At 39.8% G+C, this 121896-nt stretch overlaps 1 protein-coding gene, 2 long non-coding RNA genes and 2 other non-coding genes across 8 annotated transcripts; 4 read left to right on the top strand and 1 right to left on the bottom strand.

The window, feature by feature from the left end:
- Positions 1-827: 827 nt before the first annotated feature.
- On the top strand, positions 828-2868 carry LOC113443107 (uncharacterized). The gene is made up of 2 exons (XR_015741874.1): positions 828-917; positions 2403-2868. It is a non-coding gene; the product is annotated as an uncharacterized LOC113443107 (long non-coding RNA).
- Positions 2175-2237, top strand: LOC113443205 (small nucleolar RNA SNORD104). The gene has a single exon (XR_003375080.1). It is a non-coding gene; the product is annotated as a small nucleolar RNA SNORD104 (small nucleolar RNA).
- On the top strand, positions 2568-2704 carry LOC113443206 (small nucleolar RNA SNORA50). Its single transcript, XR_003375081.1, has one exon. It is a non-coding gene; the product is annotated as a small nucleolar RNA SNORA50 (small nucleolar RNA).
- Positions 2869-7054: 4186 nt separating the features above from the next.
- Positions 7055-107474, bottom strand: TEX2 (testis expressed 2). 4 transcript variants are annotated; one of them, XM_026711072.2, is made up of 12 exons: positions 107236-107474; positions 53827-55436; positions 40976-41176; positions 39710-40049; positions 37785-38032; positions 33959-34105; positions 28051-28150; positions 22685-22817; positions 16403-16528; positions 13468-13677; positions 10617-10737; positions 7055-8838 (listed from the first exon to the last, which is right to left on the bottom strand). In XM_026711072.2, exons 2-12 carry the CDS (start codon positions 55408-55410, stop codon positions 8716-8718), a joined length of 3333 nt encoding a protein of 1110 aa, XP_026566857.1. In that variant the 5' UTR covers positions 55411-55436; positions 107236-107474; the 3' UTR covers positions 7055-8715. The 4 variants fall into 4 exon arrangements, with proteins under 4 accessions (XP_026566857.1, XP_026566856.1, XP_026566855.1 ...); XM_026711071.2 differs by having other exon boundaries at positions 106943-107453; XM_026711070.2 differs by having other exon boundaries at positions 107241-107438.
- On the top strand, positions 10732-83296 carry LOC148127045 (uncharacterized). Its single transcript, XR_015741875.1, has 4 exons — positions 10732-11235; positions 60969-61058; positions 81858-81928; positions 83080-83296. It is a non-coding gene; the product is annotated as an uncharacterized LOC148127045 (long non-coding RNA).
- Positions 107475-121896: the final 14422 nt, after the last annotated feature.

The following is a 121896-nucleotide window of genomic DNA, read 5'->3' as shown; positions in this document are numbered from 1 at the left end:
CAATAAAGTATTCTCTTCTCTTCTCTTTTCTTCTCTTCTCTATGACCTATAATGTCCCTTCCATCTCTGTTAATCTATATTCCAATGCCTATCCCAATGCCATCCATTTTCCAAATGAGCAAAGAGTGCCCTCTTGTGAATAGAAATAGCTCATACGGGCTGAAGACTAAAAAAAATACATTAGTCAAATTATCTGGCCCAGCATTATCTAGATTTGCCCAGAATCAAGTAAATGCATTCTGAAGTACTAGTGTACAAAAGTACAAAACATATTAAGCACAGAATAGAATAAATCCAGGGAGCTCAAACTACTAGCAAGAATCAACTAATAATTGATGAAGACGAGATTTGTTTTAAAAAGGCAATCATTAAACTCTGCAGGCTTCATGGTAACTCAGAAGGTTCTCGCCTCTCATTTACTCACTGTATATTTTGTGCAACCTGACTTAACACATGTACTGAGAAAAGTCAAGCATATCTAACATACACATGAAGAAATATGGACAATCCCGCAAATCTTTTACCAATCCATTTGGGAGACAGTCTCATTAAAACCGGAGGATAGGCAAGCACAGGACTCAAGAGATGGTATATTGGCCGTGGGTTTCTTTTCTCGGGCTAAAATCCTTGAGAGGAATTTAGTAAGAATTTAGCCGCCCCTCCCAAAAAATACAACAACAACAACCAAACATGAAAAATACGGCGGGAAAATATCTATATTGCGCGTTACCGGCACCCTTACCTCGAGTCAGCGCCGGTCACGTGACGGAGCCATACTATTGCGATTGGCTTCGAGAGAAGGGGCGTGTCCCAAGGCGCCACGCGGCCTATAAATAGAGACGCAGGCCGCGTATTCGCCCTTTTCGTCGTGGGATCGAGAGATTGAGAGGTGTGTGCTTTTGCGACCTTTGTTTTTGGTAGGTGTAGTCGGCTAGGAAAGACACGAGTGTATCTGCGCCGCAGTAATCCGAACGATCGTCAAGTGGCAAAAACGTTTGCAGCTTTTTACAGAACGTCCCTTTGTTGCCATCTAGCGGTCGTTGGGATTTCTGCAGCCTAACCCGGATTGCGATTGGAGGCCTGGCAAATGTTATTTGACCCACAACTTATTTTCGAATAGAAAACGCCTGAGCCTGGAGCAGACGCGCGTTGGTCATGAGTACGGCAGGGATCGCGTCATGCCTCGCTGTTCTGATTTTGGGGGATTTGTCTTATTAACTGCACTCGTACACCTTTGCTTAAGGGATGGGCAGCTCACGACGGCAATTACTGGCTTTTAGAGCCGTTTTACGAAACGCCACGTGGAGCTATCAGCGGAGAAGATGATGGAGAACGCATTGCGTTATGAGAAATGTATTTGAGAACGACGAGTTGGATGTGCTTAAGTGCCCTTGAATGCATTGTCCTTGATGCTGACAAACTCTCAGTCAAAGGGAGACTTTGGGGCTTCTTAGGGTTATAGTGATGTGGAGGTGCATTTCCCTCTTAGGTTTTATGGTCGAGCCTTTACCAGGAGATTATATAGTTTGCTTTTGCAAGGACTCGAGAGAGATCCGATATATCTCCCTGTTCCAGAGGAAGATTTGTGAGCTTTGGAATATGACTGCTGGTGCCAAACGAAACCAACCCCCCCACTTACACACAAACACACACTTGTGCTTTCAGGTGTGTTGTGCTCCTGACTTATGTGATGCTTTCTGGTTTGCATGTTTGAAAAAGGAAAGTTGGAATTGGTGAATAGGGAATGACTCATTTGCCATATAAAAAGAAAGGTTAGAACTTTGTTCTAGCTTAGATGACAGCTGTATGCTGTTGGAAAGGGGAACTTTTTCCTCCTCAAAGGTGAAAGTGCCAATGGTCCTGTAGTGAAGCTGCTTAGAAGCTGCTAGTTTAGAGCAAACAAAACCAAGTTTTCCATAGAGTGGAATTTATGAGCACAAGAGTGATGGCTACTTTGGATGTTGTTAAAAGGAGTGAAGAAATTCATGTGTGACATGTCTGATAAGGACTGATTAGTCTTGAAGACTCAAGGGTTTTTCCCTACATTATTAGCCTCATGTGTCCAAAGAACTGCAGTAGAAGAGGGATATATCTGCATCTCCTTGTGAGCACATCAAAATAAACCTTTGTAATCCTGCTTTTGGGTGAGCTATATTGGGAACCCTATGCTGGCTGCTGTGATGATAATTTTGGCGTGTTAGACTGCTGATGCAGATGAAGAGACCATGTATCTGAGCCACCAGCATCAGTTGCCCAGGGTGCAGATAACGGTACCCTAGCTCTTAATGTTCAATAGTATGCTTTTGGTTTTAAAAAAATACATAAAACTAATCTCTAGATCTGAACAAAAGTATCTGAGTGTTCTTAAATCACTACCTTAAATCCTTTTTTTCTCTCTCTAGGTGTTCTAAGATCGTCTTGATGCTGAATGAAAATCTTTGGAACCAACTATCTTGAAAGCAACACAAAGAGGGCTGATGTGGGGATGTCTTGAATGTTGTAAATAAATAAATAAAATTTAAAATTTAAAATCTCTTTACTTTGGATATTTTTTTCAGATAGGTTTGAAGCACTGCCTTTGAACTGGTGTATGGCCCATTCATGGTCTCACTGGCTACGCTACAGTGCAAAAATAAAAGGCTTGCTTATAACTGGTGTTGCTCAGCTTAAACCTGAGTGATTCTTTTAAAGACAAGTTACAATCCATCTGATGCTTAATGTTCAAATATGCAAGTTCCTCAACTGCATTGAATGTTCAGAGGCTTGATCATCTGAAGGGTGTATTATGCAGGAGTGCTTCAATTTTATCTTGTTGCTGGAATATCTGAAGATCACATGAATTAAAAGAAGGAAAGATTGGCTTATTTATTACTTGGGCTTTTATTACCTGACAGTCTTTGCATAATCCCATTTTCAAAGAATATGGTAACAACCTAGCATCAAGCAAAAGTGTTGGGTAAAACCCCACTCAAGTTACAATGCACCGCAGCTCACTGCAATCTTATTGGTGCTATATTTCATCAAAGGGCACATGCCCACCCGATTGCTTCCTACTAAATATTACCTCCTAGAACAGGGGTGTCAAACTCGATTTCATTGAGGGCTGCATCAGGGTGGTTTGACCTTGGAGGGTGTGGTCAGCTTGACATCACTCATGTTGGGGTCGCCTATGGTGGCTTGAGCGCTCTGCCGGAGAAAATGGACTCCCAGGTTTGTGGCTGTAACAGCCTCCTGCAACTCTGCCAGCGAAAACAACTCCCTCCCAAGCTCCATTTTCACTGGCAGGCACTGTGGGCCAGTCCTTCGCTATTTCCAGAGCAGCCACACAAGTCCCCGGGCCTTGAGTTCAACACCCATGTCCTAAAAGGATAACTCAAAGATGCCTCAGGTTCTAAAAGTCTGCTTGACAATTGGTAGCACACAACAAACTAGCAAAGTGCACATTACTCATGCAAAACAAACCCTCAAAAAATGACAAGATTATGCATGGAGGGTGGGCACTCCTGTATGGGACAAACCTTTGGCATGCTAGTAGAGTATCAAAGAAAATCCAGCAGTCAAGGTAGGGTAGTCCATTGCTAATTTCCTTCTATGCTGCTTAGGACACAACTTCAACTGAAACAAATTTTAGAACAAACTAGATTTAGCCACAACTTTATAGTATGGATAAACCTTACCAGAGTTCTTTGCAAAGAAAGGCTCAAGCATGCGTGTAACTGACAATCTGTCAACCAATTGTATCTGCTTTAATGCCGAGTATAGTGGGATAAGCAACTCAAGCCTATTAATAGTGCAACATGTTGCATATTTAGCTTGAAATTAGGTTTTGCCAATATTTCAAAGAGGGTGAACTGATCTATTCATGGATAAAATTTTCTTTGGGGGAACAGTTCTACAGAGCACTCTCAACCTTTTTTTTTTAACCTGGAGGAATCCTTAAAATGTTCACATCTCTGGGAAACCCTATAGTCTCCTGAGAGACTATATCCTGTATCTATAGTTAAGTCAAGATCTCTTGCAAGATCTGGGAAAACTAGTAATGCTATCAAATTGATGCTGGTTAAATTAGCATAATGTGGTTGTAATACAACTCAGTCTGGGTACTTGTGACTGCAAATTCAATTGGACTTAGATTTGCAGTGCTAAACCATGGCCTCTGGTTTAATGTGATGAACACACTCTGTCCCATGTAGTTCCTAGTGTCTGGTTATTTAGGGAAAAGGCCTGAACCCTTTGTTGTGTGTCTGGTCTCTGGCATAGCTTTAATTTACATCCTATTGAGATGCTGGCTGTAATAGAAACGGGTGCATCTCTTGAGGCAGCTGATCAAGAGATACAATTACTTTTATTGAGCAGCAATTTTGGAGATTTTCTGAAACATTTGATCAATAGTTTGCACAGCTGTAATACCGAACCGTGTTTTAGATCACAGTGGTGTATTAGTACAGAAAGAAAGAAAAACCCTGCTCTTAAGGACTGTTGGGTATGTAGCAAGTCTTCCTATCTGGGAAGCTAACTTATTTAGAAAATAAGACTTGTAGATGGAAATGGACTGCATCCACTAAACCTTGCTTTACAAATGGAAGATTTTTTTTACACTACCAAAAAAACCTCCCCAGGCCTTCTATTTGGAGCAAGATTCAGGGGGCATCCTGTAGGAATGTAAATTAAATCCTAAAGAATTGTATACTATTTAAATTCTAGAACAGTGGCCCCCAACCTTTTTTGAACCAGGGACCGGTTTCACGATTATTTATTCTTCCACAAACTGATACCTGAGTAACGTGAGACTCCACTGCCATTGGGAGGCTCTTCGTTCAAAGCCGCCCCCCCCCCCCTTCAACAAAATTAAGGTGCAAGCACCCAAACGCTGCTTTCCAACTGAAACCGGAAGCACTTTCCAGCCAAAAACCCGGAAGCGCTGTCAAAACAAGATGGCGGCGCCCAAGCTTTGCGGCCCGGTAAAAAATGATCCACGGACTGGTAGTTGGGGACCCCTGTTCTAGAGCATTTTAAGCTCTGGCTTAGTCCCCAAAGAATCTTGAGTACTCTGCTTAGAGGACTGGCTGGCTCCAGGTGCCATGAGACACCTATTTTGCCTGACTGTTCCCACAAAAAATACACTGCTCAAAAAAAATAAAGGGAACACAAAAATAAGATCCTAGATCTGAATGAATGAAATATTAAATACTTCGTTCATTACATAGTTGAATGTACTGACAACAAAATCACACAAAAATTATCAATGGAAATCAAATTTAGCAACCCATGGAGCTCTGGATTTGGAGTTACGCCCAAAATTAAAGTGGAAAAAAAACACTACAGGCTGATCCAACTTTGATGTAATGTCCTTAAAACAAGTCAAAATGAGGCTCAGTAGTGTGTGTGGCCTCCTCGTGCCTGTATGATCTCCCTACAACACCTGGGCATGCTAATGAGGTGGCGGATGGTCTCCTGAGGGATCTTTTCCCACACCTGGACTAAAGCATTCCCCAACTCCTGGATGGTCTGTGGTGCAATGTGGCATTGGATGTCCCAGATGTGCTCCATTGGATTCAGGTCTGGGGAATGGGCGGGTCAGTCCATAGCATCAATGCCTTCGTCTTGCAGGAACTGCTGACGCACTCCAGCCACATGAGGTCTAGCATTGTCTTACATTAGGAGGAACCCAGGGCTAACTGCACCAGCATATGGTCTCACAAGGGGTCTGAGGATCTCATCTCAGTAACTAATGGCAGTCAGGCTACCTCTGGCGAGCACATGGAGGGCTGTGTGGCCCCCTAAAGAAATGCCATCCCACACCATTACTGACCCACTGCCAAACCGGTCATGCTGGAGGATGTTGCAGGCAGCAGGTTCTCCATAGCATCTCCAGACCCTGTCACGTCTGTCATATGTGCTCAGTGTGAACCTGCTTTCATCTGCGAAGAGCACAGGGTGCCAGTGGTGAATTTGCCAATCTTGGTGTTCTCTGGCAAATGCCAAACGTCCTGCAGGGTGTTGGGCTGTAAGCACAACCCCCACCTGTGGATGTCGGGCCCTCATCCCACCCTCATGGAGTCTGTTTCTGACCGTTTGAGCAACCACATGCACATTTGTGGCCCGCTGGAGGTCATTCTGCAGTGCTCTGGCAGTGCTCCTCCTGTCCTTCCTTGCACAAAGGCGGAGGTAGCGGTCCTGATGCTGGGTTGTTGCCCTCCTACAGCCTCCTCCACGTCTCCTGATGTACTGGCCTGTCTCCTGGTAGCACCTCTATGCTGTGGACACTACGCTGACAGACACAGCAAACCTTGCCACAGCTCGCATTGATGTGCCATCCTGGATAAGCTGCACTACCTGAGCCACTTTTGTGGGTTGTAGACTCCGTCTCATGCTACCACTAGAGTGAAAGCACCGCCAGCATTCAAAAGTGACTAAACCATCAGCCAGAAAGCATAGGAACTGAGAAGTGGTCTGTGGTCACCACCTGCAGAACCACTCCTTTATTGGGGATGTCTTGCTAACTGCCTATGCTTTCCACCTGTTGTCTATTCCATTTGCACAACAGCATGTGAAATTGATTGTCAATCAGTGTTGCTACCTAAGTGGACAGTTTGATTTCACAGAAGTGTGATTGACTTGGAGTTACATTGTGTTGTTTAAGTGTTCCCTTTAATTTTTTGAGCAGTGTATATCTTTCATGAGTACTGGATATAAGAGCTGAAATGTTCAGAATTGTAGAATACGATTTGGTAACCAGTATTTCAGTCTTATTGAACTACGAATGCTATATTAGCAATAGCAATAACACTTAGACTTATATACCACTTTATAGTGTTTTACAGCCCACTCAAAGCGGTTTACAGAGTCAGCCTCTTGCCCACAACAATCTGGGTCCACACTTTACCCAACTTGGAAGGATGGAAGGCTGAGTCAACCTTGAACCTGGTGGGATTCAATCTGCCAAATTGCAGTAGGAGTAGCTTGCAGTACTGCACTCTAACCACTGCACCACCAAGGCTCATTATTCCTGGATATGCACCCACACTTCTACCCCTCCAAACATCAAAACAGATTTTTGAGATGGGATAAGTTTATTTGAAAAAACAAAGCAAGCCCACTGTAGTAACCCACACAGTCTGATTACGAAGTGCAGTGAATTTACTTGTGCCAAACCTGGATAACTGATTACATATTTGTGCATCTAGTATTTTGACTTATTGCACAGAGGGGGGAAAAAGAGCTGTGAATAAGACATGCAGATTTAAGAGGAAGGCAAATGCTTTCATTGAGAGATGAGAAGAATAGTACATAAAATGGAATGGTCCCAGAGTTGAGGTAACAAAATAGTTGTCCAAATAATATGGTATCAATATATTAAATGCTAAATTTTAAATATGTTTCAGGCAAGGCGCTTTTAAAAAACAACTTCAATTAGCTTCATTTAGAGATTGCAAATCATGAGAAATTTGGACGCAGGAACCTAACAACATACAAAAATCTTAAAAATACGTAAAGCCTAGTATACTATCGAAGTGAGCTCCATAGCTCACCTGCTTTCTTTGTAAACTAAATTAACATTCTTTCAACATAAGTAGTTGGCAATACTGAGTATCAAGAAACACTCACTGCTCATGTAGTGTTCAAAAGAGATTCAGTATTATGTGTTTAGTCCATACAGAAAAACAGCAAGGCAGTGTTCTCTTGGCCATTCTCACTTGTAGTGCTTTGGAGTTGTTACTTTCACACAGGGATACCAAGCCAGCCTACAAGGTGCTTTAGCTACACTGACAAAAAACATGAGCTGTAATCAGGATTTGCACCTTCTTAAATGGATAAAAAGAGGATCCACTACATAGTTGGGAACAAAAACAGCTGTGAACATTCTGGTTGGTGAAAGTGAATGGCTCCTTCCATGCAATCATTTCCGATGAGTACATGCATGGCCTTGGACATTTCCATGTGTAGTCAATTCCGAAAGCCATCAATCACAAATTCTGCAATTGTAACACACTAACTAGAAGGCTTACTGTAGTTTGGTCTCATGGCTTTATCTTAATTTGTTTCTTTTTCTAAAGAATCACAAGATCCCTTAAAACCAATTCTGTATGTTTGCATGTTTTATATGGCTACTTGTTTCCAAGAAACTCAATTTCATATGAAAAAAATAAGTTACTAGGCATAATCTACATGGATTGACAATATCACCTATACATCTAATGTACATTCTTAGTTCCAGAAAACCATTCCAAATTTGCTTGACACAAGCTATTGGGACTGCAGGAGTGAAGAACATGCCGCTTCCATTTGTATCTCCAGCTGCTTGAGAGGAGAAAGTCTTCCAGTTAGACATGTTAGTGCCTTATTGAAAACAAGTTCCATATGGCTGGATAAAACAAACTGTCAGTGTTCAGGGTGGATCCTGAATTACTGCACATCCATAAAGAACTCTCATGTGGATCAAATCTGTTGGATCAATTGCTGCTAGTTGCATTTTCTTTTCCTAGTTTACTGCAGAAGAGTGCATATTAACTACTAGGTTTTAAACCCTAGCAGAAATGGGACTAATGCTCTAAAGTCAATAGAGAGCCATAACTGGAGCAATTATTGGCAGAAGCGATCTTATCTTTAAAAAAATAAGACATGGCACAAGGACAAAAATCAGCTAGACTGTTTCATTTGAAAGAGAACATGAAAACAACATCTGTTAATACTGTAAACTGCAGTCTTCACATTTCATGGCTGCTCCAATTCGGTTTCTTCAGGAACTTTCATAGGGCACATAGATGAGCGGGGGTCCATGACTGAGTGCATTAGAGGAATATAAAGATCGTCCATGTTTGGCATGACAAAAATTTTCTGCAAGGTATAATAATTGAGTTAGAATGCAATTCTAATGTAAAGTCAGGAAAAATTAAAGATACCATACTCTTATTTTAGACTCGAGCCAAGTAGAATTCTAAACAGGTTTATTGGAATCAAGTAACATTATGGATCCCTAGTAAACATCTATCTACCTTAAGTTTAGATTTAGAACAGAGCCTTCATGGGTATTAAAGCAACATTTATTTTTTATAGTTTACAAAAATCTTAATTCCATTACATTTCAGCAAATATTTTTTTAAAAATAATTGACTTTGCTATTGCCCCTTGCCCCCATCATTCCAATTTTTAAAAAAGGAAATAGCTAGACATTTGAATAGATATATTTAACAGTTCAATAAATTCTAGAAATATAGTCAATAGAAAAGTATGAATAACAATTTATTCAAACTATTTGTCCCACACCAAAATCAGTCTTTCTTTATGAGATTATCCACAATAATATTCCTTCTAATTATTCTATATCTGTTTTTTAGTTTACTTATCATTGCACCTCATACAACAAAATTAAATGCCATCTTCAGTGTACATTATAACCATAAAAAAACCACTAACATACATCCTTCACATTCTATACAACCCCCTGATATTGCATTAATATTGCACTATACAGTAGAATTCAAAAGAGCTACTGCCCTGGGATATAAGCTGTTTTTCAGCCTATTTGTCCTTATTTTTATTATCCTGTACTGCCTGCCAGATGGTAATAGTTAAAAAAAAAGGGGGTGCCCAGGATGAGATGGATCTTTGAGAATGTTTTGAACTTTCTTAAGGCAGCGGGAGCTATAAAGCTCTTCCAAAGAGGTGAGAGGGCAACCAATGATCTTCTGGGCAATGATGTTGACCTTCTGGAGCACTGTCCTATCTGCCACTGTGCAAGTGACAAACCATACACAGGTGCAGTAAGTCCTTTAAGAGTAACTCTCTTAAGGGAAACTAAAAGCAGGCACTATGACCCTACTTTAAAAATATGGGCACCGAAGGTATTATTTTAGCATGGACGTGTGGCACACTTCAGGTCCAAAGTATTTCAGAGTATCAGTGATCTCACTTGGTGCCTCCTTTCAGATAGTCCTCCACTTAGAACTGTTTGTTTAGTGACTGTTTAACGTTATGGCACTGAAAAAAGTGACTTATGCCCATTTTTCACACGACTGTTCCAGCATCCCCATGGTCACGTGATCAGAATTTGGAGGCTTGACAACTGGTATATATTTATGATGGTTGTGGTATCCAGGGGTGATGTGGTCACCTTTTGGGACCTTCTGATGAGCAAAGTCAATGGGGAAGCCAGATTCACTTAACAACCTTGTTACTAACTTAACAACTGCAGTGATTCACTTTAACCATGGTGGCAAGAAAGGTTGTAAAATGGGGCAAGACTTTTAACTGTCTTGCCCAGCAACAAAAATTTGGGTTCAATTGTGACTGCAAGTCAAGGACTCCCTGTACATCTTTTCCTGGGGTCATGCAATGTCTGTTGAGCCCAGAAGGAGTACAGTGTGTCCCTACATCTATTCTGAAGTCATTTTATGGCTACTGCAGTACGTTCCTATATATGTGTTATCAAACTAAGAATCTGAAATTCTCAGAAGGAATGGCTGGGTCTTATACCAATTCGTAGCCATTCAGCGTGAATGTAAGTGTGCCTTTTCATCTTAGATAAATGCTCCCATGTTCAAGCTTACAGATGGTTTAGCTAATGTCTTACTTATCTTTTTAAACACAATTAATGCTAATGATATTTGAAGTACCTGAAATTCTTGTTCTAGTTTCTTCTCTATCCAATCAGTTACATGAACCAAAGTCACTTCTCTTTCACCAAGCTTTGGCCGAGCTTTTAGCTCCAGGTAAGGGGGTCTTCGGAAACCGTACCTGTAGATAAAGAAAATGATCCAGGTTAAGATGTTTCTATCTCAGATTTGTGTCCCATATTTTTTTTTTCAAAGTCCTCCGGGAGAATATAACCCATGCTCAGCTAAGATGAGACATGCTTATCCAAAGCCGTCCTGGGATATTCTTGGACAAACAGAAATTTTAACCTAGAAATGTTTCCACCACACCATGCTCCTCATCCCTAATCTTGCTGGCTATGGATTCTGGGACTTGTGTTCCCAGACACCTGAAGCACTCTAAGTCAGGAAAGGCTACACACTACCTCATATAGTCTAATCTTGTGCATTTGCATTTTATGTTCAAGGATTTGGTGCTTGGAGGAGAGTTGGAGGCTCTAAACCAGGCCTGTACAAGGCACAGAGGAGAAAGGTCACTGATAAATTAAAAATAACTGTGGGCTGCAAAGGAATATCTGGCATACCAATCAGCTATTTGGCAGCAAGTGGAGTGCCAGTGGGACTGAAGCTGGCAGCAATGGTGAGTCTTGGAAATGCTTAGCAATGCATCTTTTGGTACAATAGTGAATTTATTACTGTTTTAAAACACTTCAGCAGACAAGGTTGCTTGGTAGGCTGCACGCAGTCCGCAGGTCATATATTGTGCAGGACTAAACTATTGTGTTCAACAAAACATTTATTCCAAGTGAGTACATATCTCAACATTAAGAATAGTCTCATTTCCCCCTTCAGTTCAGGGGTGTAGCGTTGTTTCTTCTATGTATCCTGTAAACAGAAGTGTCCAATTCACAATGTATCATTTTGAGATCAGATATATATTAACGATCAGTGTTACTGCTGAAGTCTAGTACCCAGCTAATACTAGGTGAAGGACTTTATGTGTGAAGAATTTTATGCACCTGACTTATAACTGAAATTAAGTCCTAATGATCTAGCAATAGGTACTATGATTCTCTCAACAATGACCACAGTGAGAAATCAAATCAGCACTTTCTTACATTCTTACTTGTGAGGGGAACATGACATGGATTTTATAATTTGTTAACTAACCTAGTTACTCTATATTTTAACTTAATTCTCTCTCTTTTATGAGGATTTATCAAACTACTATAGACTGGAATGTAGGAAAACTTTTTATCCTATCGCTGTATGGATTGGTTGATAGCTTCTAACATTCCTAAATGGAAAAGAAAACTAAGGAAGAATGGATGGATACTATTTCCTGATAAGAAAAAAATTGTTAGTGCTAAACTGGTATGTCTCGTATTTCTCTTTGTGAATTTCAAACAACTTTTGTAGTTGATTTACTGTACAAAGGAGAGGTTACTTTTATCCTGTCTGATCAACTTTCCTTTTGCATTATCTTTGTTGTGTTATCTATAAAAGGGAATGTAAGATGGGTCTCGGGGTTCTTCTTTTTCCCAGGGAGATCTCTCTTTAACAGGGTACCCTAATAAATTGCTTTTAAATGATCTTCTGACTTGGTTGTTTATTGGGAAGGTAAACCAAGGCAGAACATAGGGCCAGATTTGGCTATCGCTTGTCATTAACCCCTTTCCCAATAGAGTTTAAAGTAATTGTGTATTGTTGGATTAAGATATTATTTTCTGAATTACACTGTGCACTTCCCAGAGGTTAATTTCCTCAAATGGAATTCAATCTTGATTAAATGGTGAAGATATTGGACTGAGAAGGCCCAGCTTCAATTCCTCGCTGAATATGGATCTCACTGAGGTGTTGGGAGAATAAAACTATGGGAAACCCTATATAAATTGCTTTGAACCTCCCAGACAAAAAGGCAAGATAAAAATGTTCAGTGAAACATTCCCAGATAAATGAAAACAAAATTTCATTCACAATTTCATTCCATATTTCTTTCAGATAAAAAGAAGCACTGAAATAGTTTTTCTCTTTTTGTACTATTTTCAATTATAAGAAACCACTGGAAAAAACTTTGGCACTGACTTCTTAATTAATACCTCTGCTGATCCTCAAGTAGTTCAACATGCTGTTTTACCCAGCATTTTTCTGTATTATTCTATATTAAAGGAAAGGAAGGGTGGGAGAAAAGAAAAAAACAAGTGGTAATCTTTCTTTTTGACCTGATTTCTGGTTGCTGTAGCTTTTATTCATGGATGATAACATTTCTGAGCTTTCTTAGCTTTTCAGTTTCTGGAAGTTTATAAAATGCATAATAAGAAATGGAACTGTACATTTTTACAAAATATCTCTTTTTGGATAGAAGAGTAATTCAATCACACGAGCAGTTTAAAATAACAGCCAGTTCCATTATCTTTGTTCATAGGAATTAATGGCAAAATCCCACGCACTTTGTCTCAGAATTAACTTATTTAACCCTGAATAAAATGGTACATGTCAGACTGTAGCTTATGACTCACAGATTGGTACTGCAATTTTCTAAAAAGGATCCTTACTAAGAATCATGTGAATACTTGTTGAATTCTGTATAAAAATGATCACACACTGCAGACCAACTTTGATTTTGTATGACCTCAAAAATTTCTGCTGCATTCTTCTTTATAGTTTATTAGTCAAATGGTCCAGCTTTTTTATCTTGGGTGTGCGTGAGAAAAAGTGGGAAATGAGGGAACTGGAAAATAAAATATGTTTTAGGGACTTTTTTCACAGCCACCCATAAAAACAATAAATGTATTTTGGCTCTTGAATAAGTTTGAGTGCCACATTATACAGGATAGATTCCAAAATCATAAGTCTTATTAATGACACTTACCATATACGATCAGTAGGTGGGGGCGGAATGTTAATTGCTAACATCCCTTTACACTCTTGAACCTCAACGGTGAGCAGGAGGGGTGTATTGGAGACTTCCTCAATCTTTTTCTTAATGAATTCTGTCTCAGTTGCCTTCTGGAAATATTTTGACTTGGTAATTTTATCCACAAATCTCATTATTTTACTTGTTCGGTGCCCTCCCCCATACCTTTAAGGAAGGAAAGAAGAGAAAGCCGTCTAAGTGAGTTTCAGCTACCCTTTTAAAAAAACAAAGGCTAATGCTTTATGGTATTCTGCAGCTGAAAATATAACATGTTAAGGGCACAGAATGCCAATTTGCTACTACAGATTGTGAAGTGTTGCGTAAGTATACAGACAGCCCAGACTTATAGTTTTGGTGAATAAAAAAAGAAAGATCCAAAGACCTGGCTCTGAAAACTCAGAATCAGAACTAATTTAAAATCAGATATGTCTTCTCACATAATAAGGATTTTGGTAAAGTGTTGTTGGCCCAAAATTCACTATTACTCTTGGATAGCCCTACATTTTACTGGGGATTCTCCCAAATGTTTGAGAGCTTTGGGCAAACAGGTGGCTTACTTAGCTGCAGTGGACCTTTCAACCCCAAACTGCAAATTCAAGGATTTAGCAAGAGAATGCACAAATTAATGAATTCTGGATTTTTCCTTATAGCATTATTCTCCACTTTTTATATTATGGTTTTGTTGCACATTTATGTTTGATTATTACTTGGCATGGATTCCAGTAGATTAGAAATTCAGAATATAAATGTTAAAAAAAAGGAGTCCCTGGGCATTTTATTTGAATAGTTGTTTCTGACTATAGGGGGTCAAGTGCTCATCTCCGTTTCAAGGCCGTTGAGCCAACACTGCCCAAAGACATTACTGCGGTCATGTGGCCAGAATGATGTCACAAGTGCTGTTACCTTCCCACCAAAGTGGTACCTATTTATCTACTTGTATTTGCATCCTTTCAAACTGCTATGTTGGCAGGAGCTGGGGAATACAAATGTTAGATATAAGAAAATGAAGAAGACTGTAAATAAAAGTCAGATATTTTTCTGAAAATAAATAAGCTATGCCTGCTAGAAATTTGACAATGCTGCTAAACATAATCTATACAGCCAAAGGTCTACTTTAAGTTATATTGATTAATCTTTGGATGATCTGCAGTTGACTGGCAAGAATCAACTATTATTACTACTACCCTATTATTAAATAGCAGCAGCAGCAAATCTTCTCTGCTGAAATGGGGAAAAAGGATCTTTTTTTTTCTGCAACAGATAAAGCAGAATAATCTTTCTCTCAAGTAAAGACCTATAAAAATAGCTACAGGAAAATAATTATTTCTACAACTTCGATCATCTGTTACAGTTGCTAAATTATTTACATTCTTGCTAAGAAGCTGCATTGATCTATATGCTAGACCAAAGAAACATTTCAATGTCTGTTATCTAAATGTTTCTTTGCACTAACATACAAATATTTTCAGACATCAGCTAACCAGCAATTCAGAAAAAATCCATGAAACATTTATCTTTGATTAAAGAACTATATTTCATTAGTGGATATTATTCTCGTTTCTTGGTATCACTTAAAATATACAAACTGGATGTTCTTACACATTGAATTTGTTTACTGTAAAATAAGCTGCTATATACTTGAAAATGCTAGCATGATTATAATTCTTTCTTAGACCTAATTCATTCTAAATCTTTTATCCAAAAACTGCAGAAAACAGCCATCTGCAAAACCAGATAATTTACATGATGACTTGTAAATTTATAAATACCAAATATGGAAAAAACAGGGCTGCCTCATATCCCCTATAATTTTTCTACTAACTAGCAAATATAATTAAGAATTACTCAATGAGATAAGGCCATTTGAATTACTGTAATAAGAAATATCTAATTATTTCCAGATGATATGGCCAGTAAAATTGGCACTCTGAAAACTGAATTACAGAAAGCATTAAAATGATAAATGCAGACTGGAAGCATTGAAACATTTATAGAGTTATTTCTTAGCTTAAATATCGTATATATAGATCAAATTTAATCTGAGATATTGTATAATGTCTTCAGGGCATTTGAGGCAAGCACATAACACATCCCTGCAACTCCTTAAACCAATCATGTTGCTATTATTGACTGACTCCCCAGTTTTTGTAAATTGCCCTAATGTGGAGCGTCTGGATGGTCTGTACAAAATTTAAAATACAAAATGAAAAGAAGTCCCGCAATCAATAGGAATCCTGCCAATGGCCCCCAAAAACATTCCTTCCTGGTGCAAAGCAAAGGGACATGGTTTTCACGGCTTCACAAAGTGTCAGGGGGACAGGGGGCTACTCAAATCTTCAAAGGCACGTAGTTCCAAAGTGCAGGGGCCACAATAGAGAGAGCCCTGCTGTCTGGCCCATGTTCTCCTCGCTTCACAAGAAATGTCACAAGAAGGCCCACATGCATATAGACCTTCTTGTGACATTTTTTATTGGATAGGCAGGTTCAATCCTAGCAAATCAATTCCTAATGTCTTTTCCTAGAGTTGCACTGCAGCTACGGAGGAGACTTGCACAACCCAAGGGAAAAAAAGGCAAGTGTTTTAAGGAATTGCGGATAGGAAATATATTATCATTTCTGTATGTTCCAAAGTACCTTTTGCCTTTGATTCCAGGTATTACACAAACCTACTTTGAAATAATATAACCATTTGGTATATACATATATCTGCATGCGTATACATACACACTCACACAGACAAAACTAGATTTATTTTTAATGTGAGAGAAAGACAGAGAAGATGCCTTGGATGGAATGACTAAGCATGGAAGAAAAAAGGCACCACTGTTGATAATGTACACAATAGGCAGAGACAAACTGAACCAACGGTTGCCTAAAGGCAAAGACTCACCCTTCTGCTCCTGCCATTAAAGACTTTTCACTTCCTGATGCTTCTGGAACATCATCTTCCTCTGAGGATCCTGCACTAGAAGATTCTTCATCACTGTCTGCAAGGTAATATGCCCTTGGCCTGAAACTGAAAGGAGGGACAGAGGTCAAGACAGAAGCAACACTTCATCAAGGTTGGTCAGAACAGTGTTTCGATGCCTTGGGCAATAGAGACTTTCTACCATTTACTTTGGTCTCCCCATTTTTTTTTAAGTGCACTGGAGTTCAGACCAAGGGTAGAAACATTGGGTACATCAGTCTGCTTTCCCTGAACACAACCATGCCAGACTTTGTTTAAAATAAAAGGAAACAGGTTTGAATATCCTACATGCGTTGAATGAAATGTCAAATAAATTAAAGACATATAAGGATGCGTCTCTTTCATACCTAACTTCCCAATATAATGGAATACAATGCTGGCAGTTATAACATTAAGATGAGGATGATGATAAACTTGGCGTGTACTTTCAGTTTTTAAATGTAATGGGATAATGCTTCTAAGGTCCAAATGAATTGCTGTATGAAAAGTCAGAATTGATTTTGTAAGTGCTGCATGCTTCCAGAAGAATATGCATTCCTTCCACTGTCTCTTCCACAGATATGTACCTAGCCGATTAACCTAATACCCAGAGCTGGGTCCTAGCCGCGCCCCATTCTAGGCCGCTAGCAGTATTGGAATCAGAAATATTTTAAACAAGACATTTGGCAAATAAATGCAAAAGACAGTTACAGTCTCAGATGCGAAGCATGCCTGGCATGCTAAGGAAGAGTTTCCATAAGGCTTGGAGCGTCTTTGCAGGATCTCTTGCACTTCAGGTTGTCTTTAAAAAGAAATTCCCAGTTGATTGTGCCTTAATTGTGAATTGTGACTTAAGGGGAGAAATGCTCAGCACCTCTACATTTCATCCACAGTTTTTCCTGGGATTGAAATCTATTCCTAATAAGTCTCAAGAGATCGTCCTTTAAACCTAGGTTAAATAAGTGGCAAAGTTAGAAAGAAAATCAACGCCTTTAGCGAGATTTGATTTGGCAGCAATCTCAAGCTTCTTCCCAGCTGAGAAAGAACTTATTTTCCTTGCATGTAATAGACACAGTACTTTTGCAAAATCTGTGCAGCTGCCTATCTATAAGCTGACTACAAAATGCATGGCATAATTATCTGACTTTTTTTAAAAGAAAAAAAAAAGGAATAGCTCTTTAAAAATTCAATCACTATAGAGTAAAGATAAAGATTGTTCAACAGAGATCCTCAAACTTTTTCTTGCCAATAATCTTTTGTCACCCATAATTCCCCAAGATAATTTTCTTTTGGGTTGATTGGGAACCTTTCGGGATAAAATTGGAAAAAGGGACAGTTTGAAGTAGATAATGCTAAACAAATAGTAGTTTTTAAGAAGCTCCCCATCCACCCACTGATACCTTCTAAAACAAGTTTACTATTTTTATTTAACACTTCGTTGTTATGTATTGTACATAACATGTATGTAGCCTCCTGTACCAATCTCCAGGAATAAACAGTCACTTTTTCTTTGCTTTATGCTTCAGTGTTATGAACAGAGAATCCTTTTATTTTTCTTCCCTCACACCACACCCCGATAACAATTTACAATCCTTTATCAAGGTGCACCCCTGCCCAAAAGAAAAACAGGTCAGAAAATTCTACCCAGTAAAATTCGTTCACAGTTTAACAAGCTAAATATTTAGAATTAAAGCAAATGCAACAACTACGTAAAACACAAAGGTTTTTAAGTCCTCCCCTTAAAAGTAGTCAAACTGTCACGAGAGGGAACTGATTCCTAAGAGCCAAAGATTGAAGAGTGACACTCTGGAAGAGCAAATGGAAAGACGACCTTGATAATATTTGGGTAGGTCAGGAGCCTACAAATTCTCATAAAAGGAAAAATTAAAATCCTCAGCATAAGAAGATGATAATCCTAACCCTAACCCTTTGGAAGCCCTAGAGAAGAGAGGGCTAAAAACCATTTTTTCCTGTATCCTGTCATTTCTCCAAAACGTCTATACCAATCTGATCAGCAAGTGTTTTACTCAATAATTATATGATCAAAATGCAGTCGCTTCACAGAAAACCATGCTGACATGAAAATGATACACAGACACGGTGACCACCACTCAAATGGTACTGTACAGTTAGTGGTACCTTAGTACTCAATTGCTTTGAAACTCATCGAATTTAGTACTCAACACATTCTGACATGAAAATTTTGTCCCAGTACTCATTGTTTGTTCGGTATTCAACGCATGGTGTTGGCTGCCTTATGACTCACTATATTATTCCTTATAGGGAAAATTTGTTTGGTATTCATTGATTTTGCTATTAATCACATCTCCTGGAACAAGTACAACTGTATTTGCATGCCAGTATCTGATTTGTTACACCACAAGGATAATGATATGGTCAGATATATCATCATTAGCTCCCCCTGTCTTAGAAATTAACTCAAATTTTAATATATTTCACAATTTGACAAATGTTCCTTTAATTGTCTGGGAAAACAAGTAATCTAGAATATCCTACCAACTTTTATAGACTGCTATGAATATTTCTTTCCCACTCTCCAGAATTTCTCCACAAAGATTTACATGATAGACTCCAGCAACTTTCAATTAGGGCAGCAACATTCTCGCCATCTTCTAATCCACCCAGAGCAGAGCTCTTGGTCATTTTTTAATAATTCCACATATGTTTCTGTTCACTAGATTAGATTTAATAGGAAGTCATAGCCACTGCAGACAGTAACTGTAGTCTGGAGTTTCAGGAACTGCTTCTGTAGTTTTTTCTAAAATGATGACATTCTCATTGCTTTTGTTACAGAACAGTAGGAAGTCCACCACCAATCCAATCCAATTATTTTATTTTTGTAATGATCATTGGCAATCTATGTTATTATCTTGTGTTTTAAGCCAAGGATAAAATAAATGCCTTAGCTTTAAATTTTGTGCTTCAAACAGCAAAGTTCAAATCCGCCTTCAGCCACAGAGGTCTCTCTCTTTCATATATATATATATATGTGTGTGTGTGTGTGTGTATAAAAATCTCTATCTATCTATCTATCTATCTATCTATCTATCTATCTATCTATCTATCTATCTATCTATCTATCTATCAAATTTATTGGCCACCCATCTTACCATATGGTAACTCTGGATGACTTACATCTTAATCTTAGTTAAAAGATAAAATGTTAAAATGTTAAAATCAAATCTTAAAACCAGGGACACATGGGGAGGTTGGGATCTGCTGTTGCTCAATCAACCACCTCCACTGCGCCTTTCCCCCACTGGGGCCACAAGCCATGTCTTTAGGCCCTTCCGAAAAGATAGGAGGGTTGGCGTCAACCTCACATCAGAAGGCGAGATGTTCCAGAAGGCAGGAGAAGACCCTTTATACACTATGTTGAGCTTGGGGGAATAAATGCCATAATGTAAATAAATATCCTTGTTACCTTTTAATTCGTTATAATGAAATCCATAATAACAAGAAAAAAATACTTCTGAATGCTACAAGCCTTCTGATAAATGTTCAAATTTCTCTTTAAAACCATAAAAAAGGAAAAACAGTGTCCTATGATAAAACACTTAAACATCTCTGGTCATAAGTACCCTTCCATGAAAAAAAGGACTATTCATAGGATTTTCTAATATTATTAGACCAGAAGAACAATGAAAATGCATTATTTGCACTCCGGCACCTTCATTATTTAGCACACGGTTTTATTTACAGATTTCAGAAGGCTAGCTCTGAAAGGTCCTTTAAAAAAAAACAATTCAAAAGTTAGAAGCATTCATGCTTATCATTCTACCCATGGCTCAATCTTTCCAGACTTATTGCTTTACATTGCAGGAGTGAATAAGGTAGACATTTAGACAGACTAGAGTATTGGAATGGCACATCTTCAAGCAGTATCAATAATATTAGAGAAGTACTACTTGTATTAAGTGTTGTTTGCTTCCAAATCTAGAGAGCACATTTCTCCATCCCTTGACACCCCCACAGGCAGACATACTTCAGACATTTCAAGAACTGTGGAAAGAAACAGTATCCTTTTAATCCTCTATTATTTCAGGAGCTATTGCAGTGATTCCAGCTAGAACTAGTATCCAGGATACACAGCTATAAAGTATGGAAATCATACAGGTTTGATCAAGTATTTGAGAAGGCAACTGTTATGTGAATTAAAGCTAATTATCAAGAGACACTGGTTCCAAAGAACTGACCTCTTCGTACCCAGATTATGTAGCAAATGCACAGTACAGTGGTTTCAACAACAGGGAAAGGAAAAACCCTTCAAATTCAATTTGAGGAAACCTTCTGAACGTTTCAGCACTAACAGAATCAACAGCACACAGAATGGGATGATATGACATATACCACTCACCAGAAAAAAATCCCAGATTGACGAATCCAAATATTATTAAATATTATTAAAAAGAAGAGAAAATGAAGGGGAAATAAGAACAAGTGTTAAGTTAGAGAATTATTTCTGGCTAATTTCTATTAAGACATTTTATTTGGCCAGCATGAAATAAGCAGAATTGGCTACCATTTTAAAAAGTGCATTTTGTTAAGTCATATAGTATAATCTAGACTATTATTAAAGTATCACATACACTGGTTATGAAAACATAAATTAAAATATATAGCTGACAAGTTTTAATTTTTTAAAATGTACGCAGAAGTCAACCATTTTGGGGGATGCAAAAATATATACTATTGCAGAGTTATGTGAAAAGTATAATCAGCTACATCTAGTGTCACCATAAACAGGGCAAGCTAGTCAACTAAAATATGAAATCAACGAAGAAGGATCTCATAGAAAAAATAATTTAAAAATTAGTCACAATTCATCCATAAATACGACCTGTTTATTTCAGGTTTTATTAAAACAGAATGTAAACACATTCATTGATTGTTGTATGACTGCATGCCTTGAGTCTCAGCCATATAGCAATACTTCTTTCCTAAGAGCTTGGGAGCTATGCCGACAGCAAAATATCTTTTCTTCCACTTAGTGCAGGCTGGATATATGTCAGCTTTACTGCAGTTTGCCCATCTCCTGCAAGGCTGAGAAATGGATCTTTCAGCAGGAAAACAATTAACAGCTGACGGGAGAACCAAACACATCTGAGAATTTAAAATCTCAACCAAAGTTAAGCACAGGCCAGAGCATGAGATGATGAGGGAAAGGAAGGAAGGTAGGTAGGTAGGTAGCTAGGAAGGAAGGCAGGCAGGCAGGCAGGCAGGAAGGAAGGAAGGCAGGCAGGAAGGCAGGAAGGAAGGAAGGAAGGCAGGCAGGAAGGAAGGAAGGAAGGAAGGAAGAAGAAAAATTCTTTGTTGCATTTTGTGGCTAGCTGAAATTTAAATTGGATCTATATATACATTCCCAATATGCCCAATATTTATATTTCAGAGTCAGTTTGCTGGGATGGTTAAGGCAGAGTCTTAAATGTGTATTATAGGCTCCTGAACTCTTTGCTAGAGCCCACAATGGTTCAACAATGACAAGTACTGCTGGAACCAAAATTCTGCTGGACCAGCTCTACAGACACCTGCTCCCTGCTGTCACCGTAGTTACATTTTTAATCCCACTTTTTCATGTATAACTCAATACATATTATGAGCATCAAACAACAACAATATAGAAAAGGCTCATTGATGCATTTTGAGCTTGGGGGCAACAGAATTAGACTGCATACAATAGCTTTCACATAAACAATTAATGATCGTCCTCGACTTACGATGACAATAGAGACCAGTATTTATGTTGCTAAGTGAGAAATTTGTTATGTGAGTTTTGCCCCCGTTTTCAACTTTTCATTAGTTAAGTGAATCACTGCAGTTGTTAAATAACAAACATTGTCGTTAAGTGAACCTGGCTTCCCCATAGACTTTGCTTGTAAGAAGGTTGCAAAAACTGATCACATGACTCTGGGACACTGCGACCATCATATATATGAGCCAGTTGTCAAGCATCTGAATGTAAATCACATGACCATGAGGATGCTGCAACGGTCATAAATGTGAGAAATTGTCATACATCACTTTTTTCAGTGCTGTTGTAACTTTGAATGGTCACTAAATGAACTGTTGTTGTAAATCAAGGACTACCTGTTCTACATTATTTACTATAGAGAGTTCATTGGGTTCTTTCATGGATAAATGCAGACTGTCGCTCCTACTATTTTTTTTTCTGAGCAAAATTTAACTGATAACCATATTCCTTACCCTTCTTTACCAAATTCTCCAGATTTTAATGCTTCACCCAGCGGTTCTTTCCCAAGTTTGGTCAAATTCATCTTTGTCTCGAGGGTCATCAAAAAAGATCCATTGTACAGTATTTCCAAGTCAATCCAAAGTCCTAGGATTGTTGTTACATATAAACAACATCATGTTACATATAAACAACATCATGTTACATATAAACATCATGTTACATATCATGTTACATATAAACAACAAGAAGTACTTTTCAACAAGTAAGATTTTCCAGGAGAAAAATTTGTCACAGGCTGCAAATTACACAGGTGCCTTCAGATGGTTTCCACCTCTTTTTTAGAAGTCAAGGCTATTATTATAAACGTAAACAGCAATTTGATCGGTAAAGGCAAGCATGATGTGAAGGCTTCATTACAGAAGCCAGCAGATTTAGAAATGTTAGCACCCTAATTGGTATGGTAATAGTGTTTGCATTCTGCTGTGTTGATCTTGCAATTAGATTGTTTCCAAATCCTAAAAGTTTCTAGAAAATAAGCGGGTGAGTCTTTCTCAAAAAGAGACTTGCTACGGAACACTCACTTTCTCTTTTTTCATTTTAAGAAAACCTGATGACCTGTTTTTATCCTGTGATACACAACTGTTCAAATTGTAAAATTCATAGATTGCTAGCTTGTGACAGTGGAGCCTCCAAAGTAATACAGGCGAAAGGATGTTTTGTTGTATTCAGACAATAGCAAAATAGAATGTGAGCTCAGTTAACACATACATGCAAATCTTACATTGTTTCATGCTGTTGGATGTTTGCATTTCAGTGTGAATAAGAGGCAAATCTATTCAGAAGAATAGTAGCGGACTAATTTCTACACTGCACACTGCAGCAGCACTACTTATATGTAGGATCTTTGCATAAAAATAGGCTAAGTCTAACGTCCCGTCTCCTCCTCTGATCAAATTTTCCTCTTTGTGCTGCAAAGGAATATAGGTAATCCTCAATTTACAACCACAATCGAACCTGGCATTTTGATCTTAAATCATTGCGGTCATGAAACAAGGCACCCATACAAATGTTTCACTCAATCTCTACAATCCTGGCGCCTCCAGTTATAGCTGTAAAGCGATCCTAGGGATCATTAAACAGAATATAGGATGCCTGAGGGAGGGAGGGAGGGTCTGCAAGGCCTTGGCTAGCTACAAGATATAGTAGCATTGACAAAGCTACTGTGAGCGAGAAGGCCTTGAACCTTCTCTCTGCCCCTCCAGGTCTGACAAGCTTTCAGTCTGCTGCCCCACCCTTTTACACTCAGGAGATAAATTGTTCCCCTTATCTTTGGGGTTTTCTGCAGATGCTGACAGGTGCAACCAGCTGATGCAAGATGCAGCCTTACAACAGAGGCTGCCTCACACCATTCTGCATGTGGCTGCTGTGGCCTAGCAGGATATGGGAGAAGCTAAAGGCCTCCATGACACAGCAGCTTTGTGTGTACTGGTGGAGAGAGATAGGCAGGTGTGGGGAGTTACAGTGCCCCTGCAGTTAGTCATAAGGAGGGGTGGAGCACCCAAATGTTTATTATGTGACTGCAGAGGTGCTGCAATAACCGTAACTTCAAATATAGTTATACATCCATTTTTTTCAGCACTGTTATTATTTTGAATGGTCACTGAACAAATGGTCGTAAATTGAGGACTAGCTTTATGATTGGAGATATGATGATTTCATCAGAGTCAACAGGGCTACAATTTTTGGACTGTTTAAATTTACTTTGATGGCAGATAAAGTTGCCAAGGATGGGCAGTTAAAATTGTAAGAAGTTTAAAAATAAAAACTCTAAGAATTACTATTTTTACACCAAATTTAAGCAGCATGATCTTTGAAAGCTGTAAATCAAATAAACACACTTGCTATAAATGCCCATCCTTGGTCTTTAAAATTGTATTCAACGGTTAGTTCTAAAAGTATCCAAATATTGCCTTCCAGTTTTCTCCAAAAATGCCCCAAATATGACCCCGTCTTAAGGGGCAATTAAAAAGCCTGTAAGAAGGAACATGAAAGCTGCCCACACTGTGTGTGAAAATGTTTCAGCCTTGCAATTTGGATCCCGTCATCTGCCCTGAATTCCATAGGGGAGCATCCATCTATCTGAGGCAGATTAGTAATAACCTGAGTGCAACTGTTTGTAATTGTACTGTTCTGATCTGTATGTAATATCCTGCAATTATAAAGGGAAAAGCTTTAGAGAGCATCTGTGAGGCAGAGAGATAAAACAACCATATCACAGACTCAAAACATTGTTCTTATTTCGCTAAAGAAAACAGGAAATGAAAAGGATCAGCATCTCAGAGCAGCTGCACCATGTTATTTACAATCAGTTGTGAGGAAGCTTGTCCCTTTATAGCAAACCAAACCCGTGAGGAAGAGATCACTTTGGAATGTGATATCCGCAGTCAAACGTATCTAGTAGCGATGTGCAAAATGTACCCTTAATTCTCATGTCACAATTTTGACTATAAAAAAAGCCTTACTATGTAGAACATTTCTAATATTCTTGTTCTACAGAATAACAAATATGGATGCATGAACAGGTTCAGAGGGAAGCCACTGGCATAATGCTTAAGGTGTTTGTCTAGGTTCAAATGTACCTTACAGTCTCTCGGCTCTACTCAATTGGTCAATTCACACACCTTCTCCACCAAGCCTATTTTCTAGGGTGATTATTGAGAGGTAAAATGAAAAGAAATCCTCAAGTAAGCTTCCACAAAAACCATGGGATATAATAAACTTGGGCAGATGTACTTAAACTCAGATGTGTATGCCCCCAAGTATCTCAAACATTTACCTCAACATCACAATAAAGTATGTTAGTATGAAATATAGCGCAGCACCATTTTTCCTCCTCCTTCTAAGTCCACATTTTCCCCTTACATTTAGCTACTTATAATATACGCACAAAAGTATTCCTTAATTGAACATGCTGCAGTTTCACAATTAGGATTGCTTTTCAACTCTAAAGAGCTAAGTAGTAAGTGGCTTCTTTTATTTCATTTAAATGCACCTCTAATGGAGACAATAAGCTATTTAATGATATCACGCAATATTATATTGGTTGCCTCTGAAATCTTTGTCAAAGCTTCAGTTTCTTTGGATGAGTAACTCCTGAGAAATGGACGTATTTTCCACTCACTGGAAAAGTACTCAAATCTTTAAAGGATGAAACGGAACGAGGCGGAAAGTAATAATACCCATTCAAGAGTTCTAACCAGTACATTTATCTTTCAGCACCAAAGATCTGGAATTTGCTTTCATGCCTTATTTTACAATACCATGTCTTGGTAACAATCTAGTCAAAGAATAGCCACCAATTGCTCTATAAGGGCTGGAACATTCCTATTGCAGTAAATTGAACGAACTAATTCTCAAAAGATATCACACTGTTGTTTCACAATGAAAAAATAGTGTTGCTTTTTTTAAAAAAAAATCACTATCTTGCAATAAGGGCAGATTGAATTTTATTTCTATGATAGGATGAAAACAAAAAAAGAGTCATTCAAACTACAGTTCTGTTCTTCTTTCATTAATTTGTACTCAGATGCTGTTTTGACAATTTAATATGACATTTATATAAAGCAACAAAAATGAATAGAACCTATTTCATTAAACTCCTCCAAAATAGACCCACCGATCAAGAACCAACAAATTCATTTTTCCTGTTATTTCAGTTGGTGAAATTCAATTGTTTTCATTTATGCAATCAGTGAGTCAGCAAGCTCCACATACCAATTCTTTTTAATAATGTAATGAAATTAAACAAAAATAATAATTCAAGGAAATCAGGGATGATATAAATTTTTCTTTCATGACAAATCCAAATTTTCCAATATCAGGCAATAAGAAGCAGTTATACTTTAGCTGAATGTTTATATTGTGTTACTAATTTTTTTAAAAAAATAGTATGCCTTTTTTTTACTAGGTTGTTTTTTGTTGTTTGGGCTTTTAAAATTTTTTGTAAATCACCCAGAGTCTTCTAAAATAGGTAGTCATAATGTAGTAAATTAAATTATTAAACCACAGATAGTTAGGAAAGATGTCCCCATTTCTGTGCAAAATATAAATAATGTATATAAAAAGTAATATATGAGGAAAATTAAAAGATGAGCCAAAATTTGAAAACTTCCTTTCAAAAATTCATTTAAAATGATAGAAGGAAATAGTAGTATCTACCCTTCCCTGTCAGATAATTCCACATTTTTAATGGACATATCTAGATAGTAACAGAAGAGAATGTATTGTACATAGCTCAGGGACGCACTGTTGAGTCCTTGGTGCTCTCTGAGCTTAGTGGTTTATTTGCAGATGTTTCATTACCCAACTAGGTAACATCATTAGTGTATAATTATCATAAGTGTGGGGTTTGCTCTCTGTTGATGTTCAGTAGTTTGCCGTGCCACTTTTAGTTGGGTGTGGTTTTGTAATACCCCTAATTAAGGAAGGAAGTAAACCCTAGCAAGGAAAAAAAACTAGCTGGGTAATATAAACCAACCAAACTCAGAGAGCACCAAGAACTCCACTTCTATGTAGTTAAACAAATAGAAAACATGATTTGCTTGGGGAAGGAAAAAAAAACCCTAAGTAAACTGAAGCTCTACACAAGGGCTGTCAAACTCACGGCCTGCATCACGCACTGGCCACGCCCACGCCCGGTTTAGCGAAGGGAGAAAAAGTCATGATACACCAAGTGATGCCGCTATGACACCACAAGTTTGACACCCCTGCTCTACGCAATGATGTAATCAATTCAAATAGCATTTACATACACCAACTCCTCCCCCATTTATTTATTTACTAAAGAGATTTCTAGCCCAACCCAGTCACAAAAGGAGGGGTAAACATTGAAAATAAAGCTGCAACAATGTTAAAATAAAAGCTACCCAGCTGTAGCTTATAAGAATTAGGGTTTGGGCTATATGGGGGGGGGGGGGGCAGGGTGGAGAATTATAAAGTGGGGGCTGTTACCAAAAAAGCCTTATTCATGCTATTTGAGCAAAGCACTGCCTGAGATAACACAATACCCCACTGTGTGTGTAGACCTAAAGATATAACCTGAGCACTCTGAACTGACCTCGGGAGCCTATTGCTAACCAGTGCAGCCCGTTTAAACTGATGTTCCCCTATGCTGTATCATATCCTCCCAGCTGCCCAGGTGCAGCTTGGATGTTGCATCCAGAGACAGTTCCATGCAGAAAAAAAAGGTTATAGAGCGGTCCAAAAGAGACATTGTTAGGATTAGAGAACATTCATTGAGTGCATATTATGATTAGGTAACAGCATGATAGTTTTCTATTATTAATGCATCCTACAACATTAAAATTCAACACAATACCTTTATAATCAATGGTAGGCTTATAGGCTTGAAGGATTTTTGGCAGTGCAATTCCCATGTCCAATTCCGTTAGTGTTAATTCATTCATGAAGTATGGCAACTAGAAGGAGGAAAAAAAGTGGAATAAAACAGTGCTTTCTCTCTTTTCCCAACATTCATGGTGTTTGAATGATTGACAATACCTGGGGCGGCCCAATACTTCCAGGGTCATGTTAAGATCCCGGGAGGCCCCTGAAAACAATAATCTGGTTTATTGAAGTATTACCTGGACCTTTATCAATAAATCACAATAAGTATATGCAAGTGGTAGCAATGTTTTAAGTGTATTTCATTTTGATGTATGAACTTTTTGTTCTTATTATTCTATTTTTTGAAACTTAAAACATTTTCATAGACCCCTTTCACCCTGCAAAGTTTTGTAGGCCATAGGAGTTATGCCTACAGGTAGTCCTCAACTTATGATCACAGCTGACCCTGGAATTTTGGTTGTAAGTTGAGTCACCATGTGAACGGATTTGATTTTACAAGTGTTTTTACAATGGTTGTTAAATGAGTTGTTAAGCAAATCAAGTCATAAGTTTGAATCCAGCTTACCTAGTAGAATAAGGGGTTTTTTTGCCAGAAAACTGCAAAAATCATTGCAAAATGTGATCATATGGCAGTGGGGTGGTGCAACTGGTTGTAAATGTGAACTGATTGCTAAGGGCCTGAAATGTGACTAAGTGACACATTAGGGGTACTATGGAAGTGGTAATTTTGAGATAAATACCTTTTTTTAAGTCCATTGAACAATCATGAAGTGAGTGGTTGTAAGCTGTGGACTACCTGCATTGTGACCAAGGACAGAAGGATTTCTCTACTCCTGTCACTGGGCAGGGTCCTCCACAAGGCCCTGGCCCCAAGCAGACCAGAAGCCTGGAGATATGTGCCCATGTGAACTAGCATTTTGCAAAATGCCCGTCAGACAATATGTGGGCTCTTAAACACAATCTTCTGAAAAGTTGGTACAACTTTTCCTAAACAATGTTCATTGGTCTTTTAAAAAATTGATAGACCTGTCTGACCAAAGTAAGAAAAAAAGGTTCCCGCTGGTGTGTGTGTGTGTGTGTGTGTGTGTGTGTGTGAGAGAGAGAGGGGGGGGGCGTGGCGACAAATCTTGCAATTTTCTGGGCAATGTTTTTGGAATGGTTTGCCACTGCTTTCTTCCTAGGGCTGAAAGAGAGTGATTAGTCCATGGTCACCCAGTTGGCTTTCTGCATAAGGCAGGACTAGAGCTCATGATCTCCTGGTTTCTAGCCTGATGCCTTAACTGCTACACCAAACTGGCTCTTTTGTCCCAAATGAGAGCAGTGCAGGTTTTCTGTTCCTTCTACCAACACGTGATTTTCGCTGCTTTCTACTGTTTTTAATTTCTTGAGAGGAGGTATGTTATTTTGCCTACTCCAATATTGTTCTACATGTTCCACAGAATACCTTTGGGTTCTGCCAGCTGCAGCTACTTGCTACTAACAAGCACATGCAGCACATATGAATCTGGACATGTCAAAGCTGGAGTGAAATTAATAAGAGTTTCCTTTCTAACCCAAGTGACAGAAAGACCATAAATCTGTTTCTAAAAATAGCCTGGCTGACAGACAGTCCCAATGTGACATGAAAAGCTCCTTCCGCTTCACCCTGCATATCTTCTCCACTCCATCAATCTGTCAGTTGGTCTATTTCTCAGCACAAATCTACCGGTCTTCTAAATCACCAGTAGCACTGTGTTCAGAAATATCCTGAGTGACAGATTACCAGCGTGGAGCATCCCTATGCCAATGAGAAGTCGCCAGGGAAACCTGAAAAGCGGCTAAATCATCTGCATCAAGCACTCACTCAGATACCAAAGCCCATTACTACTCCATTTTAAGGAAAGCAATCAGTCCTGCCAGCTAGTGATGGGGAAGGGGAGCAAACTCAGGAATATCACTAATTGCTTTCCTTCCATTGTCTTTCTTGTACAAGTAGTCCTCAAGTTACAACCCCAATTGGGACCAGAATGTCCATTGCTAAGGAAGGTGGATGGTTGTACCAATAGCACTTGCTTTACAGCACTTTCGAGGCAGTTTACAAAGACAGCATATTGCCCCCAACAATCTGATTCCTCATTTTACTGATCTCAGTGCTGTGTTCAGAAACATCTTGAGTGACAGATTACCAGCATGGAGCTTCAGAAGGACGAAAGGCTTCAGCTGCTCAGGATTGAACTCCTGGCAGTGAGAAGAGTCAGTCAGTCTGCAACACGACATTCTATCTAACCACTGTGCCACCACAGCTTCTGTTAAGTAAGTCATACCCAATCTTATGCCCTTTTTTAAAAGGGAATTGCTGCAGTTATTAAGCAAATTTGGCTTTCCCCATTTTGATGGTTGGAGGCCGACTGGGAACATTGCAAATGGCAAACACATGACTCCATGTATGCAACCATTATAAATATATGCTGGTTGGCAAGCATCGGGATTTTGATCATGTGAATGTTGGGATTCTGTAACAGTCGTAAATGTGAGGACCACTTTTTTTTGTTTCAGTGCTATACAACAGCGGTCACCAACTGGTGGTTTGCAGAATTTTTTTTTTGCATTTTTTATATTGCACAAAATCAGGGATCCTCAAACTATGGCCCTTGGGCCAGACACATGCAATGAACATTTGTGTTGTTGCAGAGACTCTCCCCTTTCAGAGTCTTTCTGTGCACATTGGAGGGGGGCAGAAATTCTGACTTTGGAGTCTGCTTTGGCCTCCTGAAGGATGAAGGGAAGTGACATTGGTGGCGAAGAGCCGGAGGGCCTCATTCCAGTGGGACTGCATCATGGCCTGGAACTGGCTGACCATTTCAGCTCGCTGAGCCTCCAAGCGCTGGCACCTGGCCTTTCACTCCCTCAGGCCTTTCCTCTGCTTGGAAAGCCTTGCTCCTAGTCCTCAGCGAGGTACTTCTGCTAAGCCTCCTTTTCGGTCAGATCCAATCTGAACTGAGCCAGCTGTTTTGGCAACTCTTTCTCATGGTGGCTGCTTAGCTCCAACAACTGCTTCCTGTTGGGGCTCTAAGGAGCCCAGGCAGGGAAGCAAGGAGTGACTGAGAGGGGAGGGGTGAGTAGAGGCAGGCGAGGCATCCCTCAATATGAGTGACATCAAGTTGGCCATGCCCACCCAGTCACATAACCACCTGACCACCTGACTTGTGCCTGACAAACAGCGTCTCATAATCCCAAATGTGTCCATAAATCCAAAATGAGTTGCCTGTCCCTGCACTAAGAAAAAAATTAAGGATCTGTCAAAAGGTCTTGTGGTAGAGAGAGGGAAGGGAGAGTACATTTTACTAGATTAATGTATGACTTTGTAATTATTAAACTAGTTGGCAAAATGTTCATCTTAAAAATCTTTCTTACCCTGATGTTGTCTTAGTGCATTTGGAGGGCATCAGACTGTGGAAGGTTTTCTTAAGAAATGTAGGGATGTCTGTTCTGATTTAGCTGGGGGGAATTCTACTTCTTGTCACTATTGTTTTTCTCCTCACTATTCTGGCACCACTTTCCTAGCTCTTCTGGTGCTCAACTTTAAATCACTACAGTAGCAACACTGAGTATAGCAACAAGATCATTACCAAGATGACATGAATAAGAGAGAGGGTGTGTCAATAATTAATTCAATCGACCTAGTGAACTCCACGCAGATTTCCAATATCAGAACACTGTTATTTCAATAGACATTTGAACAAAATGTTCCTAGCCTTTAGTAGACAGAACAATAAAAGCTTTGGCTGAGCTTGTAAGGCAAGCTTTTGTGTCCAAAACTGTAGGCTTTAATTCACAGATGCATCAACAAGTACCCATATTGGCTGCAGTTGCTTTTTTAAAAGACGCCAAATGGCTATCTCTACTGAAATTTTCTAATGGGAAATTTGTTTTCATGCTAATATGCAATCATTCCTGCAGAACAGCATTAGGAAAACTGATCACTTATGCTGCCAGCTAATTTGGAAGTTAGTCTGCTTGTTTCATTTGTGCAATCAAGACACGTAGAGGAATTAACTGAACGGGGCACAGCTGAATCGCAGCACCACCTTGGGTTATACATTTTCATTTAAAACTCATTTAGGGGAACAGAGAAACAAAAACAGTGCTTGGATCATTTATTATTCAAAAGTCTGCAGACTGGGGACACAAATAGCACCTATCAGAATGTCTGCTTGGCTCTATGATAATTCTGACAATCCTGAAGATTAATGCTTGGTATGGATAAATATTTCACTCATATGAAAATCCTGAACGAACAACCAATTCTTGAATTATCATGTGATGCTTAGAGCTCTCTAAAATAGATGAATATCATCATTGGAATAGACTAGACATCCTAAAACTGTGGCTGGATTGAGAGAAAACAACAGCTGGAGGATGCTGAAAATCCTATATAGGGTCCATCACAGCAAAGAGATGAAATCATTTTTTTCTTGTGGAAAAGAAACAATTACTTTCCAAACTGTACATTTTGCTAAAGAGGAATTATACTGGCTATTACTAAGAAACTTTGCAGGGGATAACAACTGGAGCAGGAAGTAAATGGATCATTCTGAAAACTAAATCATCTTCATAAATTATCTTCCTATCTAAGTGAAAGGTCAGTACACCAAATAGGTTTATTCTGCTGAACTAGACCTGACACCTGTGAGAATCAGACCATGCAACCTCTCCTAGTTTCTCCACTGCTAGAGACAGACTGATGGACCTGACTGAAGGCAACACAGAAACATTAAGCTGTGCACAACAGGTAAATAGTTGCTGGAAGAATTATTGTTAATAATCTAAAAAAGAGGACAAAACTATGTTCATATTATTAAATAAAACTTATGTTGGGGGTTCTTAAAGGGGGAAAAGTATCAGATCTCCTGGGAGACCTTCTCTATGAAGGTTCATTTAGTACTTTTGAGTCAAGGCCTATTGACTCAATAGGGAGCAGGTCTATTGCATTAGATCTAAGATCTGCAAGGGTTACCATCTTTTCTCTCAAAATGTTTCCGTTGTTGACATTCTGTTTTCTTTCCCCTCCTAAACCTTTTATTACATATCTTTTAGGATGTCTGTCTAGGGCAAGGACTACTATTACTAATTTTTGTAACCTGTTCTAGGAGTTTACTTCAGGTTACAAGTGGAATTAAAAATGGTTCAAACAAAAATAAAATGGTGTTCCCTCAGGAATTAAGAAAGACAAAAGTATAAAACCTCTAGAAGCATTTAATCTTCCAAAAGTGTCCAGAAACCACTAACAGTTATGATAAATATGTCAAGCAATATTATAGTTCAAGAAAAAAACAGACTGGTGTAGTCCCTATACAGCAGGGGTCTCCAACCTTGGCAAGAATTCTGGGAGTTGAAGTCCACAAGTCTTAAAGTTGCCAAGCTTGGAGACCCCTGTTATATGGGTTGCTTGATAGCATCCTGCACTGCCACCAGACTGAAGCTCTGTAAGAGTTTCCTTCAACAATGAAGGGGCGACATGATAGCAGTCTTCCAATATTTGAGGGGCTGCCACAGAGAGGAGGGGGTCAAGCTATCTTCTAAAGCACCTGTAGGCCAGACAAGGAATAATGAATGGAAACTGAACAAAGAGAGATTTAACCTGGAAATAAGGAGAAACTTTCTGACAGTGGACAATCAACCAATGGAACAGCTTGCCCTCAGAAGTTGTGGGAGCGTCATCACTTGAGACTTTCAAGAAGAGATTGGACTTCCATTTGTCAAAAATGGTGTAAGATCTCCCGCTTGGGCGGGGGGTTGGACTAGATGACCTACAAGGTCCCTTCGAACTCTGATTATCTGTTATCTGTTATCAATGGGCTACCTAAACAGATGGTAGATACTTAAAAAAATATTCCTACCTTTATTTTGCTGAGCTTCATTTGTATTTTCTTTGACACCAAGTTAGACCAATATTTCTCTCCCAAGAAATCCCAAAAGATTCTTCCCAGCAGAGCATTGACCCAGGCTTCCTGTTCCTCATCTTCACTATGGGAGGAGGTTAGCAACTGGTGAGAGAGAAAAAAACGCTCACTTTTGGTAAGTCACACAATGCTACTAGTGAACAGTTAATTTTAACATGTTTATTGAAATAATTGTTTTTTGTACATAACAGCAAGTTAAAAATATTTCACACGAATAAGTCTAATATATTGTCCAAGGCTGATGCTTCATTATGTAAATCACCAGTGTAGGAGGAATAGGACTGGAAACTAAACGGGCTGAAGAACTGGGGTCCCAGAAACAGAAGCCAAGCAGAGCCCTGCCTCAATTCAGCTCATGAAGACTTTGAAACTGATCTAAAATCAATCATCCAGTCTCTTCTGCTGCCTTTGGCAGTCAGAGATGAGTAGCATCAGCTGTGTTTCATTAAAAGCTGGCATTCTTTCCCCACATAAACATTTATATGCAACAGCAATCAGAAGTTGGAAAAATGTTTTGATCTTATGCACTTTCATGTCTGGTTTCGAAGCTTCTTCCACAGAACCTTCCTTTGACAGGATCTGAGGATGTTTTCTGCTTTGTGCAACGATTACAGTAGCTTTTAGTAAGGAACCTTGTGCCTCCTTAGTCTCGGATCAGACTGGGAGTGAGTCTTTTCTCAGTGGTTCCACTGTGCTTCTATTAATGTTGAACTGAAGCTTTTAACAGACTTCCTAAAACTTTTGGGTAACAGCAATATGCCCACATGTGGGACTGAGGGGACATTTTTGCAAAATGCCTGTAGTTAACAAATAGCAGAAGACCATGGCCAGCTACCTGAAAGTTAGGGGAAAGATCTATGCATTCCCCATTATCTCTAACTTCCCAGTTGCTGATAAGGGGAAAGGCAGTTTCCAACTGCACCTTATCAACAAAAATACAACTCAAGATGCCTGGGTAGCCTTGGGTCTTACTAATGGGACTACTAAATTTGGAACATGGCATGGGGCTATGGTTACTATCAAAGGGCAACATTGGTGGTAGCAAACCTTAAAACATAGGTCAAAATGACTGAAGAAATCCAACATGGGTGTCTTATTAAAATAGCAAAATTACAGCAATCAGTGGGCTCCCAACTAGCAGAAGCTAGCACAGATGCAGATCAGAGAAAATCTTCAGGTTTGCAAAGAATGGAAAGGGCGTAAACACAGTTCGGTCTCCTCACAGGAATACTTTACAATGGTATATAATTTACAAAGAAATTCGACAGGGTTGCCCAAGGCTGTCCCCTTATCTGATAAGAACATTTTGTATTGCCATGCCACTTAGCTTAACAATAACGCAAATGCCATAATAATTGACATTTTTGTTATTTTAAACAGATGACCCTCATTACATCTCAGGGGGAGCATAAAGGTATTCCCTATCTAAATCTTTGAGGAAGTTGCCATTGTAAAGGTATATAATTGTAAATCAAAGCCATTCATCACTTAGGAAGAACATATGCCTGAGGCGGTTGGTTTGAAATGAACAGAAAAAAGCTTCAACAGTTAAATCAATTGTGACTGACCTGTATCCAACAAAGAGAGCGGATAGAAAAAAGGCAGAGATCCAGCTAATACAAGTTATTGAACTAATACAAATTTATGCATTGACGTATTTATGCAGATTGAAGTATAAAGAATAGACCTCTCAATGTTGTTTCCAGATAGCAAATAGGGCCTGTTGTGGTTATTGTTTGGGGAAGTTGCTCATGCCAGAGTCTTGTTTGTGTGAGATTAAATATGTGGGTCTCTGGATGTTAATTTAAATTTAAGTGCAACTATGAATCAGAAGCAGGTGCAATTCTTGCTGATTATGTGATTCTATTACTTTAAAAGAAAACCTGAGCATTATATTCTCAGAATCAGAGCTGGATTATGCACAGCAGCCTGAATAAGTCAGCTTGTGTTTCAGACCTAGAAAAGGTGACTATCGATTCACAATGTAGGCAAAACATCCCTAATATACCTTAGGGACTGCTATAACAATAAAGGAAAGGGTAGTTGAATGTTAGTAGGAAGGCAAGATAATATCTATGTGCTACCTTGACACCAGTCTCTCTGCCAACTTTGATAACATGGCTAACATGCTGTTAATAAGTACCAGATTAGTTAGCAGAAAAGTGTTTGCACCCACAATGTCTTCCAAGAAATATATCAATTTTGCTTATTTAACTGGTTGATAGAGGGACTTGCATTAGTCTTTTATGCACACCCTGGTTTTAAGTTTGTGTATCAACTGGAGCTTCCAGGTAGGGGAAAAGGGTTTTTTTAAATCTTTAATGAAGTTATTCATCTGCTCAGGTATCCTGGTCTGCATTTCCATTTTGCTGGGAAAATGAGACAGGATTGAGATTGAGCTGGTGTACCCTCTACCTCACTGCTCAAGAGCTTATCTTACTCAGTGTGGGAAATATGCAAGTGCCAATAGGGGACATTATGCACAAACAAGAAGAGAAAAGGATTGTAAATAAGTCACATTTCATATACAGTATTCAAGACAGTCCCAAGAAAAACAGAAGAGACTGTATGGGGTGTGCAAAGAGTGATCTTCATAAAATTAAATTTGGGTGGGGTAAATCTAATACCTGCAGGAATTTAAAAGTAAACATTTCCACAAAAGACTATTCTACCCTCTGCTTGAGCATATTCAGCAAAAGGGAACTACAGTTTTTCTGGATAATTAGTTACACTGTCAAGCTGCTCTTATTGACAGAACAAGACTTCCCAATATAATAGCTGCCTTCCTGTAATTGAAATCCATTATTCCACCTCCTACACTCTGGAATGAGAAAGAACAGGTCTTTATTATCATGTACTGATCTGATTATACCAGACCTTTATTTTGTACAACTTAAGACAGTGTATGTAATGCTTCCTCCTATTAGCCTCACAACAACTACCTACTGAGGTGGATTATACTGAGTGTGTGTAACTGGCCCAAAGTCACCCAGCTGGTTTTCATGCCTAAGTGAGTGCTAGAACTCCCAGACTCCCACATACTAATCCAGCTTTTTAAACGTTACACAAACTGGCACAAACCATTACACCAATCTTTTGAGCGACATCTTTCAGCTATTTGAAAATTGTAATCATATTTCCCCTTTTCCAAACCTGTCTGCTTTCTCAAGGCTAGGTCTTAGAATCTTTCTTCGTAATTTCTAAATCCCTAGAAATTGTGATTTCTAGGAATATAGATTGTGATTTTCACTGTTCTGCTCTGAATCTGTTTCAGTTTTTCTAATCGTTTTTAAAATGTGGGGCCCGGAAACTGGACATAATACTTAAGTACCGTGACAAAAAAACTGAAATGATTTCTTCCTGTGAATTTAGAACATATTTCTGTTAATCGGCCTAAAAATAACTTGTGTTTTAAATAAATACCTGAGTACACATCTTTTTATAATAACTTAACTCCCAATTGTTATTATTCTGTTTCTATTAAAAAGAACAGTTTGTGCAATATTTTAAATTTTGCTCTCTAACATTGAAGTAGTTTTATTGATGGGTAGTCCTAGAAGTGTAAGAACTAAACAAAATATCTACTGTTGCAGAGATCTTTTAAGCTGCATCAAAATAATGTTAAATGTTGAGAAAGTGAGCATACCATAGAAACGTTATTAGCTCCACACTTCTTTGGAAACAAAAAACAACCCCTGTTCCACTTGAGCTGAGCAGACACTACAAGGTAAATCATCAAGAATATATAAAGAATATACTTCACCTTTTTCACAGCTGTGGGGCTGCTGTCAGCACTGTGAACAGGACTAACCATAGGGCTTGGGTGTTCTGGTGGAATGCACCTTGCCATGTAGACATTATAGTCTAAAAGTATTTTCTGTCTAATGTTGGGACCCAGATCCTTCAGCTTTGGTTGAGGAAGGACTTCTTCTACACTTCCTTTACTGCTGCTGCGGCTGTGTGTAAGAATCCCAGACTGGCTATTGGATCGACTGTGTCCTGGCAAGGAGCCTGAATACAATAAGAAGGAAAAACAAAGGGTAAAGCATCAATACATAATCAACTATGGAACATAAGAATGAAACAGAATGAAAAACAGAAGTTTATGATGCCAATACTCAAGCAAATTACAAGGTTGTCAATATGACAAGGCAGTAAACATACACGATTTAATCTATTCATTATGGAAGTTGACACATTACTATTCCATACCAATCTATTCAAGATTATACTGTATGATGGTTTTGACTTTAATGTAAACCACAGGAAATATCACTTTGTAGCCTTCAGTTGTTGAATTCCCAAAACCACAGCCAACATGGACAATAGTGAAGTATGCTGGGTATTGTACTGTAGTTTAATAACATCTGGAAAACCACGGGTATTCCCCTGCCCTCTGCCATTCTATGGCAAATGGTAAATAAACTATCTGGTCATACATCTTTTTCAGTATCATATATATATATATAAAGACAACAATCCTTAATTTAAAACAGGTTTTGGCAATGTTTACAAGAAACTGTCTGAAAATAAATCATAATAAATATAACAGAGAATTTTAGAGGAAAGATGACAGCCGAGGATGTAAAATTCTGCACTAAATCTGATATACTGAACAATTCTAGATTAGAAAAGAACCTGAATGTAAGCAAAGCTAAAAATCAAAGAATCATGAATGTCAGCAAATAAAAACACAAGCATACTCACACCCACTAGCCTCAATTTAAATGTTTAATGATACTGAGTAGATGGAATCACTTTCAATTATCATTCCCACTTCTGTGAAAGGTTTTTCATAAAATGGATTAAGAGGAAACATTTCTCAATACACTTCAGCTTTCCAGAAGCTTGCCATAAGCTTGGCCAAGCGTTTATATATAAACAGTGCAAATATTTTGCATACAGATAATTTGAAGGTTGATTTGGAATAAAAACAAATACTGTGTAAATTGTGTTTGAACAATCTGCATTGTGTTTAATGACATACATTTCAGTTCTTTTAAAAAGAATAAAAACTGAGATATGACTACCCTAAACATCCTCTGTAATTATTCTCTCTCTCTCTCTCTCTCTCTCTCTCTCTCTCACACACACACACACACACACACACACACTTAAAAACTTGAGAACTTTGGCAGGAAGACTAAAATGTATGTGTATTATTTCTAGAAATATATTGGAGTCTAATATCATTTTAAATTATTGTTCTGCAAGAAAAAAGATCAAAGACAGATTAATTCCATGTTTACTTAAATCAACCACTTATATGAGGCAGGACATTAGAATGTAGTTTTGTTAAAATTTAATGCCTTTAGAAGAAGTTAAATTGTGGTTAGCATTTCTTGATGAACTCACTGAATAACAGAGTTTTTTCTTAATCATACAATAGCAATAACTCTTAAGACTTGTATAGCACCCTATAGCTCTTTATAGTACACTCTGAATAGTTTACAAATGTCAGCATATTGCCCCAACAATATGGGCCCTCATTTTACTAACCTCAGAAAGATGAGTCAACCTTGAGCCCCCTCAGAATCCAACTCCAGGCTGTGGACAGAGTTAGCCAGCAATCCTGATTCTAACCACTGTGCTACCAGGGCTCCAGATTAATCTCAATTAATCCTTAAAAAGCTGATATTTTGACCTTATTACACAAAGTCTCAATAGAATAAGCAAACAGGTACTTACCTGACTTGTTTCCCCAAATGAAGATAGGCTTTTTTTCTTCAGATTTTAATTTGTGGGCGACAAGGAATCTCCTAAACCATTCCTCTTTCTCTCGACCTGTTCTTGCAAATAAATAAAGCACTTGGTTCTTCTGGGTACCAGATTTTGCTCCATCCTGAGAGGGTTTCCAAATTTCTTCACTGCTTAGGTTTTCTTTTTCTATAGAGATTTTTTCTTCTGAGATGTCTTTATCAGTCTGGACTTTGGCCATGAAATTGTCTTGTCTCCCAAGCTCAATGCAGATTGGGTACTTTTTATTCCAGACTCGTTTTCGAGCCAAACTTTTGGGAACCAAATAAATCTGCAAACCAAGTTGTGAGAGAATTTCACATTTCATCTCATTAGAGTAGAGATTACAGAATACTAATGCATTGCCATAATCAAAGAAACAATCAAGTCAAAACAATGTTGGCAAAGCTGCCTGTCCAATATTCAGGAAGGATAAAATATAAAATATGGATTAGGATGGAACTGTAATTCTGGAACAAATAATATTTGGGCTTCTTTTGTCTTTTCTTTGACAGGTTGGAAACACTTGGTGTGGGGCAGATCTCTATTAGCACTATACGTCCTTTCCTGCAAAAATCTGGAAAACAAGGCTTAAGGATTATGGTGATCTGAACAGCAGCCATAGCATGTTTATGGGAATGTGCACGCATGTGCACCAAATAATTGCTACCTGTAATTTCATCAGCAGTCATGAAGCATGCAATTTTTCAAATCAACTGAACTATCCAATGTTTATTTTAAACCATTTTATTCTGGTTATACAAACAATTTAAAGATCATTGCAGACAGGGCCACAGAGGATTTCAGATGTTAGTAGAAACTTCACTCATTCTTTGATGGGATTAGCATGGTAAACTGACAACCTGTCAAACCTAGATAATATCAGAAGACATGGCATTGGCATTAAAAACAGTACCAATAACTCTGGGAATTAGACAAAAGGGTTTTTGTCTAATGAGTGTTGCTCAATAGGATGATTTCCTCCTATCCACCATTCCTCCCTTCCCCTCCCCTTTAGTGTGAAGAGACAGGGATACCAGCAGCAAGAAGATGTTATTCTGAGAATTCCTAGCTAAAGGACAAATGATTTCTCCAAGGATCACAGATGTTATAAGTTAGCAGCTGCCTGCTTTATCTGAACTGCAATAATTCAGATGAAAACAATGTAGAACAGAAGTCCAAACATTGCCAGACAGAAATTATTAATTCTGAACTCACCTTACTATCTGTAAGATCATAAATTTTCTGGCTAATGTAGGTAACTTCTGGCTTGGTTTCATTGTAAAAAGCTCTTCTGGAAATATTTTTATTAGGTTTTGAAAGTCTCAGGATGCTTCCTTCGAGTCTCACAAAAATAGAGTGAGTCAACGTAGCGTGATAGGTTTCTGGATCATAACTGTAGATTTCATTCATCCAGCCCTACAGAAATTAAAGAAATAAAAAGATTTTCCATTTTAAGACAAAATTAATAAGAGGTTGATTGCTGACATCTTGAATCATTTTAGTCAGTCGAGTTGCGTTTGAGTTAAGATTGTAACTTTCACATTTTCTACATAATAAAAGATTTAGAGGACATTTGATTAGTGAAGGCTGACCTAAATGAATTCCCAACAAAAATGAAGTGAATTTTACCTTTGGAAAAATATATTGCACATATAATGCGTGTGTCACAACAAGAGTAGGTGGTACCTGTATTTCACAGCAGATTGAATGCACTTCTCAATAGCTGTACTGAGAAGGAAGATACCTCAAGTACAAAGGATACCTGGCACTCCAAATTCTCAAGAACTGTATTTCTTACTCATATTGTTTTCACCTCCCCTGTATATGTACATCATATCCTTGTCCTTAACATGCTATCCAAACACCTCTGACATGTAATTCTAATATATCCATTTTCACTCATGTTAGAGATAAGCAGTGCTACAGAAGTCTGATGCTACAATGCAGCCTCCTAATCTTCTGAATGACTGCTGTACATGAGGTCATCCACTAATCCCATGATACCATTCAAAGAGCTGCAGCTGAACTCTTTGGCTTTGGAATATGCTAGTTAAGAGCAAGAATAAGAATGGGGTTCTTACAAAGGCAAACTACTCTTACTTTAAGATGATATTGCCCATATAGGATGATATAACCCATATTGCTGACTTTTTGCTGAGCAAACTTTTATACTTTTATAATTTGTACCTCTTTTTTTCCTACATCATTCCCCCCTTAGACGCACCTATTAGCTTCTTTATTTCTTGGCAAACTTTTCTTGAAAGATGAGTGGTAGAAATTACTATGTTTTAAAGAAATCACTTAACCATGGCTGGAACACAAGAGAAGGACCTCTCTTCCTTGGTTCAGTCAAGAGGAAGCTCAGCTAGAGATTTAAAGGCATTCACAACAACAGTGAATCACACCTGGAGACACATTCCTATAATTATATGATGAGGAAAGTGCCAATATGCAGTAGGGCGGTCATCCTTTTTTTTTGGTCTGTGTTAACAACCTTCCAAATGGCTATTTCCTTTATATGTTTAGGAGATATTCTACAGATAAGACTATATTGCACAATTAAAGCGGAATTGTAGCATTTTCCCACCTGCCTCCAGGTGTGTTTGAGAAGTTACCAAGGATGACCATTTGAGAGCACTTATTATCCTTATCAGATCTATCACTAACTCCCCTAGGCAATTGACTAATAACAGATTGAACAATAGAAGTCAGGTCTGCTCACACCCAGGTTCCATTGCTTCCTGGATAAAGTATCTTTCAAGGCCATAAACCGTTAGGAGATCCTTTCAAGGAGCAAGGAATCCGTTATTTTTTTCCCCTTCTAGTGCCTCACCTAGAGTTTGAACTGAAAACTTCCCCTGTAACAGTTGCATTTATCAGTACCACTTTGAATTTCAGAAGCAGTAGGTGCTCTTTATCAATGGCAATATGGCAGACAATTTATTTACACACATATGGATCAGGGCTGCTACAGCTCTTTTCAATTATCAAGAGCTAAATAGCTTTAATAGTTCTACTGGACACAGTTAATTTAGTTTTAGTGGGTTAAGGATGAAGGAACAGCTGCAGTAGTAAATAATCAGTGATGTTGAGCAACTTTTACCTTAATGTAACCTGAATATGTTAAAAGGGGGGGGGGGGGGATAAGTAACAGGATTAGGGGAGCCAATCTAAAGTTGTGTTTTAATTTACTATACTCTTTTAAACTAGTGTTTACCATATACAGATAGTCCTCGACTTACAACCACAATTGAACCTAAAATTTATGTTGCTAAGTGAGAAATGTGTTGGGATTCATCCCATTTTACGCCTTTCCTTGCCACATTTGTTAAAATGAATCACTGCAAATGTTAAGTTAGTAACATGGTTGTTAACAGAAGCTGACTTCCTGCCTTGACTTTACAAATTAGAAGGGTCGCAAAAGGAGATCACATGACCCCGGGACATGGCAACAGTAGTCAGTTGCCAAGTGTCTGAATTTTGATCACATGACCACAGGGATTCTTCAACAGTCTAAGTGTGAAAGTTATAATTTTGAATGGTCACTAAATGAATTGTTGTAAATCAAGGACTACGTATATATTAGGTTACAGTTCCCCAAATCTCCAACCCACAGCAGTGTGTATTGCCTAGCAGTAATGTGAAAACTAGGCACTGCTCAAAACGCAAAGGTCAAAAAGTGGTCCAAAATACGTAAGACAGAGTTTTTTTAACTTTGGCAACTTTAAACCATTCCTTCAGGCTACATAATCCCAAGTAAAAGATCTATTCAGCTTAAAAGAATTGCAGAGAGTTACTACAGTACATTCATATTCTGCATATTCTGAACCCCTTTTTTTGGCTAAGGTATGCATTAGTGCCACCCCAGTAAATATACCATCCAAAGGAATAGATTATTCTCCAAGGATACATGAATATATGAATCATACCAAATGACACATGTAATCCTAATAAACCTGCTCCAGGAAACAACCAATCTAGAAATATTATGCAAATCTAATCAAGAAAAGTTTAACAGCATTTTGAACTCTTGTCAATAGTAATTTGAAGGTTTGGCCTTCACACAAGATTTGATATAAAAAAAACACAATAATGTCCACTGTCATAAAAAAATATTGTGCTTTTTTTCTTCAATAAAGGTCATTCTACTGTTTTATTTGTGCTTTCCCCCTTCTCTGTTCTCACCCCTATTCTCTCTCTTTTCACCAGTAACCATACAACAACCATCTCTGCAGCTATGAAGCCAAAATATTTCCCTAGAATTCTTCATGTTATATTTGGTAAACATTTTTTTCTTTCAATCCTTACTAAAATATTTAGAATGGGCGTTGGTAGAAGTTACCATGAACGCCCTTTCTATCTATGCTGCGAGAGAGCTCAGGATGGGTTGACTCCTTCCTATGATGTCATAGCTGAGTCTGTACTAAGATATAAAAGCCAGCCCCTGGGAGAGACCCCAGCTTTGGCGAAGATACTTGACAGACTGAAAGGAGTCTCTGAAAGCCCAAAATAAATACAGAAATATGTCTTACCCTCTCCGGACGAATCAAGGGAGGGGCTGGGCTCTCTCGCAGCATAGATAGAAAGGGCATTCAGGGTAACTTCTACCAACGCCCATTCTCCTCCATGCTACATTGAGAGCCCAGGATGGGAGATACCAAAGCTTGCATGTCCACGGGCGGGTCCTCGTCTGGCTTATCACACCGACTGTGGAGGCAAAAGCAGGACGATGCCAATACAGGAAACCATCTTCCCCAGAAGTTTGGACAGCAGTGACAGGGGGACAATTTGATGTTGCTGGATCTGGCTGATGATCTCTGCAGGGCTCTTTCCACGAGCTGGGGACAGGAAAACGTGGCACGACAGGGTATCGATGACTGCTCCCAAGTGTTGCAATTTGGTTGTAGGAGAGAGCTGGCACTTTTTGGTGTTGATGGAAAATCTGTGGCTCTGGAGACATGACAGGGTAATTTGCAGATCCCAATGGGCCACAAGGATGGAAGAGGAAAGAATCAAAATGTCGTCCAAGTAGCATTGGATCCTCACTGGAATAGAATGCAGAGATGCCACCAATGCTGCCAGAACCCTTGTGAAGACCCTTGGAGCCGATGAGAGGCCGAAGGGAAGTGCTCGATACTGGTAATGGGTATTCTGATAACAGAAACGGGGAAACTGGTGATGATGAGGCCAAATTGGGAGGTGGAGGTAAGCCTCAGTGAGATCAGTGGAAGAGAGGAGGTCGCCCTCCCGAACACTCTCTAAAATAGAATGCAGAGTCTGCATTTTAAATCACCTGTATTTTACAAATTGGTTGAGAAATTTTAGATCAAGGATGGCTCACCACTCCCCTGAGGCTTTGGGAACGATGAAAAGGCGAGAGTAAAGTCCACGTCCCCATTGAGACAGGGGAACAGGATAAATAGCCCTGATTTCAAGTAGGTGCTGAATGGCCTGATTCATGAGGGCTTGCCTGGAAATGTCCCGAGACACAGGACAAATAAAAAAAAATTGGGGTGGGGTGGAGTTAGGAAGTCCAATTGTAACCCTGACCTAATAGTGCTGAGTACCCAGGCGTCCATCGTTGACTCCTCCCATTTGGAGGCAAAGAAGGCTAGGTGACCTCCGATGGGTGGGAAGAACGAGGGATTACTTAGAACGACGGAAGGAATGACCCTCTCCCCCCCGAAAGGGCCGTTTACCAGTAGAAGGTTGTTGCCTGCCAGATGTTTCCGCCCGTTGGTCTTGGTGTTGGGAGTATGGCCTGTGAGAGCAGTGGAAGCGAGATGAGGTCTCCGCTCAGAAGGCAGGAGGGTGATAAGGAGCAGGGCGATAGTCAGCTTTCTTCCCAGAGGAAGAGAGAATTTTATGTTTATTTCTGGTTTCGATGAGATAAGGTTCCAGAGCATCGCCAAAAAGCTTATCGCCTGCGAATGGAACTGAAGCCAGCTTCCATTTTCGGCATGACTCCGCCTGCCAATTTTGGAGCCATAAAGTCTTCTTGCTGCTACAGAAGATGCCATGGCCTTGGATGCAAATTTGGCAGAATTGAGAGTGGCATCCGCAGTGAATTCTGCCACTGCAATAATCTTATTAAGGTCTCGGTGAGACCAAAGGTCAGAAGCAGGCAATCTATTCTGGAGTTGGCGCAGCCACCGTATGGATGCCCTGGTGAAAAAGGATGCTGCTGTTGAAGCCTGAACAGCCCAAGCAGCAACCTGGTGATTGCGCTTGAGGGTCTGTTCGGAACGTTTATCATCCGGTTTCAGGATATCTTATGGCTCCATGGGAGTGCCAGAAGATGAGAACGAGGCCAGAACCGGAATGTCAACAGAAGGCACTGCCAGGGCATTGTCCAGAGCTGCGCTGACATTGTAGAAACACTTATCTAGAGAAGATGGGCAAGGACCTGCCAAAGGAGAAGCACACTGTTCCTTGAAGATGTCCAGGAATAAAATGGGAGAAGGCAAAACCTCTGCATGCACTACAGGCTTGGAGAGGAGCGAATCCCCTTGGCTAGAGGGATTTCCTTGTGGCTCGGGAGCCACTTCCTCTGGCGACAGCTTGGCAGTGACCAAGGCCTTGCTGAGTAATGGTCTGAAGAGAGTAGGTTTGAAGACCAATGCAAAGGATGTCTGCTCTCGGCGAGAATCCTCTTCCTCTGAAAGATTTTGGTCAAAAATCTCACCCTCTTCACACTCTGAATGAGAAGAGCAACTGTGTTCAGATGGTGAAGCCCTTCCCTCCTCATCAACCTCCTCCCATTCTGGTAGAGAAGAATGGACCCTGAGGTAGTGAGGCCTGTGTAAATCAGGATGAGGCAAGGAACTTATAGATTGAAAAGGGAGAAGGGCCTGAACCCTTTCCAGAGGTTGAAGAATTTACTTGAAGCCTTCAGCCAATCCCTGCCTAATGGCTGATGAGACTACATCTTGGATATGCTTGAAGCCTTCAGCCAATCCCTGCCTAATGGCTGATGAGACTACATCTTGGATATGCTTGAAGCCTTCAGCCAATCCCTGCCTAATGGCTGATGAGACTACATCTTGGTCTATGCTCAAAGGTAGAGGCAGAAGGCCAAAGGCCCGCTGCTGTGGGAGTGAAGGTGGCTTCAGGCCTAGATTGAGGAGAGGTTCAAGGCCTGGAGGGAGCGGGAGGAGCATAGGGCACAGAAGCCTGTTGGAAATAAGGCCCAGGTCTGCTTAAATCCTGAGGATCTGACTGTACAGCAAGAGCCTCAGGAGACCAAGATGGAGGATGGAAAGGCTCACAGATAACTTCTCCTCCCCTGGGAGGGCTTAGTTGGGGCCAACGAGTATCACCTGAAACATGCTGTAGTTGCACTCCCTTCTGTTGAATAGTTCTGTTGAACTGCCTCTCTAGAGCTACATGTCTGCGCTTCTCTGCCCTCAATTCAGCCTGAGTTGCCTTCTTAGGGGCTAGAGCCTTAGCTTTGATTTTAGCAGCCACCTCCCTCTGGACTGATTGGGTGCGTTGCCTACGTCTTTTTCTCCTATTGGGCTTTTCCACTGGGGGTGGGGAGCTCTGCCAAAGTCTTATCTTGCTCCATTTGTAAAATAAAGGCTCTTGCATTGGAAAGAAACGGTTTAGAAATTTTTCTATTAAGCCCCTTAGGGTATAAATGGCCCCCGGGCTTACAAAATGGCCGCTCACCTCTTGGTGGAAGGCTTGAATCCAAGATGGCCACTGACTACAGGAAAACAGGCTCCAAGATTGAAGAATCGCTCCTTAGGCTATACAGAGCCCCAAGCGAAGTCAGCAAGGGAAAAACACAGCAACCAGCTACACGATGGCTGGCTTGAGCACTTATCAGTTTGCCAATCATGTTTACGATTGCTCCAAACTGCAGGTGTGGGGGAAGTCTGCAGACGCTGCCCAGCTTGCCTGCACAGAGCTCTGTAAAGCTGCTCCCAACTTGCAGGAGAGAGGAGAGAGAGAGCGAGCCCTGCTTTCTGGAAGAGCAGCTGCCCAGATCCCTGGGAGCTGCTTGAAGAGAGGAAAAAAGTACTGAAGATCGCTGGTGATTGCTATCTAACAGAACGCTTTCAGAGACACAACTACTGACTGAAAGAAGCTGAGTCAAAAGCTGGGGTCTCTCCCGGGGGCTGGCTTTTATATCTTAGTACAGACTCTGCTATGACATCATAGGAAGGAGTCAACCCATCCTGGGCTCTCGATGCAGCATGGAGGAGAATCCATAGAATAACCTCAAAGTGGGTGCTGGAGGGTTAATTATTGTGGCTTCACCCTATTTCTTTGCCTATAACAATACCAATAGCATTTAGACTTACATACCTTTTCATAGTGCTTTTCAGCCCTCTCTAAGCAGTTTACAAAGTCAGCATATTGCTCCCAACCATCTGGGTTCCTCATTTACCAAACTTGGAAGGATGGAAGGCTGAGTCAACCTTGTGCAGGTTAGACTCAAATTGCCAAACTGCTGGCAACCGGTAGTCAGCAGAAGTAACCTGCAGTACTGCACTCTAACCACTGCACCACTACAGCTCTTATGTATATCATATTAACTTATGTATATCAACTTATATATATCAAATTAACTTATTAATTTATAGAACTTCTAATTTTCACCTAATTCTTCTCCTATGTTTGTAGGGTATTTGCATATCTACTACTTTTGTACAGGATAGAAAATCTTGAGTGCATTTTGAATTATTCCACAAAAAGAGCCAGAAATATCAATTCCCCAACTAATAGGCCAATCGTACATTAATCAGCTGTGCGCCCATAACACTTCATGTAAGTCATGGTGCCTGTCTTCCAGAATGAGGTATTGAGATCCTTCATAGTGTCCCAAACAGTTTTAAAGACCGGGCTTTTCTCCCACGCATTTGGTGGTTGGAACTCCTTGTGGGTGTTTGACAAGTTTGTGCTATTTGCCATCTTGTTACTGTTGTATTATAGTTTTAATTGTATGTTGCTCTTTTTGTTTTTATGTTATGAGGTGACTGGAGTGAGGCAATGCCTGTCAAATTAAATAAATAAATGCTCCTTTGTATTAGCCCTTGGCTGCGCATATATGAAATCACATAAACATGGGAATACCAGCAGTACTTCTATATACAGAAGCTGACCAGATTAATAGCTCCATGGTACTTCCAGAGTGATGAAAGGACAATGCTTTTCAGCCACAAAGGACAAAAGCAAAGCTGAGAGAGCAACAGAATATGATACATAGCAGATACAGAACCTGAGAGGAATACCTTGTTGTTAATGATAAGAGCACGTAAAATAACAAGTGGTTAAGATACATACAGAGAAAAGAAACACAAAGTCAAAACATGATTTTACATTTTCTTTCATAAAATTTAATAGCAATTCACATCTATCAAAAAGAAACACCATCATTTTCGACATTAAAATAGTATCCTGGGATACTGTTTAAGGAGAACACTCTTGTAGGCAGAACTTTCTATTTTTGCCCCAGAAAATCTGTAAATCAGGCTTAGCACAGAAACATGGAAAACTGAACAATGCATTTATACAAATTGCATCAACCTCTTAAAAATCAAATCATGGGCACCACTGGAACAGTCTTTTGAGGGGGAGAAAAGATTCTAAGCCTTTTTATAAAGAATATACTAGAATTAACTTTCAGTACACAGATTAAATTAATGCCTTTGCTTGCATAAACCTTCAGTATTTAAGAAGTGTATGAACTATAGTTAATTAAAACATTTATCAAATATTACAAATATACTGTGTGAGTTATAATTATAGTAAATGAAGAGTGAATAATGTGTGGCTTTCCAGATGTTTCTTGTATTAGATTTTCCAGGAACTTCTAACTATTGGCCCTGTTGGCTACAACTGCTGGGAACTCAGCAACACCTGGAGGGCTTTAATTTGCCCATTCTTTACATAAATTATTTGTAAATCCCTTCCTTTTAATCAGTAGTCACCATCTCTTCTAGACCTAGTCTACTTCAATTTAGCATCCCATAGAATCTCGCAACATAAATACGACAGCTTGTGTGTTGCCAAAATACAGATATGATGCCAGGTTGTTACCATGTTGTAGTCACAAGTTAGGAATATAAATCTTTTTTTGAAAAAAATCTTATATGAATAAAGGGATCAAGCTTAAATGCTGTGAAAAGCAGTATTGTTCCCAAAATAATCTCTAAAGACTGCTGATATTCCATTTGGCTGCAACTTGGGACATCCAAATATTTAATCAAAAGAGCCAAATTTGAACGTGAAAAGTATTGATATGCAATTCTATTTCATCTGAGGTTTTGGAATGAACAGGGGGAAGGACAAGCTAATAAAAAGCCGTACTATTTTTTGTGAGATTGAAAAAAAAAACATAGTGAGTGTGAAGTCCCAAAACAGGATGGGATAAATCTATACTTAACAATTTATAAAAAAAATGTTTTGCATAAAGATATAAGTCTTCATAAGCGTTCATTTTTATCTGAAAAAGTATATGAATACTAAGAAAATTGTTGGAAAGCAAAGGTTATGCATGGAAAGTGACTGGTCTGTGACCATGTAGATATTAGAGTGCTTGGGGATTTTACTCGCTCTTCCTTCTTCTTCAATATCTCCAGCAGTGGTCCCCAACCTTTTTTGTACCAGGGACCGGTTAGGGTTTTTTAAAATTTATTCATTTATTTTTATTATATATTCCACTCATTGAAAAGCTAGTTATGACTTAATTTAATTATAATCAAAGTTGGACTGGATTTAATAATCATGGTTAATGCAGGCATGATATTCCCCTCTGAAAAAAAAAATCGGGGCCGGCCAAAAGAGACCCCACGCCGCGCGCCAAGAAATCGCACACACAACACCAACGCTACACACCCTTCCTTTCCAGCCGGTCAGGTGTGGATCAGCTCCGGAGCTGGGCAGCCGCTTCCCTGGTGGCGGGGCCGAGGCCGCCGCCTGGGGAGTGCCCGCTGCTTTCCCGGGCCGGGCGGTGGCATGTTGCCCTGCGCCGCGTGGCTCCCGCCTGGCAGCGTGCTTCTCGGCATGAGGCAGCCGGGTTGCCCAAGGAGCCCGGCCGGCCAGGTGAGGGGATGGCAGCGAGGGCCCTGCCGGGCTGGGGCGGAAAACCCGCTTGGCAAGGGGCCGGGAAAGCCTGCGGGCAGAGGACCAAGTGCGCTGGGAGGCAGAGATTCGGCCAAGGCCGTCAGACAGAGAGACGGCTGGTCTGTGGCTGCCCAGCTCCCTTTTCCTGCTGCTCACCTGAGTGGCCTGTAGCCACGTGTCGGTGAGGTGATCGAAGAAGAGCTTCACCAGAGCCTTGACCAGGACGCTGGCCGCTTCCGAAGAGGGTGAGGGCAGTTCGTGCAGGCTGGGATTGAGGTAATCAGCGGCAGCGTAGCCTCGCAGAACTCCTGGCGTAAGCCCGGCGAATCGGGAGCCTCCTTCTTAGGAAGAGCAGCTTCTCCGCGGCTATCACATCCCCCTTTTCTCCAGCCATGCACAGCGTGGAGCTGACGTTTTTGGTCGAGCGAGGCTGAGGGACGGCATCAAAACCAGCGCTTGATCCAGCACGTCGGAACAAGATGGCACCGAAGCAAAGTAGGCAGCCCGGTCCCAAATGATCCATGGACCGGTACCGGTCCGTGGAGAGGTGGTTGGGGACCCCTGATCTACAGTATATGGAACTTTTGGGTAAGATCATCTACTGCTTTGGGATTCGGTCTCATCAGTACAGGTAGTCCTTGAGGTATGACAGCCCTTTTATGGCTATTTGAAGTTATGAATGCACCCGAAAAATGTATTTACAACAGGGGTTCAAAATTGCAACCAACAAGAGGCCTCTGCAATCATGTGACCTCGATTCAGTCACTTCAGTCAAGTGGCAGCCATATTTAGTCCTGTGACCTCTTTTGGGGACCCAGAAGTCACCTGTGGTTAAGACAGGTGATTTCCGAGGTCCATGTGGCAGTGTGCATTTTTTTTACCCATCAGGGACTTTGCCGCTGCCATGCTTTTATTTTTCTCCTCATTGCTGCCCCGAGGAGAACCAGAGGAGTGAATCTCTTGTGGCAGCTCTTGTTGCTTCTTTCGTTGCTATTGCCTTGAGGACTGGAGGACTGTAATTGCCTTTGTAAGTGGTTTAAAAAAATTTTTACATTATAGTACTGAGCTTGTTTGTAAGTATTTTACAAACTACTATGCTTATTTGTAAGTAGTTTACAAAGCTGAAGAGTTTTTTTTATTACTGTATTTGTTTGTGCTTGCTTTGGAATTGCTTGCAGAAATACTAGCCAGTGTCTGCAGAAAGCAGATTCAATAACTGTAAAGTTCCTTTGCATTCTAATGCATTGTGTTTACATGTGCTTTGAGATTGCTTGCAGAAAGTTCCTTTGCAGGATCCAATCTGTGTCAATCACTGGGATCAGAGGTTTAGTCGTTTGAGCTTTCAGACTTGTGCTGGAGCCCATCCTCGGGGAACTTCTCACTCCAAGAATGTTAGTTTGCATTCTACTTTACTGTGTTTGTTTTGAGAATTAGTGTGTACTACTATAGATTGCTTGTAGAACAGCTGATGGGGTGGGTGGCAGTGGTTGCCTCCAGAGGCTCCACGTTGGGGAGTCTTGCAATTCACCCTCCACCCCAATTTAAGTCCAGGCACCTGCATGGAGGCACTGCAATTTGGAAGCAGAAGATCGCTTTGCCTTGCCAGAACAGCTGACGGGCAGGCAACAGTGGTTCCCCTCAGAGGCTCCACACAGGGAGCCATGAAAAATCTCTACCCTCTTGGTTCATTTAATGATCACAGAGGTCATTTAAAGAACTGAAAGAATCAGCAAGCCTGATCTTCATTCACCTAATGGATTTGCTTAACGAGCATGGATGTAACAATGAGTCTTATTCATTTTATGACAGTTTTACAACCCTAATGGCTCCATTAGGAACATACCTCAAGGACTACCTTATGCTTGTGGATGGTTTGGACCACCAAGGTCTGAGAATGTACCATCTTTAAGCTTGCATGGAGTAGCACTTCCACATTCAAGAGTGATACACAATCTGGGAGTCTTCCTGGACTCCCAGCTCCTGCTTCATGAGCAAAGCGCAACTGCGGGTAGGAAAGCCTTTGCTCGAAGTTATTCGTTGTGCGAGTTACACCCCTTTCCTGGATCAGGTGGCTCTTCAATCACTTAGTCACCTGGTCAACTCCCTGCTTGACTATTACACTCTAGTTTGCCCATTGAACACTTCCGTTCCACAAGCTGCACTAATTGCCTGTTCGCTTTCCAGGTTGTTATGTATAAAGCCTACATGACAGAGAGCCTTGTTACCTGAGGCACTGCTTATCCTTTACAACACAGGTGTCAAACTTGATCACATCACGTGATGTCAGGTGATGTATTGCAATGATTTTTGCCTTTGTGGAGCCAGGGTGGGTGTGGCCTTGTGCATGATGCCTCTAGCCCATGGGCTGCCAGTTTGACACCCCTGTCCTACAAGGTGCTTTGATCCAGCAAGATTGGCAAACTTCATTTCCCTCAATTAAACCATGTCATCTATCAGGAGTCTGGAAGAGGGCCTGTTCTTTCATAGTGCCTGCTCTTTGGAATGAGGTCCTCCCAACATCTAGATGGGCATTTTGAGTGGCCTCGAAGACCTGACTCTTTGCCTAGATTGTTGTCATTTTTGCTTCCTCTTTAATTGTGCCCTTGTTGTTATGGTTTAATGGTTTTTGTATTTTCTGGGCTGCCTAGAGTTGTTGAGAGTTGGATGGAGTATAAATTGAGTCAAATAAATAAATAATAAAGTTGAGGTTTGATTAACACATTGAAATCTGTCATCACAGTAAAGCCATCATTTGACCTCATTAATCTTCCAGCTAACAAACCATAGCCTGATAAATATACAAATTACTCTGAGGGAAAAAAAAACCTATAAATTAAATTCATCACAGTCTACCAGCTCAAGCAAGAAATTGGCATCCCATCTATGTCTTAATCCAACACAGAGTTAAATGAATCCCAATACTGTTTGTTAATATGTTCATGTCTGAACAACATACGCAACTACAGAAGTTTCAAGGCAAAGCTGTGACTCACCTTAAATATCTCAGGCTCCTCAATATCCAGAACTTCTTCATTAATCTGGCTGTTCCAATTGGAACATCGCCTGTTATTTGTAGCACTTGGTGTAAAAAGCCAAATTACGCAGGTAGCAATAATAAATCCAATAGCAATTCCCAAGAAAAGTCCACTGAAGTAACTAGGGAGAGGAAGTATAAGGTAAACATAGATCAACATGGTGAGAAAGTACAGCGTCTTCATCGGCAGCCTAGCTTGTGGTGCTGGTAGTTCAAATTCACCTTCACTTCTAATTAATGTAGAAATTTCTTCTTGTACCTCTATCTTCTGCAGACTCTCCAATTGTTGGTCTTCTCTGTCATCATCTATTAAATAGAAGTCCTCAGAATACAACTCACAGAACTCTTCATCTTCCTTGCTTGCCAGGGCGGAAAGACAACAGCGTTCAAGTACCAGAGAAGTCTTAGAACTAGAATCCTTTGTGCTTAAGAACGGGGAGCCTCTAGGTTCCATTTCTTTTGCGTGTCCTTCAGTGGTTTGGGTTTTGGTACTCTTATTTACACTGGAATTACTTCCATAGAAGTCTCCTTCCGAATCACATTCTTCTTCCTTTATACTATAGTTATTATTGCTTTCCAAATGGCCATTCAAGCTGGAGAGATTGGACAGTTCTGAAGCACTTGAAGATAAAGCTTTGGGCTTGTGGCTGCTACTCTCATCACTCATTCTTTTGCTGAAGAGCTGAAAAGGCTCATAAATCACTTCTGAAAACCGCCTCTTTGTGTTCTCAATTTTGGCTTCCATTTCAGGTACTTTAAAAAAGGAGCGAGTGTCTGGAGACGTCAAAGGAGATGAGGGAGCTGTTTTCGAATCGCTACCTGTGCTTTGAGGCTGGGTGAACTGTTTGAAGAGGTGCAAGTTCAATTTGGAGTCGGGTAGTTTGAACGACACTGTTTCAGGCTCCTGCTTAGAAGTGTCTGTGGACAGAGACTTCACCAGAGTTTTCATTAACTGTCTATGTCTCGTGGGTAGAGATGGCTCTTTTGGTTCAATGTCTGTGGAAAGGGATTTGACTAAGCTCATGAAAGGCTTTGAGCTAGTCACAGTGGTTGGCGTGCTAGACAAGACATGTGACTTGGACGGGGAGCACAGAGGAGAAGATGAAAGGCTGGTTCTCAGTTCTGAAGGCAATGCCACACCAAGTGGGCTAGGGGCTTGGCCCAAATCTGAGGAGGGTGATGCAGCCAATGGCACCGCACCAAACCCTTGGGACTCCAAGGGTTTCACAGTTGGCAGAACCGTGGGAGATGCAGCCACAAAAAGCGAGGTAGTGGGAACAAAAGAATTTTGCTCACCATGATCAAAGCATAGGTCTTCCTTAGCTTCAAGTGCAGTGACAATGCTTTGGTCATCGGGTGTCTCAGGAGGACTCTCCGTACACTTTTCTTCTTCCTCCTCCTCTTCCTCCTCCTTCCCAAATGCCGAGAAATGAATGGTGATGGTTTCTCGGGAAATGGATCGCTGAACCTGCACTTTTGGCGCTGGCTGCTTTGAGGACATTTCACTGGTTTTCTCTGCATGGCTAATATTCAGACTTGTCATTGCAGGTCCCAGAGGTACACCGGGATCTATGAAGAGGAAGCCAAACATAAATTAGACAGAAACTTTTTAATGTTACACAAGATAATACTTGTACAGATAGTCCTCGACTTACAACCACAATCGAGCCCAAAATTTCTATTGCTAAGATAGTTGCTAAGTGAATTTTGCCCTATTTTATGGCCTTTCTTGCCACAATTGATAAGTGAATCACTGCAGTTAAGTTGTTAAATGAATCCGGCTTCCCTATTGACTTTGCTTATCAGAAGGTTGCAAAAGGGGATCATATGATCCCAAAATACTGCAACTGTCATAAATACATGCCAGTTGCCAGGGACCACTGGTCCGTGAGAAAATTACAGTGGTCCTCAGAGAAATGTCACCCCAAAGCACCCCCAAAGCAATTATTCCAGGCTGCACGGGAACACAAGGCTTGTGCCACCCACATGGCCCACGGGAACACAAGGTTTGCGGCGCTTGCATTGCGAACAACATGAGGTAGTGAGGGGAGCTTGGAAAAGGCAAAGGGGGGGAACTTGCCCCACTCGCCCCGCCTGGCTCCTGGGCTGCTTCTTTCCGCTTCTTTCTTCTTCTGCTTTTGGCTGCACGCAAGGAAAGCAGCAAAAGTCTTTCTTTCTCTCCCCCAACTCCACTATATTTATGACAGTTGCAGTGTCCTGGGGACATATGACCACCTTTTGCAACCTTCTGACAAGCAAAGTCAATGAGAAAGACAGATTCACTTAACAACTATGTTATTAACTTAACAGCTGCAGTGATTTATTTAACAACTAGCAAGAAAGGTTGTAAAGTGGAGAAAAACCTCACTCAGCAATCATTTTACTTAGCAACAGAAATTTTGGGCTCAAATCTGGTCGTAACACAAGGACTAGCACATTTTACTAAGAAACACAGTGTTTCAACTACTTATATAAACATATTGATTTCATTTTAAATGAGACCTCATTCGGACCAGCTGCTTTTGATTGCACATACAGATGTCAATACACCTCTGGCTTAGCCATCAGTAAAAGCAGCCTTGTCCTTTTATTTACGTTCCAGATGAGAAGCAACAGGAAAAAAAAATTCCACTGCTTTCAATCAGAATGTACTGAAAATACAACTGATCATGCTTATGAATTATCTCACTGCATCAGTGGTTCTCAACCTTTTCTTCACCACAGACCTCCCTTTAAATATCTTTTGTGGCCACAGACCATGGCCTTGGATCACCAAAACTCAAGTTTTAAATCATAATATTTCTTCAAGCTTTCACAGACGCCCTGTGATGACATCATGTCCCCTGTCATCGTCTCCCCCCGGGCTCCAGGGACCATAGGTTGAGAACCACGACTATATATCATATCAAAAGCACAAGTAATTGCAAGCGCAAGTGTAGCTATATAACAGAATAACAGACTTGGAAGGGACCTTGGAAGTTTTCTAGTCCTACTTTAGCAGAAGATCCTATATGTTTTTCCCTGGAGTATTTATTGGAGAGAAAAAATGTTGCAGTGCCATCCCCTCAACCCTAGCACATCAATATTTTCAATGTGTCGTCCAATCATTTTTCCATGGATGCACCTAAGAACAGCTTACACTCTTGCACATAGAGTGTCACAACATCATAGGGAGACAGGCTGCTGGCAAAGCAGTATTTCCACAGTAAAGCAGGACAATAATAGCCACACAATGTGCAGTTTGCAGTCCAAGCAGAAAACTTCATAGCAAATTTTGCACCTTTGCAACTTGGGCCAGACAGTGTCAAAATGCAGCTCCATGAAGATTGGAACATAAACATCAAATACTGTCTTCTTCTCATTAAAAGAAAAGAGAATGAATCAGGGAGACCTTTACATTGGTTATTCTTTGAAATTAATTAAATATTTTTAGATACATAAAAGAAATAGGGAAACATTCAAAGAAAAATTAGAGAAAGAAGAAAAAGTGCAGGAAACAATAGAAGTTAGATTAAAAATATGATTTATTATCTTAAACCACAATATATTCATAGCTCGACTCAGATATCACACGAGACCTAAAACACAATTATAGTTTAGTAGAAGATGTAAATCTCATTTTAAGTGTTCTCCTCATCCCAAAATGTCTGAAACAGTAAGGATAATTCATGGAAAAATAAAAAATGGCTACCACATGCTCAGCTCCAGCAGGATTGACTACAATCCAAATCCTGTGCCACTTAATGGTCCCAAATGCTACTTTTCTTTAAAATGCTTATTGTCATTTTAAAGCATATGTGTGGCAAGTCAAATCAGGACTTTACAAAAAATCTTTTGTAGTTTGAAAATCCCCTCTTCCAATGTTGCTACTTTTGGTGGGGGGGCAGCATAAGGGATATTTGCTACATATGGATATAGAACTGGTACATTGTTTTCAGCTGTGGATCCCTTTTGAATTGTTTGTAGAATAAAGGCAACAGTGCAGAATAATGCACTTTGTTTTATTCTTTTCCCATTTTAGTTCCAAACCTTAATCCCTAGCCTAGTGTATCAACATCAAGAATTTTTCATTTCCCAGTCTTGTCTCAAACTTTTTTTAAACTATTTTCTCTAGCAAAACTAGGCCTTGAAATGTATAATATTGTAATTTTCATGATTCTTTCAGTCATTAATTACTAATATATGTTGTAATAAAATAGAGGAGAGTATCTGCTAATTAATTTAATGGAAAAATATTGATACATGTTGAATTAATCAGCATTAAACAAATTAAAAGGTATACGCAAGCATTTAAATGCCGTCTTTTTAAAAATTTAACTAATGATCTGAAATTTTATCCTTGTGTTCAGCAGAATGCTATTACCAAAATACTGAAGTAGTGAATACATAAGTTTAGAAGACATATTTGCTATCATACATTTAAATCAAAATATTTTTTCTATTATTCAGAAAAAATAATTTGCTATTCCACCAGCCCAGTAAAAATATTATCTCAACTGAAAAAGGGTAATTTAAATATATTTTAATAGTTCTAAGAAATATATTTAATATATTTTATTAAACTATTTACATATATAATATTTAAATAGCTCTAAGAAAAAATCTTAGCTATTGTCTTTTACTCCTAGTGAACATTCAGTGACTATTTTAAAAAATTTCATTGTTCAACTTGGTGGAAAATCTGCTTGTAAAATAGATATGGCACATTTATTTGTACAGTATTTTTCTAAATGTAAAAATAGAAATGTAATATTCTATTTAATACTAATTATTCCCATAACAACAACAATAACAAAGCCTCATTGTAAAATGATGTTGTTAACCTATTTTAGAATCTGACTCCTCAAAATAATATGTTGGGTGTATATGAAGCAAACTCACCATTTGGGGGCTACAGATAAAGACCACTTTCTCATAATTGTACCACTACTATCTCCCCATTTTGTAATAAATTTGCTACTGGTTAAGACAAGCTGTACAATAGGCAATATCAACCATATAAATCAGTGGTGGGATTCAATTTTTTTTTACTACCAGTTCTGTGGGCATGGCTTGGTGGGCGTGACATGGCTACTATAAAATCTCCATTCCCTTCCCACTCCTGGGGGAAGATTACCACCGGTTCTCTGAACTACTCAAAATTTCCACTACCGGTTCTCCACAACTGGTCAGAACCTGCTGAATACCATCTCTGGTATATATGCAACCATCTAATACAGGAGTGTTGAACTGCCAGGCCAGATGCGTCACATGCAAGCCATGCCCACCCCAGCTTGGCGAACGTGAAAAATGTCACGAAACGACATGTGATGGCAACGTGACACTGCGAGTTTGACACCCGTGATCTAATACATTCCAATGTCTATACATAGCACCCCCACAATTTAATATGAAACTATGAAATAAGATAGAAAACCCTTATAAGTGCTTCAAACTACAACTTTACAATTTATTCCAGCTGGTGAGGTCCAGGAGAAGGGCCTTCTCTGCTGATGTACCTGCCCTCTGGAACATTGGCCCCCGCCCTCCTGATCTTTGTAAGGGCCTAAAGACCTCGCTCTGCCAGTTAGTTTGGGCCCCAAATACGGAGCATCACAGTGGAGATGGTTGATCGAGTAACAACAGATCCCACCTCCCTCCCGTCCTGCCCCACCCTCCCCATTTGTCACTGGATTAATGTGTGTATGAGTGTTTGCAAGCCACCCAGAGTTACCCTGTAATAATATGGGCAGCCAATAAATTTTATAAATAATAAATAAATAAAACTACTCTAAACATCAGCATTTTGTTTCCTTTCTCTCTAGATGCCAAGTGACACATCTCCATTCTTACTTCTACTGAAGCAACGTTTCACAATGGCTGCGTTCACACATCACAATAAGTCACAATGTAGTTTCTTTTTCATCCCAGCAACTGTGGATCTGTAATCTATGGCTTATGACTTTGTGTGCCATGTGAATCCAGTCAAGGCTTGCTTATTAAAACATGATTTAATGTAATATAGCAAGATGCAAGATTTTTATTTATATTAAGACTTACTACATACAAGTTTCTTCCTTCCCATATAAAGTATAAAGCTGCACTGAGTAAAAAAGTAATAATTTTTCATACTATTTTAAACATACCTTTTCTAGTTATTCCTGTCATCACACGCTTCAAAAAAGTATCTTGTATCCTACATATGGCTTGCTTATATGATGTCTGCCACAAGTACAATTCCTCATTTAAAATTACACCCTTTTCTTCATAACTCTTAAAAATTATAAATATGGGGTTTTATTAGGATTTGGATGTGTTCTGTATCTTTCTGCTAGCTATCCTCTGAAGTTATTTAACTACTTTTTAAAAACCTACATGAAACCTATGCTTATTTGTTAACCAATTCTTCATTCTTTCCTGAAAAGCCTGAATTCTCTCTTCTAGCTACCATGAAAAAAAAAACAGTCATTCTCAACCTTTAAAGAACTTTATAGTACCAACATTCTTATTTCCAATTAAAGGAACATCATTGTGCTGGGTGAGGGCAAAGATAAACCATCAAATCCACTTCATCAAGAGTGAATCGTTTTTGATGGCCAGAAACCTCACTTAATCCTTTTTGGGATGTCAGTGGGCTGGTGGTGGTGGTAGAGTTGCTATTACAAATGGATTTTAGCTTTGGGTTTTGTAGTAGAATTTATTTTTTAAAATAAATTATTGGGCCTATTTCAAATTTTATCTTTAAAATATCTAGTACAAACAAGAAGTTTATCCAAAATGAAATAATATAGTACTCATAAAAGTGGTCAACAGTAAGCGGCACATATCCATTTAATGTCTTTGTTCAGTACAGCATTGTTAAGCAAATCATAGTGTGACATGTGAACCAAATCTATGGTTGGATATTTGTGGTGAATTGGAGGAATCTCATCCCAAGATGTTAAAATACTAAAAGTTATTAAAGAAAAGAGAGATTGGCCTATCCAGGTAAATGGAAAGAGATACACCTGAAGTCTACAAAAATGGGACTTTAAGGAATCAGTTTGGATGAGGAAGCTTTCTGTCTCAGGTAGGCCTTTAAAAGAAGATGGATCAGTTCTGTTGTCCTTTTGTCTTTTCCAGTGGAGCTCCTCTTGGGCTGTTTGGATACCTCGTAAGGAAGAGAACCCCAACCCAGAAACTTGAGTTGACAATGAAGAATTATATGGCAAGGTAATGGCTAACAAGATATGATGTAGTATATAATTTGGGTTCTCCTATGGACTGTGAGCTGAGTTGTGGGTGAGTGTTTGTAGAATTTTGGCTGAGCAGGTAAGCAAATTGGCATCAACTTCTTCAGCACTAATTGTTTATTCTCATTTCTTGTTTTGTTTCTTTCAACTTCCTTCTAATTCTTTGTCTAAGATGAACATAAGAAAGATTTTAATTATTTTCCTTCTGGGGAAAGAGACGAGACTTAGCACAGGTCTGTCCTCCTATTAGGTTAAGCTCCTGAAGGAAGGAGTTGCCACTTGTGCCTCGAGAATCTGCTGTGAACAAATGAGTGACAAAGCTGAACAGATTTCACATCTCTCCTGGCTGCTCTTGGGTGAACTGGAATATGGAAGAAAACATATTTTATTGCTGATACTGCTAAGGGTGACTTAAGGCTTCTTCATCCATTAGATGAAAGCAAATTTATAAGGGACATGATGGGTGTGGGGAAGAGGTTGTCAGGACATGTTTGTAACATCGTTAGATGCAAATAGGAAATGCTGAAAAGTTTTTATCAAGAGGTAACTTAAATAAGTTTAACACACCACAAGATAGAATATCTGTTAGGATCAATGCCTATTTACCAAATAGGATGTGACTGAGGTCCTATCAGAACAGAGTAGAGCTTTAATAAAAACTATCACCAGCTGTGTGTTACTAAAAACTGCTTTCTTGTAGTTTATCATTTTTTAAAAATTGTTGTCAGAAGGGGAGGAAACAAATCTTCAAGAACCACCTTAATCATATTCTCCTATTTCCTGTCCTTGTTGAAAAAACAGTTTAATATTGCAATGACCTAATTAATGAACTTTTGGCCTGTTCTTTATTTATTCGCTCACTTAAGGCATATTTACTAATTCTTTATGCAACTGCATGAATAAGTCAGCCTCAATCCTCAGTCTTACCATCTAAAGACATAAAACTAAAAGTAAGTAGTTTGGAAGTAAGAGAGCGGAGTCTCAGCTAACATAGACACAAGTTCTTGATCCCAAAATAATTCAACAGATCACAAAGCACAGCAGAAAGGCTGGTTCTTGTACATAAATGAACCAGCTTACCTCCCCCTCATGGTTTTATTCGTATCCACACTGCACTTCTTGGTATAGTATTAATTAACTGAGTTAATGTCATTCTTTCACTCATCACACCAAAGGATAAACAATTAGCAAACCTTATTTAATTTGGGAGGTTTCTGAAACAATACTGATACTAGTATTTGGAATATTACTTCACATTCACATACACACATGCAAAGCCTTGCACTTTATGGATTGTTTATATAGGCTATACACACATATCACTGATTACATCAGATCAGGACTAACATATCCACTAGGCATAACCAACACAGGAAACATTTTTTTAATGTTTTTAAATTCAGAAAGAATTAAAAAGTAGAAATTACTTTCATGCTTTTTCATAAAAAGATAAATGCACGTATTGTGAACATTGAACTGATGGTTCTACTTGCAATTTAGAGGCAGAGTGTGAATATTAAAATGCTATAATTTGGATGATATTGTACATATAGACATCAGGCAATAATTACAAAAATAATGCATACGTTATTTATTATCCCTTCTCTGTAAAAATGCAAAGATGTTATTGAAAATCATATGAAATATAACTTTAATACTGGTACAATTATGGCGGGAGGGGCCTATGGGGGCAAAAGTGCTCATGGCCCACAAATGCTATAATGCAGCCATACAGCGCACAGATAGATGTCACGTCTTCCTTATGAAAAAAGAAAAAGGGAACACTACAAAGAAATCTCCCTTATCTAATGCTTTTTAGTTATACTGCACAGTAGAGAAAACTATTGATTATTAGCCTTCTCTGAGCTTCTTTCAAAGCCACCAGCAGTTTCCTAATTTAACTTTTTGTCAGCTATGAAATTCATGCAAAGAAAGAACTCTTTCAAGCTTTCTAACAGTAATTCTTGGATTCCATCTTTGTGAATCCAAGTGTTGTTACCTATCACCTGTCCTACGTATTTTAGACACACACAGAGACTGGGAGAAATCTTCAAAAGCACAGGACAATAATGTTATGTAAAGGTAGTCCTCAAGTTACAACTATTTATTTAGTGATTGTTCGAACTTATAATAGACCTGAAACAAATGACTTATGATCAGAGGTGGTATTCAGCAGGTTCTGACCAGTTCTGGAGAATTGGTAGCGGAAATTTTGAGTAGTTCGGGGAACCAGCAAATACCACCTCTGACAGGCCCCGCCCCCATCTATTCTCTGCCTCCCGAGTCCCCGCTGATTGGCTGGATCTTCTTTGGTTGCCCTGCACAGGAGAACGGAGCTGGAAAGCAGGTTAGTGGGATGGGGAGGGAATGGGATTTTGCAGTAACCTTCTCCTGGAGTGGGGAGGGAATGTGGATTTTACAGCATCCTTCCCCTGCCACGCCCATCAAGCCACGCAACACCCACCAAGCCACGCCCACCAAACCGGAAGTAAAAAAATTTTGAAGCCCACCACTGCTTATAATCATTTTTCACTCTTAAAACTGTTGCAGCATCCCTGAGGTCACATGATCAAAATTCCCTAGGTGGAGGTCATCCTTCAGATTGGTAGTAGGAACCAGAGATAATGGCTGTGTGTTTTTCACCTCCCCATCATTGTTCTGGTTTCTCTTATTTCTTTGGTTTATTTTTAGCTTTTGTATAAGTTGCATTTAGCATTGCAAGCTTCAGAAACTAAGACATCTCCTTGTTTCTTTGCAAGTAATTTCTGTTGATGGCCTTTTCAAATTACTTTCATTCTATTCAATTCTGTGCTCCCCACTAACCTTCTCTTAAACCCTATGAGAGAGTAGCAAGAGTTACAATCAAGGGGTGGGGGGGTTTCTTACTCAAGCAAGTTTTAAAGCTATTGGGCTTTTTCCAGCTGAGTCAAAATGTCATCTGCCCATCTTGGAAAATGAAAATGTTTGTCCCTATTGCTGATACTCTTTCTGCCTTCTGTTGCTTCTGTTTTAAATTACTGCCAATCCAAGGGAGTGGGTAGTGCTAGAACGAGAAGAAAAGAAGACTTCATTACCAACACAGCTAAGGACAATTTAAACCCATCTCAGTCAGGGTTGTGGACAAGATAAAAGCAATGTTTATAGAGACACAATAGAGAAATATTGCCAGGTCCTATCTGTCTATGTTAGGTGTAAAGATTTTACATTGACTTCTTTTAAACCCTTAATGACCAACATAAGAACAGCATACTAAATTATGAAGTTAGCAGCTGGAGATACAGCTTACACAACTTCTGCCATGTTCAGTGCCATGAAATGGCCAGCTTTAATAGAAATGTTTTAAGAAAACACAAGATTTGCCTGTATTTCACCTACTGTGAGGAAAAGTACAACGAGGTGAATGTCTGCACTTTGCTGTCATCACCATCAATACACCCACTCGAATGTGAAAACAAATACATTCTCAGATAATAAGAGGGGGAGGATGAAAATCTTGCAATGTGCCTGGAAGGATGCCCGGGCACCAAAAATCAATGTATTGTGCAGAAAAAAAACACCATTCTGATTCACCTGATTTACCAACAGAACTGCATTTTGCCCCTGGGTACTGTAGCATTTTTCCTAACCTAACTTGAAAATTCTTGATTGTGTGATTGTTTAGTTTAGTTTAGTTTATTGCCATTGCTCCCCATACAATGAAATCAAGCACCATCTTCAGTGCACATCATGACCATGAAAATAAACACAAACACACATCCTTCACACTCCACACATTGAACCGAAAACCCGCAACACCGCACCAACACTGCACTATACAGTAGAATTCAAAAGAGCTACTGCCCTGGGAGTAACAAGTAATTGCAACACATCTGAAGGGCAGCCTGTTAGGGATACTTGCTTTATGTCACTCTTGCACCTCTATTCTTTTCCAGTCACAGATCCCATTAACTGTGGCTCAAAATCTGTGATGCTAACCATATAACGCTGCCTTTGTCTCATCCTAACCTATAGATTCATGCTTATATTACTATGCAAAAGGAGTACTTCTGATTGTTCCCCATCTTCTCTTCTCTGTGCAGGTTTCTGGCACTTTAATGGCAGCCACAATGATAGCAATAGCACTTAGACTTATATACTGCTTCATAGCGCTTTATAGCACTCTCTGAGCAGTTTTAATAGAGTCAGCAAAATGCCTCCAACAACTTGGGTCCTCATTTCCCAACCTTGGAAGGGTGGAAGGCTGAGTCAACCTTGAGCCGGTCAGGATCGAACTCTTGCAGATGGCAGAGTTAGCCTGCAATGCTGCATTCTGACCACTGTGCCACTACAGACTTTTCCCTGTTTCACTATGGTAGTTACACATTAATGGCTGAGTTTTGCTTCCTCTGCAGAACAGAACAATTTAGAGAGCCAGGTTGGTTAAGGCCTCAGGCCAGAAACCAGGAAACTATGAGTTCTAGTCTTCATGTCCTGCCTTAGACATGAAGCCAGCTGGGTGACCTTGGGCCAATCACTCTCTGTCCTAGAAAACACACAAGGGCAAATCATTTCTGAAAATCCTTGCCTAGAAAACTGCAGGGATTAATCCGGGCATGACCAGGAATTAAAAATGGACTTGAAGAACACACAGAACAAATTACATTTTGTATTTTGTGTTGTCTTCTATTACAGACTGAAGGAAAAACACATTAAAGCCCCTAACTGAATAAGCCCTCAATGTTTCTCTGAAAAAAAAAAATCAGATTATTTTGTTCTTTTACCATCTAGTATAAAGTATATATATTTCAAAGTTATAAATGTTCCACACAGAAAAATTCTGCTCAATTTATTTATTTTTTATAAATAAAAATATTTTTTATCAGAAACATTTTTAACTTCCATTATCCAAAACCAGAAATTACTTCTAAATGAAGTTTGCAATAAGTCATTCTTCAGATTACATTCAGCTTTCCAATGCCACATTCTCTCAAGCAGCATTAAAGTGCTCCTTTACAAACCTCTCAGACTAAGATCCAGGATACTGAAAGTTGAAGCTGCAACTAGTCAAGCCCTCATATTATACAACAATTATACAAAGACTTTTCAATTCATTATTTTCTGAAAAATAACCACACATTTTCCACAAGAGTCCCATGTGAGGCTTGGCATAAACAATGAGAAAGCTAGACGTAATAGGTTAAGATCATCAAAGTAAGATGTTTTAATCTACAAATTAATGTGTACTGCTGAGCAGGGGCTGTCAGACTGCAGAAAATTAATGAATTATCTCTACAAAAAACATTTCCAGTTTAGAGAGATAAATATTTCACAACTCTATTTAATATCAGATATTTTAATTTGGGAATAAAAATCCAAAAAATATGGAGGGTACCAGATTAATGAAGACTGAAGTTTAAAGCCAAAGTGTCATATATCAACCCTTCTAAACCATAATTTGTGTATTTTTAATTTGTTTTCATGGAGTTATCCTCACCTCAACCCCTACATCCAAAGCTGCTCTTAAAAATTTCAGGTCCTGCCTATTGCTTCTTGATGACTCAGAATGCAGAGTATATGTAAAGCTTACCTTTAAAAACCAAACTCTGCAATTAGCAAAGACATTATTAGTTGCCTACCAATTTAAGCATTAAGGATTCATTCAACCAGCAACTAGAAGAGCTACAAATTGCAGCTTTTGGGTTCTGATGGATATTTCAGATTTTATATATAAGTTTCCGTGGGATCATGACACTGGTGCAATCACTTGACAAATTAAGTGGAAATGGAAATATGAGCAGCTGTTCACACAGAAACTAGTCCCACCCACCCAAAAAAACTGTGCTAACGCATGAACATCTGCAGATAGGGTTTGCTGAATGCCTGGTGCTGGGAGTGAACCAGAAACAGGCCAAGAGTGGCACTTGCCTTTTATTCATTTCAATAGCTTTTAAAGAGCAAAAAGATCAGTAAGCACAATAACCTATAATAAAATGTACTCCTTAAACTATGGTTAATCATTGCATGTACAATTCTTCCCTCCAGTGGGCTTCATGTTCCCTCCTATTGCCATCATAAGCTCTCATTTGCAACTAAACATCATGCTAAGTCAAAGTAAACATGTTTCAACAGTGTATGAATTAACTATTTGGTCCAAACCTTAACCAGGGCAACTGTAAGTTAGTCAACTTCATCCTTGTTCACAATCCTGGCTGTTTTTTCCACAGTGCTCTCTAACACTGACTGGGAGTTGTTATGTCCAGCACAGTTGGAAAACTTTAAATTGAGAACCCTTACTTTAAATAAAGAACAGACCTAAATTCAGAACAGGCAGTAGAAAACAGAACTGAAATCTTCAGATTTTCTCTTCATGATCATGTGGAAAAAAGATTGAGCACACCGTTCAGCTGGGCTAATTCACACAGTACTGTCTACTTTACTTGAAGTTTGAATTGTGTCTCAATAGTAACTCTCCATCTAAAGAGTAGGAAGGAGGGATAGCCACAACCATTAAACTAAGGAATTAACAAAAACCTGAATAAATAAAGGTAATCTCTTGTCTTCCTCCTCCAGCAACCGCCCCCCCCCCCATAAGACACTTTCAGTGCTATAACTGTAAAAAAAAAAATTCCTGTTTGACATCTAACTCACCTCTAATGACAGGGCTTTCCAGACAAAGAATTCCTATTATATTAATGTTTGGATAATAGTATGTGAATAGGCATCAAAGTCCTTTTGCCTGTTGAACTTGAATGTCAAGTTTCTTATTTCAGATCTTTATTGCTTAAGGTTCGTATTTTGACTTGTACACAAGACCAAACTATTTACAAACTGGTCCAATGTATTGTGACCTTGATCCTTTCATGCTGCTCATGGGTAGGGAACATATCGCCCATAGGCCCCACTCCCAAGAAATTCAGTAGTCAACAATAGTAAGCACTGCACAAGAAATGCAATTTCCAATTCACCTTTGGCAAGAAACAAGAGTGTTACACCTGAAGAGTGAAAAAATTCTCACAAAACTTTTCAAAAATCAATTCCATCAGAAAAAAGGGGACCTGAAACCCATCTTACCAGCTCTCCATCAGTACTATGCATGCATACATGTGACCTTACCACCAGCCACTGTTCTGTATTCTGTACAGTGGTGGATTTGTAAACTGTACAGATGCAGTTAGATAAGTTCTTCTTTAATGACCAATCCTTTGTATATCTGTCTTGTAGGTAAAAAGATGATGATCTTCTATCCTTTTTCTCTCATCTTGTGGCGATAGAGGTAGAACAGTTACTAGGAGTTCGTGAGTTCAGCCAAGAGTGAGGAAAACTCATCCTCCTACTCATCAAGGATCAATTTAGTGACCAATCAGGATTACAAATGTGGTCACGTGATATGGACTACATTTCCCAGGATACTTTAACTATATTTATCATTAAGGAGACAGCTCACAATTGCTACCTAACTATCCAAATCCCATTAACTCTAAACTGTCTGGACAGCACACTCCCCGCCTGGAATTGTAAATTCCACTATTAAAAGAAGAAAAAAAATTAAGTATAAACTATGATAAGCAGTAGACAGTAATACTAACTGAATAGCAGATAACTATATAACTAAGATAAACAGTTAGTTATATAACTAAGAAAAACAGTAAACATTAATAAAGCATCAAACAAAGCAAAGCATGCAAAGCTTGAGGTTCAATCTTCAAGTTCAGCCTCTTGGTGCAAGTCTGCTGGTCACCTCTGGCGGCCTTTTAGGGTGTACAGGTACTCTTGGTGGCAAAGGTGAAAGTCTGATGGTCGCTTCTGGTGGCCTTTTCGGGTTGACAGGTATTTTTGGTGGCAATGGTGAAAGTTTGGTGGTCGCTTCTGGCAGCCTTTTGGGGTTGACAGGCACTCTTGGTACTAATCGTTAAAGTCTGGTGGTCGCTTCTGGTGGCCTTTTAGGGTTGGAATGGTACTCTTGCTTCCACTGTATCAAAGGGCGTCAGGAAGGTGTTGGAAAGGGTGTTGTGTAGGCATATGCCTGTGTAGAGCATCTTAGTGGACGTCTGGTGGTTGCTGGCAGCCGTTTAGGGTGTCCTAGCGAAAGTGTACTGATTGCCGGCGGCCTTTTACGCTAGAACGGCATTCTTGTTTTCGATGGTGCTAAAGGGAGTCGGAAGGCTGTTGGAATGGATGGTGTTAAGGCATCTGCCTAGATTGGAGCCTGCATCCGATCGTCACTGACAATTCCTACGATCCCCCATCCTCGTGGAGATTTGATGGCCACTGGGCCGTCTACATGGCCGCCGACCGACTTGGGAGAAGAGAAAGGCACATGGGGCATTATTTCCCAGCAAGAGTAGGATCTCAGCCTCTGGATCTAGAGCGAGAAAGTGATGAGCCAGGTGCTGTAGGGGAGGCATACTACTTATGACCTTAGGTGTTGTGATCTGACTGCGGTTGTTCGGTACCCCATCACATTCAAACACGGGCGGCATTGGGAACCGGAAACTTCCAACCAATGACTCTATGCAGAGTCCAGTAGCTCTCCTCCCGCCATGCTTCTTGGTCCATGACACATTGATACAGTGAAGTTCGTCCTGTTGCACCTCAGCTTAGCAACTACGTTCTTACATTACTTAAGTTTCTGAATAGATTACAAAGAGTGTATTAACTACAAAAGCACTACACTGTAGATTACCAAAGAATGGAAAAAACACAGATAGGCTCTCTGTCAAAACTGGTGGCAGCACATACAACTCTTCACAAAGTTACAAAAAGTACATTTCACAATGAAGAAGTAGGTACACAAACAACCCTATTCAACCAACACAGAGAAGTCCTGAGACCTACAAGTAGGAAACAGTTTCCTCATGAGAATGAAATAAAGTAAAAACCAAACAATCTTCATAACTTCACAGATATAGCTATGTAATTTTTTTTGACAATTCTAGAATGTGATTTGGCTTCTGCCTTCTTCAGGATATGTTGCCAATTTCCCAGTATAGTTAACAACTGTAGGATTTTTTTCTGATGATCTCCCATTTAAGCACCTTCAACCCTGCTTAGACCTTTTGAAAACAAAGTTGTCCTATTACTGTCCCCTTGCAAGGGTGTCAGAATAAACAAATGATTCAATCTACAGAAAGCATTATACTTACTTAATCAACTTGTCTTCAAGATTTCTTTTTTAATAGAGAGAAATGACAGAGCCCTGCAAAACACTGTTAAGAATCCAAAAAGGAAATAAGATTGTCTTAATCTTTGCATTTTTGGCAAAATATCTTCTACCCTGTGCACAGTATTAACCGATTAACACTACTGTGCAGAAGAATGCAGTAAAAAAAAATCCATAAAGCTCTATCAAACATTTCAGCTGTGTTCTGAAAACGTAAGTTCTGAAAAATAGAGCTGATCAGAAGAAGCCTTACACAATTTTGAAAATGCTCTGAGTTCACCCTGCCAAGAAAGTATTTAATAAGCAATAGTTAGAAGCATGGATTAAAAAGTTTTATAACCCATCACTTTTGTCCTGAAATATAAAGGAAGAAACTGTAGAACAATTCACAAAAATAATACTCAAACACTTAAAAAAAAATGTATACATGACCATTTTTCATTTGTCCTGCAAATAAAATATGTTGAAACAAATACATGTTGATGGCATATCTGCTTTGGGGAAAAAAAGATTCCCAGCATTCAACCTTTCATTTGAAACCCATGTAGATAAGGATTTGTCTTAATATTTTGCTGATATCCTTTTTATCTTGAAAGAAAGAGACACATGAACAAATTGCAACCGTCTAGAGGTAGACCTCAACTTACAACCATATTTGAGCCCAAATTTTCTATTGCTAAGCAAGTCAAGGTATTAAGTGAGTTTTGTCTCATGTTATAACCTTTAACAATTGTTAAAGAGAACCACCGTACTTCCTAAATTAGTAAAATGGTTGTTTAAATGAATCTGGTTTCCCCATTAACTTTGCTTGCCTGAAAATTGCAAATGGGGATCACATGACCCCTGGGATACTTCAACTGTCATAGATATGAGCCAGTTGCCAAGCGTCTAAATTTTGATCCCGTGACCATGGGAATACTTACAACAGTTGTTAAGTGTGAAAAGTAATCATGTCACTTCGAATGGTCACGAATTGAATTATTGTAAGTCAATGACTGCTGTATAGTAGTTCAGAGTTCCCTTGGTCAACGTTGGTTAGTTGTTTGCCTGGTTTGGACTAGAACTATACGTTCATCTCTAGGTTGATTTATTAAGAAGAAGGACACAAGGCTGAATTCAGCAGTTAAAATTCTGGTTCATGTGACATGACTTCACCCTTTCAAACTGATTCTGAAAGAATTACCCTGTAGTAAGATGGGTGGCCAATAAATTTTACAAATAAATAAATAATAAATTTATACTTTTTATTTATTAGACTTAATAACATTGTTTACTTGGTACCTTGATATCTTAAATAGTGCCCTTGTACCATACTATCTAATCTATATGAGAAGTCTTTGAGAAGACATGTCTCTGGTAATCTTAACACATAGATTAGATAGTATGGGTGGGTATAAAGGACACATTTCTATCGCCTGGACATTTCAATTGGCTTTTTTAAAAACAGTGTTGAGTGTCGAGTTTCTGTTGAGTTCATTCCCGCCCTCCTTTAGTAAAATAGGTCTCACTGTACTTTATTACTGTATTAGCTTCTCCCCTCCCCACTGTTCTTGCATCTGTTTTGTGGATAAATGGAAATACATACCAAAATAATCAATTCTGTCCATTGAAACATATACATGAACTGCTTGTTCATAAACACTATGCCAGTTAATAAACCCTTATAACAAAATCACATCCGCAACTTATGGGTAGCTACATTTTTTTATTACTAATGGTGCAGAACACTCAGTAAGAAGTTCCATCCCTAAAAAATACCAGGAATTGTCCATAGTAAATATCTATAGTTGTGGAACTCCTTAGCCTTTAGAAATCTCAATTTTCAGATACATCAACCTCAAAATCTGGGCCTCATCATGGTCTCTTTCATTAATTACAATTTGTCAGACAAATAACAGGAGAAGGGCCTTTGCTCTGCTGATACCAACCTTACCCTCCACATGTAGGCCTGAATATGGGAACTGTATACTAGGTTTTTTTTTTGTGTGCCCAGAGTTGTAATTGTGAGATGAGCAGCAATATAAATCAATAAAATAATTTCCTGCAGTAATTCAGCCCTAAATGAGGAGATTGTTGTAAAATTCAGAGGCAGGGCTGGAGAGATAAGAGTGAAATATGCATTGGGCGTCACGCCTGAATTCTTTTAATAGCTTGTGGGTGTATAGAAAGCAAAAAGAGTATGATTATTGTAACAGTCAGTCAATTACATAAGATATTTTCTCCTTACACCAACAAAAGAATGAGCAATGACCAAGAGAGTACAAGTCTAAGACCGATTTGGCAGGGAACAAGCACAAACCCACAGAAAACTCACTAGTAGCCAAATAAACACATGCTTTCAGTGGTAGACTTTAGAAGAAACCCTCCTATATTACCAACTCTTACAATACTAGACAACACAATATCAATACTGGAGACCTTCAAATTTCTACTATATCACATGACCTAAAATGGACACCTAACATCAAAAACATCATCAAAGCACAACAAAGAATGTTCTGTCTGCGCCAACTCAGAAAGCTCAAACTGCCCAAGGAGCTGCTGATACAGTTTTCCATAGAGCTGTCTCGAGTGTCCAGGTTGGGAGGAGCTCCAGTCTCGGCTCTCACAGGCTGAGCTTGAGATTGAGGCACGCCTCTCACCATCACGTGGTCCTCCGGGCGCGCCCCAGTTTTTTGCTCAGCCTCGTGGCAGTCAGGCTGGTTTTCCTTTTGCTCCTGGTCGTTCTAGCACCTCGTGTTTTCTTTTTTTTTTGATCAACTTGGACTCTCAGACAGCGCAGGAAACTGAGGTTTGAGCTCCCTAGGGAGCCTTTTTCTTCTAAGGGGAATTGTTTCACTATCCTTTTAAGGGAGAATCCAGCGCTTCGAGCGCTGCCCCCCTCCGATTGCTGCCTTTTCGCTCCGTGCGAAGCTGCATCGTTCTTTCCTGCCTGTTTTTGTTCTTTGGCCGTTTCCCCCCCACGAACGCCCTCTAACCCAAGGAGATGCTTCCCTGCCTCTCCCAGGTACTTCTTTGTGGCCTCTGGGCCTTTTTAACTTCTCCTGGGTGATAGCCGCCGCTGGGGATTGCCTCGTCATTGCGCCTTCCATTTTGGGCTCCCTGTGGCGTCAGCCATCTTGGGAGTGGCAGGAGTCGCCGCCATCTTGTGTGTGGCCGCATGGCCGGGCGCCATTTTCAGAGGCCTATAACAGGGTTTTCTTAAGGTTTTATAGGCAGACTCCGGACTGCCTATATCCTTGCCTGTTTGCACTTAGTTTCTATCAGGCTAACCAGGGTTAGTTGGCTCTGTAGCCCTTCCCCCAGCAGGCGAGTTAGCAGCTCTGCCATCCCCCTTCCCCGGTCCGTCCGGCAGGGGTAGCTGCCTGGCGTTCAACTTTTGGCTAATTGGCTTCTGGGCTAGGCCCTGCTGTGCAACAGCCTCCTATTTTAAATACAAAAAATTTTTTTGATCAAAGGGGGTGCGAAACGTGCGCTAGGATACCCGGCCTCTACGTAGGCCGCATCCAAATGTGCAACTGTCCGAGGACCCGTGATGGCACTTTACTTTAAAATTTTTGGTTGGTAGCCCCAGGGACGCCTGCCACTGCTCGAGGCCTACCTGCAGGCCGCATTGTGTTTGATTCCTGGGCAGATCCTTGGAATGTCCAAATCCCTGCTGGTACCTTGCAATCCTGCCTTGGTACTCCTCTAGATATAGGAGTCTACTGGCTACACAGTCTCTCCCCAGCAAGGAGGTAGCAGCTCCGCCATCCCCTTCCCGGTCCGCCCGGCAGAAGCAGTTTTTAGCGTCCATCTTTGGCAATTGGCTTCTGGGCTAGGCCCTACTTCTCAACAACGTGCAAAGCACCTCTGTTGCCCTTGACCTAGGGGGTGCGAAAGCAGTACTGAGTTTCCGGCCCCTGCTTAGGCTGTGTCCAGCCTTGTTAATCGCCTCACGTTAATCAAGAACTTTTCCTCCTTTCTCCTCTCCAGATGGCAGACGACAATGCATCTCGTGGCACTTCACTGAAGGCCAAGGCTAAGTCTCACCACCTGCGCAAACAAGCACAGGAAACATCCAAAGCCTCTCAAAGGGATGCCCTTAGGCGACACAGGGCCCTTGAAAAGGAGATTGACAGACGCTCTAAGGAGTCAAGCTCTGTGCCTCTGGACCCTTCCAATCCCACTCCCTCTACCTCCTCCCTCCTCCCCTGCTTCTGCCTCTTCATCGCAGCCTGGACAGGCCCCTGAGGCCACCTTCCCCCGCTGCTGCAGGTCTGCGCCCGGAGGAGCCTCACCCACCCCCGGTGGAAATCCCGAAAATCTCAAGCGAGCGATGGAGCTGGCCATCCGGCACGGGATAGCACAACAGTTTCAGCAGCTGACCGGTCTGGCCCCTAGGCCTGAGGCCCCGAGGCTCGAGGATCAGCAACTTCGCATGGTCAGGTAGCTCTCCACGGGGACTTGACCCTGCCCTTGGAGATGGAGGAGATGGAGGCCCAGGAACTCGGGGACCCTACCCTCTTTGGGGACGAGGAGGATCTCGGTGGGGTCTGTCGTAGACAGTGAACTCCTCTCGGGAGCAGGCCCCCCAGAAGGGGACATGTCGGAGGACGAGGGCCTCTCTCCAGGCCAGCCCGCGTTTCTGGGGCTGTTTAAACCACATCTATTTAGGTCCCTCCTGTTCAAGGCCAGGAATACCTCGGGCCTGAACCCTCCCCCCCCCCAACCCAGCGGCATCGGGGGTTCCTCCCGACTCCATTTTCTCCCAGCCTGTGGTGGAAACCGAAGTGATTCCTGTCCCACCCATATTCTCTGACATGGTCTCAAGGCAGCTAGCCTCCTCGGGGCCTCCTCCTCCTCCCAACGCCCAGGACAAGCGGTTTTTCAATCTTGAACCGCAGTTCTCTACCTTGCTCGATCCCCCCCTGTGGACGAGCCCGTAGTAGGTCTGGCCTCCCGCTCAACTCCCAGCGAGTCCCTCGAAGCTCTCCAGCCCGAGGACAAACGAGCTGAACTGGCCCTGCGCCGCGCTCATCTCTCTGATGCCTGGGCGGTCAGGGCCTCCACGGCCGCGTCTTTTTCACCAGAACCTCCATCAAGTGGCTCCAGCAGCTCAAGCAGCACGTCCCCGCAGCTAATCTCAGAGCGCACCAGGATATTGCCAAGATCCTGGCCGCAGCCGAGTTCTCTGCAGACGCCACCTTCCAGGCTGCAAAATTCTCCACCAGGGCCATCTCGTCCCAGGTTACTGCCCGTCGCCTTCTCTGGCTCCGCCACTGGCAGGCGGACGTAAAAAACAAGGCTAAGCTAGCATCAGCCCCCATCTCTGGGGGAAGCTATTTGGACCGGTTCTCGACCCATTCCTGGCGAGACCCGCAACAAGCGCAAATATCTCCCTTCTCTTGCTAGGAGGTCTGATTTCAGAGGTTCCTCTCCCTCTTCTCGCCAAGGTTCTTCCCGCTCTTCCTCCTTCCCCAGGTACTACCAATCATCTCCCTACAGGCCTCCTGACCGATCGGAACCAGACAGGTCCGGAGGCACCTCGTCCAGGAAGCCCTCCCGGGGATCCGGGAGAGGCTCGTTCCGTCGTTCCCGATAATGCAGTCGCCCCCAGGTGACTGCCCCTCCCAAAAAAAAGAAAGAAAGAAAGAAAGAAACAAATATAAAAACGAGGAGAAGGAGAGCGAGAAAGCCAATCCTCTTCAGGCTTCTCGCCTAGTCTGGCCCCACTCTGACACTTAACTCCTGCAAAATCTCTTTCTCTTCAGCCTTGCCCAAACCGTTGGGAAGCCTAATCCTCATATCTGCCTTACCTCTCCATACCAAGACTCCCGGTAGACCATACGGCTCCCGGACGCAGGCTCATAGTCTGGAGCACCCTTGTCCTCCTCACCTTGCCCCAGGGCATCTGGCTGGCAACACATTTATCCCCACCCCATGTTAGCTGGGGTTCCTTCTCTGGGCCCCGGCCCACAGCCTCATAATCCAGATACACGGACCCCTTGCCCTGGTCCTCACTACTACCCTTAGTTCCCTCTGGGGCGGTCCTCGGTCAGTTGGCTCTTGAGCAGGGCCGACCGCCTCGCTCTGGGCGGAACCAAACTTGGTCCCCACTAGCACAGGTCACAGTTTGGGAACTCCTTACGTCTCCCCTCCATCACTCTGACCTGGAGTTCTCTCAGGGGGTTCCCAACAGGGTCTATCCCATAACACCCTAGGGCGTCCCATCACCACCCTCGCAGCGGTGACCCTCCGGTTATTGAGGGCGCCTCCCCTCACTCTGGCTAAGTCTTCTCAGGGGAACTTCCATCCTCGCCTCTGCCCGGGCTCCTCGTACCGGGTCCCTAACAAGGTTTTGGCCGCTCTACCTAGTCTCCTTGCCCCACGGTCTCAGTAAGCATCCGTGGCATCCCCGGCAGGGCTACCTTTAGACAGCCCCGTCTCCTTCATCAGGCCCTCTCGTTGAGGCATTCCAACCTCCGAGGGGTTCTCCTGTTGGCGTGCCCTCCAGCGGGTCATCAGGGTTCCAGGAGAGGTCCCATTCCAGACGGGAGCCCGCCCGCAGGACTAGCCAAGCTTTGGTATGTCCCAACCTGGACACTCGAGACAGCTCTATGGAAAAGGGGCGTTGGTTCTTGCCTGATACGCTTCTTTTCGTAGAGCTGTTGAGAGTGTCCAGCCCCACCCGTAGGCCGTCTGGTGGGAAACCCTGCTGTTCGACCGAGCAAACTAATATTTTTTTCCTGAGTAAGATGAGAACAGGACCTTCCTTCTCGTCTTCGCAAAACTGGGGCGCGCCCGGAGGACCACGTGATGGTGAGAGGCGTGCCTCAATCTCAAGCTCAGCCTGTGAGAGCCGAGACTGGAGCTCCTCCCAACCTGGACACTCTCAACAGCTCTACGAAAAGAAGCGTATCAGGCAAGAACCAACGCCCCTTCTACAGAGGAATTATTGAGTCTATCATTTGCACCTCTATAACTGTCTGGTTTGGTTCTGTAACCCAACAGGACAGACACAGACTTCAGAGGATAATTAGGACTGCAGAAAAAAACAATTACTACCCACCTGCCTTCAATCAAGGACCTATATATTGCACCAGTCAAAAAGAGGGCTGTGAAAATATTTACAGACTCCTCACATTCCGGACATAAACTGTTTCAACTCCTTCTCTCAAAATGATGCTATAGAGCACTGCACACCAGAACAACTAGACACAAGGACAGTTTTTTCCCAAAAGCCATCACTCTGCTAAAACAAATAATTCCCTCAACATTGTCCAACTATTTACAAAGTGTACACTACTATTACTGTTAATTTTCTCACCACTCCTTATCACCCATCCCCTCCCACCTGACTATTTCCTAGTATGATTTGATTGTTGACTGTACCCTATGACTGTCATTAAGTGTTGTACGTTATGATTCTTGATTCTTAACAAATGTACCTTTTCTTTATGTATACTGAGAGTATTTACACCAAGACAAATTCCTTGTGTGTCCAATCACACTTGGCCAATAAAGTATTCTATTCTATTCTATTCTATTCTATTCTATTCTATTCTATTCTATTCTAATATACTGTATGTTGGGTGAACAAGAACATTGATGGACAACTGTTAGTGGAATATACTTTGCATATTTTCCCTAAGCTATACCACAATTAAAGCTAATCTTGGAAAAGCATAGGTGTCGACATAGAGCATGATTTAGCATGGGCATTTTAAAGAAGATATACCCCATGGTATCTTATATAGACAAGCTGACTCTATGCTTCTGGCATTCTATCCCAAACAAACACAAAAAGCCTTTCCAGAGGGCAAGATTGGATCAAACATAGCAGTCCATCTTCTCTGCTTTTATAAATGTTACATCAGCACAAGATGCTGAAAAGTCAGCAGCTACTGGATTGATACCTCCAACAAGAATATATAAATACAGAGCAAATGTCCCATGCATTGGTCATATTTTTTATAACTGCAGCAGCATTTTCTCCTTACCTCCTATACTGCTAGTGCCTATCTCCCCTTTCACAGGTACCTACCACAGTTAAAGAACCTACGTGTTGTATGTTTTGTTTTAATTATTTTACAAGGCCTCCATTTTTATGAAGGAACATATACAAATGAACGGAATTAATGAACTTACTTAAGTAGCCTAGAATAAGCAGTATAAATGAATGCAACCAGGTAAGAACATAGTAAGTTTCTTCAGTCTCTGCCATATCCCATACAGATTTCAGGAGATCTGAAATTGGTCTCCTGACCCAGTCTTTTTGGCTACATAATTTTGGAAAGGGACTTTTTTTTTTTATACCTAAGACTGAATTCATCTGAAAAGGCACATTCTTAAACATATCTGGTCCATGAAAAATCTCAAACAAGCTATCTTTGACAAATACAGAGCTTTTAATCAAACAAAACTCCCAAAAGGAAAAGTAGATATTCTGGGGTTCAATGAAGAAAATATTTCCCCCCCAAAAGTTAATTAACAAGGATTACTGTATTAATACTGAGTTTAGATGATGCAGCAAAATTAATGAATCTGTTAAAAAAAATCAAGAGAGCAACAATTAGAAGTAAGCCTCTTTGCCAGGTGAAAATGCAGCAGGAAAAATGTTGGGGAGAAGTGGAAGCAACAGGAATTAGAAGCAACCGCTAAGAAAATACATTCATCTCTAGCAACCAGGTTACATATATGAACTGAATATTTGTGAAATTCCAGACAGTGTTTTGAAGCCTAAAGATAGCTCCAAAATAAGTATTTGATCTGAAATAACATCATGCATAGAAGAACGAGCCATTCTTGTAAAAATTAAAAATTACAGAAAGTACACCTATCTGATCTGAGAGGAAAAACTGGAAAGCTTTAAGTAAAATTTTCAGAAATAAAGATAGTTAATGGGGTGATAAAGCATGAGAAGTCTCTTGACATCTTAACACTAAAACCGTTTCTGGATTATTACAGATCCAGAACAGAAGCTGAGACAAAATTCTCCCCAAAAGCAACTCAACAGTATGAGTAGGAAAAATCAATGATAGGTAGTTTGATGTCGCTATTTTTTTCCTAATTAGCAAGTTGGTTTTCATGAACTTTACAAATTATGTGAGATCAATGCAAATAGGTCTACAGAGCTGCATTTGAAGAGTGGGAAATTATCTGGGAAACCACATGGCAAATACCTAGTTAGTAGATTTAATTATTGTAGTACTGAAATAATAAATAATAATAATACACATAAAATAGCACCGTTTTGACCTTACTGCTTTTCAAAGAAAACCCCAAAATAAACCAATATACACCCTGAGAGTAACCACTCAGCCTCAGGGAGAAATTATTTTTCCTCCTACATGTATTAAGAGTCCATAGCAAATTAAATTTAGTGTAGTATTGCTTCATGCTCTTCTCCATTTTTGCTTGCTTTTGACAACTGCTTCTACACTAGTTGCTGAATCTTTATTCAGAACTTCTCTGATTAACATCAGCCTGGGGAAATTAGATTGTAATGGCTGGGTGCCTTCAATTCACTGCACAACCTTTTATCAATTCGGCAAATCAGAATTTAAAAACCTGAAGACCCACATAATCTATTCAGTACAATATATATATGCTAACCCAAACTCCCAAGTTATGGCTTAAATGAAATCATATACATTTGTAGAATTATTAAAGATTTGTTTTTGTTCTCATCCTCATCTAGTCAATCTAGTGGTTTAATGTGCACCTATTCAAACTTTAAACCAATCAGAGTATGAAAAAAACTCTCCTCCCTGCTTATTCCTATCAGCTCTTCAGATAGTCCTCAACTTACAACCATTAATTCAGCAACCTTTCTAACTTACAATTGCACTGAAAAAGTTACTTACGACTGGTCCTCGCACTTATGATCATCTCAGCATCCACAGGGTTACATGATCAGAATGCAGGCACTTGGCAATTGGCATGTATTTACAATGTGTTGCGACATTCTGAGGGTCATGTGATTGACATTGGCAGCCTTCCAACAAACAATGCGGGAAGCCAAATTCACTTAACGACAGAGTCACTTAACTACACTGATTCGCTTAACCACAAAAAGGTTGTAAAATTGGACACTATTCACTTTTTTTATATATATTTATGTTTCTTATTTCTAAACTGCTTATCTTCCTCAGAGAGGGACTCTTAACAACTGCCTAGGTTAGCAACAAAAAGTCTGGTCCCAGTTGTAACCCTACGTAGAGGACTGTATGCAAAGATCTACAAGCATAAGATACATTCCGAAATGTACTTCTTCTCGGGATTGCATCTTTTTACATCACCTCTGAATTAATGCCAATTTAATTTTTGTTCTAGCCCCACCAACCAGCCTTAAACAGTAGTCTTCAGCTTTTAAAAAAGTTGTACACAGTTTGACTAAACTGATCAATATATGTGATACTTCTTTATGATCAACTGCATTCTCATCAACATGGAGAAAAAGAATCGACAGGCCAAAACTTTTGGAATGACATTTGGTTTTTTTCCATTCTTTTACCTTTTATAATTTTTCTAATTAAAGAAAACTTATCTATTAGACTCTTCAATATTAAAAGTCACAAAAATGACTTCAGTTTCATTCTGAAGCACCCTGTATATTTTCAGATGAAATGTTTACATCAATTACCAACAAAGTTTTAAAACGTTCACCTGTCACACTGTTACCTTTAAAAGATATAAATATTGGTGACTCAATTGCTTCTTAAATTTTGAACACTGCATCCCAAAACTAAATTTTGAAGATTGCTTATCGAATGATTACATACTGTTAGCAACTAACCTGCAATTCATTTATTTGCCTCCAAGGATCCTGAACTTACAGATAACATCACTGATTAAATTACTATAAAGGTCAGCTCTCACAGGATTTTCCAGCCTTAGTAATTCAATTTCAACTACTATAGATCAGTGCAAACAGTTCTTGATTCTTTTCAATACTTTTTTTTTGCTTGACCAAAACCAAGATGGAAAATATCAATAGGTTTAAAGGTCATGATTTCTATCCGGGAAATCTCAGTCTAAAAGAAGAATTCAGAAAGGCATAGAAATATATCTATCCTCTTCAAATTCACAAGGAAATCATAAGATGTGCTGGAAAGGTCACAGAGAATGCAAAGTGCTTCCAATTCCCCATATAAAAATAGTTCAACATTTTTCATAGCAGTGAAGCTCCAAATGGACTCCAATTAATATATCATGGATGTAGTTAGCTCATTCATGATGCAGCCCGTTATATGCTGTAAACTCAACTGTAGATTATTGAATAAACAGCAATTAAACAAACCATGGCTTAGCGCAATGTGAGAATCCACACTCTCAAAACTATTCAGCCCTGAACCACTCAATTTTTTTTTGACTAAATACCTAAATACAGGGGTGGGTGATAGGCCACGTCTCTTTGGATTTTGTTTTGCCTTGGAGAAAGGATCCCAAAGGTAACCTACCTATTGATAAATGCCATATAAGCTACCGGGAAAGTCATTTCAATTAGTTGCCAAACTTGCCTTAATCTCTACCAGACAAGCAACAAGTCATTTAATTTTAGGAGAGCTTGTTTTTCATAATTAATCAACCACTTAGATGTTAGACTTCACCTTTATGAAACTGTATTCTGTAATTAACATCTTCTGTAATTTCCAGGCCATTACTTTTGAATGAGCTAAGTATTAAGGATCTCACAGATGCTTTGTTGCAGTTTCTGCCTTCTCAAGGTGAGAGCTTATTGTTTCAGCTTTGCCTTTTCTTCCTATCTCCTTCGGTTTTTCAAAAAAAAAAAGAAAAAAAATTATAAAATGCATCTGAAAAAAATCCTGTAAAGGAGCTGGAAATTTAGACTTAATCAAGGGAGGGCTGAAATGGCAATTAGTCTCTTTAGTACACAAGAACATCTGAAAGCACACAAATTAGGACATGAATTATTAAAAACACAGTCGAATAGGGCTACCAGCTTGAATGCTTCTTTTGAATGTACACTTTGAAAAGCACACAATGCTTAGCACACTCTAAGTATATCCATGTTACAATCCTAGCAGTCAAAAGTAATTAAAAAACATTTATTTGTTTCTCTTATGCTTCTGCTCATTATGTTTTTGCTTCTTTTTTGATTAGGTTTATTTCTCACATTTCTTTCATGAACTCAATGGAGCAAAATAGCCCACCTCCCCCTACCACCACCACCAATTTTCTCTTCAATAGCTACCCTATGAGGTAGGCAGAGCTAAAAAAGAATGATTGGCCACAAGCCACTCACTTAGTTGCCATGGCTATAGACTTGAACTCAAGACTCCCTGATCCTAGTTTAATATCTTAATCTAAACAAATTACCTAAACTTCTTAAGAAAGATAGCAATATTATTTCTAAATCCAGCCAATGAGAAAGATTGCCCTATTTTAAAAAAATAAACCCTCTTATATGGAAGAAACCATTTCATAACCATCATGAATTCATATATGATTTCTACTTTCACATTTCTGATTAGAAAAGGACTTCCACCAATGTGATGCTCATAAAATATAATTAACAGCAAGATTCCCAGAGAAATGTGTTAGAATGTCATAATTAGGAGAACTAAAGTTTTCACTGAGCAACTGGCAACTCTGGGAAGAGAGATGTCTTCCAATTGGGCATGTTCATGTAAATATGGACAAGCCAGTTTCCTATCCATAAAGCAAAAGACCACTGGCTGCAGAGGTGACAGGAAGTTGTGTTTCCCTCTGGAGGATTACTCAACCTTTGTAATCATATATAATTATATTTGGTACAAAACAAATTGGAAAATCTTTCTATTTCTTTTTATCTCTTCTTTCACTTTTTAAACTTTTTCTTGGTTTTTTTTAAATTCTGTGTTTTTGTTCTCTTTAGGACTTTCCATAACATTTATATAAGAGGATTACTCAACCCAACATTCCACTGGCTCTTACAGAACAAGTTTGAAAGCCTTAGCCATAAGCACTTATGAATTAAGTAGCAAAGCAAATACTCCATTCTGAGTTTCTCTCAGGAAAAAAAAAGTTTGGGAATTAAACAATTAAAGAACACTGTCACTGTGTTGAAAAACAAATATAAACCCCAAAGGCTAAACGGATTTTGGATTTTTATTAACATATTTCTGCTCCTTCATTCAAAAATACTAGATGGGATTTTTCACATCAAAGTATTTTGAAAAGTTGATAGAATAAATTTGTCTAATCTTTACTTGATTATGTTTTCTTATTTCAATAGTTTTAAATGATTTCAATTAAGTATATTTAATAATCTACTTGCTGGAGAAATAAAAGGTAAAATCATAGGCTAAACATTGTGCTTTTACAGTTAGAGATTCTAAATCTCTTCTGTAAGGGCATTTACTTTTAGAGAATTGAAACTTATTTACCCTTTGCAAATATATGGAGGCAAAGAAACAAAGAAATAATGATCAAGTCGAATGAGAAGAGAATAACTGAAAAGAATGCAACAGTTCTGGAAAGAACAGAAACCAAAATGATCTATGACAATTTGCGATGGCCAACTCGCCAAGGCCAGGTCACCATGGCCAGCTTGCCACAGCCGTGGGAAAACTCACCATGGCCAATTCACCGGGGGACAAATTGTGTGGGACAAGAGTTACACTAATATCAAATAAATGGTGGACTAGAATCATTAAAGAAAGGATGCAAAAGAAGAGACAGAATAAAAAGCAAATGACAAAAAATTATTTTTTAAAAAATGGAATAATTAAATTGAATTGTTAAATTGTCCCGTGGCAAGTTGTCCTGTGGCAAGTTGTCCCATTCTGATCCAGGAGCAGAAATAACAGAACAGAACAGAACAGACACTAGCAGATCAACATTGATTTACAATATGAAATAAAGTATAGTATAAGATGCTACTGAACTGTGTTCATTCTCAAACTAGAGCCCCTCTCTGCTGCCTTCTCTTCAGAAAGAAAAAAAACCCTCTACCTAAAAAACAAGAAGAATTGAAATAAAACATAACTAAGCATCCAGAACAGCACAAGAACAGAATTAGGTTGCTTGCACCAAAGCTTATTTAAAAAAAACAGCTAACACAAATATTTAAAAATTCCCATACCGTAACCTCAAATATGAGCACCAGCTCAGTGCAAGAAACAAACCAAGTAAAGTACAACATGGTTGCAGATATAATTGAAAAACAAGGATGAAAAATCAACAAAGAAAAAAAGAAGCTGAACAGTGCACCCCCAAATGGAAGAGCAGGTTGGAAAATAAAAGCAGCATGTTAAAATCAGATGCAATCAAGCTAGAACAGATGAAAGAAAAGAAGTTGAAGAACGAGAAAATCAAGGAATACCTGATTAAGAAATGTCACCTAGAAACAAGGAAGATCAAGGAAGCAATGGAAATAATAAAGCAGCAAGTAACAGCTGTAGCCAAGAATATTGGTGGATACTAAGCTCAAATTGCGCACTAGTAAGCAGAATATTCAATTATACTGAAAATCAGAATATTTCCACCAAGCTATTAATGGAAAGACTGAAATAAACCAGTGAACACCTGATCAACAGTGTAGTTCCGGATGCATCTATGGGACAACCCAAAGAAATACAACAATAATGCTGCTTGAATAAAGGAGATGGATGAGAATAAAAAAGAAGTTGAAATGAAAGAACTTGTAATAGTGAAAAAATGGTGGGAAAAGGAGAAAGGAAGATCAAGAATTGGTCAACACCAGGTGAAGGTGACCTGCATGGTTTTTATTTGTAACATCTGGCTGGTTTCCACCCACTCATTGCCAGTTTAACAACATAGAGTACTGCACAAGCTTTTTCCACCTGAGCAGAAAGAAAAACCACCCAAACAGTAAAAGAACAAAACACCAACTCTAATTGACAAAACAGTTTTGGAAAACTGCAATAGAAGGAAGGCCAACTTGAATGTAGCTTGGATTAATTACAAGAAGACATTTGACTCCCTTCCACAAGATTGGATACTCAAGTGCCTAGAAATAACAGGAGTCAGTAAAAACATCAGAAGCTTTGTGCAAAAATCAATGGCACAATGGAAGACACAGTTACTGGCCTATAGTGATAAACTGGGAAAGGTTAATATCAAGAGAGGAATATTTCAAGAAGTCTCTCTATCACCACTACTGTCTGTCTTTGCATTGATTCCTGTGTCAAGAATACTGAAAAACTCAGGCCATGGCTATCAAACATCAAAAACATCTGCTAGGCTATCCCACTTCTTTTACATGGGTGATTTATAGCTAAATTGAAAAACACTGTCTGAAAAAGAATTGTTATCAACACATGCAGATATGGCAAAGAGATTAAGCTCATTAAAGAAAGATTCAATCTGGATCTAAAGAGAAATTTCCTGACAGCAAGAACAATCAATGGAACAGTTTGTCTTCTGGAGTTGTGGTGCACTATTGCAGGAAGTCTTCAAGAAAAGTTTGGACAGCTATTTGTCTGAGATACAATAGGGTCTCCTGCCTTGGGTGGGAGGTTGGACTAGAAGACCTCAAAAGTCCCTTCCAGCCCTAGGACACTGTGATAAGCTAAGATATTGCAATGGAGTTTGCGTGGACAAATGTGTCACCTTTACTATAAACAGTATCTCCCTATACTAGGTCCTTGGGAAGGACTTGATAGGTGGATAAAAATGTCAAATCTAAATATCTGGCTGGCTGTGTGACCAGCCACAATAGTAATATTCAGAAGCTATTATTAAATCAACATAATTTCCAAATAAAGTTACATATATTCTGTTAGAATGATTCTGTCAAATATGGGACACAGCAATCAGATTATTTTATTTTTGACTCACTCATTGAAAGCAGAGCTATTGCTAAATGCTTTATAGGAATAATTATTCATCGGTTGATATAAATCCACCCACTCCTTTTTCACTCACCTGATGTGAAAATGCAGCCATGTGTATTATGAAAAGGCTAACAAACCTGCATTCAAAATCTGAGAATGAGATAATTTTCATACAGGATCAAACAGTTATTCTAATGAGATGATTTTATTATATTCCATTTCAAAAAGCCAAAGTTATTACACTTCTTTATCATTGCACTATAGTCTTTCTTCTTTAGTACCATTGTTTCAAAACATATTCCAATAGCAAAAGCAGAGAATAAATAGTAATTTGATGTCCAAATTCAATAGTTAAGTTAAATTATTGTAAGTCAGAGATGCTCCCAGTTCAAGAAATGGGAAATAATGCATTTTAGATTCAGAACCAGTCTACCTCACTTGTTGCCTTCAAATATAGGGCCCTTGATACTCTCTGAGCTTGTTTTCTTGCAAATGTTTGCATTCATGGTCCTTTTTGGGACCTAGGCATTCAATAAAAGTCTTGAGGAGTGTGAACAGGAAGAATTTTAAACAATATATGCTTGTGGTAAAGGTCAGTCCTAGCTGAGCTCCCTCTGAGAGTGTTAATATCTTTTGTGATTGGGGAAAGATCCTGTAATGCTGAGGAGGTATTGAGATAAGTAAAGAGTACTGGGAAAAGCAGAGAGAGAAATTCAAAGTTGGAGGAAAAAGAAGAAAGAAAATATGGAGGTGGATAAAAGAAAATAAACAGAGAAAAGATTCAGGAATATGAACCGCATTTCCATAATATGGATGTTAATATAAATTGTTCTTCAGAAGAAGATAATTAGATGAATAAACTATTAACTAAAATATCTATGCTGAGAGTCTATCTCCAATTGCCATATGTGAAGGTCAGCCAAATGAAGAGGTTGGGTTTATGCCCTGTTAATTAACTTTCTAATGTTTTGCTACCACCAGAGGCTCAATAGACATAATTTGGATCCAGTTAAAGTAGTTCAAATTATTTATCAAAATGTGTCTGGCAAATGCTACAATGATAAATTAAATCAGGGCAGAAGAAATAGCAGCTTGAATTCACTAAAACCTTTGTTTTCACACATACTTATTCATGGCATCATTATCATTTGATAACATCCATTTTTCTCTTGCCCATGATTTGTTCTTATTTTGTCCATAATGTATAGGTGAAACAGCCTAAAATCATCATTAGGTATACAAGGATGTGTGTTTGTTTTCCCCCTTCAACCAACATTATTCCACCAGAGCTTTGGGTTGTATAAATTCTATTATTTATTTATTTGTTTAATTTTATATATATATATATAGCGCACCTTTATTATTTTTTTATGAATAGCTCAAGGCAGCAAACATATCTAATACTCTTCTTTCTTCCGAATTTCTCCACAACAACACACTATGAGGTAGGTTGGGCTGAGAGAGAGTAACTGGCCCAAGGTCACCCATCCAGTTTTCATGGCTAAGGCGGGACTAGAACTCACAGTCTCCTGGTTTCTAACCTGGTACTTTAAACACTAGACCAAACTGGCATCTTGCCACTCATTACCTTGGAGGCAAAATCATGACTTGCTGCGAATGAGATCACAAATGTGTTTGGGGAGTATTGGAAGGGGCAGGCACCATTCCCTTTCTACTCACTAGGCCAGCTGCCATGGCAGCCACGTCTCTCCCTGGGTTTGCCTTCCAACAAGTCTCTGCCATGACTTGTTTGTCTTCCATACTTGTCACTTCCTCTCTTACTGTTTTGGACACCATCTTTGCTCCAGACTTCCAACAAGACAGAGGAGAGGAAAGTGGAGCTCCACTCTTCTACTGGGGGTGAAAAGAGGCTGTGTTAATGCTATTCCATTGGCAGTAATAGCCAGTCAGATCTGGGGAAGAAAAAGGAGCATTTTCCACAATTTCATCTCAATAATATTGCCAAATGTATCTTTACTGTAGATGCAGCAGTCGGGTTTTTTTTTCATTGCAGTGTTCAGAAATTAATGCGGTATAGTATTTTAGCCACCATTTCTTATACACAAAATAAAAGAAATGTTGCCCTAATCAGTTGGGCTTCTCCAGCTCCGCAGAAACCAGCTAATGGAACAATCATAACAGGGTTCCTTCTTGCTCAGGCCTATTTTCCGCTCTTGGATGTTCCAAAATGTTTATTTAATTTAAGGGAGGTGCTGAAATGAGAAGGGGCAGCCATACCAGCCTAGAGAATTCCAGGCTAAATCCTGAAATCAGACTCCTCCCATCCCTGTTGCAGAACCTTGATGGATAGAGGATTTGTCCAAGAGGAGAAAAACAATCACTTTGACACATTCAGTGCTGTGGTCAACACCATTCAACAGTGGTTCACATAAAACACAACAGAAGCAGGACTGGACTGGGTTGGCAATATGGGGGCCTCCACAGTTTTGTCTCAAGGAAGGATGGTTAGCACAGTATCTCCATTGCAAGGAAAGTGCAGTATAGAATAACCTTGAAGGAGACGGGGAAGAGATGCTATCTAGGAAATGATCAGATAAGAAAGGCCCCAGTGTCTTAATAGTCAGAGGAAGAAGGACCCATCCTCATGGATCAAGCAGGGAAAAATGGTGGTGGGAAGTTTGTACTTTCAAACTTACGAGATTCTGTTAATGTGGCCTTACAATAAAGTATAGTAGACTTAGCTCATCAACTATTCATCATCCTGTTTCCTGTCTGGTTTTACTGGGAAGGCTGGCAGGAACACCCTTAGATTACCAATGCAATATCCCTATATGTCTCAATCTATCCAACACCAATAATATAGCAACCTATACATTCTGAAGAATAATATACAGTATATTTATAGTAAACACGTGTTCTGAACTATTTAATACTCTGTATTTGTGCATCCAATTTGTGACACGGTAGGCAGCAAATGGGTATTGCACCATTACTTGAGAAAATGTGAGAGAAACGCCCACAGTGGTATGGCCACATCCTACATGAAACACCCTCCACCGTTGCCCACCTCTCCTCTCTTAACACAGATGGCAAGCGCTCACATGGTAGGCTGAAGCAAAAATGACAAGACGCAATAAATGCAGACAAGAAATCTGCCCAGTTGGACCAGATGCTGTATTTGATTGTGTGAGGTGTCATTCATCAATCTGGAAAGTGGACCTTGCACCTGTGAGAATAATGCTAGGAAGAAGATGATGATGATTTGTGCATCCAATTTGCCATATAGAATATGTAAGGCCAATGATTTTGTGATACAGCTTTGAGTTTTTCTTTGATGCACAAGGAAGCCTTTCTGTATATAAGGTAGTGGGTTTTTTTTTTTAATAAAAAGCAGGAAAAACTGAAAAAGCATAGAAATTGTATAACCTAGCTGTGTAACACTAAGTCCTAAAAAGCTACTGCAAATATGCTGGACAGGTTTTGTATGTAATACATGATGAGCAATTTCCCCTTTTTGGCTAGCAAGATATGAAAAGGTAGAAAGCTCAACAGAAGACATAGTTAAATGAGAAGCTTGCTTTATATTTTCAATGCCAGAATTATCCAGAAACTAAGCACATGATGCACTCTTTCTACAGAGCTTTGTAACTAAAGCAACGGTTAAATAACTCTAATGCAGAGACAAAAGGCAGCACCAGGATTTTGCAGCAGGGCATGCTTAAGCTAAATGAAACATAGATTCATTAGCAATTACTATATTGATTAAAAAGAAACTAATGTCAAAATAATTCCTATTTAAATGTGCATACAGTACTTTGCCTTGGAATAAAAAAGAACAGAAAACCGCAACAGGTTTCTACCATGAATAAGTTGTTAGTTGCATTAAAGAGAGTTTAAAAAAAAGGCAAACTGCTATGTACTATCTCCATTTTCAAGGCAAATTTAAACATACGCACTGTATTAGATTTTGTAGTCCACACCCACATCTCCTGGGCAAATTCACACATGCACAGCCAAAGAAAACTAACTGAGATTGCTCCGTAGCAACCGCAACTGCTTGGCTTCTTGAGCACAACAGCCTAATAAAGAGTCAGGAAGTAATTCAAAATAATTTCAGGCTAGTCAGGAGCTTTCAGCTTCATCCTAATTCATCTGGAGGAGAGAGAGAATCATGGTTTATTGGTCCATATAAGATTGCCTTTGCATGTACTACTAAGAACGTTTAAACAGCATGTTGAACAAGACATAATGATTACATTTGTACTTCTTCTGAAACCATAAAGCAAAGTCCTTTGTAGTTTGGTGCAAGGTGTGATTTGGTAGGTCAGTAGCTAACGCCTTGATTATGTAATTCCTTCCAAGATATCCTCGGTTCTTTCTAGTCCTCCATTGGAGCATGGAGCTAAGAATAATGATGTCAATGTTCTTCAAAGGGAGTTTTACACAAAAATCAGGAATCAAGAAGAACAATGCTCTGTCCAAACAAGACCTCAAAGTGCTTTTTACTTCTTGATGGCATTGCTCCACAGGGAGGCTTTTTTATATATATAGCAATTAGGGCTAATATAAGAAAATACCAGTGAAAAAAAACAGAACAAAAAGCACCAGAGTATAGCTGACACCTCCAACTGCAGCCTTCCTTTCTTCAAATCGGATAATAGTAATCAATTAAAAAAAAGTTTTGCAGATACAAAATTACATGCGTGCCACAAGGAAATCAAAGTTAAAGAGATGGGTTTAGCTCCTATTCTAATGATATCCACAAAGCCTTTAAAAATCAGGTTGCTTTCTCAGGCTTGGGAGTAGGTGCTTGAGGAGCCCCTACCTGTTGTATTTTATGTTATAGAGAGTAAATTTTGGCCAAATGCACAGGAATTTATTTTTATTTTTATAAATTCCGTGTAGCACTGGCTCCCAACCTTTTGGGCACCATGGACTGGTTCCATGGAGAGAGGTTTTTCTGTGGACCAGAGGGGGTATGGTTTCATGTGCTGCCTGCATCCTGGGGATGGAGCTTCATTCGTTTGTGTGGCACGGTTTCTAGCATGCCGTGGCCCGGTGCTGGACCATGGACTGAGGGTTGGGGACCCTTGCCATAGGGTGTTCTGGAGTTAGATGGTCTCCAAATCTAAGTTGGGGTTAGGGTTGAGAGATAAAACTAAACTTTTATAAACCAGATTAATCTATATAACATAGGGGTTCTCAAACTTGCAGTATCCCAACTGCAGCTCATGAAGTGAAATTTTAACCACCTTTCCATTCTTCCCATGTAAGGTTATGTAAGATATTGTGAACATCAATTGCTTATGAACCCCTGGAGAATCCCAACACAAAGTTTGAAAAATCTTGCCGTAACCTTGTTATTTCTGTTTCTGGTAATTTCATGTTAACTAGCTTTTAAGAAGCATAACTTACAGGCAACCAAGTCCACTGCTTTCATAAATTATAATACAGTGTACACATTTCAGAAGCCAATTTTCCTTGGCAAAATCATTTACGAAGTTTATGTTCAGGTAAAAAAGTACAGCACATTTTCAACTGACAATATGAGTCACAGCATGAATTAATGCCACTGACTTCAGATGCAAACACTTCTAAATACTTTGAAGCCACGGAAGCAGAGCAGGGAAGGGGGAAGGGAGAGCTCTCACAAAGCCTTTCTCAAACTTTTAGGAAGATGAAACTTTAGAAAAAGAGAAACATACACTGGTAATACTGACTTATCAAGTGATACCTCCCTCAAATGAAAAATGAACCATACATTCTTAACCAATGAATTTAGGATCTAATATATAAAGTAGCACTGTGAAGCAACCAATAAAAAACAAAGTCTGAAGATTTCAGGGGCATGCCCATGCAGTTCCCTGTATTGTTTCCACCATTGAGATTTCCTCATATCTTTCATTCAAATATGAACCAGGTCCAACCTGGCATAGCTTTGAGTTCAACCCAAGGGTGGGCTTCAAAAATTTTAGCAAAAGGTTCTCTGCCCAGTTGCTGGATGGGCGTGGCCATGGTGGGCATGGCCTAGTTGGCCTCCTGCGCCACAGCACGGGGGGGGGGGGACATTTTTGCCCTCCTCAGGCTCCGGAGGCTTTCTTAGAGCCTCCAGGAAGGCGAAAATGTCCTCCTCAAACCTCCACTTATCTGCATCCAAAATGGGCCACATGGGGACTCCTGGGCGGGGTGGGTGAGGCCAGCCAGGAGTGAGATTTGGGGGGTTCTCTGAACTGCACAAAATCTTAGCTAGGGGCTCTTCCAAACCCCTGCGAACCTCCAGCAATCCACCCTGGTCCAACCATATTGTCATAGTATATCTTATCTGCTGAGACGAAGCACCATCATAAATGGTGAGATGAAGTAATCACAAATACTGTATGAAAAACTGTAAACAGTATATTTCTTCACCTTATGCCACATGCCTAGTACTTTTCACTAGTTAGCAAACAGTCAGAAACAAGGTGAACTGAATATGGAAAGTTTGGCAACGCTTTGTAGATTCTAAGGAAGTACGTTTCATGTTCTAAACTTATACTTTTGAAAAGATAAATATAATTACAGTAATAAAGGTCCCAAACTGGTCTCTAATCTGTTGATCAAATCCATACTACCGCTTTAAGACTAACAATAAAAGTATAGGAAAAGAGAGGCTCTAACTTTCAAAATGCAAAACTAACAATTATTAACAACTGAACAGAAGACAAGTAAATTGATATGGCATACTTCTCTTATTATATGCAGAGAAGAGATATCTTATCGGGGAGATGGGCGACATATAAATTTAATACTTAAATAAGATGTATCATGGTTGCATTCTCAGGTTTTTATTTATCTTATGGAAAGTTAGTTCCCAAATGATGTCTTTCTTACATGTGTACGATTTATGAAGTATAAATTGTCTCTCTGATCCAGTTTGTACTAGAAATACTGAATATCCTGTAAAGAATAAACTGAAAACAAATAATGAACAGGTTTTATTCTTAATTGTTAAATGAATTTTTATGACTACTTTGTGCAGATATACTTTGTGCAGATTAGGATGGGTGGGGATTATTCTTCTTGTGAGTGCAAACCTGCAGCAAAGTCCCGACATCTCAGAAGATACCCATGTGAAATCTTAAACACTCTAAAGCAGTGTTTCTCATCTTAGCCGTTTTAAGATGTGTGGACTTCAACTCCCAGAATTCCCCCGCCAGCATTGGCTCAGGCTAAAAAGTGGCTGAGGAACAATGCTCTAAAACCTTTGATGCAGATTTCATTATCTAATCAGGTTTGTTCTGTCTAGGCAGCAAACTGCCTGGACCACTTTAGATTACAAATGTGGAATCTCACCTTTAATGAAAAATAGTTCAAGGCAAAAAGAATTAAGATCATTAAGAGGGGCCAAGCCGACAGTAAAGTATTATTTTGTTTTACTTGTCAGGAAAGTTTTTAAAGGCTGCTTCCCTTACTTTCAATCTAAAGTAGCACAGTTAAGGTATGATTCAGGCTTTTAGTACTTTGGTCTAACTTCAGTAATCTTAGCAAAGCTAAGCAACTTGTTTGTTTCATGATTAAAATGAATTTACTTCCTGCTGTGGAGTAATGTTTTCAACTTTCCTACAGGAGTAAATAATACTATAGAAGATTAAAAAAAAACATGGAAGAAAGGAGAGAATTAAGCAACTCTGCTGAAACTACCCAGCCTGAATAATATCAGAGCATAACTGTTAAAAAAAAATTTGAAGGAGCCTTCAATAGGACAGCTTTAATGACTCACATGGTCCTTATTTTTTAAAAAGTTCAGTTAAAAGATGTTTTGATTTCTATTTCATATAATATTTTGTTTATGCTTATTCAAGAAAGGCAACTGTATGAAGTACAGGACAGACATTACACACAAGATGGCTTTATTCTCAGAATAGTCTATTTAAATTAGAACCACACTAAAAACATACATTTTCTGACAGATGTTTCTCAGATGTTTGTTCTACACTTGGAATTTTCAACAAACAAGGAATCATTTCTACAGCTTTCTTTCAACTTGGATACCATTTCATTATGTAGCCAATTATTAATAGAAGAGAATATTTGTAGCACAGGATTCAATTGTGGGGTTCTCAGTGTTCTCTGAGCTTGGTTGTTTACTTGCAGATGTAGGATGAAGTTACCTAGTTAGATAATGAAAAGCCTACAAGAAAACAACCAAGTTCAGAGAGCATCAAGGATTCCACAACCAATTAGCTATAGCAAATCATTTTGGATGTATAATTTCATTAGCATTAATTAACATGGCTAATTTATAGCCAAAAATTTATAGAAGATGTAGCATCAAACATGTGGAAGGCAACAAGTTACCTTTTCCTGATCAGCAGTCATATAAACCTTTCAGGCATGAATGGGGACTTTCAAGCTATTTTCAAAGGAACATTTCCCGCCCCCTCCGAATCCCTCCTATTTCTTTTGACCTCCAAAAGAGCTTACAAAAGCTTAGAGTCACACAGAGATCAACTTAACAGAGAAGAATCGGTGATAAATGACATGGTTATTTTCTAAGTCATGTAACATACCTGAAACGCTGTTGTTTGATTGTAAACAAGGCTTCTATATTTTTATATTTGAGGCAATAAACAACGACTTGCCTGTCTGTCTCTTCAAGGAGCAATAAGATGACCACGTCAATATTTAGAAGATGGCATACAAAATTGACATTTTCCCTCTGAAAGCTTCTTCTGCAAGACACATTCTGCAGTTCAATATTTTATGCTGGATCACTTCAGACCCTGTTTAAGATTATAGCTACAATATTTCACAAGAAAGGAAGATGATTCATCCTCAAAAGGGAAAAGGGGTAACACACTTCTATGCAGAGAAACCAAATGCAGGACTAAATTGCCAAGAAAGCCAACTCAGTCCTAGGCTGCATCAACAGAACGATAGCATCAAGTTCACGGGAAGGGATAGTACCCACTCCATACTGCACTAGTGAGGTCACATTTTGAATACTGTGTCCAATTCTGGTTGTCACGATACAAAAAAAATATGCTGAGGCCCTAGAAAGAGTGCAGAGAAGAGCAACAAAGATGATAAGGGGTCTGGAAGCTAAATCGTGTGATAAATAGCAAAGGAAACTAGCCATATTTAGCCTATGAAAGGAAGGCTTAATGGAGAAATGATACTTGAAGGACTGTCACAGGTCGATTTATTCTCCATAGCATCTATAGTAGGATAAGAAGCAATGGGTAGAAGCTCATTAGAGGGAGAGCTAACCTGGAAATAAGAAGGAATCATGGGAATGATTCATCAATGAAATAGCTTGCCTCCTGGGTAAACCTCATTGGAGGTTTTCAAGAAAAGACTGGACATTCATTTGTCTGGGATGGTATAAGGCCACAGGTGGCACGCAGAGCCATTCGTGCTGGCAGGCAAGCTGCAGACAAACTTATCTCACTGCGCATGCATGTGCTTCACAACCGGTTTGAGGCCTTTTTCGGCCTCCCAGAGGCTTGAGGAAGGCTTCTGCAGGCTTTACAGGCCCGTTTCATCACTTCCTGTTTTTCCGGAAATACCAGAAGTGAAACAGACCTAGTTTTCAGCCTGCAAAGCCTGCAGAAGCCTTCTTCAAGCCTCTGGGAGGCTGAAAAAGGCCTCAAACCAGCCGAAAATCAGCTGTGAGGCGCAGTGCAGGTAAGGTGGTGGCAGGGGGTAGGGATTGCGCACGCATGTGTAGGGGGCATGGGGGGGTGCATTGCCTTCTGGCTGCTGGCACGCAAGCGTGCAAGTGTGTGCACAATTTTTGGCACAGGAGCCCAAAAAGGTTAGCCACCACTGGTATAAGGACTCCTGCCTTGGGCAGGGATTGTACTAGACAATCTCTAAGGTCCTTTCCAGCCCTATGATTCTATCTCATGGAGTTCCATAAAATTTTACTAAGTAACACTGAGAACGCAGCTGTGGAGCAGTATTATTTCAGGAAGTAAACATTGAAATGATGATTAAAGATGTGGAAGTATGGTTAATTACACTGCCTCTCTTGCTATGACCCTTTGATATAAACTCTACTGAACATACAGTCCCAACACATCTGAAGAGAGTCAATGCAGACCCCAGAAAGGAAAGCCTCTGGGTATACAAAGATTAGTACAGTGTCAATCATTCATCATATCCACTAAGGCTGCCTTAAAACTTCCATGAGCTCCCAAGGGGCTCCATAATCTCCTGTAAGTCATTTGGCTTAGTAAGAACATACAAGTGTATGTTTATTTCATCTAAACAGCAAAGCTCACCCCTTGGGAAAAGGTGAATGCTCTCACATATTATTTCCAGATTAATTCATATAATTAATATCTCATTTAATTTATATTAATGTACATATCAAGAGAAATTCCAGTTTGTACATCTGAAAAATGATAATTCTAAATAATTATTCAGAATGTATTGGATTACATTGTGTGTGTAGAAAACATGATTGTCCAAGAAGCACTTTGTTGGTGATATAATGAGGATACTTTAAAGCACGTTTTTAGTATGTGATTATAACACAGGTGTCAAACTCGATCGTGTCATGTGATGTATCCTGATGTTTTTTGCCTTTGCGGAACTGGGGTGGGTGTGGCCTGCACATGACGCATCTGGCCCGCAGGCCACCAGTTTAACAAGCCTGTACTATACTTAACATGTTTGGCAGAAAGTCATGGAATATAATATATATAAATATGATTGTCCAACAAAAGCTAATTTTTTTTTCAAAAGATAATATTCTCTTGAACTATACAATTAGACAATATAAATGGATTTTCCATGTGCTTACTATGGCTAAAAGACTGATATTGCAACAATGGGAAGATAAACCCATTCATACAACCCTGTACAATGCCGTTACCACAGTAGGACTGGAACAACTAGTAACCAACAATACTAGACTTAACAACTGCCTCGATCTCATCTTCTGCAACAGTTTGAATTCAATTTATGGAATACAAATTAATGAACCCTTTTCCAACAGTGACCACAGCATGATTGACTTTTGTCTCAATATATGTTCTCACAAAAAATCAACATAACAACAGGATCCCCAATTATAACTTTAAAAAAGGCAACTATGATCTTATAGACAACAATCTCTCATCTCTTGATTGGCAAATTCTATTCACTGGATGCAATACTGTTGAAGACCACTACAACATATTTTTACTTGAAGTCAAAAGAGTCATCAAACTATATGTAACAATAACAACTCCCAAAACCAGAAAAAACAAATTACTCATGACAATGAGGAAGCTCCAATCCAAAAAGAAATCCCTTTGGCAGAAAAACAAATCTGGTCACGTTGCCAACTTTAAAAGCCGATACAAAAATTTATGCCACCAGATAAAGACTGAATATACAATTATCACACTAAACAAGAGGAAAACCTTCTACGCACCAATTCCACCCATGCTTTCTACAATTTTGTAAAGACTCAAGGTCCATCCCACCTCTAAAAGAACCAAATGGTAAAGACTGCAACAATGACACTATTAAAGCCAACCTCTTTAACACATTCTTTGTCTCAGTATTTGTAAACAGCAATGGATCATGCCCAGTATTTCCTAGTTGAACCACAGACAACTACAATGATCTAATACATATCGATTTTACAGAAGACAATGTTGAAAAAGCACTACGCAATCTAAAACCATTTTTATCTATTGGACCGGATGAAGTTTGTGCTTACTTCTTAAAAAACCTATTCACTTCCATAGCCGAACCTCTAAGTATAATCTTTGAAAAATATTTCAGGACCAGCTCCTTGCCAAATCTATGGCCACTAGCCACAGTCATTCCCATCTTCAAAAAGGGAGACCCCAGCCTAGTTGAAAATTACAGACCAATCTCTTTATGCTGTGTCACCTATAAAGTTATGGAATCAATTATTAACCAATCCATTATCCTCCACTTAGAGAAAAACAACCTACTCTCTAACAAACAGTTTGGTTTCAGAATAAAACTGTCCTGTAACCTGCAACTCTTACACTGCAAAAATATATGGACTGCACAACTTGATCAGGTCAAAGCAATTGACGCAATTTTCATAGACTTCTGTAAAGCCTTTGATTCAGTGGTACACGACAAACTACTCCTAAAACTAAGGTCTTATGGTATCTCTGGATACCTGCATAATTGGATAGAAGCATTCCTGTCAAACAGGCAACAAATGGTCAAAATTGGGAGCGTCCTATCAAATCCTGTACCTGTCAATTGTGGTGTCCCCCAAGGCAGTGTTCTAGGACCAATTCTCTTCATACTTTATATTAATGATCTCTGTGATTATATTAAGAGCAACTGCGTTCTTTTCGCTGACTATGTAAAGCTATTCAACATCACTGACAATGCTGCTACCCTTCAAAAAGTCCTTGACTATGTGTCAGAATGGTCAAACAAATAGCAACTTCAAATATGAACAAATAAATGCTCTATCTTACATATTGGCAAAAAAAATAAAAAAAAATAAGCTGAATAGTCAAGACATTGTTGATGACAAAAACTTTGTCAAGGACCTTGGAGTACTCATCTCAAATGATCTAAGTGCTAGAGCCCACTGTAACTACATAGCCAAAAAAGCATTAAGAGTTGCTAACCTACTCCTGCATAGCTTTGTCTCCAGTAATATCACTCTACTAACTAGAGCATATAAAACATTTGCTGGACCAATACTTGAATACAGCTCATCAGTCTGGAACCCGCATTACATATCTGATATTAATACAATTGAGAAAATCCAGAAATATTTTACGAGAAGAATCCTCCACTCCTCTACTCGTAGCAGAATACCTTATGCCACCAGACTTGAAATTTTAGACCTAGACAACCTAGAACTACGCCGCCTTCAGTTCAATCTAAATACAGTATATAAAATTATATATTGCAATGTCCTACCTATCAGTGAATACTTCAGCTTCAACCAAAACAATACAAGAGCACTAAATAGATACAAACTAAAGATAAACCGCACCAAACTTGATTGCAGGAAATACGACTTCAGCAACAGAGTAGTCAATGTCTGGAATACTCTATCTGACTCTGTGATTTCTTCCCCAAACCCCCAAATCTTCAACATTAGACTGTCTACTATTAACCTCACCCCTTTCCTAAGAGGTCTGTAGGGGGTGTGCATAAGCACACCAAAACGTACCTACCGTCCCTCTCCTATTGTTTCTTTTTTTTGTTATTCGTATCCATTTCATATATTTATAACCATGCTTATACTTATACCTGTTATCTAATAATTGTTTGACTGACAAAATAAATAAATAAATAAATAAATAAATAAATAAATAAATAAATAAATGGCACCATTCACTCAATGGATTGAAGATCTGATTACACTTGGCACCAATGAGTGGATTGCCTATGGACATAAAAGTGTGGGCAAGTTTAATGAAATATGGAATTATTTTATACAAAACCCCTTGATTTGTCACCACAATTGGGACCAGAATTTCAATTGCTAAGCGATGTGGTTGTTAAATCAGTTGTACCCAATTTTACAATATTTTTGTCACAGATTTTAAGCAAATCTATGTACTTCTTAAGAGAACCATGTGGCTATTAAGCAAATGCACCTTCCCCCACGGGCTTTGCTTGTTGGAAACTGGCTGAGAAGATCACAAATGGTGATCTCATGATTCTGGGATGCTACAATCATTGTAACTAGTAGTAACATGCTAGTTGCCAAGTGCTCGAACTTTGATACGGGAGTTGCGACGACTGTACGTGTGAAGATCGTTCATCAGTTTTTCAACATTATTGACCAGTTGTTAAACAAATGGCTATGAATCAAGGACTGCCTGTACAGTAGGTTAAAAAGAATGAGTGTTATTTAATTGTATTAGAAATACACACTTTCTCACACACACACTATTTACATTACGTAAGTGTATATAGAATTCTAACTGTTAATTGATATATTATATTTTGTTGTTTCTTTGGTTATTTGTATTTATTTGCACTGCAATTAAATAGTTCTTTTTCTTGATTTTTTTTTAAAAAAGCAATTAAAAATAAATTTTAAAATGAAGAAAAAAAACATTCCAAACTGAGTGAGAAACAGCACTACTCCTTTCTCTACACAAGGGATTCCCAATCCCCAGTCCATGGACTGGCACCAGGCCATGGCATGCCAGCAACTGGGCCGCGTAAACAAGGGATGCAGGCAGCATGCAAAACCATGCCCCCTTTCTCCATGGAACCGGTCCCTGGTGCCCCAAAAGTTGGGGGGCACTGCTCTATACCACTCACTGTGGTTGGAAAAAAAGTCAGCTCCCATGCCTTTTTTTTTTTTAACTGAAATTTTCTTCATTTCTTTTTAGAACTAAAATTTCTAGTTATAAGAGTGCACATCCAGACATAGTTCTTAGGTGGAGTTATTATATTGTGACAGCAACTGTAAAAGAAAGTATACTTTAAAAAGCCATAAAGCTCAACATCGTTTGGTCCACTTTATAAAAATAAATCCATATGTATGCAGCAGTTCGTTGTATTTTACTCTTTCATCTGCTCTTTCTGTGAGTGAAGACTCAAATGAAATTGTTTGTATTCAAACTTTATATTAATGACTGGACATGCGGAGAAAGGAAGCTGGCTTTAAGACCAGTTATATCTGCTACATATCAAGCAGAAACATTACCATTTTATTATCTGCTTTCAAAGAGTCATTTTATCCAAAATCTTTAACGTTCTCTTGAAGAGAAGAAGCACACCGAGTAACATACAGGAACATATTCCATTTCAAATGTTTCTTGCCCAAAACAAGAAACTGATCATTTACGTATCACATTCTGCATGTGGCAACTAAGTTGAAAAGTTACATGAAGCTGCAGAAAAATGTCATCCTCAGTATGTTATTAATAAAGTTAAAGAGCAGGAGACACAACAATAACACAATCAACAAGAACAGTGTAATCATCTTGAGCCACTCGGTTCAGCGGATAGCTTAGTTCCTCAAGGTCTTTTCAGAATCACATTAGTGTATTTGAAAACTATACAATCACAAAGTTAGTACTGAAGCAGAAACTGCTTTCAATCCATACAAATCTTGCCATCATAACTATAGGTAAGAAGCACAAAAAAGGTTCTATACAATGGTTCATTTCAACTGCACAGCAAAGGCATTCAGCAAGGCTGTGGTTTTTTCACTTGTTCAGTCCTAAACTATCTATCTATCTATCTATCTATATACACACACACACACACACACACTCACACACACACACTATTATTACTATGTAAACAACAGGTGTAGGAATAACTTACATATATTTGCACAGTTCAGGCACAAGCTGATTGGTTTTAAGGCATACAAAAAGATGAGGGTTACAAAATTCTTAACAGAGAACTATTCTGGCGTCAGTAAGAAACAAATACAATATTCAAAAATGAATTACATCAATGCCACCAAATTGCAAGAAGCACTGTTGAATCTATTTTTTGTTATCATTGTTTTGGAGATACGTAATATATTTTGTCCTTAGAACAGATTGAAGTGTCTGAATTTTGAATTTTTAAAAGGCAATTCTAACCTTACTGCAAACTGCAAAACAGGACCATTTCAAGGTCAGAACATTTTTTTAGTAAGGTCAAATAACTGTTTCAAAATTTAGTACACCTTTCGTTGTTATGTAATGAAGTCATTATTGAAGTGAATGGAGGATAAGAGTTAATATTCTGGTTCTGCCAAGTCAAAAATAAAAATTTAATGTCAAGATCTTTCCCCAACAATGAAAACTCAGCCTTTTGCAAGATAATTGTTGTGTGGAAGAAGAAAGGGAGGTTTACAAGGCTCTTCTTCCTATTACATTGAAAAATAATCATTAAAACCCCAATTTCAATGCAAATTTACCTCGAAACAAAACCATTACATTTTCTTTTCTTGAAAACGAGGGGAGGATTTTGTTATCAATTAATCTAGAAGGAAGCAGGAGTATACATTTATATTTTCAGGCCCAGCAAGCAATATGTTTGACGCAAGCAAGCTAACCAGCACCCTGTAATCAAATTACTGGAAATCGTAATGCTTCTTTTTCAGCCCTTACTCCAGTCATACATCTAAACTCAGCTGATAGAAACAAAAATCTATGTTCTCTATGCTTAAATAGTCTCAAAGAGATCAAAGATACTGATGTGTATCATATTTTCATAACATATTGTTTAGCTCGGACAAAGCCACAACACAGGATGTGCAATACCTGCAAACTGAAAGTAAGTCACTTTCATTCTTACTACACTCAACAGTTTTACACAAATATGCACCTGTTGCAGCTTTACTTTTGATTTTTTATTCTACTCAGGTTATGATATTTGCCAAGAAATTAATCTTACTATATTATTATGGAAAGGTGCACTTCTAGAAATGCATAGGCTTGAATGGTGTCTGGAGCATAGATCCCTTCTTTGTATTTTTGCTGCTAAACAAGCAGCTGATGCCCAAGAAGCATGACATAATCAGAAATGCTGGCTGTTCTTGCTATGTCGTAAGGCCTTCTTCCTGCAGGGCTGGGCTGAGGAGAAAATTTGAACAGGGACAGCCTAGATGGCTTTACAGAGAGTATTCTGGATGAATGTGTGGGTGGATGGATGGATGGATAGATGGATGGATAGGTGTTTGTATAGAAAAAGGAGTATGCAAAGGGGTATAGAGAAGTCTGATCTATTTTTCTCCATCATGCATCTTGGGATACAGTTTGACCAAGAAAATTCTATTCTCATAGGAAAGTAAACCACTCACAAATGTCACTGCCCTGGTATTCTCCTGTAAGTGTCTCCACTCCTGACAACAACACAGTATTTTTCCCCAGCCATAATAACTACAGTCTTGATCCAGGCTGGGTTCACACAAAATGCAAAGCTGAAATGTGATTGGTTAGTCTGCAGCTCAGTCTGCTGTGTAAATCCAATCAGACTGGCTACTTTGGTTCAGCTCAATCTGAGTCGATATGCTGAGCTTTATACTTACCTTTATACAGTATTTTGGGCATTGTTGCAAAGATCAAATAACAGTGGGATCTTTTTGAGAACCCTAAAATGGTGGGGGTGGTTCTTCAACAAATTTCCAATATTTATCTGCAACAGTTCTACAAAGTAAGTTGAGCCACAGAAACCTCCCTCGGAGTTTTCATGGCAGAGGGTGAACTTCAATCTACGTTCTTCTAGTTGTAGTCCAAAGTCTTCGTTCCATCATGTCTTCAAGTCATCTCTGACCCATTGTGACCGCATGGACAACGTTCCTCCAGTCTTTACCATGACACAATATATTTCACCAAAAGACAAACAGTTCTTACAAAACAGAACTGAGCATGCTTTATCACATCTAAATAAACCAATTTGGCTATCTTGAAAGTTCTTGGAAAGATCTTCCAATGTCAGATTACAAGAATAATACCTGAAACCCAAAGCAGGTTCAACGTAGACATAATTCATAAATACTAAGCCACAAAATAGCTGTTTAGTTTTGTTGTATAACCAAAACTAAAATTTATAAGTAATAGTTTGTGGACCACAAACTCAGTCTGTCCAGTATATCCTATTCAGATGAACCATGCTTTAGAACTCAACATTTTGTTTTTTGTAAATCTAGCCACATGTGTTATACTAAACCATGGCTTGGTTTCAAACAGATTCACAAAGTACACATGTAATTTGCTTAGTTGAGATTCAGTTTGTTTTGCAAATTCAGACACTGGTTTAAAAAAACGGATTATAGTTTATTGTTGGATAAATCCAGAAAGCTGTGGTTTATTTAATAATCCATAATTGAACAATCCAGACTTAGCATATTATGTGAACACATCCTTAGTTATCTTATCCCAAAAGAGACATCAGTCCCAATGAAAGGGAGTTTGTATCCACCAAAAACAATCCATATCACATGTTGGTTTAGCAATGTATAATTGCAAAACTCTAATCTTATGCAGAGTAATGCACATTTAAATACACTGAAATAATTATTTTAAACATTCCTTAAATGCTTCAGGAGAGATCCAGGTTGGTGGAGTGGATAAGGCACCAGACTAGAAACCAAGAGACTATGAATTCAAGTCCTGCTTCGATATGAAGCCCGCTAGGTGACCTTGAGCCAGTCACTCTCTCTCAGCCCTAAGAAAACAGGGAAGAGCAAATCACTTCTGAAAAAACTTGCCAAGAAGCCTGCAGGGGCTTGTTCAGCCAGTAGCCAGGGGTCAGCACTGATCCTAAGACACAAAAATAAATAAATGCTCCAGGAGGCTCAGGTTACAAGGCTCCATGAAAGTTAACATTCAAGCAAAGGTTACAGTTGATTGTGCAAGTCTAAATCTGATTTCTACAACATTTCTTGTACAGTAGAAAGTAGCTGAAAGGCAGACATAATAATGGAATTTGGGAAATTGTTCAAGAGCAGATTGTCTTACTAATGTTGTGGAAATGTTAGTTTTAATTCATTATTATTAACCAAATTTTGAAGATACAATGTTTCCTAATTGCTGTGCTCTTGTAAAAGAATCTCAACCTGAATTTACAGCTGTAAGAAATCAATCATTATGAAACTGCCTACGTGCTGTAAAAAGCGTTCTGATAAATGCTAAAGCATTTAAATGCTTTACCATTTAATAAATTAAATAAATAAATTTAATAAATGGTAAAGCATTCAGAAAAATGTATATTCCGAAATGTATATTCAAATAATAATTTGGAGAAATTAATTTGATCTTCTGGTTTTTCTCATGGAAGTTAAACATGGCATAGCCATGGGGGGTGGCGGGCGGGGGGGGGGGTAAGCAAACATCCAATAAAAAAAATCTTGCCTTTTAGCTGTCTTTATCAGTTATCTTCCTCCACAACACTTCAAACTTGGTAGCATCCCATCTTCTTCTGACACCTAAAGATTTCAGAAGATCACACCCTAAGCTCATTTAGAAGTTACGCTATCCTTCTGGTCTAACTCAACTCCGGCTGCCTGCATGGACGTACCCATACAATCTTCTTGGCAACACTGTGGAAGGTATTTTCTACTGCCCTCTTCCTTTTTAAACAGCTTTGGGGTTTCCTAGTGGTCTCCAATCTAGATCCACTACTGTTTTAACCTTTCCAAAGTCAATCCAAGTCAGCTAAATACTATGTCTTATGTGACATTTAAGCCAGAGCTAATCAGAAAACCTGAACAGATCAGGATCTGACTCAAATTGCAAGAGCAGTGAGATTGGAGAACTGCCTTAAGATCTTCACAATCTCTTTAAAAGCGTTTACCTTTTGAACACCACTTTGGTTTAAAAAAAACAACACAGAACTACTTACCACTCACTGGTAACCCAGACCAATTTAATACAGTGCACAAACTGTGCTCTTCTTGTAGCTGAAAGTCCCCAGACTATTTGCCTGTAAATTTCAACTACAGCAGAATCCAATGTAAAAATAAATTCCTCCCTTGAGTCTCTCACTATGAAAACCACTTTTCTTATCCCCAAAGAATGAGCCAGTCAGCAAGTCCCCTTCTTAGAAAAAACAAACATGTGGCAATTGAGTCAAATACAGTACCAATCTGTGCAGTACCAAATCTGCCAAAAGCCATTCTCCTCCACCAACATTTTAATTTCTCATATTGAGATATTAGTTTCACCCAAAATTTAAACTACTGCTGTCCATTGTGTTCTAACAGATAGATGACAGTCCCTTACTAGGGATTTGTGGCAGGCGGGGGGCATCATAGGGAGAACCAGATAACAAAAACTGCTTTTCTAGATTTGTTAGTCAGAGAAGATATTACCAGATTCCTGTACTTTAATAGCAATAGCACTTATATACTGCTCCACAGTGCTTTACAGCCCTAAGTGGTTTATAGAGTCAGCATTTTGCCCCAGCAATCTGGGTCCTCGTTTTATTGACCTCAGAAGGATGGAAGACTGAGTCAAACTTGAGCCAGTCAGGATGGAACTCCTGGCTGTGGGCAGAATTAACAGGCATCTTTTAACAAAGCTTTTCTAGAGAAACCCATGCTCTAACCTCTTCAGCCAAGAGTCCTCTAATGCTCTGTTTAGAGAGCTCCATTTATAAAGAAAAGAAGCATCTCTTTACTCAAACAACCTCCCGCCAGCTGAAACCCAAACCACAGATTTCCTTCTATGAAAGGTGTCACAACCCCACCTTTCTTACATTGGCTACTTCCTAACATATGATGCATGGTGGCAACTAGGTTACTCCATATTGGGAGGCAGAGGGGAAGGAGATGGGGGGGGGGGAGAGAGAGGGAGAGGGAGGGAGAGAGGAACAGAAGGAGAAAGAGAGAAAAGGCAGAAGAGGAAGGGAGGGAGGGAGAGAAAAGAGAGAAATGGAGGGAGAGGGAAGAGAGATAGAAAAAGAAATGGAAGGAGCGGGAGAAAGAGGGAAAAAGAGAAATAGAGAGGGAGGGAGAGAGAGAGAGAAACAAAAAGAGAGGGAGAGAAGGGAGGGAGGGAGGGAAGGAGAAGCGGAGGAGGAGGAGAAGCAAATAGCACACCACGTTCTTTCTTAAGCCTGCAAAAACTGAAGAGGGGAGGAAAAAAAGTTCCAGGGTTAAAAGAGCTGCCGGGATTTAAGTTTCTCAGCAATGTAAACAACAAGCAGCCTGCTCGAAAGTCGGCTCAAAGTCTCCCCTGGAAGTCTCAAGCATCTCGCCTGGAAGGGACCATTCTAAGGCCGAAGCTCAGACCGGCTTCAAGTGTCTCCCCTCCCCCCAATCCCGAGGCTAGGAAGGTGCATCTTCCTCCTCCTCCTCCTCCTCCTCTCAAGCCGTCAGGGATCGGCGCTCTTCTCATGCTCAGAGGCACGCGCTCCCTCGCCCCGCCACCTAGACAAAAAGTCCCGAGGGCGCGGAAGAGCTTTGCTCCCGGAATTCGATCCCGGCTGTCAAGCGCGATTCTGCAACTCACCGGCTTCGCCGCCAACCGCGCCCCGGCCACCCCCCACCCCCTACGCAGACCCGTCCGCGGATGCCAAACCTCTCGGGCTCACCTAGGCTCTGCCTTCGCCGCCTGCCATGTGGACTGCCCGGAGAGGCTGGCGGGCTGGCTCCCTTGCCCGGGCAGCCTTAGGCCCAGACAGACTCCGCTGCCTCCGAGGCCGAAGGTCTCCCTCCTCCTGCCAGCAGCCAGAGAGAGAGAGAGAGAGAGAGGCGGGAGGGAGCGAGGGAGGCGGCCGGTTCGTGGAGCCTCTCAGCCCGGGCTCCTTGCTGCCGCGACTGCACCAGGCGGCTGCAGTTGCCTGTCAAAAGGCTGGCGGCCAAGGGAGGGCAGCGTCGGGCTTACCTCACCTGCGGTAACTCATGGCATGGCATAAGGCAGCCCAGGCGGGCGGCGTGGCGTGGCGTGGCGAGCGCCGGGGGCTTCTTCTTCCTCGCAGCCCAAGTCGGTCCCGAGGCTCGCCCTGTCTCGTCACGGCCAGCGCGAGCCAGGCAGCAGCGCGAGGGAAACGCGCGACGGGGACCCGGCAGAAGCGCCTTAGCCGGCCCCGCCCGCCGGTGGGCGGGACTGTTGAAGGCACCGCCCCTCCCCCCACCCCCGGTGAAAAGCGCAAGGGTGGGGGGGGGAGGAGGGAGAGAGATTCCGAGGAGGGACGGAGTTCTTAGCCCGGGAATCTGTGGAGAAGGTCCCGAATCGGCACGGAGTTCACGCGGATCCCGCTCGCGCATTCCCTATTCACGTTTTAGCAAACTGGAAGGGCAGGGTCGTACCTCAGGCCTAGCGGGCGAGTCAACTTTTCAGGGTATGCTTAATGTTCGCGGGTGTTTGCGTATATGTGTACACACCCACACGCCTTCCTGCTGTCCGTAGTAGTTAAGCCTGCATAGCTGGATGGGCAGGCAGACATAAACGCAAAAGGGTTTTGTAGGCATGTGCTGAGTAAGGCAATAGCGTTGAGGAATCTCAATTACACACGACAGGTAGTCCTCGACTTACAACAGTTCATTGAGTGACAGTTCAAAGTCACCAGGGCACTGAAAAAAGAGGCTCATGACCATTTTTTTCAGAGTTAGGACCTTTGCAGCTTTCCGATGATCATGTGATCAGAATTCAAATGCGTGGCAACTGGTTCATACTTACCACCTGTTGCTGTGTCCCAAGATCATGTGATCACCTTTTGCAACCTTCTGTCAAGCAAAGTTATTGGGGAAGCCAGGGTTACTAACTTACCAACTGCAGCGATTCACGGTTGCAAGAAAGGTTGTAAAAGGGGGCAAACCTTGCTTAACAAATATTTCACTTAACAACAGAAATTTTGGGCTCAACTGTGGTCATAAGTCAAGGATTACCTATAAGGAAGTAGGGTTTATAGAATTTTTATAAGACTTTTTCTGATACTTCGGCCAGGAAATAGGGATTAGAGAGTAGGCCATGAATGGATGCTTCAACCAAGTTTCCTTACCATTTTTTTTCCTACCACAGAATGGTCAAATTCACACATTTTAAATCCTAATGTAGATCGTGGACTTGGAATTTAGCACGATGTGTTATTTCAACTGACTTTCCTCCACATGCTTGGCTGAAAAGTGATTGGTTAAATTGTGGTTCGGTTTTATGCAAGCCTATCCACTCTAGTATGTCACCGATAAGTTATGGTTCATTCTATAAAGACTAGTGTGCTGCTGTGTGAACAGTGTCATTGCGGCTCGGGATTAAAGGTGAATGAAGAGCCTTTTTCAACAAATCAGTTAAGAATTCTGGCTACAAGTGCTATGTTAGTTGGTCCTACTAAGGTTGTGTTTAGTAGCATAGCCATCAGTTTTAATTACAAATAATTACTGCAAAAGCTTCTTAAATATCTTCTGCCTTATTAAGTGGGATAAATTTTTAAATGATCATATGATCATCACTTGACTAAACTTAGCAAATGTTTAAGTATTGCAGGATACATTATTTGTATTGTTATTACTAACATCATCTAAATGCTTTATTCTTTCTCATGGACAAATGTAGATCCAGCTACCAATTTATAATCTATACCAGGGATGTCATTCATCCACTGATACTAAACAACTCCCAGAAGCCCTGCCAAAATGCTCAATGATAAAATGATAAATGCTTGGTGTTGTATTCAATAACATATGGAAAACAGCAGGTTCCCTATTCTAAAAGAGTGAAGAAATATATATACAATATTTCCCCATTTTACGATAACTCCTACATATTCTTCATGTAACAACTTTACGTTTGGTATAATTACATAATTATTTGGTATAATTACATAAATAAATTTTGAGGATGCCAACTTTTTAAAAGTCTCTTTTGAAAATAAAAGATAAAAATGCTCTTTCCTATGGCAGAGAGGAAGGTAAGGTTTACCATGAGACTGCAAAGATACCCTATCTTGTCTTCTCCTTAGCTGGAGATATCTGAGATAATCAATAGATGGCAGCAAAAAGCAGGGTTTTTTTCCTTCTATGCTATTGCTGCCATCCAGTGGTATTCTGGGTACATGCAATCAAGATACTAGAAACCTTCAGCTGCCTATAAACAAGCATCCTGTCACTTTACACTTTTTCCCTCATCAACCAAAAATTGACAGGAGAGAGCTGATTGACGATGAACAAAATAGAAACATTGTCTGCATTTATAGTGTAAGCCAAGCCATAATACTGTTTCTCTGTGGCTTCTTGTGTCCTGTGAACTCAGCTGTTGGTATTTAATGTATGGCCTTAGCTGAAACTGTAATATTATTTCTTTTTAAAGAAATCATGGTTAAAGCTAAACATATTGTGCAACCCGGTTTATTGCCTTCTTATAGTTTTCCTTACCAGTTTAACTAAACAATCTTGGGATTTATAGATCATCTCCCATCCAAATACTAATTAGGTCTCACTCTGTTTAGTTTCTTTCTCTTTTCATTTACTTAAAAAATATTAATGGTTCTGCTTAGTTTCCAAGCCCAGAGAGAGTCAGCCACATGCCACTACACAATTACTAGCTTGGGTCAGGGCAGCTAGTAGCAAATCAGTGGCTGAGCCTTGAGTCCAGGCTCATTTAAAAATTTGTTAGACATAAAATTGCTCCTGAAGTTGCATATCATTTAGTTAGAGCAGTTACAGAATACCTATATATAACCATTACATACACAAACACACACATATCTGCTTATCATTTTATATATATAGTCAATTGTAGCTGCTCTGACTAATAGATTTCTGCCCACATGGATTAAGCAAACTGCATTATCCCATATGCTGCAGCTCTGTGAATGCCAATCTATCAATTGCCATTGAAAATAGGTTCTGTACAATGTTCCTTCCCTGTCTCTCTGATTTAAAAATATTTGGAGGTGAAAACGAGAAAGTATCTTGTTTCCAATACAAAATGAAAAGCTATCCAAAATTCTGATTGAGTGGATCTTGTGATAATTGGGAAATCTCACCTCTCCAATGAAGTAAAGGAAGAAGAATTGAATATTTCTGTAAAAAAGTTTTTATAAATACATAATTGCATAAGCATTTTAGGTATCTCATATGTTTGTAACTAAATGTTTGCATGGGACAATCATGGTATTAGAGGTCATCTACCCATCTACAATTGTGGGGGGAAAGGGGAATCTGTGGTAGAAGTTGGACTTTCCCAAAGGTGCTTTTTTTCAAGAGGCAACGGGACCTTCTGGTTTTTCTCTGAAGACATTTCACTTCTCATCCAAGGAGCTTCTTCAGCTCTGAAGTTGATGCACCAAGTAACACTTCTGTGATGATGATTCAGAGCTGAAGAAGCTTCTTGGATGAGAAGCAAAACGTCTTCAAAGAAAAACCAGAAAGTCCAATTGTCTCTTGAAAAAAAAGCATCTTTGGGACAACTATGACCCGGATGACTGTGAATCTCCATAGACACCACACTGAACTTTCATTCAGCATTTTAGAACATTTGACCAAAACATCACAGCATCTTATTCCCCAACATAGTGTGCACTAATGAACATCCGTGTGCCTAATACACGGGTGTCAAACTCGATCACGCTGCATGACGTATTGAGACATATCGCAATGTTTTTTGCCTTTGCGGAGCCGGGGTGGGTGTGGCCCTGCGCATGACATATCTGGCCTGTGGGCCGCCAATTTAACACCTGTGACCTAATAGGACTTTTGATGTGTGCCAGCTGACTGTCCAGCCTGATGTTTTATTATTCTTAAATAATAATCCTCGACCTATGACCGGTTGCTTAACCACCTTTTGAAGTTACAACAGCTCAAAACTACTTATGACCCATTTCGGAAGTTATGGTAGCCACACACCTCTGGAGTCACTTGATCACATTTTCAGTGCTTGGCAACCAGCTCACTTTCATGGCCATTGACATCATCCCATGGTCACATGACTGCAATTTGCAATGGTTTTTACCAGTCTCTGTGTTTATTTTCAGCTTCTGAAAAAATATGCCCACTGGGGAAAATTGATTTGCCTAACAACTATGGTATTCATTTTAATGACCGACATAAAAAATGTCAAAGAACCAGGTCTGGTCATGTGATGCTTCAACTTACAATCACAAGTCTGTAGGAAACGTGGAAGGAAATCTCACTGTACATACACTGACCTTCTTGTTTGATGATTAAAACCTTGTGAAGCCCTCAGCAAGAATGGAGGACTGGGAAGGGCAAGGAGGAAAGCATATTGAAGCAGAAACTGAGGTGGGAAAACCGATTGAAAAGTGGAGGCCCATTAGCATTAGGAGAGCATGAGAACCTTGGCTCAATATTATAAAGACCATCAGTTGGAGATAAAACTAAAATTAGGGTGTTTTGCAAAAGAACCTGGAACATCAATAAGACGCACAAGTTAAATCCCTAGGTTGATATTTCATGCCTGGGGTAGTCAAAGGGCACATGGAACAATGCTGCATTCACAGCACAGAAAACCCCAGCAGTCATTTTTGGGCTTCAATAAAGGAAAATTTTCATAGCTTAGGGTTGAAATGAGAGGTCCTTGGTGATCTCTGAGCTTGGTTGTTTTCTTACAGATGTTTTCCTACCCAAACTAGGCAACATCAGTAACTAGCACAGGTGATGTTACCTAGTTTGGGTAATGAAATGTCTGCAAGAAAATAACTAAGTTCAGAGAGCAACAAGAACACCTCATTTTGGGTTTTACTGGAGAAAAAAGACCTGATCTTCCAGCAACTCTAATATTGCATTGCTCTCTGCTGGCCTTTAGACATATTAAAGTTTAAGGAAATAAAATGTGGAGGAAAGCAGGGTGTGGGAATCTCATCCAGAGAAAGAGATATATTGCTTTATAGCAGGGGTGTCAAACTCACGGCGTCATGGCGGTGTCATGTGACATATCGCGACTTTTTTCTCCTTTACTAAAATGGGTGGGGGTGGGGCCAGCACATGATGCATCTGACACACAGGCCATGTGTGTCTACTTTATAGGAATGTTCTGCTGGAATAATGAAGAGTCCAATAATGTCACTATTCTCTGCAAAGCCTCCTTGCAAAGGAGAAAGAAGAGGCTGCATAGAAATTCTCTTGCTTGCTCCTGTCCTATTTCGGTGTTAAAAATTAAGTGATAGATGCATCAGTCACTATTTACAGCTGTGTTCAAGTGGAACTGCTAACACTTTTCTGCCATTGAGAGGCCATGGAGATTTTTGCAGCTCATTAAAAAAATAGCCTTAGGAAATGTCAACTGGATTCCAACATTTGTACAGTAGAGAAGATCTTTTATTCTTAGGATTCTTCCTCATGTCCCTGTAACTGTTGTATGAACATTCCACGGTTCTTTATGCCACATCATCATGACACTGCCTTAGTCTTATCACCAGCTCACACACAGAACAGCTTTAGTCCTCTTTCAGTTTTAAAGTAGCGTTTCCCTCTCCTCACCACACAATTTTTGCCACGGATAAAGTCTGGCATGCTTCACCAATGGGATAGTTGACATATATCAAGAGTTGGGATGTACTCAGTTCCTACTAGCAACTGCACGGTAATATGTAGAAGTCCCATCCCTTCTGGTCCCCAAGAACCAGATGACCTAGGCCTCTGGTTGTTTTGCAGAAGTATTTCCCCATGTGCTCGTGCATATGTGTCAAACTTGCCACGTCACATTGCCATCACATGACATTTCATGTTTTTTTCCATTCACGGAGCTGGGGTGGGCATGGCCTGCATGTGATGGCAGGCCACCAGTTTGACACATCTAACTAGTGTCTCACCAGTATGTTCTGTTGGGTGGTTAAATTGTACAAGGGATCTTACAAAACATGGATTTTAGCACTCTTTGGAAAGAGCAATGGACCTGTGCAGCACAGACCATCTTCACACACAAGAGGCCCTGGGACTGTGTCCAGCATATCTCTGGTCCAGAACAGTTTGGAAGACTGCCTGCTTGCTATCCCAGCAACAGTTGCCTCCCCCAGAAGCTCCTGGTCAGTCCATTTATTTACTTAAAATATTTGTATGGCCACATGTCTAATACACCTCTAGGTGTACCCAATAACTGTAAAAGCCAATAACTGTAAAAGTATAACCATAAAACAATAAAAGAAGCAAACAAAAATCCAGCATTTTAGGTTGACCCACAGACATTTCAAATTAATTCCTATTCTATTCTATTCTATTCTATTCTATTCTATTCTATTCTATTCTATTCTATTCTATTCTATTCTATTCTATTCCATTCCATTCCATTCCACTCCACTCCACTCCACTCCACTCCACTCCTATCCCATCCCATCCCATCCCATCCCAGTGCCCTGCTAAAAGGCCAAGTTTTCCAAAAGGCTAAAAGGCTGGGGTGGGGAGAGCTGCCAGATCACTGGGCCAGGAGAGTGTTCCATAAGGTAGGGGCAGCCACAGAAAAGGTGCACTTCTGGGGTCCCTCTAGTTGATAGGATTTCAGGGAAGGGATGTGGAGCTTTCCTACTCTATCTAATCTAGTAGGACGAGCAGATTTTTTTAGGGAGAAATGGTCCTACAAATAACCAGATCCTCTGCCATGTAGGGCCATGACAGTGGCAAGCAACCCTCACAGCTATAAGTAAATTGAGGCAGTGAGCTTGCACAATACTCCTTACAAGTCATGAGTTGGTACTTAAAGTTATTATTATAACTTGGAGTAACTTAATTTGGGGTGTGCCAACATTTTGCAGTATATATGGTTTGATGACTAGTGTGTGTGCCCACATGTGCACAAACACAGGTGAGGCCTCATATCTGGGTTGCCTCAAATCCAGACAGCCACTAGATTTTAAATTTTTTCTGCAGGTCTGCTGTTATCTAGTGGAGCTCCCAATCCCAGGCCTGTGGATCGGCAGTGGTCCGTGTCATGCCAGCAATCCGGCTGCTCACACAAGTGAAACCCCATTCGTAGAATGCAGGCAGCATGCAAAACCACGCCCACTCCGGTCCACAGAAAAACCTTTCTCCAGGGAACCAGTCCCCGGTGCCCAAAAGGACAGGACAGTGGTCTAGTGCTGGTCCAGCTTAGAAATGGTAGCACTATGGTAGTAAATCATGGTTAATGCCATATTGTGATGTGCAGGCCCAGCCAATTGTGATTTGGAAAGAAACCATGACCATTGCATAAACCCGAGGACAATGTTGTCAATTAGAACAGGGGTCCCCAACCACCGGGCCGTGGACCGGTACCGGTCTGTGGAACATTTCCTACCGGGCCGCCAGTTTGCTGGGCGCCGCCATCTTGTTTGACGAGAAAGTGCTTCTGGGTGAGCTTTTCCGGTTGGTAAGCAGTGTTTGGGTGCTGAAAGAATCCTCGCACCTTAGTTTCATAGAAGGGGGGGCTTCGAATGAAACTAAGGCGCGAGGATTCTTTCAACACCCAAGGCAAGGCGAACCGAGCGACTGTCCCGAAGCTGTCCCGAAGCGAAGCCCATCGACAAAGGTACAAAGGAGGAGTTGAAGGTGGCAGGGAGAAGCGGGGGACGGCTGGCCGGCCGGTCGCTCGGCTTGCTTTGCCTTGTCATGCGTGCTGATGCCGGTACCGGGCCGCGGATCATTTTGTGATGCTGGTACCGGGCCGTGGCACAAAAAAGGTTGGGGGCCACTGAATTAGAAAACAAGTTTTGCTTCCTAGCCTTAAACCTACTACCTCAACTTTGTTCCTGGCAGAGTCTAAGAAGAAGAAAAGTATCAGAGGCTGAGAAGATATTTTATGCAAAGTTGTTTCCTGTTCAGTTCTTATTTACGGGAACAATTACAAATATTTAACAGAGGAGGCTTCTGTTCCTGCACCTTTTGGTTCAAATTCAAAATAACATTTGTACAGCAGATATAAGATCTGTTATACTGTGCAAAAGATTGCTCAAGAATTACCCAATCCAGAATCACTGTCGTTATTTCATACTTCTTTTTTACAGTTTAAAATCCACTGTTTTATTTTAATGCACATCCTGTGATTTCTCTGTTGCCAATATTATAAAAGATCTTCAGCTATAAACAATATTATTTATGACCTGTACAAATCAGCTGGATAATTATGGAATCCTATAGAAATAACTTGCACTGCCTCATTTAGAACCTGTTTAGTTATGATAGTGAAAAAAAAGTAATCTTGTGACTAATCCTTGCATTTACAAACTTTGCAGGTCTGCAAAGCAGAGGAAAAATGAAGTAAGATCAGAAGCACAGTTGCAGTTTCACTCAGTGACCATTTTGCTTAATAACTGAATTGCTGGTCCCAATTGTGGTCATAAATATGGACTATCTTTACACATTCACTTATGATCTTCTTCAGACTGGTGTATTTAGCATGTACATTGATTGCGAGGCATAAATACATAACACAGAATATACTGAAGTATTCATATGTATAAAAATAAAGGCTTTTAAAGTGAAACTTGACTCCAATGATTACATGAATGCAACCTTTAATTCTCATTACAATAAAAAGAACTATAATAATATGCAGCACAATTCACTGTGTGTCTCTACTAGAAATAATCCTCACTAAGTACAAAAATAAATAAAACTTAATAAAACCAAATTGGTCCAACACCTGGGAAGCATCAGATTGTGTAATCTAGCATGTAAAATTGATTATTTCAGTTCTGAAATAATAACGCCAGGCCATCCACAGTTAGGATAATTTACTAACAGGCTCCACTAGGGGACAAATTTAGTACTGGATACCAGGCAGAGGTGGTATTCAGCAGGTTCTGACCAGTTCTGGAGAACCGGTAGTGGAAATTTTGAGTAGTTTGGAGAACCGGCAAATACCACTTCTGACTGGAGGTTTTACAGTATCTTTCCCCGCCTTACCCACCAAGTCACGCCCACAGAACCAGTAGTAAAATTTTTTGAATGCTACCATTGATACCGGGGTATCAAACTCAAGGCCCACGGGCCAAATCCAGCCCACAGAGTGCTTAGATTTGGCCCACAGTGCCAAATCTAAGGCCTGCACTGGAAACACTGGAAACAGTGAAGGACCAGCCTGTGGTGCCTCTGCCAGTGAAAATGGAGCTCATGAGGGGTGCACGCGGCTCTCCTGAGCTCTGTTTTCACTGCAAGAGGCCATCGCAGCCAAAAATGGAGTTCGGGAACCTGTTTTTCATGAACAGAGCACTCGGACCACAGGCACCTGACACAAGTGACATCAAGCTGGCCACACCCACCCTGGCCCCCCAAGGTCAAACACAACCCTGATACGGCCTTCAATGAAATTGAGTTTGATGCCCCTGCTGTATACCATACAATTGTTACATATAATGCTGCTGGGGGAGAAGGATGAGAGACAGTATTTTAAATAAATCATTGTGGAAGGATGCTAAGAGAGCCACTTTGCTCTAATGGTTAAGGCTTCAGGCTAGAAACCAGTTACCTGTGAGTTCTAGTCCTGCCTTAGGCATGAAAGCTAGCTGGGTGACTTTGGGCTGATCATTCTCTCTCAGAACATGATATCTGGCTTGGGTTAGTCAATTATTTTCGCAACCAATGGATCTTCTGTTGAGCTGAAAAAAGTAAATCTTGCACTTGTGGGAAAAATGGGAGGAAGAAAAAAAAATTGGGAGGATGCTGTAGTACAAAAAAAAATTAGAATGATTTGTTCTAACGCTTATTATTTCAAGTTGCTTTTGCTTTTGCTTTTCTTTTTTTCCATTTTTGAATCCAGGAAATGTTTTAAACTCACATCATTTGCTTTCCCTGAAAGCTCCTTTGTTCTCTCTCGTTGTGTACTCAGGTGTACATGTGAGTATGCTTTGCCACAGGCATGTTTCTTTTATTCTCTACTGCTGCATTGTCTTTTTCAGTGTAACTGTCACTCAAGTGGCTATATCAATCACACCACGTGGGTTGTCCCCCACAATACTGGAAAACATCTGCATTTCCTGAGAAACAAGCAGCTGGTGGCCTAGAACATGTGGCTGTTTGCTGAATTAATTTCTCTTTTCAGTCTTTGAATGAGCCTACCTATCATTTGTAAGCTGCCAAGAGATACCAAGAATGTTCTTTTGTGAAGCAGATACATTGAAGGCAACATGTCTCTAATTCCTTTTCCTCCATTGTTCTGCCATTTGCTGTCTTTTGGTTTTGAAATCAAGCTTTCTTCCTTTGTTTGTATTTATCAAGCCATCTGCTGCTGTCATTTCTGCTTTCTGTGAAGCCTGCTAAGTCACCTGGCTCTCTCTTTTCTGCCATGCAGTCTGCTGCAATGCCTTCAATTTCAGATTCATAACAGAATATATATCCTCAGAGGGTCAACCTTTGCAGATTTTTAACCAGTCCTGTTTATTGACTCCATTTTGGGGGAAACAAGTTTAATTATACTTATTTTTCAGCCTTCTTTTTCACCCATTCTTTTTTAATAAGCTTTGGACCAATCTAGTATGAACAATGAGCTCCTTATGTGGTTCAGTGGGGTGAAAGCCGAACTGTGTTGAATAAAAATCCTAACTACTACCGGTAAAAATGTATCAGCTCTCAATCTGAATCCTCCACTAAGGATTGCAGTGTTTTCAATGTTTCTCAACATTAGCAACTTTAAGAGATGTGGATTTCAATTCCCAGAATGCCCTACCCACTATGGCAGGCTAGGGAATTCTGGGAATTGAAGTCTACACCTCTTAGAGTTGCTAAGACTGGGAAGCACTGCTATACTGCATTAAGTCATAAACATGGTTCATTGAAGAAGGTGGAAAGAAAGGAAAAAGAAGATGACCAGCAGGAAGATAGATAGGAAGGGGGTGATGAATGCACTGTTGGGAGACCAGAAAGACTAGCTTAAGGATAGGTCATCATGTAGAAAATCTATCTAAGTGGTCCCTAGGAGTTGAATGTGACTTGAGGCCACATCATCAATTTTTAAAAATAATTGAATGAATGACAGCCAGTGGCTGGCTTTGCAGAACATACTTAGCCAAAACTAAGCAGATAAAATAAAACAAAAACATAGCTACAGTTTTAGTAGCAACTTACATTCCCAAAATGGCTATTGAAGTTTTGTGTCATACAAAAACAGAAGCAGGGGCGCAAAACATCCTATCATTGCAAGCTTGAGAAACACTGGTCTAAATGATGCCAGCAGCATTTGTGGTTTACAGTTTTGTATGCTCACTGTAGAATATATAGCTTTATGCTTCCTTTTAAGAAGATGATAAATCTGATAAGGGGAAGAGAGTCAGCTTTCTGCAAGATAATTGATTTGCTGTGGAGAGCTTGGTCTAAGCCTGGGTTCAAGTCAGCCAAGGTTAAGAAACACTGATTTAGATTATGAAAACATCTGGCAAAGCCTCAAGGCTCTTTGAATGACTGATCCTGAACGAGAAGATGACACAGAAAGCAATCCTTCCTCTCTTAGTAAGAGCTGATGGTGGGGTGATTTTGCCCTGAAAGCCCAGCTTCTGAAGGACATTCTGGTACAGCCTTAAGAAAGAACAGTAGCTAGAGACAAACACTGTGCTATAAATTCAAATCCATCCATAGCTTATTGTGCTTGAAAGCCTTGACAATGTTATTACATGTCACAGAATATGACTGGTATTTGCTAAAAGGAAAAGGAAAAGAACAAATATTTAAAAAGTTATATGCATTTAAATTCCCAATACTATGACACCTTTATTTTAAGGTTGGGAAAGAAACGTCTTAATTTGTTAAAGTTAATTTAATTTAGTTTTCAGACCCACCACATTCTGGTAGGTTTGATCGTTTCTACTACTTGTGCCATTCAGTTTTTTAAAAAACAAAAACCCATTTTGACCAACATTTTTACCACACGGGAGTGTAAACTCTGGTCAAACAACACATAATGTTAATTATATGATTTCTTCTTGAATACCCTATTTCCCCCTTTTTTTTACTAGTAGGCTCAAGTCTGGGATCCGTGCTCCTTTCAGGCTCTTCCAATTTTCCAACAGGGGAGATAAACCATTTTGCTCCTCCAATAGGAAGCTCTGATCTAGGATCAAAAACCGTTCAGCTAAGTTAAAGATTTCCTCTGTCCAGTTGTGTCTGACCTACAGGGGTGGTGCTCATCTCCATTTCCTAGCTGTGGGAGCCAGCACTGTCCAAAGACACTTCTGTGTCCATGTGGCCAGCATGACTATACACCAAAGGGCACGGAACATTGTTATCTTCCCACCAAAGTGGTACCTATTTACCTAATTGCATTTGCATACTTTCAAATTGCTAGGTGAGCAGGAGGTGAGGCAATTAATGGGAGCTTACCTCATGCTGCACTCAGGTCTCAAACCTGGGCTGTCAGCTTTCTAGCTGACAAGCTCAGCATCTATTGTTTTCAGAGCCTTGAACAAGTTTCCAGGCTGGTCCTATGAAGAATTAAAGGCTGTTGGCATTCTTTTTCATTATCTGACTTGCTACTCTCCATAATTTTTACTAATGATCCAACCTCAGTATAATGGTTAAACCAAGAGGTAAAAATGGTAATTGCAGGACAAATTTCCCTTTTGCAGTAAATGTATAGCTTGTAGGCTAAGTAAGCCAGAATTCGTGACCTACCACTGTGCTTCAGTGTCTCTTGAAAATAAATCAGAGAGCTGTTTTGGTTTATCTGCCCTTTTTGTATCTATCCAGAAAACCAAGGATTGCTAATATCTCACTTTATTTATTAAATTTACAATGTTTCCTTAAGTAATGCAACATACATAGCATTGCAGGAGGACAGCCATGTTACTTTCTAATGTTAATAAATCAGGAACTTGGTAGCACCTTTTCCAACTAACATAGTTTATTAAAATATATAAGTTTTTGTGAGAGGGAACTGTCTTCAACAGATGCATAGGGTGGCTAGATAAATGTGGAATTTAAATTCTACAGTTCTACATAGATTAGTGTGAGACAGTGGCTATCATCCAGTGAACCTCTGTGGACAAGTAGAGTTGAATCAGGTGACTAATTGTTTCCTAACATTTATGTTTATAGATTTGTTTGTAAATAGATTACCATTGATTGTGCTGATATGAAAGTTGAGTAACTTTTGTGTTGCTGTTTCAAGGAAAGTTGACCAAGACCTTCTTAGTTCCCCTGTGAACACATAAACACACACATACACACACACATCCTTCAGTTGTTTCTTGATTAATGTTGGGAATGCCAATGTTTTTGACCCGGTCAGGAAATGTAAATTATGTCAGCAGGACCCAGCTGCTCCTGTAAAGGTTACAGATGAATGCAACAGAGAGAAAGTGTATTTCCCAGCATTTGTATAAAGGTTATTGTATTTCAAGAATAAATGCATTTTTGAAGCTTTGGAATGCAAAACCACGCAACAGCCTGCAAGGAATTCAGTTTATGGCATTTGCGTAATGCAGGTTTATCGTTTTGGTTGTGAATGTATTTAGTTCTTTGTCTTAAAAGGAATGGCCTTCCTATTGACAATCTCCTAATACCCATTTCTACTACTGTATATAATTAACAACAACTTCATCAAGGACACCTTATTGTTAAATGAGTTCTAAACATGTTTACAATGAAGGTTACTGATTGAATTATAAGCTATGAAACAATTGAATTGGCATTTTTTTCTTCTCATGTTGCAAATACTAAAATAGAAAAATTAACAGAGTCCTGGGTAGAAACATCTAAATAAAGATTCTGTTTGGAACCAATTCTAAAGTGATGATTCTCAACCTGACGTAGATGACATTGAGATCACCATTTTTTTCACTGGTTCTGCTGCAATTTTTTTTGAAAGGCTGCTGTTTTATTCACAAGGCTGCTGCTCTGCAGTGTTTGTAGACAGTCTTGATTTCCCCATTGTTAGAAACGTCATCCTCAGAAAAATACATCTCTTTCTCTTCCCCAGAGTTTTAGTATCTTGTTAATTTTAAACACACCTCCCTTTCTCTCCCATTTCAGCCGCTATAAGTAACATGCAACCATAGTTACAAAGATTGGGGAAAGCACAAGAGCCATCGTTTCATATTTTCATGATTGCAACTCACAGGGGTTGTGAAATGCACTAGATGTTTTTGTGGGTTTTAGCTCTTTGTTAAAAGTGACTGGGTGAGAGAGCCCTAAGCTAGCACACTCTTTTTTTTTTATCATGTCTGTGGGTTGCCCTTTCTAATCTACAATGGTATTTCAATACTCATTGTTAATTGATTCTAGGAGGTATGATGAGTACCCAAAATGGTAAGTATCAAACAAATTATTCCCACAAGGAGTAAGGAAGCAAGTCACAGGGCAATTGACATTGACAAGTTGTAGCTTGTGTGTTGAGTACCAAACAAACAATGAACACTGGGACAAAATTTTCATGTCAAAATGCATTGAGTACCAAATTGGATAAGTTTCAAAGCAGTTGAGTTCCAAAGTACCACTGTATACTGTAACCCAGGGGTGTCAAACTCGCAGCCCATGGGCCGGATGTATCATGTGCTGGCCACACCCATGCCCGGTTTAGCAAAGAGGGGAAAAGTCATGATACGTCACATGATGATACCATGACAATGCAAGCTTGACACCCCTGCTATAACCCTTCAAATTATAGGCATTTCTTTAGTTCTGGGCAAAG

Source organism: Pseudonaja textilis, chromosome 2 (assembly GCF_049901715.1).
Source record: "Pseudonaja textilis isolate UNSWEBS1 chromosome 2, rPseTex1.2, whole genome shotgun sequence".
Taxonomy (NCBI): domain Eukaryota; kingdom Metazoa; phylum Chordata; class Lepidosauria; order Squamata; family Elapidae; genus Pseudonaja; species Pseudonaja textilis.
This window is presented reverse-complemented; position numbering and strand designations above follow the sequence as displayed.

Coding starts and splice junctions, on each gene's coding strand:
- TEX2 (XM_026711072.2), bottom strand. CDS start 55,410: ATGACAAGTCTGAATATTAGCCATGCAGAGAAAACCAGTGAAATGTCC. Junction 22,818..28,050: donor GCCTACCATTGATTATAAAG/GTATTGTGTTGA, acceptor CAACAATCCTAG/GACTTTGGATTGACTTGGAA. Junction 8,839..10,616: donor AACTAGAACAAGAATTTCAG/GTACTTCAAATA, acceptor TATACCTTGCAG/AAAATTTTTGTCATGCCAAA.